The following is a 139,232-nucleotide window of genomic DNA, read 5'->3' on the forward strand; positions in this document are numbered from 1 at the left end:
GATAATTAAAACGGTACCAAACACAACATTTACACATAATTGGAATATGAAGATAAATTTAATACATAACTTTTAAACTCTCAAGAGTTTCACTGATACGCTAGGAGATCATTTCTAAACTACCATGGACTGGGAAACACACAGACATACAGGAATATATCATATACAATTGGTAATGGCTCGTTTCATGCGTGTAATGTAAAGGTTCATTATGTGTGTGTGTTGGTTCGTGTGTGTGTGTGTCAGAGTTCTGTTATCTCTCTTGTAGAGATGGGGGATGGCATGGAATGTTAAAAGCATTTTATGACTCTGGCCATTCCTGAGAGAGAGAGTGTGTGTGTGTGTGTGTTGCATTCAGTCTTTTTGGGTCTTTAGCAGGATGTATTTAGTTATTCAGATTCACCCTTTTAGCCCAGTCCTTACAATGCTTTCCTAAAGACAGTCTGTAATCCAAAGGTAGAGCTTTACTTAACTGAGTCAGTATGTTCTGAGCGAGCCGAATTGATCTCATTCCCAGTTTTTCCGCCAAAACTTCCGCAGATATCCATCCTTCCTCAGATAAGAATTGTCCAACTTTGAATAAATTTGCAGTCTTTAGAGTATTTCTTAGAGATATTGACTTTAAAATGTTCAATTCCAATGCAGGATTGAAAAGAATCGGTTCTTCTTTCCTCCACATTCTCTGCACACCATTTTGTTCTCGAGAAACTCTGCAAACTGTCCAAGATGTTAAAATTGACCTGTAGAACACTGTTAATCCAGACAGGTCTATCTGGTTAATGTCCATGAGGAATAAATGGCGGTCTAGTCCCATATTACCCGCTCTCCTCAGCAAGGTACAGGCGACTTCAGCCCAGCTCACATCTTCCCCATACAGGAGTTTTTTCACGGTCTGGAGTCTGAAGGCTTTGACTCGGGATCTTATGTCTACTAGTCCTTGTCCTCCTTCTTGAATAGGTAGGTACAGCACTGATGCCTTCAACCAGTGTTGACCTGACCAGAAGAAATCCACCAGGCACTTTTGTAGTCTTCGTACTAAATCCTCTGGAGGTTCCAGAATCCTCATTCTGTGCCACAAAGATGCTGCAGCCAAATTGTTACAGACAAGCACTCTTCCCCTGTAGGACAACTGGGGCAGCACCCATTTCCAGTGAGACAACCTCACACACACTTTTTCCACTAACCCCTCCCAATTTTTTTTCCTAAAATCTTCTGTCCCTAAAAAGACACCTAAATATTTAAAACCTGCCCTCCCCCATTTTAAATCACCCGGGAGTATTGGACTTTGAGGTTCTTGACCACACCACAGAGCATCGCTTTTGCCCCAATTGACCTTAGCTGAACATGCTTTTTTAAAACACTCCAACGCCTTTTCTAGCAATTTTACATCATTTTGATCTCTAATTAGAACAGTAACATCGTCTGCATAAGCAGAAAGTTTAATAGGTTGCTGAAAAAAATTAACATTGACATTCAACCCTTTTAATTCTCTTCTCAGTCTGCACAACAGAGGCTCTATTGCTATACTATAAAGAAGACCAGACAGAGGACAACCTTGCCTAATTCCCCTCTGCACTTTTATCGGAAAACTGAGGCCTCCAGCCATTTTCACCATACATGTGGCTTCAGTATATAACATTTTTACTGTAGAAATAAAATTGTCCCCAAAACCAAAAGCTTTTAACGTATTAAACAAAAACATGTGATCAACCCTATCAAAGGCCTTTTCCTGATCTAAGGATAAAAAACCAACATTAGTGCCATTTATGACCGCAAAATCTATAACGTCCCGCACTAAATGTAGATTGTCAGAAATACATCTGTCTTTAATACAATATGACTGATCTTTGTGAACAATTCCATTCAGTACACCATTTAATCTATTTGCTAAAACTTTAGAGAAAATTTTATAATCAGAGCACAGAATTGCTACCGGCCTCCAGTTTTTCAACAGTGTCAAATCTCCTTTTTTGGGGAGCAGCGTTAAAACTGCACGCTGACAGCTTGTAGGAAGGATTCCCTTACTTTGACAATTTTGCAATACTTCAAAAAAGTCTTTCCCAATAATATTCCAAAAAGTCTTATAGAAATCAGCAGGCAATCCATCCAGTCCTGGCGCACGGTCTGAGGAGAGTCCCATGACAGCGCTGGTAACTTCCTCAAATTTAAGTTCAGTTTCTAGAGAAAGTTTGTCTCCTTGAGTTATAATAGGAAGGTCTTGCAACAGTTCATTCCTGCATTGTTCATCTGTATTTTCAGCAGCATACAGTTCAGAATAAAAATCAACAGCAATTCCTCTCATATCCACCGGGTCTGAAGTGTCATGTCTATTGTCTTTTAAGCAGTACATTCGTTTTTCTTGCCCAGCTTTACGCTCTAAATTAAAAAAGAAAGTTGTCGGACCATCCACATCTCTTATTTCAGTGAACCTGCTCCTCACAAGCGCTCCTTTTGCCTTTTCATTAAGAATTGAGCTCAGTTGATTTTTCTTTTCCCCCCACAATTCTTTTAAAATTATAGGTTCACTTTCAATCATGTCTTTTTCAATCTCCATAATTTCTTTTTCTAGCCAATCTATTGTATTCTTTAAAACTAATGAGGAATGAGAAGTGTATTGCTGACAAAAATTTCTTATATGCACCTTTCCTACTTCCCACCACTGAGTAATATCTTCATAATAATTCTTCTCTCTTTTCCAGGTCTCCCAAAAAACATTAAAATATTCACAGAACTTTATATCTTCTAATAATTTTATATTAAAGTGCCAGTAGCAGCTTTTATAATTTGTTCTTTCTAATGTGCATTCAACTGTGATGAGTTTATGATCAGAAATCGATGTTGGTATTATAGCAGTTTTTAAAATTCTATTTCTCATATTTGGTGATACATATATCCTGTCTAATCGTGCAGCAAAAACTCTATTATTGGTGACTTTCACCCATGTGTACTGCCGAGTTGCAGCGTTGTATTCTCTCCACACGTCTGAGAAATGCAAGCTTTGAATTATACTATCTAAACAGAAAGATGATTGTGCATGATGTTCTTCCCCATTTCTGTCTAGAGTAAAATTCAAGGTACAATTCCAATCACCACCCATAATAATAAAGTCATCATCTTGCTGCTGTTTTAGAAAGTGTTCTAATTTTTTAAAAAGCTGTACTCTATCTGCTCCTATATTTGGTGCATAAATATTAATAAACAGAAAATGGAGATTACTAATTACAGCCCTTACAATTAAACATCTTCCTGGTTGTAACTCTTTTTTTGAAATTATTTTTGCTTTTATCGCCGGGGAAAATAACACTGCTACTCCAGCACTTACATTAGTACCATGACTAAAAGCTTTTTCTCCTTTCCACCACAAATCCCAGTCAACTTCACTACTTTGGTCACTGTGAGTTTCTTGTAAAAAAAACAACACTTAAATTTTTTATACGAATTAATTCTGACAATACACTATTTTTCTTCCCATCCCTCATTCCATTCACATTTAGGGATCCCACCTGCATACCCTTCATGAGAAAAATAGAGAGAAAAAGAAAATAGGAAAGATATGAGAGAGCTTTGTTAAACAACATGATTTCTTATGAGTTTCCCCTCTTTTGTCCTCCCTTCCCTTTGTTTTTGCCTTGTCTCACCGAGGTTATATATTTTTTAAGGCGAAACCTTTTTTGCTGTGAGAGCTCCTCATAACTACTCACTTTCCTAGCCTTCATCACAGAAACAACAAATTTGTCAATATCAGGGAAAAAATCACCTATTTCTACTCCTGATTTTCCTTTGGTTGCATCAAGAAAATTATTAATTTGTTCAACAGTATACAAGTCTTTTTCATCCGTTTTGTCTAACCACTCCTCACTCTCTTTCATTCCATCCTCAGTACACTGAGACAAGTTATCCACCTCCTCATCCATTTTTTCCTCTGAGCCTCCTGATTCACCATTAAAGGTTGTATCAGTGATTTCAGGCCTAAAAATAAATGTCTAATCTTTCCTAACGATCCGCTAGCTGCCCGCCCCATAAGCATGCCGTCCAAAAACCGCGTCTCTGTAGGCAGCCTAGGCTCTGAGATCTGCACACAAAAACAAATGTGTACAACCACCACTCAAAACCAAAATAAAGTGTTCCAACCAATCACTGACAGGGGCAGGTGTTGTGGGGTTTTGCGCTCGTGCACGGCTGGACGCGAAATCGGAGCAACACCCGCCCCTGTCAGTGATTGGTTGGAACACTGTTTATTTTGTTTTTGAGTGGGGGGGGGATGTTTTCTGATATATGTTCTTCATATAAAATGAGCCAAGGCCAATGATTCTGAGTTTGAAAAAAGAATCAATAGTATTATGTTTCTTCTGATAAACCTCGTTTCTCTCTAGAAGAGGGAACGTCCGATCAGTTTTAAATGTAGTTTTAGCACCACTATTCTTTTGCCAGGTTATCGTATTTTGATTTCCTGCTTTTGTTCCATTAAACCTATTTCTCTCGCCTTGTCTGGCTTGAAATCTGGTATTGTAGGTTTTTACATTTTGTGTTTGTACTTTCGATTGATTTCTTACCTCTCCTTTTTGTTGTTTTTGAATTTTTCTATTTTGTGGCTCCTTTCTTTTTACAAATTGAGTATTTAAATCATTCTCTGCTAGTCTCTCTTCTATATGTTTTTTAGTTATTGTATTCAGGATCGTAACTAACTTATACCCGCCTGGTATTTTACGTCCCACATCTCTCAGCAGTCTTACTTTGTCTGACATCGGTATTTCATCTTCAATAGATAACCAAACACTTAGCAGCGGTACTTGATCTCTATTGGCATTAATCAGCATGTCTCGCCATTGTGAGTATTTGTCTTCTACCCCAGTTAGGTCTCGAACTTTCTCCAGTGCCTCTGCAGAGATGGCATGGCCTGTGCATGTGTGCACTAGTCGAGTTATCGCTTCCGAACCTAAACCTGATTGTGTAGCTGACTTAACTATACGATCAGTATAATTATTGTAATTCTCTCCTGATTTTCTAACCCCCACTTGCTTCATTACAGCGTTAGTTAGTTTTAACTCCAACAATTGCATTTGTATATTCTGCTCCTGGTTTCTCTGTGGAGTACTGAACTGCAGCTGCCTTACAGGATCCTCTCTCTCATTGGGGGTTACCGGTCTTTCCACTTCATTTTGATTTATTTCTGCCATACTTTCGTACTCCCAGTCCTCTTCGAGCTCTTTGTTTAAATTATCAATGGCTCTCAGACCTCTCGTCGTTTCTAATTCTCTCTGGAGTATTTGGTTTTTATTTTTCAAGAGTTTAATTACATTATCCATTTCTATACATATCTTTCTGGTGTACTCGTAGCCTTACTGGAATAATGTTTGTTTTCCTGATTTTGACCATCCTTCTTGCTCTGCTATTTGCACAGCAGACGGGGACCTACTGGCTGTTTTTATTTGACCATAAGTCAAATCTCTCTCAGGTATTACTTTTTTATCCCATTTGCTTAATAATTCTCTCTTTTTTCTCCGCTCGGATTTCTATATTTACATCCTCGAAATTCCTCCTCTGGCCAGTCGTTCTGTATCTGCTTTGTTACTCTTTTCAATGGTAATTTACCACCCTTTTTGTGTTTTAACCTAGTCTCTTTTCTGAGTACTGGTTCTTCCTCGCTAACTTCATTTTCTGTACTTATTATTGTGGAATTCAGTTCCCCAGCTCCTACTTCTTCATCCAGGCTGTCCTCAGAACTTTCTGAGTCTGTCTTTATTTTATCTCGTTGTTCTGTTGTCTTTATCGGAATTTTGTTAGCACATTCTAACCCTTGCTGGTCAAATTCCATGATTTTCTAATATTCCTGTCGGAATTCTTCTCTTTCTCTATCTGTCATTAGCAAGTTTATTCTCTGAAATCTTCCCTCGGAATTACTGATTATTCCTGATATTATTCCTTTTATCATTGCAGTAACAGAATGTCCAAACTGCCCTGACCCTATCAGATTCATGTGTATTTCTTTTATTTTATTTTCATTTGCTATGTTTATCAGTGAGGACACTATTTCTTTTTCTGATTTTTTTAGCAGTACATAGCTTCTTTCTACAGTCTGTCATTATTGCATGAGCTATTAACTGCCAGTAAGGAGCTCCAGATGTTAATCTTACAGACCCTACTGATTTCAACATCAGCTTTTGTTCTACATTTTCGATTTCTTTTAGGGCCTGTGTGTCTAACATATTTTTAACTACCCGTTTTTCCTCACTGTTTTCGCCAGCATTTAGGACTATTCCTTCTCTGGTATTTTTTATTAGTCCATCACTAATTATTACTTCAATATTTCCAATTTTTATCCTTTGTTTATTCAGCTGTATTTCTAATATTTCCTCCATATTTGCACTTGCAGCTTCTTTTTCTAAAGGAGTTTCTTCTTCACTCTCAAAATGAATGAGTTGCTCTTTATCTGATTGTTTTGCTGACATTCTGTTTAAGTGTTTTATATTCTGTTTCTTATATTGTAACTGTCTTCTCTTTTCTCGACCTTTCAACAGTACTCTCTATTTCTTTATTCATTCACTGTATTTATACCGAGCTTTTCTAACTATTTCTTTATTCATTCACTGTATTTATACCGAGCTTTTCTAACTATTTCTTTATTCATTCACTGTATTTATACCGAGCTTTTCTAACTATTTCTTTATTCATTCACTGTATTTATACCGAGCTTTTCTAACTATTTCTTTATTCATTCACTGTATTTATACCGAGCTTTTCTAACTATTTCTTTATTTCCAGCCCACTCTATCCCTTCAGTAGCTGTTTCTATTTTGTTAGATTATTCTTTGCTAAATTGTTTTCTGGATGGAAGCCAAAATAGAACTAGATTAAAATCTATTTCTCTCACTGATTTATTTGCTTGTAACGCTTCCTCTTCCCATATAATTTCTCTAGGATTATTGCCTGCGTATATCCTATTATGGGTCTACTGCAATCTCCATCCAACGATGTGCACTTCGCTGGACAGTTCATGCAGTCTTCTAAATCTCTATGTTTCAGATCTAGCTGATCTATTTATCTTATAGAGATTTCAGTAGTGTCGTGCATGCACTCATAACCCTGACCAGGTTATCTTAATAATTCTACGGCGAATTATTCTGTCTATAAGATTTCTCCTCTTTAGACTTATCTCAGTTCTTGAGATTTCAACACTACTATTTGTATAACCTTTCCATTAGGTTTTTACAAATCCACTTTTTATCTTATTATTATGTCATCTACACAATAATTTGCGTTTTTCCTTTAGCACTTGGTTATTGATTTTGGCCAGAAATCAACAATCAATGTGCCCCACGTTGGGCGCCATGTTATTTGATGCAGGATCTATCCTATATATAGATCATTTACATCTTCTACCTTATTTTGTTTATAATCTCAGGTAAGGTAATGTATAGGTCAAGTTCTATCATAGATAATAAGCATACAAATTTATACTTACAGTCTAGAAGAAAGACCCCTCCGTGGTTTAGTTCTTTTTTATAAAGCAGAGACTTGTGGCAGGCAATCTTTTTTATAATAGTTATAAGTAATTTTATTATTGGTTATTCAAAGTTTTCCATAACAAGTTAAAGTTTCAAAATCAGTTCACAAGTTCCACCAGCAGGTGTCAGGCTTAGATCATCAAACAATGGAGAGGCTGGCCCATCATCATCCAGCGTCTGCCTCTTACATGGAATACTGTTCTTTTTATAATACATATCACTCATCACACCTCCTCATCACATATTCAAACTTATATGCACAATTTATCCAATCCTAGATCTTCTACAAAGGTTAACTCCTTCAATCCGTTTACAATTTCCTTATAAAAAGTTCTGTACTCCTTCATCCTTCTTTTTCGAGCTCGTCTCCTCATCATTCGTCGTCTTCTCGTCTATAACACAGCACTCAGGTAATACTTGCATTATTGTCCATTACATGCATGCTTTACTATAGTCTCTTATTACAATTTATATAAAACATTTCCACAAGACAAGCCTCACTGTATTTTCTTTCATAATTTTTTCAATAAACATTTTCAACAAATCATGTTTTTTGTGTGTTCTTTACAAACCCAATAAAAATTTTTTTAACAAATCATATTTCAGTGTCTTATTTGTCTGGGCTCCATCTTATGAATAACTTCTTAAAGATTGTCACACTATAAAAGACTTGCTTATAAAAGTCTTACATCATATAAAAGACTTATCTTATAAAAGTCTTACATCATATAAAAGACTTATCTTATAAAAGTCTTACATCATATAAAAGACTTATCTTATAAAAGTCTTACATCATATAAAAGACTTATCTTATAAAAGTCTTACATCATATAAAAGACTTATCTTATAAAAGTCTTACATCATATAAAACAGCGGTTCCCAAACTTTTTTCCTTGCGCACCCCCTTCTATGTCCCAACCGGGTTGGCGCACCCCCAATCCCCACTTAATTTTTATTTATTTTTTTAAACGCAACAAAGCTTTGTTTTATTGTCATATAAAGACTCATGTTTTATCATGCTCAAATAACCAGAACACACATGACAATAACAACATAAACAAAGTTTCAATATAATGCAACAAAGCTACGCACAAGCTTCCACTTTTAACCCTTTCACACCAATGCGACCGTTATTTAGAATTTGTCACTTTAATGTTTCCATGGTGACGCGTCATTGCTTGTCACGGGACACAGCGCAACCACAACACAGCGCTGAATGAATGAGGATCTGCTTTTATGTCATTTTTCCTTTTTATCAAAAATATTCACAAATGTATTAGCTATAGCATGAAACACTGATATTCCGATTGTCAAATATGTGTAAGTGGACGCGTTGTGTTGTTTAAAAGCCTTCATAACGATTGCGTTAGTTGAGCTGTATGCGCGATGGGCGACGTCATGTTAGTTTGTGCCACAGTTCAGAGAAGAATCGGATCTGTTGGATTTACAACACGTCAGTTTCTCCCCTTCTCACGAAATACATGAACGTAAGAGGCTGGTGAACTGGGAGAAGAATAGGGTAAAATGTGAAGCTACGTTCTACACAATGTGTATCTGATATGAATAAAACGTGTCATCTTATAATAAAAATGATTATTATTGCCTTATCCATAGATATCAGCAAAATCAAAATCATTGTTTTGCTAGTACTTATGTATATTTAAATGTCTGAAACTTAAAATAAACATTATGTGGTTGAAAACACTCAATAGTTGTGATATAGGCTATGACAGCACTGGCTAAGCGCCAGCCAACGCGCGAAAGCACATTTGAATTTAGAAGTTGATAACGTGTGCAGAGCAGTGTTTAGAAGAAGACAGCAGCTGCTGTCTTATACGTTTCTATTAAAAACTAACAAATAATAGTTTTTTTTATTTAAAATATAAGCGATTACAAAGGAAATGTTTACAGTTCATGTTTTTTTTTTTTTTTTTGTATGGAAAAAATCCCATTTAAAAAAACAGACCGCCATTGCATTTTTCCTCTCGCGCACCCCCTGGTGACAGCTCGCGTACCCCTGGGGGTGCGCGCACCACACTTTGGGAATCCCTGATATAAAAGACTTATCTTATAAAAGTCTTACATCATATAAAAGACTTATCTTATAAAAGTCTTACATCATACAAAAGACTTATCTTATAAAAGTCTTACATCATATAAAAGACTTATCTTATAAAAGTCTTACATCATATAAAATACTTATCTTATAAAAGTCTTACATCATATAAAAGACTTATCTTATAAAAGTCTTACATCACAGATTGACATCATATAAAAGACTTATCTTATATAAGTCTTACATCACAGATTGAGATTAAATGAAGAAATTGCATATTTTCCACAACAAAATACAGAAATAAATAAATGTAAAAATAAATATATGAATAAATATATAAATACATAAATGTAGAAATACATAAATAAATACATATAGAAATGCATAAATAAATAAATACATGTAAAAATACAGAAATAGCCATTTATATTACCAAAATGTATTTATTTTTTACTATATTTCTGCATTTATTTATTTATTTATTTCTACTTTTATTTATTTTTTTATTTTTTTATTTTTCCTTATGTCATTTTTAGTCCTTCATAGTTGAAAGAACATGTTTCAGTTAAGTAGACCAAAAATAACATTTTATGCTTGTTCAATTTACGTAAGTAAATGGAGTTTATCCAACACAACACTTTTCAACCATTTTCCTTAATCCATTTGAGTTGAGATTACATACATGAGTTTAGTTAAAATAGTGTTAAAATAGCAATATAGAAGAACAGGATTTTCCCTTACCAAATTTTATAAAAGCAAAGGTACCAATGAATGACATTTTGTCAGAACACTGCAAATATGATGAAACGCTTTTACATTTTTACTATAAATTTAAAGCAGGATTATCCGTTGAAAAAAAAAGTGTAATACAAATTCTATACAGTGTTTGATTTTGGGAACAGTGGAAACTAGTGTCTTTTAGCTTAATCTTTGGTTTAAAGGGAAATTAAATATTCCCAGGAGTCCCTGTCATGGTGAATCACGAGATGGGAGAGTAGCCTCTCGCTGCATCCTGCGGTGGACATCCAACCCAACCACATCCAAGTGTGACGTCAGAAGCCACCACGCCCATGCCCAAATTGGACGCATTCTCATTAACATTTAAAAACAGGAAGAAGCATCGAGAAGAGAAGACTAGAAGACGAAGGTAACTGCGAAACAAAATGCACAAAACACACTTGCGGTTTTAGTATTTTAGTAAACACTGTTCAACATAATACGGATGAGTTGTATGAGAATGAGATGTTACCTGTTGAAAGCAGCTCTTATCACTTTAATAATAGTTTGTATTGTAATGAGGTCAGTGCGGTGCGGCTAATCACTTGACTAGCATTGTCAAAATATCGATGTAATTCGAATCAATAAGGTTTGATGATGTTGTTTTAGAGCTATGAATTATCTTCAACTTACATATTTGGTCATTTAACTCCCCTGTAATGTCTCAACTGAGTTGTGTGTTACATTTGGCTGAGTGAATTTCGTATCAGAAACTACGTTAGATTCTCAACTGAGAATTTTGTTTTGTATACTATTAACTTACTATTATACTATACCAACTAACTGCATTATTATATCACCAATGTCATGTTGTTATTTGGATTAAGGGTAAATATGAAAAATATTATTTCAGTGCTTATGTGTGACGTTACATCCTGTAAATCTTATTCTGCTTGTAAAGAATATGAGATTTGATTGTCACTCTGTCAGTTGTAAATACTTCATATTGAAAAAGTTTGAAGTTGCTCTGTCATTGCTTATATGCAAAGAAGTTATACATGTTTAGATAATGTAATGTGATGATAAACTGTTGTAATATGAATAAGTTTTATTATTGATTCATAGTAAATACAGTGACAGCAAGGCAGCCATCACATCAGCAGACTTTCCTAACTGTATTATACTTCTTTTCAGGAGTACTACAATTTTGAAAGCAAGTGATTGTTTGCCATGTCGGTAAGTAAAAATAAACTTTGGTTTGTATCCTAATAAAGTTAGCGTACTGTTAACTGTCGGGCCAAAGGTTTGTCTGAATTGGAATTAACAACTTAACGATAGCTAGGTTAAAACGTTTTGGTCTGATCACTTATCACTTACAACCCTAACTTATCACTTCAAAGTAACTTGGTTGAGCAACCGAATCATTTCACTACATCTTACTTGATAACTCTGTGTATGTGCCAAATTATCTATCTATTCTAGATTAATGGAAAGATCACTTAATTATTGTCATTGTCATGTTTTACAGCATCCTACACATTTTCAGTTCAAGCCTGATGCAGATCAATTCTGCCTGGATGGGTGGTTCGAATGTCCCTGCTGCAGTTTTATGACTAAAGAGAAATTCTCATTTTCTATTCATCCATTGCAGGTCAGAGTAGATTATTAATTATTTTTGCACAATGCCCAGTGCACCCTTTTGTTACTGATATTTCTGTTAACACAACAGTGACTGTTCTCTGAAAACTATTTCAGTGAAGTGGAAGATTTTAACCGACAAATTGACAAACAATTGAGGAAAGAAGGGAGACCATTCAATTGATAGGTGTTGCTCTTACATTTACACATTTGGAGTTTGGAATTAGACGTCAGTAACATGAATATTCTATTTGACTTTCTCTCTCTACAACTCCAACATTTCATAAGTGTTAAGTGTTAAATCAGAAATAGACATTTGTTTAACATGTTCAACTGAAATATCTCTCTCTCTCTCTCTCTCTCTCTCTCTCTCTCTCTCTCTCTCTCTCTCTCTCTCTCTCTCTCTCTCTCTCTCTCTCTCTCTCTCTCTCTCTCTCTCTCTCTCTCTCTCTCTCTCTCAGAGAGTAGAAGCCATTCTTGCAGCAACTGGTGGAAAAGGGGATCTTTTTGGTGCTTTTGTTCTAGCACAAATAATTTTGTTCTTTCATATAATATAAATAAATACATGTGTATATATAAATAAATTCATGCTTGAATCATTCTCGAGTTTTGCCTTCTGATATCTGGCCATATCATTTAGTGACTGCATATGCTGATTCCATCGTTATTTTACCTGATAATGAGCAAATTAGTTAAACTTAAGGAGGTTTAACAATATACAGTATAATTCAAGAAACTAAGACTCCTTCAACTTTTTCAGTTGTTTAAGGATTGATATACATTTTTTATTTGTTTTGTGTAAATTAATTTTTTTTTCAAAATGCCTCTGATACATTTAAAAAAAAAAAAAAAAAAAAAAACATTTTATAAAAATACTCCTGAGATTAAATGTCTTTCGAACTATGAATGTACAAACTAAAAAACTAGGGTCCTGTAACCGGGGTCCTAAAGCTGCAGCCTCCGATTGTGCAGGAATATACTATTGATTTTAAGTAGTATAGTGGATGTGTTGCTCTGAACAACTGTGACATTGGTTATTTTAACAAAAAGTTATCACACTTGCATAGATGGGTCATTTTAGACCCATGTGATGTATTAACTTGATGTATTAACACAAAATATTAAATAAAAAATTAATTTGTGACCAAGATATTTTGATGATATTTTGATATGTTAAACTCATAAAACCTGTACAGAAGGTGAAGCGAGAGATTAACTGTTTTTTATGTATTAGAATATTGTGCAAAAGTTCATTTATTTCAGTAATTCAACATAGCTGTAAGCCATAATCATCAAATTTATAACACATTTATATGAGTCTATATTATATATTAGTATCACCTTTTAGTTGAATTACTGAAATAAATTAACTTTTGCACGATATTCAAATTTTTCAAGTTTCACCATATTGGTTCTTTAAGGTTTACATAAATTCCATTCTGCTGTTTTATTATTTGATTTCAAAGTCATTTGCTATAACAGGCATTAACTAATAAGTGAATTCTTAATTTGGTTGTAAAAATGCAATATTTCTATAACCACATAGAAAGAAATGTAAAAAAAGTTTACATTTATTTTTTTTATTTAGAAGGGGTAACTATAAGTGCAGTTTGGATCCCATATAATTAAGAAAGTGACAAAAACTCGTTTTAGTTTAAGTATAGATGCTCCCTTATACGTTTATAATAGCAAAACCATGATTATTTATTACCATTTGTGTAACAGAAATACAAGAGAAATACAAAAATATCGTTTTAAGGTACATTGTTTACTTGTACTACCATGTCATTAACTTACAAAACCAGTGAGCAATGCTCACTGTTAAGGGAGTGATTGTTATTTAGACCATTCCAAGCCTGCCAAAGCGTCACAATTTAACTGCACCAATAATAGCGTCACACTTCTATACAAATAACCTCATCTTTAAATCGAGTCACGTGCCGTATTTGGACATGGGCGAGGCTTCCGACGTCACACTTGGATGGGCGTGGCTTCTGACGTCACACTTGGATGTGGGCCGGGTTGGATATCCACCGCAGGATGCAGCGAGCTGTACTTGAGATGGGAGGCAAGAGCAGGTTCATCACGTTTTTTTAAAATAGAATATATCGTGAGAGTCAAAAATCACACAGACAAGCACACAGGGGCGGCCAAGTGACGCAGGGTGTGACACCAGGGGCGGCGCCAGATAATTTTTACCGCAGGTGCTGAGGGGGTGCTAGATCATTGACAGGGGGAGCTGCGCAATTAGCCTATATAGGTGCTGAGGGGGTGCTAGATCATTGACAGGGGGAGCTGCGCAATTAGCCTATATATATATATATATATATATATATATATATATATATATATATATATATATATACACACACACACACACACACTATTATTTAAATGAGCAAAATGTATGAGATGTGCTCCAGTTCACGTGCAATGCAATCGCGCCCGCGCCTCCTTATCTTTATCATATTGTCTGCTATATTTGCTTCTTATTTAGGCTATACCCAGTCAATTGGTTGATGAAAAATGTATTAAAATTAAGATACAATTTATACAAAACGAAATTCACTTTAAAAAAGGCTTTCTACAAAACAAAACTTAATTTATACTTAACATAAAAAAATAAAAATAAAAATCCTTTTCCTTTAAATCCTGCTTGTCTGGCTTATGCTACTCCGAGCAATGTCCGAACTTGGTATTTTGAGCACTTCTTGCGTTGTTTTTGCCTTTTCACGATGACTTGGTTTAGTCCTCAGTTGAGTCGCTTTGGATTAAAAGCGTCTGCTAAAATAAATGACTAAATGTAAATGTGTAAATGTAAATTTATTGGTCAAAATCATGTCTGACCCATCATATCTTCCGATATATCGCGCATCTTACTCGTGCTGTTCAATTTTCATAATCAGCATGTAAAAAAAAAACATTATAATATTTTGACAAAAATGAAATTAAATGCGCTTATTTAATGGCTACAACACACATATAGTGGGCCTGACTCTCTAAATATTGAAACAATTAACATTAACAATGCTGAAGTGCAGTTAATTAATAGTAGGCCTAAATGTTAATCTAATTAAGTGTTACCGATTTTTTATATACCGATTCAGAGGTCTCGTGAGTTCAGTGTTGGACATGTCAGTTGTTTTAACTATTCATTAAAGTGAATGGTTAAAATGAGTCATTCGTTTGCGTATCGGACGTGTCATTAGTGGACGTCTACGGCACGCTTGTGTGATTATCTCGGCAGTTTACTGGATAGGTTTTTTAGTTTATTGAAATGTTGTTTAGGTCAGCTGAATGGGGGGAACGTTTTTTAGAGACGATAAGCCTGCAACGTGTTTTTTTTAGCACAATTCACACACCGCGGTAATTCAGGAGAACAAATCTCTGACAAATGCTCCAAGTGAAATTGCGGTCTTCCGACCTTTTACTATCGTGTCAATTGATTTTGATTAATATGCGCGAGAAGTGTTTGAAGACGTGTGAGTGCGCACGGCCGGGGCTCTCTCTCTCTGCTCGTGATGCGCCCTGTCAAGCGCAGCAGTCATTCTAGTCTACATCACTCACCGATCAAAAAAGGCTTTGGCGGGACAAAAATTTGCCGTTATTATGTCGAAATACCGAGATATTATATTGAAATAACGACTTAATATCTCGAAATAACATATATTTGAATATAATTGATTCCAGACATTATTTTGGGGGGTGCTATCGGGGTGCTTTGGACTTTCTTGGGGGTGCTGAAGCACCTGCTAGCCCCTCCCTAGCGCCGCCCATGTGTGACACTGAGGCAGAGACGATTCATTTGCAGAGATTTATTAAAGGAGAAGACAAACTTAAATCTTGTAAAGGGACAATCCAAAATCGTAGTCAAACAGGCAGTGGTAAGAGGCAGGCAGCAGAGGTTTACAAACGAGTCCAAAATCCAAGTTCAAGTACACGAGAACAAATCAAAGTACAGAGCAACAAGAGATACAAACTGTGACAGAGGTTTGGTAAAACAAGACTTCACAAAATTACAACGAACAGAACAGTCCAGATAAAGGGGAGCTGATGGGGCACATGTGATACTAATGAAATGATGAGGGGATAATCAGGAGATGATGAGCAGGGAAGGATAATGGGAAATGCAGTCCTAGTAAGCAGGAGAGAGAGATCTGACGCAACCAGGAGGAGGCGTCGCTGAGCGCTCTGTGACACAGGGACCTTGATGGAATCCGGGTTGAATGGTGGTGGATGGGTGAAGTGATGATTCCAAATCCAGAGAGTGACGAAGAGAATACAGTGACGAAGACACGACGAATCCAAGACAGGTACACAGATTACGAATAACAGCTAGTAGTGATGTGACATTTGAGCCGAGGCGTCGGAGCTTGTGTCGAGAAAAAATGGGCGTGCCAGCTCAGCTAGAAATTTTTTGTTCTAAAAATGTTCTGAGAACATTACCATGCAGTGTTCTAATAATGTTTTCAGCGGGTAGTTTTATTTTGGTTCCCAGAATGTTCTCCTAAAAGTTCTAATAACATTCTCTAAAAACATTCTAAATATGTTTAATGCTAACATTGTTAGAACATTATTCCCTAATGTTCTTATAACATTTTCAGCGGGTAGTTTTCTTTTTGTTCCCAGAATGTTCTCTTAAAAGATGGCATAACATTCTCTAAGAACACTCTGAAAATGTTTTGTGATGACCTTCTATAAAGGTTTAATCATAACATTTTTAGAACATTATCCCCTAACATTCTTATCAAGTTTTTAGCAGTAAGTTTTATTTTTGTTCCCAAAATGTTCTATTAAACATACAAAAAAATGCTTACCTATAACATTGTTAAAACATACAATTTTATTAATCTCAAAACTAAAACATCAAAATCTAACAGGTTTATAAATGGTATCCACATAAATTATTAGAAGTTCTGCGTACAGTAAATGCCCAACACTATGAAGAACTCAGTAAAGTCACTCATGTGTCTTGACTGCTGTGTTTGCTCAGAGCGCTCATCATCAGTCTTTGCTTGTCTTGGTTTTTGCAGAAGAGTAATCCAGTCATCTGTATTAGTGTTCTACTGTTCTTCTCTTCTAGTTGTCCAGTTGCTCGCCCAGTTAGCAGCATTGAGCTCTGTTCTCTGTGTTTATGGTAGAGTTTTTCCTCAAAGCCTAAAAAAGAAGATCATGCATTAGTGTAAACAGAAAGAATACACATACATTAAGATCACAAGCAATATTGACATTGAAAACTTTCAAAATTAGCCAGCCTAATTAGTAATCAGAAATTATGTAAAGACTAATTTATTGAAAGTATAAATATGATACCTTATCTTTTTTTGTTTCTGTAATTTAAAACATATACTTAATCCATTATATTAATGTTAATAACACAACTAGAGGCTAAATTATGTGAACAAACTTTGCTGTTGTCTTGAGAAGCCTGAAGCTGAAGCAGGACTGGAGCTCAGGTCGCCGTGAGCACAGCTCCAGCACGTCACAGCGCTCGCTGCCCACGAGGCTAGTGCTCTCACATAACAGCAGTTATAGTGTCTATGGATCTTTACATTTCTTACAGATTTCTGCTTGTTTTAAATCAGATACAGATAAAGTAGCACTGCATTTGAATACATTGGCGATAGAACAATTTCTAGAGTGAATTAATTATACCTGTAAGTGCAGCGTCTCTTATTAGTGAAGCTGTAAGTTTTAGTTACTTCAAAAGCAGAAATAAATAAATGCTAAGCTAGTTATTTTAAAGCTAGTTATTTTAGTCAATAAAGTTTTAAATATGGATATTTTTCTTACACAAATGCATCGCTTCGCTTCAAAAGGCCTTTATAACCCCGCCAGAGTCGTGTGGAGCACTTTTATCCAAATAGAGGTCTCTGCAGACGGTGATAGGAGTTACCAGATCAGGGGGCGAGGCCATAAACATAGGGGCGTTTTCAACCGCGTTACCTGATTTGCCCACGTCACAGTGTGGGTAGGTCTTAGGGTTGGGGTCGGGAGAAGGGCATAATTTTCATTGCATGATTTATAACCACCCACCAGTGTGAAAACACCCACAAATTAAGAAACACCCACTTTTGTTCCGCAGAGACCTCCTACTCCTTTTATCATGGATGGATGCGCTTTTATAGACGGCCATTCACTGCCATTATAAAGCTCAGAAGAGCCAGGACATTTTTTTAATAGAACTCCGATTGTATTTGTCTGAAAAAAGAATGTCATATACACCAAGGATGACTTGAGGGTGCATAAATCATGGGCTAATTCTCATTTTTGGATGTCTTTTGGATGAGATCCTTTATGGTCTGTGTTAGGTGCTTTTAGCACTAAAGCTCTAGGAGTTAAGAGTTGAACATTTATGTCTCAGAAATCATAATAATAATAATAATAATAATTAGTTTAAATAGGTTAACAATATGTTGGCTTTCTTAAAGGGATACTCCACTTTTTTTGGAAATAGGCTCATTTTACAACTCCCCAACTTAAACTGTTGAGTTTTACCGTTTTTGAATCCATTCAGCCGATCTCCGGTTCTGGCGGTACCACTTTTAGCATAGCTTAGCATACATCATTGGAGTGGACAAGACCATTAGCATTTCTAAAAAAAAAATGACCAAAGAGTTTCAATATTTTTCCTATTTAAAACTTGTCTCTTCTGTAGTTACATCGTGCACTAAGACCGACGGAAAATGTAAAGTTGCGATTTTCTAGGCTGATATGGCTAGGAACTATACTCTCATTCCTGCGTAATAATCAAGAAACTTCACTGCCGTACCATGAGAGCAGCAGGCGTAATGATATGACGCAGCGCCTGAAAATAGGCTACCTTCCGTCAACACAACGGAACTATTTTCAGGCGCTGCGTCATATCATTACGCCTGCTGCTCTCATGGTACGGCAGAAGCCCCAATTCGAGGCTTGTGTTATTAACGTGAAAATCACATTACTGATGACAAACGAGGCCTCGGTTTGTGTTGATGCCATAGACTGTAAAAAATATGGACAAAGCGTCTGTGACGTCACCCATAGACTTTCTGAAGAACGGGTTTGAAGCCGTTTATGGGGGGTATGTAGTCATTTTCGATGTACTGAAGTTTTTCGCACTTCCGGGTAGGCTTCATTTTTCAGTTTAGGGCTGCGTTCCAGTCCACTTTTAGACACGCACTTGCGAACTTCCCTAAGCACTTCCCCTCGGGGAATCCCTGCCGCCATTTTGAAGTGCGTTCCACTTCGTGAAGTGGACGAGGGAAGTTTATATGGACAGACACTTGTTCCCTCGATTTTGACCGAGGGAGCGAGTCTACTTCATATGTACACTTCAAGCAGTTCCATATACCACAATGCAACACAATTGTGACGTCACCACAGATCTCGTCTAATTACCAACACCACAAACTACTCTGATATATTAATTATATAGTTTTAATTTAAAACAACCCAAACACACCTATATACATTTGGATGCTGCATTAAACAAATTCTTAAAAGGAAAAAAAAATGTAAATAATAAATCAACTCCATGGCTGATTCCAAGTGATCAAGGGCTTAGGACGTTCCAATTCAGCCAAATGCAGTCTCCGCCAGTAGTGGGCACTCGTGCAACATAAGCAATGACGTACATCCGAGTGAACAAGACGGAGGGAAGTTAGCGAGTGAAGGGCATGACAAGTTTGGACTGGAACGCAGCCTAGAATGTTGCCGCTTGGTCTGAGTGCATGTCTGAGTGTCGCTTCCGGATAAAGGGGATTCGAAACTCCCGCCACCTTGTGGGTGTTATTAGGAGTAGTAGAAGCAGATGTAGTACCTAGTGTCAGAGAGTTAGAGAACTCTCATTGTCGTTATTGTGTCATGTATGTGTTAGGGCTGTATATTATATCCCCAGTCCCATAAGCACAACACTACACTAAATCTAGTAAGAGTTCACTGCACAAAAACCCCCAGAAACAATTCTTAACTTTTCCCACCCCTATTCTGTTGCAGTTTACTTTATTACACTCCCTCCACCACAAACACTGCACTCAACACAGTGTCACCTTTGTTGTTTTATACTGTCACTATCCAAACAATTTATGAATAATTAATTAGCCTAAATGTGTGTGACAGTTGTCTCTGCACAAGTAAATTCAGACAGAGAAAGAAACATTTTATTTTATACCCAGGCAATGGACACATGTTTGCTGAGGTCTTTTTGTTATTGCAAATGAAAGGTTACAGACATTAACAAAGATAATAAAATAAATAAATAAAAACAGAATCGGTGGGTGTGTGGGAACGGACATCATTAGTCTGCTCAGGTCATTGGTTCAGAATTAATTAATTTGTCTGCTATTTCTTTGTACAGTAGCTAGGTGTCACTAATGAGCAATGCTGAATGAAGCTTCGAGTAATGAACCTTTAGATGAAGCAATGGGCTGCGCGGTCTCAGTGGTTCATGAAGCCTCATTTTGCCATCACTAACAGCCAGACAGGAACAGGAACAAACACCGGGAAAGCATAACAACGATCTGACAAAGACCAAACAAAAACATTGAGTATAAATAGGCACCGCTGATCAGATGCAGCTGGCGCCATTGATCAGCGGTAGTGATCGGAGACCGCGGCCACACACACACACACACGCACAACAACGACACGAGACAAGAAGTACACAGTGAATTCATAAACCGTGACAGTCCCATTGACCCCTGAAGTTGAAGACCTTAAGACGAGTAGCCTACAATTAAATATTGGACCACGGAGACACATCTCTTCTCTGAAAATGCGCTGCGAGAACCAAAATAGGAGATTTTCGCATATTTTGTTTTCTACTGTAAAATTATAAAACAATATGATATATTCAAGTGTAAGGTGTAATCTTTTCAGAAAAATAAACTGCTTTTAGTAAATTACAGTTATTGGCTATAGCGTGTGTTTGGTGAATTTGTAAATAGAATTGAAATAACCAAAAATAAAGGAAACGTGAATAAATTTACAAATTTTTATTTAGAAAAAATCACGAACAAATTAAACTGTTTTACTTGGCTACTGCTGTTGCGCTCCGTATCTCTCTGTTCAAAGCCTTCAGACCATAGACTGTAAAAAAAGATGGACGACGCCCCTTTGCTCTTTTCCATCGGAGAGAACTGAAGCCGCCAATGTGGTCCCGATAGGGCGCTGACATCTTGGGTCTTGAGTCTGCGCCCTTGCATTTTCGGGACCAGACATGCGCAGTCGTGAGCAGGAATTAAAGCCGTGAAATCAAGGCCCCGTCCTCACTCTCGCAGAATCAATGGCAAGCACACGCCCCTGCACTTTTCTTAAGTGGCCTCTGTCTGCTCCGTTCCTCTCCAATGATGTCGATTGCTGTACCTCGTTAAAATAAGGTAAATACAACTACTAACCACATAGACAACATTATGAAAAAAAGTCTGTTGGTGCTTCAGTGACTACTTCGCACAGAGAACCTGTCAATCACAGCTGTCAATCATGATGTCACAGCACCGTTTTTATAGCATCAAATAACTAATTAAAAACAAACTTATTTTAAAAACAAACACTTGAAATTACATCAACGTGATAGAAACTACAGTAAATAACAGACACTATCTTTGGAAAAAGGATATGTGAAGTGTAATTTAATTGTTGGTCTCACGTCCCGTTGAATAACATGGGGAGGCGGGGTTTATGACCTATACTAGGACCGGTCAACGGGGGGGGGGGGCGATCGAGACGTTTTGGCTTCACTTTTGAGGGCTTGTGCGGCACGCTTGCTTCAGACCCGCTCGCTCTGCCTGAAAGCCGATGCCATTTTTCTGACGGAAAGCCGTAAATTACAAGGGGGTAATCCACCAGCCGGAAACTGAAGTCAGCCAGGGAGCCGCCATTGGCTAACAAGCCTTCACCTGCTGTTAGCATCCCATTGACTCCCATTCATTTTTGCGTCACTTTGACAGCGAATAACTTTACATCTGAGGCGTTTAAAGACTCCATTTGTCTATTGTTTATTTCTAAAGAAACACGACAATGTATAAAAGGCTCCATTTCCTTGTATCTTACGTTATGGCCCCGTAGAAGCCGTTTTTGTAAAAATAGGCTAACGATTGCGTCATAACACGCGACACTCTGTCGCACAGCAGAGAAACTACCGTATAGACAGGAGGAGAAGCTCACGCGCAATCGGGGGGACGTGGAGGCATAAAGTCAAGGGAGAGTTGCCCATAGAGAGTTGTAAAGTTGCTCCTGCTGCGAGCTCATGGACAGCTAATACTCACGATCTCCGGCTCTGCAAGATTCAGAAGGGAATGATTCAGATTCCTCTTGGCACCGCTACTAGAAGACGTACAACTGTCAGTCAGGTTGCTCACGTCACATCTACGTCGTCCAGCTCAGTTTGAGCCTGCGCAGTGCGCTTGGCAATCAGGAAGTGAGTGCTTCTAATGGGCTTCACTTTTCTCCGTTGAAGTCTATGGGGTCGCTGTGTCCATTTCTTTTACTGTCTAGGGGAAATTACAGCAATAAGCCATAAATTGCCGAACAACGGCAATTTTAAATGTTTTATTGTGTAAACGGTTAAAGAGTTACGGTAACATGAATACATCTTGCTGGTGTGTGTCGGTGGACAAAACACTGCTTGAATATCTTTATGTAAATAAGATCTCAGACGACTAAGCACAGTTTTTACTTTAAAATTGTAAAGTTTCTTTGATAAGTAGCCTAAATAATACCATAGGTTAAAGCTCCTGTAGGTAACTTTTTTAAAAATGTATTTGCTAAAACTGTCATTATGTCCTGACAGTAGAATATGAGACAGATAATCTGTGTAAAAATCAAGCTCCTCTGGCTCCTCCCAGTGGTCCTATTGCCAATTGCAGAAATACACGCTCCCGGTCAGAAACAACCAATCAGAGCCAGGAGGAGTGTCTTAGCAGTGTCAGTCACGCTCGTGTACGCGCTGATCACACCCCTCTCTTGCACAGCGCGAGCCGTCGTTCAAACTCAAGATTGCCGGCGAGCTGCAGCTGTGCTTATGACGGAGAAACAACCTAAACTGCCAATTCTCGAGTGACACCTGCTCATAAAACAAAGAGGTAAAAGGAAAAAGACTGATGACGATAAACAAGCGAAAAAGAAAGAATTACACAGAGCCCGTTGACTCGGTGTCAAAACTCTAGCCGCATAACATGTGGATAAAATGTCACGCACTCTGCTGAGCAACAATTGAAACCTGCTAATTCACTGGCTTGTCATGTTGCTGAAATAATGTACTAGCACACCTTATCTAGCATTATATATCGCTAGAATAATTACTTACATACTGTAACGTTAGTTACCGTTATATTACCGTTATCTTACTAGCTATTTATAACTTATAGAAAGAGTGCAACGTTATAAAGTTACATGTATTGCAAAATACATAATGATTTGAGGACCAAGTTTGTAGTCAAAGTATAGGCAGGCCATAGTCAATGTAAAGCATATTATTGACGTTTAGTCCCTATTAGTGAATGTGCCATTTAACTTTTTATCCGCCGTCATCGGTGGGCCTGTTTACTAGCCTGCGCGTTCACGACAGGCTCTGCTGTGGAGGACGAATCGAACCGTAGCCAGTTTGAATGGAGTTTGAATGGTGTTTTGACAATTCAGAGCCAACGAATCACGAATACGAAAAAACGCAGTGTGCAAAGGCCTTTATTCTGTATTCTTTTTCTGTGCGTGCACACACACACACAAACACACACAACCCGACGCGTGCAGCCCTGCACATAGACAGAGCAGCGCGCAAGGACTGAACTGAGCTCTCTTTCGCGTCTGAATGGACAAATACACACAACATTATGTCTAAATTTCCGTTTTGGAGAGTATTCACTTAAACGCAGTCAGTTATGTCTTTACAGAACGTACAGTTGTGAGAATATCGGATGTGCATCAGTGCAATTGGATCTGCACACTCGGTCTTAAAGTGACAGTGCGTAATAAACCTAATGCCGTCTGTGCACTTAATATTAATCAAACAACAAAGTAAAAAGAGAAAAGCATTCACTGCTCTTTAATAGCTTTAATAAGGATTAATTATATTTAATTCATACAAATAAATATGTCTGCTTGAAAGAATAAAGAATGATGTATGTAAGACTTTAATTTTAAGATATTATTTTATGTCACAGTGCTAAATATTTGTCTGTATTACATGTTCAAACTTTAAAAATTATTAATATTATCAGGTTAATAGATGTTTTCTACGGGAATATATAATGGGTTTGGACATTTTAGAGAAATTCTAAATTAATGCATTACAATTTAACACTAAACCCATTAAATTTTAGTCGACTAAATCTACTGTAAAACCTTATTGTATTTCGTCGACTAAAACTAAAACAATTCAGATGACTAAAATATGACTAAAACTAAATGGCATTTTAGTCAAAAGACTAAGACTAAATCAAAATTTGCTGTCAAAATTAACACTGATCTAAATGAATAGTACCAGTATATTAGCTAGGTTACAATGGGGCTAAAGGCACACCCTAACATTTGCTTTTCACATATGATTGCAGAAAAATATATGTTTGAAAATTGATGGAGCAACAGATTTTGTGTGAAAATAAATCATAAAGGTGGTTTGTTAGTTTAAAAATCGTAATGTATGAGGTGGCAAGGAGGTAGCCTACACACAGGGTTAAACCAGCACAAAAGACACATAGTATTGATACAAATACTTTAGCTAAATTAATATACTTTTAATAATCCCTAAGTTGATAGTATCGGTCAAACTCAAAAGGGGGGGGGGGTCACCATCGTGTATGTTGTCAGTCAAACTCCTTATAGTGCCCCCATTTTTTGGTTTAAGCCACTGCCCTTCAAAATGTCTGTGCACGGCCCTGACCCTGACGAGAGGCGACAACACAGTCGGCTTTCATCGGCGCTAGTTCGTCGGCGTCGGCTTGGTGTGTTCCAGGCTTAAATGCCACCACAGCCAGGCTGAGGAAAAATGGGTTGGTGAATTCACTGAATTGTGTTGAGTTCTCAATCATTGTATGTGAATGGATGCTGTTCCCTCCTTTCACGTGGGAAAATGATTGCCTGAAATAAACGATGACTCATTCGGCCGTCTAGTGTTGAACATGGGAAGTATTCCTTTTCTTGTTGGTATAACATCTTTATACAGCCCTCTGTACCAATGCTTAAAGTTATTTTAAAAGGAACTGGCCAACTGAAGATCAAAGTGGAGGATGAAGTTGAAATTGGGCAGCCTTCCAAAGTTCTTACAAGTTCTTGCAAATCACATGACTAAAAGGAAAACATGAAATTGACAGGAAACATTTGCAAAATAAACAATAACAGAATTTAGTTTCAGACCCTCCCCTCTGTTGTTTGATACAGTCCAGAGAGATAAAAGAGAGAGGTCCTTCTCATAGTCTTCAGACATCAGAGAATCATTTCAAATTCAGGGTAATAGCCTATCTGTTTATTTTCAGATGTAGGCTGTCTGATTGTGATATTCAGTGTCCAGATATTCTGTAAACAATCAGTGGAGAAATGGCAGTGTGTGATTTTGGGAAAGAATTAAGGACAGATTTGAATGAGACATCATCTTTCTAGTTTCACAGATAAAATTTTAATTAGACCACCAGGTTACATAATAAATATATAGTATGGGTTTAAGATTAATTGCTTTTTATCTTTTTCTTTCTTCTTTTGTTTTGTTGTATTTCAGAAGTATAAACTTACATTATAAATAAGCTCCAGGAATAGGGTTGAGAAGTTTTTTTTTTACAGTCTATGGTTGAGATCCACTTAAACCTCCGTAACTCTAAAATGATGTTTTGGAATTAGCAACGGAGACAGGCCCGGGTGGGTAATTGGGAGAATTTAACATAATAGTAATTTTTGGTTTTCATGAATGTGAAAAGAAAAGTGATATTTATTTTATAAACCTTATTTCACTGTTAGCTAAATTTCACATTCACAAATGTAAATTTTCTAAATGCAATCCTCTTTTTTTAAGATTTAAATTTGAAAATGAAAACGTATTTTGAATCTATTGAGTTCTCTAAAAACTTAAAGCTATAAGAACAGTTGCTGTGTTTAAGGATTTAGCACTATATGGATTGAAAGACTGAAGGAACTTAATCTGGACTGAGGGACTCTGGAGTTTTGTTGTATTATGTTATTACAATAATTGTTGTTAATGTTTTTATGTTTTTTTTATTGTTGTTTTCTTCTACAAGCATTTAATAAAAACATGAAATATATTTTTTTAAATGTTAATGTATTAAACAACTCTCGAGTAATAATTAAAGCAGCAAAAAGGAGTACAGCGCACATCCATAGGTTTAACTTTGCCTGATCTGCAAACTTATTAGGAATTTCATAGTATTTGTGTAATATCAGTGTAGTAGTTTATTTAAAGTTTATTTTCACATTCTGTTGCACTGTACTGCGTAAATTACAAAATTACTGTAAATATTAATGTCACCTTATTTCTTATTTGAATCATTTCTCTGTAATAGTATATAATTGTTGAATTTTGTGCATTATATAGACGATTATAAAACATTTATTCAATTAAGTAGTTTGAAGTTAAACCACATACACTACATTGTCAATCTCTGTATCCCATATTATGCATGCCAACTCAAAAAAACAAACTCATAACAGTGATAACTTTCACTTCAAAACAAAGATGATTATTGTGTAAAAGCAATATGTACACATACAAACAGTGGTGGATACAGAACGTCATTAATGGGTGGGCCTGGTGAATATACGGAGAGGCCTCGTTTTTTTTAAGCTTATATACACGTCTGATAAATATGTAAACAATTTAAATAGGCCTATGCCTTGTACTCATGTCAGTCAGCCCTCCCGCCTGCTTTAAACCTGAAGGTCATATGTCTGTCATTACTCGCATTTAGTCTATCTCACAAGTCACAACGTTAAAGGAGAACTCCGGCGCAAAATGAACCTTTGGTCTAATAAAACATTGGTACCTAGTCAACCGTTCTCTGAGATTTGTTTTCATGATAATCGAATGTAAAGAGTTTTATCTCTAAAAACTGTTTAGCGTATAACGCTAGTAATGGGGGCATTTAATAAGTAAAAAGAAATCGCTAGTTAATACCACTAACACGACTCAAAATAGCCCCACACGAACACAGTAACATAATGAGGGTCTCTATATGCAAAACGAAGCATTGAGAACTTTGTAAGTGTACAGACCGTTTAATAAGAAGATAAAGATAAAGACAGTCCACTTCGTGTATACAGACAGGAGCCATCTTTGGAAAACAGTCTTGACTAATCAAACCACGAACGACGTGCTAAGTGAGCTGAACTGTATGAAGTTCAGTGAACTTCTGAACTGTATGAATGGCGTTCGTGGTTTGATTAGTCGAGACTGTTTTCCAAAGATGGCTCCTGTCTGTATACACGAAGTGGACTGTCTTCATAAAATATCTTCTTATTAAACGGTCTGTACACTTACAAAGTTCTCAATGCTTCGTTTTGCATGCAGGGACCCTCATTATGTTACTGTGTTCGTGTGGGGCTATTTTGAGCCTTGTTAGTGGTATAAACTAGCGATTTCTTTTTACTTATTATATGCCCCCATTACTAACGTTATACGCTAAACAGTTTTTAGAGATAAAACTCTTTACATTCGATTATTATGAAAACAAATCTCAGAGAACGGTTGACTAGGTACCAATGTTTTATTAGACCAAAAGTTCATTTTGCGCCGGAGTTCTCCTTTAAGTCAGTGCGCGCACGGAGAGTGTGTGGCCGACCCGTGCAGAAAAAAAATCACTGGAGAACGAGCTGATTCTGTTTTAAAATGAATCAAGACAGAAGAAAACAGGTCTGATATGGAAATATACTCAGCTGTATTTCGAGACACAGAGCCAGAAGTGCATTCACAAAACCTAAACAAATGCCAAAGCAGGAGACGGTGAAAATTACAACACAAACTGCCGCCTTTTTCTTTTTTCTTTTTTTTTTCTTTTCTTTTGTCTTCCGGTTCTGTTGTTTTTTATTTTATTTTTTATTTGTTTTTTTATTTGTTTTTTTTATTCAGTATTAACAATATAATACAACAACATCTGTTTATGCCAGGGTTAATACACAAAATACACTACTAAAACAGGCATACAAGACAAACAATAACCATAAAATTAAATTAAAAATAAAACAAGACCAAATTACATAAAAGGATGCAAATTAAACATATTTAGAGAGTACAAGATCGGTCTTAATAGCCTTTCTATTTTTAAGACCTCTTACAGTGGTGTGATATTGTTTTAGCTCTGCTAAAAGGTGTTCAAAATTTGGTTTGGACTCTGGCCATTTATATGGAATTTTCCTAAGACTAAAAACAATTGGACAAAAAAGAAAAATCCTTATCTGTTCCACCATCTTCAAAGTAAATAAACACATCTTTTCCCCTCAATGTTAAAGTTTTTCCAGTTCCCTTTCGTTGTCACTCCGAGTTCCGTCGGATGACGACGAATGGGGGTTTCGCTTAGAAAGCCAATCGACTTCGAGTACTACAAAACGAGCCAATGGCAAAGAAATGCCATGGGTCTGCGGAATTTGCATAGCGTAGCACCGCCCCACCTCGTGGGTATTTAAGGAGCTCGCTGGCAGCAAACCGGCATGTTTTCGCTTCGGAGCCAAGGTGATCCTTCGCTCCACAAGCCATTCCTGTACTGTCAGTTCTGCAGACGAGCGAGATTCTCTGGTGTTGGTGTGACGGCGATCTCCGGCGAGGACGCGCTTCCTGCTTTTCTGTCCGTGATTCGACAGCGAGTGTGTTTCTCCCCGGGCGCTTCAACACAGTCAGAGTTTCTTTTTCTCACAAAAGAGCTTGCACGCGGCACGTCTTTTTAAAGATGCCTCGCCCGTGCACTTCTGGTTGCAGTAGACTCGTTGATGACTCTGATGGGCACGAGTGGTGCATAGTGTGTTTGGGCGTTAATCACGCTAGAGCAGCACTCGTGGATGACTCATGTTCTCTCTGTGGGAACATGACCATCGCAGCATTACGATCAAGACTCGGTGATCTCGCAAGAGTGAGGGTCCCCTCATCCACACCCCGATCTACTGACTCTAGAAATAGAGCTAGTACTTCGGCTAGTGGCCAGGGTGATCTGAGGATGACGGTTTGGAACAAAGCGCCGACTATCAGTCCGTGCCCAGCCGCATCCTCTCCAGTGCTGCAACCCGTGAGTGTTCGGGGGATTCCGGCGGGATCATCTTCGGGTGTCCCGCGGGTTTCCTTTGACGCTCCAGAGGATGACGCGATGTCTATCGCAGCATCACAAGGTGGGTCTGAGTCTTCTGGAAGTGAAGACTCATCACAGCTGCCACCTTCGGGTGTGAATACAGTTGTGCTAGAGTCTGATCCAGAGATGACGGCCATGCTGTCTCGAGCCGCCGCGAGCATCGGGTTAGAGTGGAACCCTCCGCCCTGTCCCGAGCGCTCGCGGCTGGATGACTGGTATTTGGGTCAGGCTGCGGACCCCCGTCCGCGTCAGGCCCCGATACCTTTCTTCCCGGACGTGCATGATGAGATCTCGAAGTCCTGGAAGACTCCCATGTCTTCCCGTGACCGCTCGCTGATTTCATCCGCCTTTCCTCCCCTCGATGAGGCCGCTGCCCGTGGGTACACTGGGCTCCCCCCGGTTGAACGCTCTGTTGCGATGCAACTGTGTCCTCAGAGCGCTTCTTCTCGTGGTGAGCCTAAGCACCCATCCAAAGCCTGTATGTACTCGTCTGCGTTAGTGGCGAAGTCCTACAGAGCTGCGGGACAGGCAGCCGCCTCTTTGCATGCCATGGCCATTCTGCAGGTCTACCAGGCCCAGATGCTCAGGGACATGCACGAGGGCAGGACAGACCCGGGGCTCTTCAATGAGCTGCGCGCCGCCACCGACCTTGCTCTCCGAGCGACGAAGGTGACCGCACGCTCCCTGGGTTTGGTGATGTCCACAGCCGTGGTCCAGGAGAGACACCTCTGGCTTAATCTTGCTGATGTGGGGGATGCCGAGCGGTCCCGGCTGCTCGACACCCCCATATCGCAAGATGGCCTTTTCGGCGGTGCAGTCGAGGATTTTGCCCAACAGTTCTCGACTGCCCAGAAACAGACTGAGGCTATTAAGCACATTCTGCCCCGACGGCCCGCTGCTGCCTCCACTCAGCCGACCGGGCAGAATACTCAGTCTGTTTCCCGCCGAGGGCGCCCTCCTACGGCTCCCACCCCTCCCGCCCGGCCCAAGCAGCAGCCTTCACCCGGGCCCGGTCGCGGAGGAGGCCGTAGGAAGGCGCCCCAGCCCTCTCCAGTCCCGCCCCCCGCTAAATGCCGGGTCAAGCGGCGCTCCTGAGACGGGCTGCTCAGGGATGATGTACACTTCTCAGGAGGTGGTAGCAGGACCACTCCTTCCCCCGGTGGAGGGCCGGGGGAGAATCTTGAGAGAAGTGACACATTCATCCCTGAGCATACAGAGTTCTTGGACGACACGGTGCGCCGCCCCCGGGCCGTGCACCCCTCGTCCTCCTCTGTCCCAGAGCCGGATGACAGTGCGCGCCGTCCCCGGACCGTGCCGCTCTCATCCCCCTCTGTCGCCAGACCCCTGGCAGAGCAGACCCCCGTGGAACGTTCGTCCTTCCCTGGTCTCCTCTGTCAGGGCGCGGTTCATGACTGCACCCCCACATCGGGCCGCTATGCCGTCCACGTCTGGGTCAGTCATACCGCCTCGCTGCCCCACCGACGGGAAGTCTGTGGTTCGCATGACCCCGCTGGTTCAGTCCTTGGGAGCCTGGCTAGAGCTTCCCAACCTGTCCCGCTGGGTCGCACGAACGATCAGGCTCGGCTACGCGATTCAGTTCGCGCGGTCTCCTCCCCGCTTCAGGGGAGTCCGCTCCACTTTGGTCGGTGGCAATGCCCCTATCATGAGAGCGGAGGTTGCTACCCTGCTGGCGAAGGGTGCGATCGAGACTGTCCCTCCAGCCGAAATGAAGACCGGCTTCTACAGCCCGTATTTCATTGTCCCGAAGAAAACCGGTGGGTTACGGCCGATCCTGGACCTGCGCGTTCTGAACCGCTCCCTTCACAGGCTGCCGTTCAAGATGCTCACCGCCAAACGCGTTTTCGAATGTGTGCGGCACCAGGATTGGTTTGCAGCGATCGACCTGAAGGACGCCTACTTTCATGTCTCCATTCTCCCTCGACACAGACCGTTCCTTCGGTTTGCTTTCGAGGGTCAGGCATATCAGTACGCAGTTCTCCCATTCGGGCTAGCCCTGTCCCCTCGCGTCTTTACGAAGGTCGTCGAGGCAGCCCTTGTTCCCCTCCGGGAACACGGGGTTCGCATTCTGAACTATCTCGACGACTGGCTGATTCTAGCTCACTCTCGAGATCAGCTTTGCGAACACAGGGACTTGGTACTCCGCCATGTAGCCCGTTTGGGCCTTCGGGTCAACTGGGAGAAGAGCAAACTTTGCCCCGCGCAGAGGATCTCTTTTCTCGGTATGGAGATCGACTCGGTCGCCATGTCCGCGCAGCTTACGAGCGAGCGCGCGCAGTCACTGCTGACTTGCCTGAGACAGTTCGAGGGCAAGAGTGCGGTTCCACTGAAACTTTTTCAGAGGCTCCTGGGGCATATGGCATCTGCAGCCGCGGCAACGCCGCTCGGATTGCTTCATATGAGACCGCTTCAGCTTTGGCTTCGCGACCGAGTCCCGAGGTGGGCATGGCAACACGGCACGCTCCGAGTACCAGTTACTCCGACCTGCCGTCAGACCTTCACCCCGTGGGGGAACCTCAGCTTTCTACGGGCAGGAGTGCCTCTGGAACGAGCTTCTCGGCATGTTGTTGTAACGACAGATGCCTCCACCACGGGCTGGGGTGCCATGTGCAATGGACGTGCTGCCGCGGGCTCCTGGATAGGACCCCACCGCTTATGGCACATCAATTGCCTCGAGTTGCTGGCTGTACAGCTCGCCCTGCGCCGCTTCCGAGCCGTGCTCTCGGGCCAGCATGTACTAGTCCGATCAGACAATACCGCGACTGTAGCGTACATCAACCGTCAAGGTGGTCTGCGCTCTCGCCGTATGTCGCAACTCGCCCGCCACCTCCTATTTTGGAGTCAGAAGCATCTGAGGTCGCTTCGTGCCATCTATATTCCAGGAGCTCTGAACTGTGCAGCCGACGAGCTCTCACGGTTTCAGCCCCTCCCGGGAGATTGGCGACTCCATCCCCAGTCGGTTCAGCTGATTTGGGACCAGTTCGGGGACGCACAGATAGATCTGTTTGCCTCTCACGACTCGACCCATTGCGCCCTGTATTATTCCCTGACCGAGGGCACGCTCGGCACGGATGCACTGGCGCACAGCTGGCCGCGGGGCCGCAAGTATGCGTTTCCCCCAGTGGGCCTCCTTGCGCAGACCCTGCGCAAGGTCAGGGAGGACGAGGAGCAGGTCACCTTGGTAGCGCCGTACTGGCCCACCCGGACCTGGTTCTCCGAACTTGTACTCCTCGCGACAGCACCTCCTTGGCCAATTCCTCTGAGGAAGGACCTCCTTTCTCAGGGACGGGGCACCCTATGGCACCCTCGTCCCGATCTTTGGAACCTCCACGTGTGGCTCCTGGATGGGACGAGGCAGGTTTGAGTACCCTGCCACCAGCGGTGGCGGCTACCATCACTTCCGCCAGAGCGTCGTCCACGAGACACCTCTACGCGTTGAAGTGGAACCTCTTCGTCAGCTGGTGCTCTTCTCGCCGAGAAGAGCCCCGGAGTTGTTCGATCAGTGTTGTGCTTTCCTTTCTTCAAGAAGGGTTGGAGCGAAGGCTGTCTCCCTCCACCCTTAAGGTCTATGTCGCCGCTATTGCCGCACAGCATGACCTTATAGAAGGTAAGTCTTTGGGGAAGCATGACCTGATCGTCAGGTTCCTGAGAGGAGCGAGGAGACTGAATCCTCCTCGCCCTCCTCTCGTACCCTCTTGGGACCTCGCAGTGGTCCTAACTGCCCTGCGCAGTGCTCCCTTTGAGCCTTTGCAGTCAGTCGAGCTAAACTTCCTATCTATGAAGACGGCGCTTCTGACTGCATTGGCCTCCGTTAAGAGGGTAGGGGACCTGCACGCATTCTCCGTTGACGAAGCATGCCTGGAATTCGGGCCGGCGTACTCTCACGTGATCCTGAGACCCCGGCTTGGATATGTGCCCAAGGTTCCTACCACTCCCTTTCGGGACCAGGTGGTGAACCTGCAAGCGCTGCCCCAGGAGGAGGCAGACCCAGCCTTGGCACTGCTCTGTCCAGTACGTGCTCTTCGCATCTATGTAGACAGAACGCAGTGTTTCAGGACCTCAGACCAGCTCTTTGTCTGTTATGGTGGGAAGCTGAAGGGAAAGGCTCTCTCCAAGCAAAGGTTGTCTCACTGGATAGTGGACGCCATTGCTTTGGCATACCAGCAGCAAGGTCGACCGTGCCCCCTTGGTGTGACTGCCCACTCCACCCGGAGTGTGGCATCCTCTTGGGCTCTAGCGCATGGCGCCTCGCTAACAGACATCTGCAGAGCTGCAGGCTGGGCGACACCTAACACATTCGCCAGATTCTACAATCTCCGAGTGGAGCCTGTGTCCTCTCATGTACTCGCTTCAACCAGCTAGTACCGGACCCGCTCAGGTGTCTTCGCTTGCTCGCCATTCCACTCTACAGACTGGATACGTGCGATATTCTCCTCAGGTGAGCTTCTCCGAAAGCCCTGAGTTCCTCCAGCACTCCTGACGTCGGCGCCAGTGTCTCTTGCCTGCGCGTCGGCTAGGTGCCTCCCGTGTGCATGGTACCTCCCGGAGCTACCCCCACATGTGTATTCCCACTGTAAGCCTCTCTGAGCATGTGTCTTTCCCTTGGCAAGCCACCTTGCCACCCCTGGGGTTGAAATATTCCACCTGCGGCTGGACACCCCAGTGATTCCCCATATGCATCCCTCGGGTCATATGTGTATTCTTAAGTCCCCCCCTCTGGGTTGGCAGTAATTGCATACTTCCCTAAAGTTCTGGGATATGCTCCCCAGTGTACCTTGGTATTCCTGTGTTAAATAGGAGTCCTTCGTCCGTGCTAGTCTCACGACAGGGATCTCAGATTTACGCAGGGCACTGGAAGACAGCTGAGAAATGGCGTGATTAGACTGGTATCCCCATTCGTCGTCATCCGACGGAACTCGGAGTGACAACGAAAGGGAACGTCTCGGTTACGGATGTAACCCTCGTTCCCTGAGTAGGGAACGGAGACGTTCCGTCTGTCTGCCACTTCCGCTGTGCCGCGGGGATCGCCTGAGCTCAGTCTTGGCTCCTCAGCGAAGAAAACATGCCGGTTTGCTGCCAGCGAGCTCCTTAAATACCCACGAGGTGGGGCGGTGCTACGCTATGCAAATTCCGCAGACCCATGGCATTTCTTTGCCATTGGCTCGTTTTGTAGTACTCGAAGTCGATTGGCTTTCTAAGCGAAACCCCCATTCGTCGTCATCCGACGGAACGTCTCCGTTCCCTACTCAGGGAACGAGGGTTACATCCGTAACCGAGACGTTTTTCATCTTATATAGTTTTCAACATCCCTCCAAAATATCTTACTGTATGTACAATCATAAAACAGATGACAAATTGTTTTATCATAATTACCACAAAAGGTACAGGAATATTCAAATCAATTTTAAATCTCTAAAGTTTTCTTTGCTGGGTATATTCTATGTACAATTTTATAAGACACCTCCTTTATTTTATTATTTAAGAGGAACTTGTCCCCAATTAACCACATTCTTTCCCATTTGATTTCTTCAAACTGAGAAGCCCAAAAGGATCGTGCTGTAGGAAGTGTTTTAGTGTGCATTAGATTCCTAATGTATTTGTTTGGACATTTTTTGGTAGTGATGTCAATGTCGCCAAGGAAAATTTCTTGTGTAGTCAAATAACTGCCACTTACAACAGTTGAGTTATATTTTAAAACCTGAATGATATTTCTTGGCACAGCATCAAAAACAATAGCATATTCCCTAGGGGAGACAGGAAATTTTGCTTTTGAAAGAAACTCGTCGTATGTTAGTAACTGACCTTCTGTGTTCATGAGTTGTTCAACTAATAGAATGTTGTTATCAACCCATCTTTGGTAATATATAGATTTATTTTTATATTGAATATTCCTGTTGTTCCAAATATAACATTTCGTGGGAGAAAAATTGTGTTTGTAGACCATTTTCCAGGCTAACAGGGCATGCTTGTGAAAGTTGGCCAACTTCACAAGTAACTTCTCAATTTTAAAATCACATTTCAACAAGAAGTTTAAACCTCCCAGTGAATCAAAAATGTATTTGGGAAAGATGTTCCAAATGGTCTCTGCTTCCTTAATTAAATTACTTAACTATCTCACCAAAAAGGAATTACTTAAGGTTTCAAAGGTCAACACGTCAAGACCCCCATCTTTTCTTAAATTACATAAAATATCTTTACGTAAATAATGGGATCTATTCCTCCAAATGAAATTAAATAAGATCTTATCAAGTTTTTTATATAGCATACACTAGCTGGCATTCCCATGGATAAAGATAGATAGACAGCACGTGATATCCCTTCTGCCTTAGACAATAAAACTCTGCCGTTCAGTGACAAATCCCTCATCAACCATATATTAAATCTTTTCCTTATTTTCTCTACTATGGGGTCAAAATTGAGATTGCAACGCTTTGTTTAATTTTTATCAATGATAACCCCCAAGTATGTTATTGTATTTTTAACAGGAATCCCACTTATTTCTGATAAGTCACATTCCTTTATTGAACAGGCGGATTTATTTAGATTCATTCTTAAACCCGAGACTTCGGAGAATTTTGTGATAGAATCAATTGCTTTGATAACCTCGTGCTTATTACGGAGAAATAATGCCGTGTCATCCGCTAACTGCGAAATTTTTTATTCTGTACCTAATGTCAATATACCTTGGAACTGGGCATTTTTAATATGTCTGGCCATGATTTGTGTAACAAGGAGAAAAAGAAAAGGGCTAAGGGGACATCCTTGTGGTATTCCACGACCGACCTCAAATCTAGGAGTTGTGCCATGCCATGCACAAGTTTAACTGAGCTGTTACATCCTCTGTATAGAGTTTGAATAGCCTTTAAAAACTGTTCTCCAAAACCAAAGCATTTGATCGTTAAAATAAGGTAAATACAACTAAAAAAGGAGCTAACAATTGGTCAAAAACCTTGTAGAATTCACTTATTAGCCCATCATTCCCTGGCGATTTATTTTCTTTTAGAGAGGCAATACATTTTTGCACTTCTGATAAACACTACCGCCTTTTTCGGAGCTAACACAGTGTTGCGTGATAGCGTCATTGGACTGACACGTGAAATGCTGACATAATATTTTTCTTTTGTAGCTATTTTTCGTAGCTACTGTAGATATTTTAAATTTGAAATGTCATCAGGAAACGAAAAAAATTAAATAATTAATCAATAATTAATCAATTATTATTATTAAAATTAAACATTTAAATATTTTTATTAATCTGATTGGGTGGGCCACTTGTCAACCTGGGTGGGCACGTGCCCACCCATAAATCTGCCCCTGCATACAAATAATCACATACATATCTGTACACCAACAGGCAGACAGACACACACATCAATATAGCTTAAAATTCCCATCCATCATTGAAATAACAATCAACTGAGCAATAGCCCTCAACCTCCCATCAGAATAAAATCCCCGCAGGACTCCTTCTGCCATCACTACACACCCAGCTGGGCAGTCCTTGTGTATTGCAGTGCAGTGACAGAGTCAGCGACTGGCACCCGGAACTCTTGCTTACTGTCAGGAAATATCACTTCAGTTTACAACACCTAATTTAGATAAAATATAGACCTTATGTAGCCCCGCCCCTTTTCAGCGCTGCGCTCGTTGTCTTTTGACTTCCGGTCTGTATTTTCACAGCGATCTTGCATAGGTATGAATGAACGGCTTGTAAAAAAATTCCCGGTCGACATTTGTTAAGACATCTGCTTTACAATGCTTATGATTAACATTACAATGCTCATGATAACTTTCGTTAACTCTACAATAAGTAAATCCACTTCACCAGCTAATTACTCCTGGACAGCGATGCCATAGAAATATACAGAGTGGCAAAAACGGAAGTTCATTCTAAAGATGACGGCGCGCTTGTTTCTCTGGTGCATAAGGTCTATAGAACAAACAATATTGAATCATTTTGAAGAAAGGCATTAACATAGTAGAGTCATACTGTCACGAATGCAGCCTCTGTGGCTCCCTCCGCTCACCACCAGAGGTCACCATCTCCTGAGTACTAACTCTTTGGACTGCATGACTTTCCCATTGACTTTCTCTATTTAAACTGTTCTCTCAGCTTCCTCATTGCGAAGTCTTGTCTTGCCATGCAAACATTTCTAAGCGTTTATTCCGTGTGTGATTTCCCGTGTATGACCTGTACTGTTTACTGGACTCTGATTCTTTGCCGCCTGCCTATTCTGATTGCATCTGCCTTGTCATTTGGTTACCCTGTGTGTTTGTCACCTGCCCTGATCTTCAGCCTGAACTCTGACTTTGATTCTGCCTTATCTACATTGTGCTTGAAGCCTGTGATTGAACTCTGCCTGTTTGACTTGCATTCTGTTTTAATAAAGCTGCATATGGATCCTCACGCCACTGCCTCCTCGTTACAGAAGACTTCGCCAGATCTCGATCCAGCAGCATTCTACCACTTCACCACAGAGGTCACTGCTCAAGCATCGGTCCTGGCCATACACCATCAACAGCTCAACCGATTGACTTCGGTTACTGAAGATCTGGTAAAGGCATTACAATCACTTCAGCTCCAAGTACCCAACGAGCCTGTTCCACCCCCCACTCCGCCTCAGGCACAGGCTATTCCCAACACCTCCAGTCCTCATCTCGCCTTCCCAGAAAAATTTGATGGATCTCCAGACCGATGTAAGGGATTCTTACTTCAATGTTCTATGTTTGTCAGTCAACAACCCATGTTGTACCCGGCAGATGAGAACCGCATCGCATTTGTGTTTCACTTCTCACGGGGAGAGCGTTGGATTGGGCTACTGCAGTATGGAGAGAGGATAGACCAACCTTCCCTTCATTTAGGGATTTTATTCAACGCTTCAAAGAGGTGTTTGAGCACTCCGTTGGAGGAAAGGAGGCGGGTGAGCAATTGCTATCCCTCCGGCAAGGAAGGGGTTCGGCGGCGGATTATGCTTTATCATTTCGCACTCTCGCAGCTCAGACGGGGTGGCCAGACGATCCTCTCAAGCTCCACTACCGTAAAGGCTTGTCTATGGAGTTGCAGTCTGAACTTGCCTGTCGTGACGAGGGGAGATCACTGGAGCAATACATCGATCTTTCCATCAAGATCGACAATCTCCTTCGATCTCGTCGCACTAACCGTCTGTCCACTTCCTCCATGACACTTGCAACAGTTAACTCAGACGTAGAACCCATGCAAATTGGCTTAACACGCATCAGCGAGGAGGAGAGAGAGAGACGCATTCGACAGAGCCTATGTTTGTACTGTGGATTACCGGGACATTTAAGAGCAACCTGTCCTACTCGTCCATCCCGCAATCCCACTGTGGTGAGTTCAATTCCCAAATCCACTACTAGTTTAGAGATTGCAGTCACTCTGGAGATAAATGGGAGGGTCGTTGAGACCGTAGCATTGATTGACTCTGGGGCTGCAGGAAACTTCATCGATATGTCTTTTGCGAAAAATAACAATATTCCCCTTGTTCCCTATGACTCTCACTTGGCAGTCGCAGCGCTAGATGGCCGACCTCTGGGCTCCGGTCGTATCAAATTCACCACTGAAGATCTGCAGTTGAGCACTGGAGTCCTCCACACTGAAACCATCCGTCTGTTTGTTTTTCAATCACCACAAAATCCCATCATCTTCGGACTTCCATGGCTGGAGCTGCACAACCCCTCTATCTCCTGGACTAAGAAGCAAATCACTCAATGGTCAGACTTCTGTCTTCACAACTGTCTTCACAACTTGCCCGTCAAGAAGGGGAGCGAGACTTCCTTAACAGAGCCACTTCTCAGTGTCTATCAGGATCTAGCTGAGGCATTCAGCAAAGTGAAAGCATCACACTTACCTCCTCACCGAGCCAGTGACTGTGCCATAGATCTTCTCCCAGGAGCACAACCTCCCAAGGGCAGAGTCTTTCCGCTGTCACAACCCGAAGCAGAGGCTATGAGATCCTACATTCAGGAGGAACTCGTCAAAGGTTTCATTCGTCCCTCCACGTCACCCGCATCAGCAGGCTTCTTCTTCGTCAAGAAGAAAGATGGAGGTCTTCGTCCCTGTATCGACTATCGATCTCTCAACGACATCACAACCAAGTTCCGTTATTCTCTACCCCTCGTCCCTGCAGCTCTCGAACAACTCAGACAAGCAAGATATTTCACCAAACTGGATCTTCGCTGTGCCTATAATCTCATCCGCATTCGTGAAGGGGACGAGTGGAAGACCGCATTCTCCACCACGACGGGGCACTACGAATATCTTGTTATGCCGTTCGGTCTGTCCAATAGTCCTTCCGTGTTTCAGGCTTTCATTAACGACGTTTTCAGAGACATGCTGAACCAAAGTGTAATTGTTTATATTGATGACATCCTCATTTACTCTGAGACTTATGAGGAGCACGTTAAACACGTCAGAGCGGTTCTGAAACGTCTCATTCAACACCAATTGTATGCCAAGGCAGAGAAGTGCGAGTTCCACCAAGAGACCATCTCCTTCCTCGGGTATGTGATTAGCTCGGGAGGGGTCGCCATGGATGAGAAGAAGGTACAGGCGGTAGTTCACTGGCCCCAACCTACTACTCTCAAGGAACTACAACGCTTCTTAGGTTTTGCCAATTTTTATCGGCGGTTTATCCGTAACTTCAGCAGTATCGCTGCTCCTATGACATCCATGATCAAAAAGGGAACCCAACGACTTAGCTGGTCCTCAGCAGCTATAGCAGTGTTCCGTTCTCTAAGAGAGAAATTCACGTCCGCTCCCATCCTGCACCATCCCGATCCCGAACGTGAATTCATAGTGGAAGTAGATGCTTCAAGCACAGGCATTGGGGCAGTGCTTTCACAACGCCAGGGGGAACCTCCCAAGCTTTTACCCTGTGCGTTCTTCTCCCGTAAATTGAACTCTACCGAGCAGAATTATGACGTTGGCAACCGCGAACTTCTCGCAATGAAGGCAGCATTCGAGGAGTGGCGTCACTGGCTGGAAGGGGCTAAACATCCGTTCACTGTTCTCACTGATCATCGCAACCTAGAATATCTGAAATCAGCCAAACAACTCAACCATCGACAAGCCAGATGGTCACTCTTTTTCACCAGATTCGATTTCAGAGTTACTTATCGTCCAGGCTCTCAAAAAACCAAGGCGGATGCTCTCTCTCGACTTCATGAGTCAGACCTCCTATCGCCAGATCAAGAACCCATCATTCCATCCACTATCATTCTCGCACCTGTGCAGTGGGACATACTAACCGAAATCGCAGAAGCCCAGGTCATCGAGCCACCACCGGCTGAAACCCCACCCAACCTAATGTACGTTCCACTGGCCCTAAGACAGAGAGTAATACAGATGGTACACAATAACCCTAGTTCCGGGCATCCAGGTATAACGGCTACAGTACAACTCCTCAACAACAAATTCTGGTGGTCTTCTATAAGAACGGACACCATCACGTTCATTCAAAATTGCACCATCTGCAATACCTCCAAATCTCCGCGTCAATTACCTGCCGGCCTTCTTCATCCATTACCCATCCCACAAAGACCATGGTCACACATCGCCATCGACTTCGTGACGGACCTACCACTCTCTCAGGGCCACACTACCATTCTAACGGTAATTGATCGTTTCTCTAAAGCCTGCAGACTGATACCTCTTCCCAAACTCCCCACTGCCCTGGAAACTGCTGAAGTCCTCTGCAATAATGTATTTAGATTCTATGGTCTACCGGAGGATATAGTCTCTGATCGGGGTCCGCAGTTCACCTCCCGAGTCTGGTCCGCTTTCTGTCAGCTACTGAACATTAATGTCAGCCTAACATCTGGATATCATCCTGAAGCCAACGGTCAAGTGGAGAGATTAAACCAGGAACTCACCCGCTTCCTTCGCTCATATTGCCAGAAGAACCAGTTCGACTGGAGTCGCTATCTGTTATGGGCAGAGTACGCTCAAAATTCACTCCGCAAGCCATCTACAGGGCTCACCCCCTTCCAGTGCATCCTAGGCTTTCAACCCCCATTGTTTCCATGGTCTGGAGAACCCTCGGACTTACCTGCAATTAATTCATGGTTACAACGCAGTGAGGAGACGTGGAATAATGCTCATGTCCATCTACAAAGAGCAGTGCATCGCACCAGAGGACAGGCCAATCGTCATCGGCGAACCAATCCCAACTACCAACCAGGGCAATGGGTTTGGTTGTCCACCCGTGACATACGGCTCCGGTTACCCTGCAAGAAGCTCAGTCCCAGGTACGTGGGTCCTTTCAAAATCATTAGACAAATCACTCCAGTTTCATTTAGATTAGCCTTACCTGACCATTACCGTATCTCACCCACCTTTCATGTCTCCTTGCTTAAACCCGCCGGTGGTCCGAGTGGAGAGGAGGTCCTAGATGAGGCTGGTGACCAGAGAGCTCCCCCCATCATCATCGACGGTCAGGAGGCTTACCGGGTCCATGAAATCCTGGACTCTCATCGTCGGGGCAGGTTCCTCCAGTACCTCGTGGACTGGGAGGGATACGGTCCAGAGGAGAGATCCTGGATCAATGCTAATGATGTTCTAGACCCCTCACTCACTACTGATTTCCACAGAGATCACCCGGACAAACCTGCCCCAAGATCTCGAGGAAGACCCCGGCGTCGTTTGCCTCCTCGCGTCAGGAGCCGCTCACAGGGAAGGGGCTCTGTCACGAATGCAGCCTCTGTGGCTCCCTCCGCTCACCACCAGAGGTCACCATCTCCTGAGTACTAACTCTTTGGACTGCATTTCCCATATACCCCGTACCTGTGGCTGATTTGACTCACAGGTGTTTCCCATTGACTTTCTCTATTTAAACTGTTCTCTCAGCTTCCTCATTGCGAAGTCTTGTCTTGCCATGCAAACATTTCTAAGCGTTTATTCCGTGTGTGATTTCCCGTGTATGACCTGGACTGTTTACTGGACTCTGATTATTTGCCGCCTGCCTATTCTGATTGCATCTGCCTTGTCATTTGGTTACCCTGTGTGTTTGTCACCTGCCCTGATCTTCAGCCTGAACTCTGACTTTGATTCTGCCTTATCTACATTGTGCTTGAAGCCTGTGATTGAACTCTACCTGTTTGACTTGCATTCTGTTTTATTAAAGCTGCATATGGATCCTCACACCACTGCCTCCTCGTTACACATACAAGGAATTAATATATATTTTTACATATTATAGGAAGATGTTAGACAAAGATATGTTTGCGTGTTATTGGCTTTGTCTGTAAAGTACCTAAGAGACTTGCTTTGTTTATGAACAACATAAACTAACTAGTTTAAAAAAAGTTTATTAAGACAAACTTTAGGTTGGCTTGAGAAAGCCTATTAACCTGAAAGTTTTGCCTGAAATTAATTAGAAGTTTGAAGCTTTTAAGTTTGAAGTTCAAAGTAGTTTTCAAGCTGAAAGAAGGCAATACAGTCTATCAGACAGACAGACAGACATGGCAAATAGGTAGATGGATAGATGAATAAACAGACAGACAGACAGATGGATAGGAAGAACAGACAGACATGACAAATAGGTGAGATAGATAGATAGATGGATAGATGAATAGTTAGGGCAATGCAAACATTTTGTGCTGTTGTTAAAGCCCGACTCCGACGAGTCGAACATTAATGTGCATTTCCAACAAAATAATAATGTATAAACGACACCCTCACAATCGTTTCACGAGAAAAATATAGCTAGGCCTATCTCAGAAAGTATCCTACACTATCGCGCTGCGCTAAAGGACTTCTCGTATCAGCTCCGCTTATGAAGCCGCGATCTAAGCCTGAAATGTCCTTGCCCACATCTATCCTCTGCCCGCTCTATTACAGGCCAGGTCAGCCTCATATCAAGCAGGTTGTAAGTCTCGTGCCCGCTCGCAAGTGCTCATGCTTACTGACATGCACTTCGCCCACGGCGCCGCTCGCACATCACAATGTGCAGCAGCCTCATTTCTGTCAGGTTATGGACAAAAGTCTCGTGCCCGCTCACAGGCGCTCACGCTTACTGACCTGCACTTCGCCCACGGCGCCGCTCGCACATCACACTGTCCAGCCTCATATCAACCGGTTTATAAACGTAAGTCTCGTGCCCGCTCACGCTTACTGACATGCACTTCGCCCACGGCGCCTATCACGCGTCACGAAGTCCAGCCCCATATCGGTCAGGTTATGAATGTAAGTCCCGTGCCCGCTCACGAGCGCCCACGCTTACTAACATACACGCCGCCCACGCAGAGCTGCGCTCCTCAGTCATCTGGAAAGCCTGGGTCTCATGGTCAACTGGACCAAGAGCTTATTACTGCCCAGCCAGTCAATTTCCTTTTTAGGAATAGAACTGGACTCTGTGGCCATGACGGCTCGCTTATCAACACAGCGCGCGCGCCGTGTTCAGCGACTGGCCGCGTCTTTCCAGAAGGGCAGCACCGCTCCTCTGAAAACATTTCAGAGGATGCTGGGCTACATGGCTTCAGCTGCTGCGGTACTTCAGCTGGGTTTGCTGCGCATGCGTCCTCTGCAACGCTGGCTGGCCGCACGTGTGTCTCACCGAGCTCTGGAGTCCGGCTGCGAGCGGATCAGAGTGACTCAGAGCTGCATTACAGCTCTGCAGCCCTGGTTAGCGGTGACTGGTACCAGCGGGGAGTGATTACGAGAACTGTCTCATACCGAAAGGTCTTCTCGACAGATGTGTGCAACTCGGGTTGGGGCGCTCCCTTCGAGGGCAGACCGGCCTTTGGCCTGTGGTCAGACCAGGAGAAACTCCTCCATATAAACTGTCTGGAAATGATAGCGGTCGAGAATGCGCTGAAGCGTTTCCTCCCGTTCATACAGGACTACCACGTTCTAGTCCGTTTGAAAAAATGCTTCCGATTGGTAGCACTTATAAGACACAAGTTGCCAGCTCAGGGTGCTGACCCACCAAAGACTGTCCGATTAGAGACTAAATCGAAGATGAAATTACTTTCTGGGAATAACCCATTTATTGTCACCACTCAACAGACTGGCTTGTATGGTTGTGGTTTTCTATAAGATAAACAGTAACATAAACATGAATATACATAATAATAATTACAACAATTAAACATATGAGCAATAATGAACCGTCAGGGCGGTGTCAGATCCAGAAACCTCTGCAATCTGACAGAACGCCTCCTCGCTTGGTCTCAGCACCATCTGCGCTCTCTGAGAGCTGCGCATGTGCCAGGCCACCTGAACGACGGCCCAGACAAACTGTCCAGGGACAATGTTCCCCCGGGGGAATGGTCCCTGCACCCCCAAACAGTCCAGTTGCTATGGCGCTTTTGGGTGAACAAGACTTGGTTCACAGACAGCCCCGTGGCCAATTCCGGTGAGGGCAGATCTCCTCTCTCAGGCTCGCGGCTCGATCTGGCATCCCCATCCAGAGCGCTGGTCTCTGCATTTATGGTTGATCAACGGATGCCTGTTGCCCTGCCAGGTATTATCGTGCACAGGCTACTCTCATATGTCTCAGCTCTTCTGGTTGAGCTGCACTGTATCAGGTTATGTGCTATATGCTTATACATTGACCGGCATCGCCGCTCTGTATTCCCTGTGAGTGCTTATGTGCATGCGCTTATTCCCGCTCATCTGGGTTCCCCGAGCTTCTCTGGGACTCATGTAGTGGATGCTGGTGCGCACGGCGTTGACAAAGGGTTCCCGTAGCGTAAGCTAAACTTACGCAATACGAGATAACTTCTCGTAAGACAATCTCGTAAGACCACAACATTGTAAATAAACTGGAATATATTGCATTCTGTGAGTGTGACATAAGCTGCGACATTAACAAATATGTTTCTATTACCATGTTTTGACAATCTTCTAATTTGCTTCTTTTCCTTTTTTAAATTGTGTCATTTAATTTTCATTTAGCCAGAGAGATCTCTTGAATTCATACCTAACAGCTTTATACAGCCCTCTGTCCCAATGCTTAAAGTTATCTTAATAGTTTGGCAGAACTGATCAACTGAAGATCAAAGTGGATGGTGATGGGAAATTGGTCAGCTTTCCAAATCTACATTGTCATTCACTAGTGCTCTGCAAGTTCCTGAAAATCACATGACTGAAAGAAAAAATTAAACTGAAAGGAAAAAATGAAACTGAAAGTGGAAAGTCTTCAAAATACTGTTATGGTTAATTTTATGGAAATAGCCATTAATTATTGCACATAAATCCTTCACTATAATAAGGGACTTTGTTATGTTCTTCTAATGTAATCTCTTTTTTTTAAACTAAGATCGCACCACCCTCCCCTCTGTTGTTGGTACAGTCCAAAGAGATAAAAGAGAGAGGGGCTCCGGCTGGTCCTCCTCATACCCTTCAGACAACAGAGAAACATTTCAAATTCAGGGTAAGTCTCTGTTTCTTTTCAGATGTAGTACTGTATTAATTATATTAATGTCTGTTTGTGATATTCAGTGTTTGGACATTCTGTAAACAATCAGTGGAGAAATGGCAGTGTGTGATTTGGGGAAAGAATTAAGGACAGATTTGAATGAGACATCATTTTCCAAGTTTCACTGATGAAATATAAATTAGACCAGGTTAAATAATAAACATGAAGAATGGATTTAAGAACTGTTTTTATCAGCTTTTTTGTTGTTGTTGTTGTTGTTGTTTTGTATGTTGTATTTAAACAGTATAACCTTACATTTACAAATTGGCTCCAGGAAGAGGGTTGAGAACCACTGAGATAAATCAATTTATCAAGAGTGCATCAATACTTCAATATATCAATACTTTTTCCCTAAGAATGTCAATATATATTTTTACAGAGAAAGATACTATGTTGTAGCAACTCATAATGTAATAACTGCACATACTTTAAAAACTGAACATAATGTAATATTACATTTATTACATAAAGTATTACATTACATATTACATACATTACTGTAACAAAATGTTCATAATGTAATAATTTTATAAAAACGTAATAAAATCTTGAGCTCATAATGTAATAACAATTTTTACATTATGAGAAATATTACATTATAAACTCACCAAAAACATATTTTTTCATAATTTTATTAGCTTTTAAAACATAAAAAATATTAGTATTCCATTACATACATTTCTGTCAGTACCATTATCGTCAAATACGGTTGTCTATTAGCATTCAGTTAGGATTGGCGGTATGGTTCTGTTCTGGGCAAGAACTCCCTGTGCATCCATCCAGAGAGTAGCAATAACCCCCTAAAACAAAACCATATGCCAGAATATCCCATAACAAAAACTGACAGCGAAATTCTGGATGCCTTTTTTTTTTTTTTACACACTTCCCCCAACACGACTGATGCTGATAGAATGGTTAATACATCCTGATATTAGTGGCATATGTTGAGCACTACAGAACCAATATAATGTGAGAAGCATCACTGTCTCCACACATGTGTGCTGTTGGCTTTCATCAAAATTTCAATGCTGATCCAACCGACTTAAAACATTGAAATGCCAATCTCAACCAAATTGATGGTTTGGATCAAAACTCAATATTGTATCAATGTCACCATGCTATCTGGGATTAAACTGTCCATTAATTGTATAGAGGGACAAGTTATCCCCTACTCCTTAGTCAAGTCAAGTCGCCTTTATTTATATAGCGCTTTTTACCATACAGATTGTTTCTAAGCAACAATCATTGTTTCTCAGCGTGAGAAATAAGAGGTGTGGCGTGTGAGCGTGTGAACTGGTTGAAATGCGTCAACACAGACTTGAGAGCCATGCATCCAGCCGCAGCCGATGTTGAACACACCTAATAACACTGTATGACAGATGTATCGCTTTTATTTTGTTTTTCCTTTTTTATTCAAAATATTCAAAAACTTGCTTACCATGTCATCAACTAGCCTGTCTGATATTCCGATTCTCAAAAATGTGTAAATGAGTGTGTTTGGTCGTTTAAAAACCTTTTTAAATAATCTTGATCTATAACGTGAGATGGGGAACGGTGCATTGTGGGTAACGGCGACCATTTTAGAGGCAATGCAAAGGCCGGTTTGGAATAAGGTAGTGTAGCCGGACACCGGCACCGGCACTGAGAAAGAGTTATGGACCGGGGAAAAAAAAAGTTGGCTATACTGTATACTGACAAACTTAATAATGAAGCCAAACAACGCTACTTAAAAAAATTGAGGATATAGGCGGAATCGATCCCTATGAACATAAGAGTATGGTGTAATAAATATGAAAGTTTACCAAGCCTCAGTTTCCCTGATATTTTCTCCTACCTGGTCTGTGGAGTGAGCGCTTACACCTTACACCTCCGATCAATTTAAAAACTTCAAGTCACTGGAGGCTCACCTGCAGTTCACAAATGGATGGGTGCAAGACCTGCAGATCTACAAAGTAAACACGGAGAAAACAATCGTTCGCTCTAATACACACACACTTGTCAAATTCTGTGAGCTATGAAGCTTGTCTATGCGGGTTTGTTACACTTCAGGAGTAATTACTCACCTATAATACATGCAATAATCCATTTTCGTCTGGTAATTCTGTAATCCAGTATAATATTGGTGAACATTCACCTCAGGCACAACCTACCGTTCACCAAAACAAGTCGCCTCACTTCACTAATCGCGATTAGCCACAATGCTAACGGAGTTGACTACAAAGCAAAGCAAAAAGACCACAGTTTTGATAATAATACCTTACCTTTGTGAAAGTGCCGTGAGCAAACAAGCATGTATTTGGAAATATTATCGAAGGTGATGGTTTTCCTCACCCATGCCATCCGACGCCTCTTTATAATTTCAGACACCAGGTCTCCTTGTGGTTTTTTCCAAGTAGGAAAATGGTGAAAACTAACATGATTTCTAAAGGCGTTTGCCCTGTCGATCATGAGACCGATTAAAGCAGTTCACAATACAGCAATACTGAACCATTTTCCTTAAAATAACCTAAATTAAACCTAATATTATCAAATGACCAACGTTACAATTTGAATTACTGCCTACTATACAGTACATTTACTTCGGTACCATGATTCCCACAATGCATTGCGACATGACGAAACGATCCCGAACTCTATAACACACGTCAGCAAATTATATTTGAATAGATTGTTATTCTTTCGGTTCACATGACGTCACTGTAGCTTTACGCCGCCATCTTGACAACCGACGGTCTCAGTAATGCCTGCAACATGTTGTGCAGTTGGCTGCAACAACAGCCGAAAGAGGAACGCCGAACTGGTATTTTATTCTATACCAAAAGAAAAGGATAGAAGAAATGTCTCTCATTGCATTTCTCATATTGTATCATGTCTCATCTTTCTGTGCGCACACACCCGACCCGAAGCGTCCAGCCATAGAGCCCTATATACAGCGCGCGAGTAATGAATTGAGCTGTTTTGTGTCTGAATGGACAAATACACACAACATCATGTTTAAATGTCCGTTTTGGAGAGTATTCACGTAAAATATGTCAGTCATGTCTTAGAGTTGTCATCCAGTCTCTTTGGTAGAGAGAGAGACGAGGAGAACAAAGCATGCAAATGGAAATTATCGCGGCTGGAAAAATTATCGAGCATATTTTTTTATCGTGCGATTAATTGATTTATTGACTATCGCGACAGGCCTAATCCAGATTAATGACAGCTAGCCGCGAGCCGTGGCTAACAACTGGCAAGCTACCAGCTGAGACTTAACTACCTAACAACTAGCTACCTAGTCAGAGCAAACTACCACCAAAATCATACATTTGAATTTTTTTTATAATACCAACATTTCCATTAATTAAATATAAATCCTTGGTGGCCAGGTGCCGCACTTTTACGTCTTTTACCCATCCAGCAACAGCTGATACGCGTCTGTAAGTTACTCTGAAAGCCTTCGCGATCCATGGGGAGGGGTTATGCACAAGATAAATAGATATATATCATGGAAGGCAAATTGGGGCAAGTCTGGGGCAGATAATAAAGGACAAAAGAAAACTGGGGGTAACAAATAAGGATCGGAGCCTAAAATTAAAATTGTATCCATGTATCTCTCTTTCTCTCTCATTCAAATGGGCAGTTTGGGCGGCCACCGGGCGAGATTGGTCGTCAATATGGCGGCGTTCTATTTCTAGTGACGTAGGTGGCATCTATGAATTGCTGCTTCCACAGACATCAGTGTGTATTTTACAAACTCCAAATGTATTGTTTTACTAGTGCTTAATGTGTATTTGAATGTCTGAAACCTAAAAAAAACATTATGAGGTTGAAAACACTGCATAGTTGTGATATATGACAGCGCTGAGCAAGAGAACCAACGAGACAAAACACAGTTTGAATCTGGCAGTTATGTCATGTCACTGAACATTCTGAATCCCTGCAGTAGCAGAAATAAAAATCCCATAGGACCATACCGCTCAAAAGGTTAATCATTTGTAACCATGGATGCAAACATGAAACTGAGGGGGCACAAATCAGATCTGAGGGGGCGATGCCCCCTTTTGCCCCCTCGCCGGATAATCAGTGACATGGATACATGTTCTCTTGTGGCGCACGCACAGTCTTCACTCGGACGCGCTACAATCAATCACTGTTGCGAAGACTCTCTATTCGTTCTGGTAAAATCACAAAACAGAATGCACACAAACGTGTCCCTGCTTGATATACAACCACTGATAAACATATTCGGTTTTGATGAGAAAAAAAAATCTAAACGAGTGCGGATTAGAACCCAGAACCTCTCAAATTCTACCACTAGCCCATGACAGCACTATATTGAGTGGATCTACAAATTTATTCACCTGAACATTCTTAGCACTAACAATATATATTATAGTAGATCTCATTAAATGGCAAATTAAACCCAATGTACTATTGAAATTGATTTCTAGACATCGTAATGTTATTTTTTCCGAAACATTTTATTGTACACATATATTGTACATATATCTTAGCATTCTATAGCAACCTCCTAACCCCCACGCATGGGTCCCACACACCTTTTAAAACAAAATTACGCTACTGTGGAGATTTGTGTTAGGTTGCTCGCGTTTTATTACGTTTTTTAGTCCCAACTGTACATAGCCTGGGTTTCCCCATACTACCTTTCCGCAGCGCGATTTTATTCACGCTGCTAAGTTTCTCTCAATGAGACTTGGGTCTAACATTAGCCAGGCTAAACTGTACATTGATTAGGAATGAAATGGCTAGACTTTATTCATACCTCTACTATTGAATCCAACATATCATCAGCGCTCGGATTCGCATCCCTGGTGCTGTCAAGTAGGACTTGCAGTCTGTGAGGTAATCTAAACTATTGGCTATTTGAAAAGGGGAAGGAGCCATTCAATATGTCCCGCCTTAGCTTCTTGTTTCAGTGGAAATTATGTCAACGCATCATACAAAGGTGCGCCTTTAAATTAATTTTGGCATTGGTTTTTCACTAGGGTCTTTATAAACGTTCACAATGCTGTTGCAGATGAAATACAACACAGATAACATTAAATAAATATTTTTCATCAGGTTCAATTTTGATTATTATTCACTCAACCCCCTTTCAGGGCATCTATTTAACTGTCACAGTCTCATACATATCTGCCATGTTTGTTCACAAGTTTAATTCATGTTTGAAGTTCTGAACCAGTTCAGATCCACACTTTGGAAATCTGCTGGAAATAGTTGACCATCCAGGAAACCCAATGGTTTGTTCAGCTACTATGTTTTGGATGTCATATGTTGTAATGTCTCTTTAAATTAGGTTAAATGGCTCCTGAGATGTGAACCTGACAGGTTTGATTATGAGAAGAACTGGGTCATCATATCCTGGTTTAAAATCAAGCAACATGGGTAATTATAACCAGGAAATTATTACTAAAATAACACCAATATTCTACATATACTAGCAAGCATATTTTAAGATTTGTGATGACATTTAGTGATAAAGGTTCTTATTCCTTTAATTTTTTTCAACAGAAAAAGAAAAGGCAAGTCTACAATCACTGCTGCAATCAAAAACATGGAAACAGACAACAGTAACAACAGCACTGACATTAGCTGCAGTTGCTTCAGTAATACATATGGCAGGAACAACAGCAATAGTAGATACAATAGCAGGAGCAGTTGCAGCAGCAATTGCAGGAGCGGCGGCAGGAGCAGGAGTAGGAATTTTACGATCCCAATGGGAAGCAGAAACAAGAGCAGTAACAGCAATAGGTGTAGTAGTAGCAGCAATAGCGGGTGCAGTAGCAGGAGGCCTAGCAGGAACAGCAGCTTCAATAGTGGGATCATTAGCAGGAGCACAATCGCAAACCGGATCAGCAGTAGCTGGAGTAATTGCAGGAGCCGCTACAGTAGCAGTAGCAAGAACACAATTACACTGGGCAACAGATAACGTGCAGCGGGCAATAGATCAACTACTAAGGCTGCTGAGATTTATAAAAGTGGCAAAAATAGCAATATCCATAGCAGCAGGAATAGTAGCAGCAGCAGGAGCAGCAGGGGCAGTAGTTGCAGGAATATTAGCAGCAGCAGGAGCAGCGGGGGCAGTAGTTGCAGGAATAATAGGAGCAGCAGCAGGAATAGCAGGAGCAGCAGGAGCAGGAATACTAGCAGCAGCACGAGGATTACTCAGTAGATTATTTGGAGGAGGTGGAGGAGGTGGTGGAGGAGGAGGAGGTGGAGGAGGAGGAGGAGGGGGTGGAGGAGGAGGAGGGGGTGGAGGAGGAGATGGAGGAGAAGATGAAGGAGGAGGAGGAGATGGAGGAGGAGGAGATGAAGGAGGAGGAGGAGATGAAGGAGGAGGAGGAGATGGAGGAGGAGGAGGAGGAGAAAGAAGATCACAACAGGAAAAACAGACACAAGCAGCAGTGTTGGTAAGAGGGTAGATTTTTATCATTAATTGATTATGACATTTAATTAATCTTCAAAATGATTTATTACAAAAAGAAATCCTATCTTAATACTTCAACTAGAAAATATGACGAACACACTCCTAAACAAGATGATTTACCATGGTTTTAAATTTTTATCTGGAGAGCATGGTGGTTGGTGATTCTAATGCTATTTGTGATTTCACACAATCACGGACAAAATGATTTGTAAACAAAAAGTCCCTGCAAAAATGTAAAATACACGATATGGGCAGGCCCGCATTAATGCACGGGCTTACTGGGGCTCAGAGCCATATAAAGTTAATCATTAAAGGTGCAGTGTGGGATTTTTAGCGGCATCTAGTGGTGAAACTTGCAAATTGCAAACAGCAAGTCACTCGCGGCCTATCCCTCGGTTTTCAAACTCGAATGAGAAGCTACGGTGGCCGACGTAAGACAAAATATGTCGTCGTCTGAGTCAGCAGCAGAGACTAGTAAGTCAAGCAATGAGGTTTCTTTAGCGCTGTTTGTTCGCTTTCGGCTACGGTAGAAACATACCTTCAGACCTTCATAGAAGGGGATTCCCGCGCCTATGTAGATATAAATGTCTCATTCTAAGGTAATAAAAACATAACGGTTCATTAAGTAAGGTCTTTATACACCACTGAAAACATAGTTATGGATTTTATATTGCATCTCTGTCAATAGATCCTCAGAAATATTACACAATGCACCTTACCTAATATAATAATAGTAATCAGCTGATTGTCTCACAAACGTAACCAGCACATTCTCCCCACAAAGCAAACCCATAATACAGCGAGGGAGAAGAACCACATGAAACTATGCAACTATATATTTTTTCTAACAGGGTAGTAAAAGTTTAGCTGGCTAATATGAGCTGTTACTGTGGCTGAGCTGGTTAAAGCGTTAAGCCTTGTTTAAACTCGACGCGTCCGCATGAGCGCAGAGGCGCGTGCGGCAAAAATAACGTGATTGTGACAGCGCGCGCGCCTCCGCATCCCCTAGACACCACTTACTACACACAATAGGCTTTTTTTCTCTGATTTTGGAAACTCTAAGCGATCGACTTAAAATGCTTCCAAGATCGACGGGTTGGTGATTCCTGTAACTGTTTTACGGTCAATGACAAGAGTAGCCTACTAATCAGCTGTCTCACGAACTTAACCAGCACATTTATCCCCACATAGCAAAGCCATAACACAGCGAGGGAGAAGAACTAAGTTACATGAAACAATCCAACTACATATTTACACCACTGACAAGGGAAAAGTCACTACTCACGGTGTTTATGACTAGCTTCTTCTAGCTTCCTGCGGCTTCTCTTTCAATGTAGTGACGAAACGCGCTCTGTAACGCTGTTTGTTCGCTGTCGGCTACGGTAGAAACATGACGTCACAACATGGCGACCTTCATAGAAGGGGATTCCCGCGCCTATGTAGATATAAATGCCTCATTCTAAGGTAATAAAAACATTACGGTTTATTAAGTAAGTTCTTTATACACCACTGAACACATAGTTATGGATGTCATATTGCATTTCTGTTAATAGATACTCAAAAATGTTACACATTGCACCTTTAATTGAAGAAAAAAAGACTGTTCTACTTTTGGAGAAGAAGTGTTTTTATTTAATTTTAAGATATTATGTTATGTCACCGCTCTAAATCTGCGTCTGTACAGTATTGCATGTTCAAACGTTAAAAATTATTCATATTAACAGGTTAATAGATGTTTTCTACGGGAATATATAATGGGTTTGGAAATTTTAGAGAAATTCTAAATGAATGCATAGAATTTCACTAAACCCATTCGATTTTAGTCGACTAAATCTACTTTAAATTTAGTCGACTAAAATCTTATTGTATTTCGTCGACTAAAACTAGACTATTTACTGCTTTCCAGTAGCCTGTGCTGTGGAGGTTTTACATTGCTGTTGTTGTGGATTTTTTTATGGAATACTGTTTTCGTTAGGAAATAAGTTTCTCTCGGGGAGAGAAACTTATTTCTGCTTTTGTTGTATAGACAAACGTGATCATTAGACTTTTTTTTTTATTGTGGGCCTACAAAACCTCTCAGCACCAGGGCCTAACGGCAGGTTAATGCGGGCCTGGATATGGGTGTATTTTAGTTTTATCCCAATATGATTATTAAAAATATGTATTGCACAGATGTGTGTGTTGAACAGATGTGTAACATTAATAAAAATGCATCATCTATTGAACAGAAAGAGTGGGAGAGTGAAACATAATTTTTTTTATTTTAAACACCACAGGCTTGTGCAAACCCATTGAGCAATGGCTTTAAAGACAAAAATGAAAATAAGTACATGATGTACCCTCAAGCCATCCTAGGTGTAAATGACATTCTTCTCACAGACGAATACAATCGGAGTTATATCAAAAAATGTCCTGGCTCTTCCAAGCTTTATTATGGCAGTGAATGGCCGTTTCTGTTTTGTAGTCCATAAAAGTGCATCTGTCCATCATAAAAGTGCTCCACACAGCTTCAAGGTGTTAATAAAGGCCTTTTGAAGAGAAGCCATGGGTTCTTGTAAGAAGAATACCCATATTTTATTACTTTATAATCTAAAATAACTAGCTTTCGCCAGACCACCGTACGCTTATACCCAAGTAGTCTTGCACCACAAGAGTAACCCGGGTGTCATGATTCTGCCATCATGTCCTTGATTTTTTCCTAGTCTTGTGGCAGGATCATGACAGACCCATGTTTTGTGTACAAGCGCATGGTCTGTTGTTTGGGCCATGTGCTTGTGTTGTCTCGTTACTTAAAGGTTGTATCAGTGATTTCAGGCCCAAAAATAAATGTCTAATCTTTCCTAACGATCCGCTAGCTGCCCGCCCCATAAGCATGCCGTCCAAAAACCGCGTCTCTGTAGGCAGCCTAGGCTCTGAGATCTGCACACAAAAACAAATGGGTAGAACCACCACTCAAAACCAAAATAAAGTGTTCCAACCAATCACTGACAGGGGCGGGTGTTGTGAGGTTTTGCGCTCGTGCACGGCTGGACGCGAAATCGGAGCAACACCCGCCCCTGTCAGTGATTGGTTGGAACACTATTTATTTTGGTTTTGAGTGGTGGTTCTACCCATTTGTTTTTGTGTGCAGATCTCAGAGCCTACGCTGCCTACAGAGACGCGGTTTTTGGACGGCATGCTTATGGGGCGGGCAGCTAGCGGATCGTTAGGAAAGATTAGACATTTATTTTTGGGCCAGAAATCACTGATACAACCTTTAACCCCGCCCCCTTGTTACCCTCGTCTTGTCATTATTGTCTAGTCAGTTTCACCTGTCCTCGTCATTAGTGTTCCCCATTTAATCCCCTTATGTTTGCTGTCTTGTGCCTGTTCATTGTTTGTTGTTTCATAGCTTGCAATCACCCTTGTGAGTATCCTGTAAGAGTTTTGTCAAAGAGCTGTTTAGTCTTGTATCTGCTGTGAGTTTATTGTCTAGTTTACTGCTCAGTCTTAGTCTAGTGTTGTTAGTCTTTATTTTCCCTACCAGTGTTGTTTTGCCCCCTCGTGGGTTTTGTTTTCTCTGTTTTCTGTTAATAATAAACTTTGTGTCACTGCATCCTGTCTGCGCCTGGGTTCACCTTCCACCCTCATAACACGTGACACGTGTAGGATGTAGGAGTATCGTAAGCTTAGATGCCTCTTTAGCCCTATTCGCACAGGATTAGTATTATCTGGGGACCTCGTGTGATTTAAAAATTACCCCGCCACATCTGAATTTCGTGTGGCGCATTCGCACGGGATAACCGAAGCCTGTGATTTTACTCGAATTTACTGACTTATCTCCCGGATATGACGTCAATAGGCTTGGAAATTTCTTTTCGTTATAGGTCTAGCTGTATGAAATATAATGACATAAACAGAATAAAGTTCCTTACCGCATGCTGCTATACATGTCTTTCATCTCCATCTAATCATTCGTTTTGTTTTTGCTCTTCTGATGATTTTCAGCTTTCACTTTCTGCAAATTGTGTAGTTGCGATATGACCCAGCACCCAAAATACTATCAAAACACCCAAACCAGCCTCCATTCTTCGCGAAAGATGGATAAAAAGGCGCACATGAAACAAAAACCTTGAAAAAATGATATACGATCCGGCCAAATCACAGAGATGCCGATTCGCGCGGGACTAATATTATCACAGGACCTCTGTGAACGGCGAAATATAGTAGGTAATTTGCGGGGGAATTTTTACTTTACAAATTACAGACATGGCCGATTCGCACGGGATTAAGATCACAGACAAACTCCGCAATTATTACAAATTACTATATGTCACCAGATAATACTAATCCCGTGCGAATAGGGCTTTTGTAATTGTATTCGTTAAAACAATTAGGGCTGTGGAACAAACTGAAGCTCCTCTTCTATTATATAGAAATCCTCCATTCCTCTTTAAAATTTCTAATTCGCGACCAGTCTTTTGTTTTGCTCTTTCCTCTGAGCTTCCGTGATCTTCATTACATTGTGCATGGGGTCAATGGTTAGTCTTCAACCATAAACTGATGTGTACGGCCGTCTGATGGAAGCCAGTATTTATAGTTTATAAAGTTTTAAATAGGGTTTTTTCCCTTACACAAATGCATGGCTTCACTTCAGAAGGCCTTTATTAAACCCCCAAGCAGTTTGGAGCATTTTTATGATGAATAGATGCAATTTTATGGACTTCAAAACAGAAACAACCATTCACTGCCATTTTTTTAAATATAACTCCAATTGTAATCGTCTGAAAGAAGAATGTCATATACACATAGCATGCCTTGAGGGTGAGTAAATCATGGTCTAATTTTTATTTTCTTTGACCAAACACTTTAACAACTGCTGAAATGTTTGCATGGGACTTTGTTACACATCGGACTCACAGTATGGAAGCAATTCTATTCGATATCACCACTAAATGGGAAATTTGGACTCTGACTTTATATGCCATTCAGACAGGCCCTTCATGTGTAGTAGGCTTTTGGTGTACTGTAAGCAACATTTTGAGACTGCACATACATTGTTTTAAATGTATTTTTTTATCCTAAACAAGAGAAAAGAGGTACTATACTTTATTACACTTTAACTCTCAAAGTGTGTTTTTGTCAAATGTAGTATTTACCTGGTTTTTCCTTCAATAACAGCCTCTGCATCACGTGGCAGATTTAAAAAAAAACAATCTGTGCTGAAATGTGCTGCTCAAATTTTTCAGATTAGACTGCAATGATCAGTGAAGTTGTTCAATATATTTATGAGCTACTTTTTTAACAATTATATAATTAACTCACACCATCATCCATGAATCTCTACAGACAGATACATCTCCACACATAAATGGATCTCCCCAGATGGAAAAATGTTCACAGACAGTTAGATCTCCCCAGGAAGACACAGGTAAAAGCTAAATTTATTTAATTCATACTTTGTACAATATTTGTACTTTATATTTCATATTTATCTTTTTATAGCAACAATGTATATGCCATATTTGTTGAAAAGCCTCCGACAAACACTATGTATTCAGCAATCATTGGCATCCAGGCCTCGAGGTCTGCCCCAACACCTCCCCTATTGCTATCACAAAAGCTGGTCAAAATGGAAAATAGGAAAAATGCTCAAAATTACCAAGTAGGTAGAGCCTCCTCTGCAGAGGATTACAGACGAGTGCCCACAAGAGGGTGGTCAGGGAACGTGAACTGGCGAAGCAATGTGAATGCTGCCAAAATGCTTCTGCCAGAGTTGCACACTCATGTAACCTTTAAGCACGGTCAGGTGCAGTTACAGAATGCAATTTGTGAGATGTCTGCCTGTATTTCGAGGCAGTCTAGGAGCGTTAGGGGACTCGCCCCAGATTCTCAGATGAGATTTCCTATTTTCTGATAAAGAGGGCAATCAGAGTTATTCATCTGGTGGAGTCTCCTAGAAAAATTTTGACCTGGGTGGTCTGGACAGTTATGTAAGAAAATATACCCTCAAGATATTGACACATCAAAAGTGGGTCTAATCAGTGGGTCGATGAGCATTCAGCCCATTAACTATAAAAAGTTCACCACGACCTCTGCGATCTCTCTCAGCTGATTTTGGTGAATAAAGTGAATGTAAGTGTCTGTGCTGAATACCGTTTCAGCTGCAAAAGGTAGACTTTTGAAGGTGCGCTCTGATATAGTCTTCATTGTTTGTGGGTACATCGCACATGTAGAATGAGGAGTTTCCATCTTGAATGAGAGCACATTGGCTTAGAGAAGGAAGTTGTGCATTCTCAGCAATTTTGATCATGTGATTTATTCCTTTTGCTTTGTTGATTTTTGCGAAAAAGCCATAACTGTTGAGATGGAGTATGGCGTCAGAGTCAAGGGATAGGTTTTTAGGTCAGAGTTGCTTTTTTGTGACTTTAAGTTCTTGTGATTTGATGAAGATCTGAAAGATAAATCCACTTGTGGCCTTGTACTGGATCACTTTCTGGTTTGATGCCACAAGCTTCCTTTTAGGTGTGGTAGACGACATTGTCTTGAATCTGTTCCTCTTGATGGGTTCAAAGAAAAGGACCTTTTTTTGTTTAAAGTCGAAAGGTACTCTTTTTTTTGGAGTTTGACATTTTTCAGGGCATTCAGCACATCATAGCGCACCTCTTCTGGCATAGCTGCACCTGAACTCAAACTTGTCAAGGCCTGAGAAGTCTCGAGCTGAAATGGGTTGATAAAACTCTGAAAAGCTTGTACTGTTTGCTGCACTTGCTCCTCAGACTGAGTGATTTCATGTGGTCGGAGATCTCTTCGTTGCTTCTCTGTATGTTCGCCTCTGCCACTTGTCATTTCCCACATGGCTTCTACAAACTCTCATTTGGCTTGCTTCATAATTACTGGTTATTCCACAGATCCCATCAGAATATGTCCCAGACCCTGAGTTTGACTTGAGCCAATTCATAGCTGTCTCCTCTATCGTTGTGTCTGTGTGGCAGCGATTGCCTGGGATACAGTATGTGATCTGGAAACACTGATTGCTCCAGCGCGCAAAAGTTTCTCTGATCCTGGATGTGTTTCTTCAATCTGTTCAAGAAAATATCCCAAGGTATGTGAGGAATCTTTCATAGTTCTGTTGGTCAGAGCAGAAGAAGAGGACTGGCATGTTGTTTAGAGCAGCTTTGTATCCTTCGTAGTCATTCCCTTATTTTGATTCCCTTATTCATTGACAGGACGAGCCAGATGCAGTCAATGTATTCCATCCAAAACTGTCCAGTTTCTCCCAGCTCCCCATTTCTCACTGCTTCTCTGAATGCATGATATTCTGCCATGTGGTGAGATAGGCCTACATTATTTGTCGATAGAACATCAGTGAGAGTAGATTCATTCAGAGTGAGCTTTTCCAGTAAAGCAGTTCCTTCTGGAGAGAGTGGTTCATGAGTTTCCAGATACTTGTCATAGAGGAGTCTCTCCAGAGCTTCCAGCGTGGATTTGTGTGTATTTATTGCACTGTCCCAATTCTTCCCATTGGTGACCCCAGCCACAGAGCCAGTGGTGATCAGATTTGCTACCATAGCCACTTCTATCCATCCACTCCCTTGACAGTATCTTCTGCCTATGCCTTTCAAGAATGCTCCCCAGCAATGGAACGTCGCAATAAGGATGATATGGTTTTGGGATTTTTTCAGGTTCATTCCGTACTAGAGGATATGCTTTCATGCAAACACCTTGATCTTGGGAGTCGAGAAATGCACCAATCTGATGGGGCATGATTATATCTCAACATATAGAAGGTTAACAACACCCTCTGTATATTTCATTGTACGTTACACTATTATTCAAATCTGGTTACATTCTGTTGCACTTTACCTCTCTTTCATTATGTGCAATGCAGTGCTATGCAGTGCTTACTGCTTACTGTGCAATATGTTTTTGTGCACTATTTGACTGTCGCCTTGCTTGCACTGGTTTTGTGAGTATTGTTTTATATTGTCTAGCGTTGTCATGTTTATGGTATATTGTCTATTGATGTATTGTACTGTATATTATTCTGTGTTATACTATACTATGTTATACTATGTGATGGTACCATAAGGATAGCATTAATTTCGCTATACCTTTGTATAGTGACAATAAAGAATAAAGAATCTTGAATCTTAAGATCAGATGTACAGATGGTGTACTCTTGTCCAGCTTCAGAAGACGCAGCTTGGCTGCATCTAGGGTTGGGTATCGTTTGGGTTTTATCCGATTCCAGTACTTACTCGGTATTTTTTAAACGGTTCTGGTGCTTAAACGGTTCTTAAATCAGTAATTAAGAAAATGAAACCGCACACACTTTATCAAAAAATAATACCCTTTAATTTACAGGGACAAACTGGACACAATATTAACTTAAATCTTTAAACAATATAAATACAAGTAACATATGGTAATAATAAAACCAATATAAAATAAAAATTCATATTTACATAATATCAAATGAAACAATATTGCATCAAACAATGTAATAATACTGGAGATTAATAGAGATTACTAGCAGGCAGAGCTGCCAACTCTCACGCATTGACCGTGAGACTCACGCAAATTACCCTTTTCACACAGAGAAATCGCGGACAAAGAGGACACTGACACCGACAGACAAGACAGAGAAGGTTACTTATTTTGATATGGAACAAATCCACAGCTGTCAGATTCTGTCAATATTTTTACAAGATTCACACAATAAATAACGTTTTGGCTCTTTGAAATGTGACAGATCGCTGTAGCGCGTCAGTTCAAACGGCACGTGATACAGCAGCCTACAAATACAAATCCACTGCTTCTTAGCTACGCAGCGTTAAGTGAACCTATGAAAGAGAACATCTCTGGTTACTGGTGTAACCTATGTTCTCTCAATAGGGAACGAGACGCTGCCAAGCTCCTTGCGCTGCCGACCAGCTTCCTTTTTCGGCAGAGAAATCAGAGGAGCAGATGGCGCGCGCGCGCCAACATATGACGACGTAAGTGCGTCGATGCGGCGCCCCCGCCATCAGCCAATGAATTGGCTTGATTCTATATGGGATTCAGACTATCGGCACACCCAGAGGGCGTTCTGACACGTAATTTTACACGTGAAATGCAGCCAAACCTTGCGAGAAAGAGCGCGCATGCTAGACAGAAGAAACTGTGCTCCAAACTGTGTAGCACACGCACGGCGGAGAGGGAGAGAGCGAGAGACCTTGTGTGTGTGTTTGTGTGCGTGTGTGCATAATGAAGTTAGGCACCGAAATCAGGCACCGAAATTTTCGTTCTTGTTCGGTCTGGTTACTACCGTTTACGTCGGAACCGGTTCCCTATTGGCACCGAGTTTCGGTACCCAACCCTAGCTGCATCTGAAGCATTCTTGAATAGTTTCCAAGTCAGTTATGGGAGCATTGATCATGGGATAGTACCCAATTGTGGTGAGGCATTTTGGAGACTGGCCAGTAAGAGACAACCAGCCTGACAAACCAGGGATCTGCTGATCCTTAGAGTTGATTTTATGAGCAAAGACCCAAATTAGACCAGTATCTGATGATTTTGATTGGCTATATGTGGTTGAGTTATTGGAACTAGATGACACCAAATTAGTGGGTTCAGATCGTTTCCGTTTGTAGTAAGTTGGCAACTCTGTGGCAGGACTTCTAAATCATCGCTGTTTTTTGTAGGCTGAGTGTTAGGATTAGACTCTTGAGTGGGCTGTTCTGGGGTAGGGGAGTCGATATCTGCACAGGATTCTTGTGTAGGCTGTGCTGAGGAAAGTGCTTCTGCATCCACACAAGAACCAAGATCTTGCATGTAGATCCCTGCGGCGGTATGAATGGACCCTGCCCCATATACATCTGATACCAGCTGATCAAAATTGTCCCAGTCACTGTGGAAGACTGCTCCATCAGGCTACCTCTTGATCTGAGTTGCTGACTAATGAGCACTTTCGACAACTGAATTTGCCAGAGCCGTTTAAAGTTTGAAACGTGTATGAAATTGAGTATGGGTATGACTCACAGTGACCAAGCCTTTTTATCAAAGTGGTGATGCTCTTGAATCTGAATAGATGGCGTAGTGTCATACTTAGCAAGATGTGTTTTTCATTTTCAATTGCCCTGACGTAACTGATCTGCAGATGTCTTGAGAAATGGATGATGCCAGACTTTCATTCCGATATGAGGGCTTCTTATCTCCACAAATGAGGTTTAAAATGAATTGTAAAACATCATAAGGAATCTTCTCATTTGGGACATGGAGGTCATGAGGCCTCGGAGGTCAAGGTAGTGGCTCAGATGTTTTAAAGGCGGTTACAATTTTCTTGTGAAGACCATGGCTGACCTCTTTGCTCCAATCAGTAATTCCCAACTCATAAGCTGAAATACATCCATGATCGACTTCAAACTAAAAAGGTCATTTTCTTTGAACCCATCAAGAGGAACAGATTCAAGACACTGTCGTCTACCACACCTAAAAGGAAGTTTGTGGCATCAAACCAGAAAGTGATCCAGTACAAGGCCACAAGTGGGTTTATCTTTCAGATCTTCATCAAATCATAAGAACTTAAGTTCAGAAATAAGAAACTCTGACCTAAAGACCTATCCCTTGACTCTGACGCCATACTCCATCTCAACAGTCGATGGCTTTTTCGCAAATAACAACAAAGCAAAAGGAATTAATCACATGATAAAAAATGCTGAGAATGCACAACTTCATTCTCTAAGCCAATGTGCTCTCATTCAAGATGGAAACTCCTCATTCTACATGTGCGATGTACCCATGGATAATGAAGACTATATCAGAGCGCACCTTCAAATGTCTACCTGTTGCAGCTGAAACGGTATTCAGCACTCACATTCACATTCACTTACATTGACCGTCTTTATTCACCAAAATCAGCTGAGAGAGATCGCAGAGGTTGTGGTGAACGTTTTACAGTTAATGCGCTGAATGCTCATCGACCCACTGATTGGAATGGTTTTCTCACAAATGATGAAAACAAGAAGGCACTCATTTATTTACTTCTGGATCATTGGAGCTCTCATGATATGATGGAAGACATCACCCGAAGGCCTGTCATTTTCATAGAGGCTGGTCAAGCTTTCAAGATAGAATGCAATGATGAAGTTATGCCAAATAACTTCTACCAGAGATCTGTTCAAAACATGAAGAAACAGATGTGAGGGTGATCATTTACATGCAGTATATCTTAAGGCCTCACATCAGAACAGTTAGAGTCAGAGCAAAAGACTCTGACATTTTCTTGATCCTCCTGTATTATGCCAAGTCATCAAAATCATCTTTGACATGGGAGATAGACTAATCAACATCAACATCAGCTGGCTGAAGATTATTCACAGGAACACATTTCAACTCTTCTGGCCTTGCATGAGTTCACTGGTGCTGGCTGCACTTCAGCATTAAAAGGCAAAGGGAAGGTCCGTCCGATGAAGATTCTTAATCAGAATTCAAAGTTTATTCAGATCTTTGCTGAAGTGGGGAACTCTTGGGAGCTCGATGACCAGATTCTCAGCAGTGTTCAAGACTTCACCTGTCGCCTCTATGGTTTCAATCGTCGAATCAAGAAAGTTGAAGAGGCAAGAGAGATTAAAGTCAAGAAGATGTGTGGCTCAAGCCTTGAGCTTCGACAGGGTCTCTCTGTTGATCTCTCAACCTTCCCACCTTCCAAGAGAGTCCTCTTACAGCACATGAAAAGAGTCAACTTTCAAGTATGCATCTGGAAGAGGGCTCATGAGCACTACCTGGAAATCCCAAGCCCTCTCAACCATGGATTTCACAAAAACACAGAGACAGGCAAGCTAGAACCACTATGGTTTGAGGGCGACGTCATCCCCAAAGCCCTTGTTGATGGCTTAGCAGAAAATGAAAAAAATGAAAATTACTTGACTGATGAAATCCATAGGAATATAGGTGAAGAGGAGGAAAATGATGATTGAGAGTTTACACTAATACAATACACTAACATGACCTGTCGTCTAAGTACAGCATGGATAAGCAGCAAACATCTAAGAACCAAATAAATGTTTTCTATTTTATGCTTTAATAAATCTCACATTTGGTTAATTGATTTTGTATGAATGTACCCTATGTTGCACCCTGACCCCAGTTCACCTAAGGGCATAACATTACTCACTTTTCATGCAATTCACTTTACATAGTATAGCAGTACATAAGTCAAGTCTCAACTCTTTTTAGAAATATTGTTCATATGCAAAAAATATGCTTAGTCCTATATGGAATGGTAATGCTTGAAAGTTCCGTTTGCTCCGATTTGAGGTACAGTGGAGAACTTTGGTTATACCAGCTGTAATCCTCTAGATAGAAAGGTCATCTTGGACTTAAATTGAAGCTTATAAACTTGAGAAGTTTTTCATGTACATTTGAGGCAGTGATATGTATTATAAAATTCTTGAAAATGATCACTTTTGATGACAATTTGTCAGGCGAACAGACATTTATTTTGTCTTTTGGGGTATGTTGAGGGTGATATTTGACAGCAAAAAGGCAGCAATCCCCAGAATGTTTTTCTGCTAGTTTGCCCTACGTGTCAGGATACACCATGCCAAATTGTAGGGATGTAAGACCAGTTATGTAGCTGCAGTGCCTTCATATTCACAATTACACCATTCCGCCAAAATCTTTTCCCAAAAAGGGTGTTTTTTTGGCCCCTGAGACCAAACGGGGCCGAGTTGGGGGTGGTCATTATCAACTTGAGATGGCCCAAGGTATAAGTTAATAGGAAATAATAGTGAAAAAAAAGGTAGCAATTAGGTAGCAACCTAATAAGGTTACAATACGAATGCCGTAGCAACGTAACTTGCGTGAGGTTCCCAAACCTTTGACGTCAAGTGAAAAGTGCAACTAAAGTGCAACTCATGTGAAAAATATACAAACAGTAGCGCCACAAAACGGGCACTTCCAGCATGTCAAGACATATTTTTGGGGGGTCTAAGAAATGGTTTAGCCTATTAGATGAATACAAACGCTGCTTAGTAAATGTTGAAAATGTTTATTAGTATCTTATTAATATGACCTGATTTATGGTTCATATTCATAATCGTATGTTGTTGCCAGTTTACAGGGCGATGTTTTCAAGCACTTTCAGGCTGAAACAAAGGCTGTTTTCATTTACATTACAATGCCTAGTACTATGTCTATTTAACAGTCGCGGGTGCGGAGCGGGTTGGAAAAATAGATACAGTGGTGTGGTGGATGCTGGGGCGGGCCAAATAATTTCATAAAAGCGGGACCCGCGGGTTGGAAAAAAAAGCCAACCCACGCATCACTAGATGCCAGGGCTGGAGCCTGCGAAGGCCACCTGCAAACAGCCCAAGCTGAAGTCCAAGCTCTGATTCAGCAAAGAGACTGCTTAAAAGATGAATTTGAGATAGTTCACTGGGAACTGAAATATTCCTATGAGCTGCAAAGTGACCAGAAAGGGGAAACACACACCACAGAATTTCCCCCGACCGGTGGGCCCAGGCCTCCCTTCCAAGAGCTTCTAGTCCAAAAGGGGGGCGAAAGCCCATTGCTCGAGATGTCACCAGCCAGCAGTAAGGGGGTCGGAGCCCCTCCAGAGGACTCCTGCAACTAGTCACGCCGTGTCTCCCAGAGACCTTGACAAGCTGGCCAGAAACATCCCTACTTTCACCAGAACCCTGCAGGAGGCCATGATGTGCACGCCTACCTGTAGAACATTGACTTTTACTTACAGGCTATGGCCAATGTGACCACACGAGACATACTGTACTTGAACATTCTCCTCAAAACATTAGTTTCATCCGCGCTGTGCCGTGCCGAGGCACAACCCACGTAAAGTTGATAATTCTGTGTATAACTGCAATTGCAGATTTCGAACAGAGATGGCGACAAAGAGGAAAAACTTCGGACTGCAGCTTTAAGCAAAAATCTGTATTTAGTGTGACCTCCTAGCCTGGGAAACCCCAAACTACTTCCCGCAAATTTAGATTTGCTCTGCAAGTAAGTTTGGCCCAGCCCATTTTCAATCCGTCGAAATCGAGGCACCAATCAGAAACATTGAGGCGGGCTTTACACAATGACAACAGCGCAGCGACGGTGAAGCAGATTTTGTAGCCTAAATTACAAAGATGGATGCCGCCGTGGAACATCACTCGTTCGAATCATAGACAGTAAAAGAAATGGACACAGCGACCCCATAGATTTCAATGGAGAAAACTGAAGCCCTTTAGAAGCACTCACTTCCTGATGGCTGAGCGTACTGCGAAAGCTCAAACTGAGCTTGACGACGGAGATGTGACGTGAGCAACCTAGTAGCTGTGCCAAGAGAATTCTGAATCATTCCCTTCCGAATCTTGCAGAGACGGGGAATGTGAGTAGGAGCTGTCTAGCAGGATCAACTTTATGACTCTCTATGGGCTTCTCCCTTGACTTTATGCCTCCACGTCTCCCCGATTGCTAACAGCAGGTGATGGTCTGCTACAATGGCGTCGCTCAGAGAGGCTTCAGTTTCCGGTTGATGGATTACCCCCTTGGTTCGAATCAGTTATCGCGTCTGTTTTAAGCGAAACGTTTCCTTCTGTTAAAACCCGAGCAAAGAACAACACTCGGAGATGTTTCTTCGTCGCTCTGCATACACACGTCATCTCCTTCATCGCTCTGATTGGTTTTAGGTCTATCCAATTGCGCCCAGTGGCATTTGAGCGACGTCCGTTGGTGACGCCCCTTTGGAAATTATTTGTCTCTGAAGCTTTGCCAGACCATAACTCAGTTACTACTGAGAATGGTCTGGTTTTAACCCTCTGGGGACCAAGGTGTTTTTGGGGCCCTTGGGATGTTTTGACATGCACTGACATTTGTACGTTTTTCAGTTATTTATGGCAATGGTGTAAGTTTATCACAATAATTTATCACAATATGCTATTTTTTTTAGAAGGACCTGTATATATATATATATATACAATCTAAATCTAAATGAAAGTCAAAAGCACATTTTAGTCATACCTGGAAACAAATCCTGTTCAAATACAGAATTGGTTCAAAGTTAGAGTTGGAAACATCTTGAAAAGAAAATTGTCTTTTTCCATAAATGTCTTAGTAGGCCAATACATTTGATCATACATATTTCAAAGTTAAGGATTCATTATTTTGATATAGCTTGCATTGGAACAAACACTATACATCTTAGTTGATTAGTTTATTGACAAAACATACTATATATTTAACATATGAGCAGAAACTGCTAACAAAAGCTTATTTGATGTCAATTTTAGAGTAAAAACTTTATAATCTATTCAAAACTAGTCAACGGAATGTTGTCTTTTATTTCGTCTGTAACAGTGCGCATCTGTGCGTTCATTCATTCATTCATTCATTCATTCATTCATTCACACACACACACACACAGACACAGAAACATGATTCAAATTTAAACAGTATGCTATTTTTGCGTTTACAGACACTAACGTTATTCTATATCGCGATTAGAACAAAGCACAAGAATAAAACACTTACACACTTCTCAGCTGGATCTGTTGCTCCTCCTCGAAGTGAAAATAAACCAGCACTTGTTCTGAGGTAGGTAAATGTCCCAGGATTATTTCTCACAACACCGCAAGACGACAGTAAGGTCAAGGTCAAGGTAAACTTTATTATCCACAAGTAGGAAATTCATGTGGTCACCATTACACGCTCCACTGTTAAAAAACCTGCTGCATACAAATAAAAACATAGATACAAAAGCATTAAATACAAAAGCATTAAAACATTAAAACATTAAAACATAAGAAGAAAAACACAGACAAGACGGACAAAACAACAAACATTATAGAAACATGACAAGCATGTGTGAATAAATAAACTAGCTAAATGCTATACTGATTGTTGTACAGTCTAATTGCTGTAGGCACAAAATAATTGCTGTACCTTGTAGTCCTAATTTTCCTTTGCAGTAGTCTACCACTTGACCTGTTATTTCTTAAGAAATTCTTATGAAGAGGGTGGGTTGAATCATTTTGAATTTGTTCTGTCTTTTTAAGACTAAGGTCATTGTACAATTGGGCTACAGATACTTGATCAACTCCAATGATCTTGCTGGCTGTTTTGACGATTCGTTGCAATTTATTCTGATCTTTAATGTGCATGTTACCAAAGGCACAAATAAGACCGAAAGATAAGACACTCTGCAAGAGAGCTTTGTAAAACATCTGAAGAATACAGTTGTCTATTTTAAAATGGTTAAAGGATAATTCCGGTATTTAACACTTTGAGTCTATTTTCTAGTTTGTTTTGGATGAACTAGAGTGGTGGACTCAGAAATGTTGACGATGGGTCCTGTCTCGACTTTTTGACTAGTTCATCCAAAACAAACTAAAAAATAGACTCAAAGTGTTAAATACAGGAATTATCCTTTAAGTTTCCTTAAAAAAACATCCTCTTCTGCAACCTTTTGAACTTATTTTGTGCACATTCATTAAAATTCAGTTTATTATCTATTTCAACACCCAAATATGTGTATGTTGTGACCCGCTCTACCACTACCCCGTTTATATTTGAGGGTGGAACTACAATTCCCTTTTTATTAAAATCTATGATCAACTCCTTTGTTTTTTTTGCATTAACCACAAGGAAATTATCTGTACACCAATTGATAAAACCCTGCACCTCCCTCTCAAAGCCCTCTAGGGATGCAGTATTGGACTGTACAAAACCCACTAATGCTGTGTCATCAGCATAATTAAAAAAGGTGTGGTTTGAAATGGTTGCTTGGCAGTTGTTAGTGTATAAGGTGTATAGGATAGGGGACAGAACACACCCTTGTGGTGCCCCTGTGTTTATGGCTTTTAATGATAAATTAGAAACTAAAAACAAACTAAAAAACTTTACAAACTAAAAAAAGACACATGAGTTAAATTTGACTTGTTGGCTACGGTTCGTCAAAAAGTCAAAAATCCACAAAACTAGTCTTGGGTTAACCCCAAGCTAAATCAATTTTTTTACCATCAGGTGGGGTTGGATTGTGTTGAAGGCACTGCTGAAATCTATGAACACAATCTTAACAAGACTCTTTGCCTGTTCAAGGTGCTCATATATGTTATTTGTCAGAGTCAGTAGTGCATCTTCAACCCCCCTATCTGCACGATAAGCAAATTGGTTTGGGTCTAAGGATGGTGTGACTTCACACAAAAGCTTTTTTTGAATTATTTTTTCAAAACATTTCATTGCCGTAGATGTTAGGGCAACAGGGCGCAGGTCATTAAGTTCCCTAGGTTTGTTATTTTTGGGTAGGGGCACGATCAAAGATTTTTTTCCATAGACAAGGAACTACACCAGTGTCTATTAACAGCTGGAATAGCCTTTGAAAGGGCTGTGCCAGCTGATCTGCACACACCCTTAATGTCCTGCTGCTAATACCATCAGGCCCACTAGCTTTACGGGGATTCACTTGTCTAAAGTAAGACTTAACATCGTCTATAGAAATGTCTATAATGTCTATAGTACATTAATTTGACTAAATATAGTGTGTTTACAAAGTTTATATGGGCGTTTACACATCTCAATGTGTTGCTTCACATATTTGCATTTGAATAGCGCGCGCTCTCCATGGGCGTCTCACATTACCAGAATAATGAGATGCGAGGGCGATAATAAGAACGGCTGACACCTCTCTCTTTTTATATAGATGACATAAACCAAGAATATTTATTTTAGTTTTGAATCAGATCATTTAAAAGTACAAATTTAAATGATTTTAAAGATAGATTGCTCATGGCTGGGTGAATAGTATTCGCTGAGTTTTGTTTAAGTTTAGAGACGTGCTCCAGAAAAAAAGTTCACGGACACGGAGAGGCAGAACGCACACCCTGTTTATTTTCTTTATTTTACAAAAGCACAATATTTTATTTCGATTGTATGTGGGCACATAAAAAAGTAGACATTTAACAGTTTATTTTCTCATATTTCTTAACTCTGTATGACCAGAAATGATGGGAGTACTTTAAGTCTATTTTTCTGCTATGTGAAAAAAATCTGCCAAAATGCGGCGGCGCGTTTTTGGTCCCCAGAGGGTTAACTAGTCTAGCAACATCCTGGACTTCTTCCAGTTTCTCAAAAACGAAACTCACATTTTGAAGGTTTTTTTGGCTTTCCAGTAGCCTGGTTAAAACCAGACCATTCTCAGTTGTAACTGAGTTATGGTCTGGCAAAGCGTCATAGACAAATCATTTCCAGAGGGGCGTCACCAACGGACGTCGCGGATAGACCTAAACCCAATCAGAGCGATGAAGGAGATGACGTATGCAGAGTGGCAGAAGCATCTCCGAGTGTTGTTCTTTGCTCGGTTTTTAACAAAAAGGTAACGTTCAAATCGCTTAAAACAGACGCGATAGCTGATTGGAACGAGTGATGTTCGACCCGACGGTGGCATCCATCTTTGTAATGTAGGCTACAAAATCTGCTTCAAAATCCCAGCGCTGTCGTCATCATGTAAAGCCCGCCCCAACATTTCTGATTGGTGCCTCGATTTCGGCGGATTGGAAATGAGCTTGAATGAGCTCTTTGCCAGACTAACTTTCAGAGCAGATCTAAATTTGCCGGAAGTTGTCTGGATTTTCCCAGGCTAGCTTTCCAGTCCTTTTCTATTCCATTTAGGTTTAAGAGAGCCTTGTTCCTGCTATTGCTCGAGTGTAAGTGGAGGTCACTAAATACTTTCCACTTAAGCCTAGAAGCTGGGGTTTTTTTCAGATTCTTTCAGTTTTTTAATACTGCATACAAATTTCCTGTATTTTTTGGTTATATTCTAATAAAGAGAGTACTGTATGTACAGTGCACATAGGGCTGGATGATTAATCGAAAAATAATCGAAACCGAAATTCAGAGCCTATAACCGACGTAATTTTACCATGTCGTTTTTTTCGTTTTTTTAATCCTATTGATATTTCCGCCCACTGTGTGTTAATGTACTTTCCCCTTAAAACATATTACCGCGTGTGTAGTTACGTGACTCCGCCCCGTACAGTCTGCGACATTGAAGCAACATAAGCCCCTTTCACACAGCGCGTTGATCCCGGGAAATATTCCTTCTGTGTGAACGCAAACACGACCCGGTTTTGATGTCAGGTTGGGGACCTAGTAACATTGCCGTGTTCAGTCCCGGAACGCGCGCTGTATGAACAAAAGCTGTAATCAATGCCGTGTCGTAATGATGGCGCTGAAGCCTGGATTGTTCGCCAGCGTTAATGATCGAATCAGAGAAAAAAATGCTCAAGCGTGGAAATCGCAGCTCATAAGCAGACGCTGCTGAGACATTACATGTCACATCGATGTGTTACGTGTCTTTACGGGATTTTTACGGGTTGTGTGTGTGAACGCACTCTCTGATTCCGGAAAATCACTGGCAGTGTGAATGAACCAAAGTCAAACGAACCCGGGTCAAATCATCCGTGTATTTTCCGGAATCTCTGTGTGAAAGGGGCTATGGAGGGGAACTCAAGAGTCAACTCAGCAATAGGAGCCGCTTACCATTAAGAAACACGCAGTGTAAAAGGATTAGTTTTTTTAGTTTTATACAAGTTATATTTTACTTTTAAGATAGCAATATTAACAATAATTTATTTTGTTTACAAAAATAACTATTTAAAAGTTCTTTATTTTACATTTTTAGGAAACGTCTCAGGTTACAAATGTAACCTTTGTTCCCTGAGAACAGGGAACGAGACAATACGTCATTCGACGCTATGGGGAACGCCTCAGGCGTGACAGGTGTCTGAAATCACTATCAAATCACGTCAATCACATTGACCGGCGACAGCCCGTGAATCATTAGCGTGAATGATTAACGTGCGACCTGGAAGTATATAAGGGCGCCTTGCAAACATGACAAATCACCTTATCGTCTGAAGGGACTGTACGGCAGGCAAGCCCCGAGGCATGGCAGGGAGACGTATTGTCTCGTTCCCTGTTCTCAGGGAACAAAGGTTACATTTGTAACCTGAGACGTTCCCTTTCGAAAGGAACTCAACAATACGTCATTCGACGCTATGGGGAACGAAATACCCACTCCGCCATGCTGAGGGAGTGCATGCCCAAAGGCAGTGACAACTGTCAGAACCAGCAATTTCAAATGAAACGCTAGAACCACTCACCGTCAGGTCACACTGGGCTGTCGGTGACAGCATCCCCTACGGTCATAGCCCAAGCTATAAGCCTAGCAGGAAAACCTCCATAAACATGGTTAAATGAAAGGCCTACCTGGGCCTGCTCAAAGGCCTAGGACCACAACTTTAATTAGAAGGGGTCCCTTCTAGGGAATGTGGCTAGGGAACCCGAAGGAACCCCAGCCAGTCACTATTCAGGGGAACGTACTCACCCCGAAGTGCCACCAGGACGGCCTGACCTGGTGTCAGAGCATAGACACTTAGTCTGGCCACTTCCTGTCTGTCCGAAGACAGAGCCTCTGGACACTTGCCTTAAGTAAGGCATCCAACCCGAGGGACTGCGAAGCTGGCAGTGAACCACTCGGCCCGGATCTCAGAGACGGGATATCCCGGAGAGTATGACTCAGCAAGTGCTTTCCAACCCTTACCAGCGAGGGGAGTTTCTCTACTCGATCCATGGATCTACCCAGTGCTTGTTACAAACACTGAGGAGGCCTGTGAAGGCCTAAGGGCTGATCTAACTGGGAGGCCTCACGAGAGGCCTACGACCGTCTGACCAGACTCAGGAGTCCGCGTGCTCACAGTGACCCTCAATGAGGGGAGCATATGGTCCCCCTGGTAGGCAAAACCAGGCTGTAGGCAGGAAAGAGGTTCCGAGAGGGAACCAGTAGCAGAGAATGAACACTTTAGTCGAGCCAGGGTGCAAGCTCGCCTTCAGCAGCTGCCTGATAAGGCCAGCTGAAATGATAGCAAGAGGCCACTAGCTTCCTGAACTCAGCACCGCTAGTGAACCACTCACAAGGAGGCCTGGTGAGGCCTACTACCTGATAGCAACAGTATGTGGTCCCCTACAGGGAGGCCTAGAGAGGCCTACTACCCGATAACGATAGTACGTGGGGAACTCACCCTAAGGGAGGCCTGGTGAGGCCTACTACCTGATAATCACAGCATGTGGGAACTCGTCTTCAGGGAGGCCTGGTGAGGCCTACTACCTGACAGCCATAATATCTGGGAGCTTTTTCTGCTACCCGATAGAAAGTCAGGCTAGCTGTCCAGTTGTCTGTCCTTGGGCTTGTCTCCAGGGAGGCCTGGTGAGGCCTACTACCTGATAGCCAATGTAGGTGGGGATTCGCCTTCAGGGAGGCCGGGTGAGGCCTACTACCTGATAACCATCTTAAGTGGGAATTCACCTTCAGGGAGGCCTGAGGGGCCTACTACCTGATAGCAACTGGTAGCTGAGTCCGGGTGACAGTTCCAAGGCGGCCTGCTAAGGCCAGCCAGCTGGGGACTTGCCTATCAGGGAGGCCCGGTTGGGCCTACTAGCTGATAGCAAGTCAAATCTGCAACAAAGGAACACTGTTGGGAACCATACTACACCAATGTAACTATTGGGCCCACCCACAGGAGGCCTAGTACGGCTAGCTACCTGTAGCGGCATTAAAGCATGTCCCACAATGTTGGGACTCACCTCCGAGGAGGCCTGTTTAAGGCCTACTACCCACCGGTGAGTCAACTGCCCGAACCACCAAGGCCAACCAATCCTCTCGAGAAGTAGCCTATAGCGCCCTCTTGGGGGCTGCTCATACAAGGAGGCCTGCTGAGGCCTACTACCTGATGGCGCAGCCTTCGCTGGCAGATAAGCTGTTTACACAGCGCCTACAGCATCCTGGTGCCTAATCACATTGCCCATGGCACTGTACTCAGCATAGAGAGCTAATACCCTTAGAACAAGGGGAGTACAACATACGCCACTCTGCCTCAGTGGAGGCCCCAGTTAGTCAGGGGCCTACCATCTATGCATGGGCGTCAGCACAGGGCAATGCTCTGGCTTCAGGGGAGCGAACTTCGACCAAAGAAGAAGTGAAGGCTTACTTCATACTCGACCCGAGCCATAGTAGTGCGAGGTAGGATAAAAACAGAACTGGGAGTGAAGTGCTCAGACCTACCCTGAATCACAGGGGAATACTCACACCTCACCCTGAGTTTACCAGGGTGCGGGCCTGCCAGGGGCTCTAGGGGTAACAGCAAAACATCTGTGCCCAACCTAGGGGAGTGGGGCTTGAATGAAAGCCAACCACCTACAACCCACAGCCTGAGCAGTAGCTCAGCAAGGTATTAGTGAAGCCTACACTGGCGGCCTAAATCCGTAGGCCAGTTCTGCACGGCAGGGTCGGGCAGGAGACTCAGTCTTCTTCGTGAAGCGAAAGACGGCCTAACCCTGCTCAAAAGGACTTATATACCACGGAGGCCTAACTGAGGCCTACCATGTCCTTACCATCCTCTGCACCACGCTGCATTACTCTAGTAACCCCAGAATGCAGAGAAGGGGGCGGGCCTTGGCCTAACGACTCCCATGGGAGGAGGCTGATTATACAGGGATGCCAAAAACCTACATTCACAAAGTGAAGGGTCAGAGGAAGAAATGCTAATTTTAGCAGAACGCCTCTAATATCCCTGACACAGCCTAGGCCAGCTACAGAGGCGGCCCTAGTGAGGGCCAACCTGTAAGCATAGATCTATCTGAGGGCTCAGAGGAGCCACAGCCTACTAAAGAATATAGTCTGTATTATTCCATACAAAGGGCTGCAGAACGCTCAACCTAATGAAAACTCAACAGAGCTCAAGGGGCGAAATACTCAGAAAAGTCAAAACGGTCCCATGGGCCGGACATAAGATCTATCTGAAGCTCTAGCGTCAGTCAACACTCTAAGTAAAACATACTATCAGAGAGAGACCAACTACTCTACCCTGAGGTGGCTAACAGCCCAAAGGCTAACATAGTTTTCGTTCAGGCCACCTAACGGGGAACTTCAGGGCCCTAATAATCCAATAAAGTTACCTTACCTTTATTACCTTGACATGACCCCATAACTCTTTATACAGGGAACGAGGTCTGTAAAGAGAAATATGTTATTTTTTATCACAAAAAATATACTCCTTGAAAAGACCAGCAGCTCACCTGCGGCGTGCAAAGTGAAGACTCGCCAGAAGTTCTATACGAACCTGGGAACCGCCACTTTACATGCCTGAAAGGGGCGTTTCCACCAACCAGGCCCGGGTGGGCCATCAGAACATAGTTCTCATCATAGGCCCATCCCCAGGCCTGATGTAATGAACGCCTGGGGGTCAGAAGAGAGAGGGCAGAAGTCGTGACCCTCCAGGGAGGTTATCCATTACCGACGCCGTGAGCGTTTGTTCTGGATAACCTCCCTCAAATCTCTTCTGTGGCGGGAGTCACGCCTCCTCTGCGACCTGCTCCTTGAGGGAGGGGGCGCACGAGAGGCGACACTGGCTCGCTGGCCCTGCCTACGGTCCTCAGACTGTGAAGGGCCAGGCTCTCCCGCCTGCCTGGGTGCGGACGCGGATCTCAGCGGTATACATGTTTTAAATGCTGCTGAACGCGCCTTCGCCTCCCTGAACTTCCCCACCACCGCTTCTACAGAGGTGCCAAGGAGTTCGGAAGGCGAAACTGGTGAATCGAGGAGAAAGGTTTTTTCTTTCTCCCCGATGCCAGCTAGATTTAGCCACAGATGCCTCTCCGTGGCCACCATCGCCGCCATCGACCGACCGATCGCGGCAGCGGTTTGCTTGGTAGCCCGGAGAGCCAGATCTGTGGTGCGGCGCAGCTCAGCCACCGCCTCAGGGGACAACCCTGCCCCCTGGTCGAGATCCCTCAGCAGGTCGGCCTGGTACGCCTGTAGCACCGCCATGGTATGAAGTGCAGCACCGGCCTGAACTGCTGCCGTGTATGCTCTGCCATTCAAACGAGCCGTTGTTTTCAGCGGTTCAATAATCGTAATCGAGGTAACTTGTTTGATTAATCGTGATTATGATTTTAGCCAAAATCGTCCAGCCCTAAGTGCACACATTTTGTAAAAAAAAATATCATAATTCCTCTAAAAGTTTTCTTTTCTGTTCCAAAGTTCTCTTCTCCTCCTTTGGTTAGGGCCGTCACAGACATGAGGCGGGGCCCCATGCAAGGTAGCCGACGTGATGATACAATCATCATCAAGTGGCCTTATTAACTGATCTCATCCAGCGTCTGATCTATGAGTATATTCCTGTTAGTTTTGCATTATTTGTAGCAGCCTTGTTATATTATGAAGTAATGGCAGTCAGATATTATGATTTTTTCTTTTTAATTCTTATTTTGAGTCTTTTAGACTCACACAAACATCAATAATCAGCGTATGAATCTCAACAATGGTGAGAATCAATAAAAAGCTTTTTTGTGACTTTAGCTTGTTTTGAGGTGCTCAGAGTTGATTGTTTATCTGAATATTTTTTCACCATTGTTGAGGTTCATACACTGATTCTTGATGTATGTGTGTGTCTACATGATCCTGTCTGAATAATGATTTAAAAACTTTCAAAATATCAAAGCAGGACAGGGTTTTATGCAATAGTATTACAAAGCTAAATAATGTGAAATTAATTAATCTAAATACTATATTCAGAGATCAAACTTTGGATGAGATGAGGCCACTAGATGATGATTGTATCATTATGTCATCATTATTTACATACACATTTACACATTATTTGCACATTACACACAGTGAAAATCTTTTTTTATAAAACATCAACACCTGAACATGTTCATTCACATTAAGAAGTTCTGTATGAGGGAAATAAAGTCAAACTGGTTTGTAATAAGTAAAGATGCTGAGATCTAGAGAGACCTGTTTGTGTTTAATGTTCAATGTCATGTGGCATGTTTTCAGCTTATTTAAATAAGAAGATTTTACTTTAAATGTAACATTTTTGTTTGGCAGCCATTGCTGCCAGTCATTTGACCGTTTTATCATCTAACTGTTTTGTTATTTTATTTATTACAGATTATTTTTGTAATTTTACATACACTTGTATGTAATTTAAGAAAACAGAAAAAAGCACTGTAAAAAATACAGTATTTTTTCTGCATAAAAAAGTGAATTACTGTAATTTGCCATTAATGTACTTAAAACCAGCTAACTTATTAATTTAGAGATCATTTTAGAGTTTAGAGACTACAATTTAAAATAAAATAAAGCAACCTCAAAAAAATGTTATTTTCCATAAAATTAGGAATTTCTTTTTTTTTTTTTACAGTGTTTGTCCTGAAGATAAAATGGTTTTAAACCTTTTTCCCCAAGGCCCCCCTATAAGGACATATTCCAGGGCCCCCAAACGAGATTCTTATGGTTCTGCATCATTTGACAGAGGTGCTGTATAGCTGCGAAGTCTCTGTGTGTCTCTCAGAAATCGCTTGTGAAGAGCCTATCAACTATGAGCTACTGAATCATACACGTTCTCACTACTTAATGTGTCTATTTAAATGTTTTAAACATAGTACTATATATGATGCATGATAGTCTATGTTTCATGTCGCAGTCTCTCCCGGAGCTGGCAAACATTTCATAGGCCTATTCGTTATAATTTGTAGTTTTATTTAACATGTGGTTGCCTATTATTTATGTATATTAGTGCATGTGTGAGATATTGCACTGCAAAACATAATATAATTATATTGGTTCAATAGAATGCAGGAAAAAATTATAAAAGCACTAATGTTCATTTCACTAATGTTCACTAATATTCAGTGTCCAGGAACTGTAAATAAATTACTAAACAAATTACTGCCAAAAATGTATTAATATAGACATATCAAATTTTAATGACAAATGGTTTTTATTATGAGGGTTGTGACTGTGAGGTGTATATATATATATATATATATATATAAATATATATAGACCTTTATTATAGGCTGTTATGCTTGTGTTGAAGTGAAGTACAACAAATTAAACATGTTTTTAAAATTAAAAGCATCCTGGATGCTATAGCCATATAAGCCCATGCATAACATTTTCGTTCCTCCTTGTTTTCTCGGGATCTCGCCTTACTTTTCTTCGTCATTCAACATTTTCTTCAACATTAAATGAAGTGGAGAACAAGTTATTCTAAGCTACCATGCTTAGTTTCATGTAGTTTATCCATTTAGGCAAATAAGAGGTTATTTAATTTGTTACAACAAAGGAATATTAACATCATGGTAACCTCAGACCAAAAAGACGGGCTATTATAATAGATGTATGAATGTATGATGCTCAGGAGGAGAACAGCAGATACAGTAAACCAGGGGTTGTCAGCTGTCAGAATTTGATGTTCTCCTCCTGAGCATCAGAAATTCATAAATATATTATAACTGTATTTTTGGTATTATAACCCCTGCTCTAAACCTAGGATCAAAGAAACTAAAGAAACTAGAATTTTATATTTAAATAAAATATATAATATATATATAAAATATATATATAAAATATATATTTTTTATTGACAAAACATGTTCAACTCTAAAATTTCAAGAAAATCAAAGCTAAATATCTAAACAGTTTTGTGCCAAATTTTAGGTTGATATCTAAAAAAACTGTTTTTGTGCGCAGTACCACACTTTTCCACTAGATGACATCCAAACTCCACTGGTGACCATATAAGGGCTCTTCGATTTCCATATATGGTTTGAGTGATCTGATCTATATATTTCCATACTTTTCATAATATTTATTGAGTAGGCGTCCTATTCAGTAGTAGTTTGAGCATGTAATGTTAATATTTTATTTGAATTGAATCTCTAAAACACATAAAAAACATCCAGAAAGAAATTATTGTTATAAATAATGGCAAGAGTCCCACAGGTGTCAGGGAAGGGCAGTAAAAATAGTGGTTAAAAACTTTTTTATAAAAAATAAATTCAGATATTTATTCTTTGTAACGTGTGAAAAGTATTGATATTAAAAGTGAATTATTGGTACCTGATTGTAAGTTTTTTTTTTTTTTTTTTCATAGAGTGATTTTTAGGGAGTTGTATTGAATCCAATTAGGGTAAATTTGACCTGTACCATACAGGCTGTAACCAGAAATCGAACAGTGCATGAGGGTTAAACAACTCAAATTTAGACAGCCAACATGTGAGACAGCGTGTGAAATACGAACAATACTGGACAAATGAAGAGTGCACAAGGAAAGCTTACACAGTGAAGAAGACAAAATATTTGTTAAAAAAAAAACAGTTGTGATGAATATATCAGTGTCCATAGAAACTAATGAGTGGCGGGAAACAAAGACAAAGTAACACAAGTGACTATTTGTGATATTATGAAGTCAGGAGACAAAAACATTTTTTTTTTTAGGGAAATGCCATTGCTCTTAAATTCATGCAATTCTGACTGGGCAAGAGTTATTCATTTTGTTTTTAATTTACAGGGAACATCATGAAGAAACTCCTGGTAGATTTGGGTTTGGCAGAGTGTTATGGCAAGAAACTCACTCTCCACAGAGTGCTGCAGATCAACAAGAAGAGTGTGACAGATGTGGATGTCCAGTCCCTTTCAGATCTGCCATGGCTGTTCTTGAAGAGACTGATGTTGCTCCAAAGGACAGCGAGGAGTGTAAAGTGTTCCTCAATAGATGAGGCAGAAGTTTCAGAGTGGGACGATGATCAGGATAGTGCTGAGTCAGACTGTCCTCAGTCAGTAAACCCTTTAGACGTTTTGACTGCTGTGTTTCTTTGTTCTGACAGTTTTCTTCAGCAGGAAATGATCATGAAAATGTCCATGTGTCAGTTTGCGATTCCTCTGCTGCTTCCAAACAGTGATAACAATCAGATCACGCTTATGCTTTGGGCAATGAGAGATATTGTGAAAAAATACAGACCACACTCCCTGTCAGATCCAACTGGATTTGTGGAAGAAAGGATTGTTCTCTCAGACCTACCATTAGTGTCTTTTGTGAGACTTGGCAGGTGCAACATTTCCAAATCAGAAATTCTGAATAAAGTGCTCAGCAATTCACAACAGTACACTGATACCTTTGTGCACTTCAACATGGGTTGTGGAAACATCAAGAAAGAAATATCAAATGGCTTGGTTGAGTTTGCCTGGTATCTTCCTTGTGGAAACAAGAACATTGACATCTTTCCTGAGCCAATAGCCATTGCAAACTTGAGAGGTGACATTCAGGACTTTGAAACACAGTTCTCTTTTCTTTGTGAGGCTTCAACTGCTGTGTTTGTGTTCTTTGAATCCCAGTCTTTAGATACACAGTTAATTTCAGTGCCCAGTCAGAAACCTACGCCTCAGCTATTTTTTGTGGGAGACTCCAACAACAACAGCATAAAAGCTACTGTCAACAAGCTCAAGCTGAAGAAAAGCAATTTCATCTTTAAAGCCAGCCATAATGATGCAGACTTTGTTGACAAAATTCAGAGCAAGTTGCAAGACGCAATTAAAAACAATCACAAAATGTCAGTTGTTCGTTTAGCTGTGATTGCACGAAATCTGGGAATCTCGGTGGACGAGGATGGTGAAGGATGTCAGTGTGCAAAAAAAAGTGCAGATGAAATCACATCAAAAATAAAGGATATAGTGCAGTTCAAGAAGGAGAAGCTGCCCTTGCAAGGAGAGATCTTGATGAAACTGGCCAAGTTAGAGAAGGAGGAATGCAGACTGAAGAACATTGATGATAAGAAGATTGATGACTACAAAAATGAACTTCAGATGCAGAAAGATAAACTCAGAGAAGAGCAATGCAGCAAAGACATGTCTCCCACTATGAGCTGCTTCATCAGTGCAATATCAACACCAGAAAGGGCCTACTTCTTAAAATGGTTGAGAATCGCTCTAGAGAATCGATCCCATGAAATACTGCCTAAACTCAGAGAACAGTACAAACTGAAATGTCAAGATGTTTGTGGAAACAAGGCAGAAATTGCTGAGCTTGATAAAAAGATTTCAAACAGTTCTTTAGGAGTGGAGCACTTCATTCGAGAGATGAGCCAGCTTTACGAGGCTGCAGTCTCGCTTCCAGAAGGTGCACCTTCCCGAAAACAGCTGGAAACCTTACCTAGACTCTGTGCTGAACTACTATTGGATGGATTTTCACTTGAACTAGTGGATGGAGATTCTTCAAATATCCCTGAAAAATGGCTTTCTGGTGTGTTTTCCGAGTTAAACACACTGGTTAAGCCCAAAAACAGGATTAAGGTTTTGACAGTTTTGGGCGTCCAGAGTTCAGGAAAGTCAACGCTGCTGAACACCATGTTTGGAGTTCAGTTCGCTGTAAGCAGTGGAAGGTGCACCAGGGGAGCCTTTATGCAGCTTATTAAAGTAGCAGATGATCGCCAAGCAGAACTCAAATGTGATTATATAGTGATAATTGACACCGAAGGACTGAAATCCCCTGAGCTCGCACAACTGGACAACAGCCATGAACATGACAATGAGTTGGCAACTCTTGTTGTTGGACTGAGTGATGTAACAATTGTCAACATTGCCATGGAGAATTCAACAGAGATGAAAGACATTTTACAGATCATTGTTCATGCCTTCCTCAGGATGAAGGAGATAGGAAAGAAACACACGTGTTTGTTTGTACACCAGAATGTTGCTGATGTCTCGGCTCATGTTTCAAACATGAGAGACCGTAAATTTCTGTTGGAACAGCTGGATGAAATGACACAAGCTGCAGCCAAAATGGAGAACAAACTGGAATTCAGCAAATTTACAGATGTGATGAACTATGACACTGTGACGGGTGACCACTACATCCCTGGATTGTGGAATGGAAACCCCCCAATGGCACCAGTGAGTACTGGCTATAGTGAGTCTGTGTATAATCTTAAAAAGAGTATAATGGAAATCTTCAGATGTTACGAGTCTTACAACATCAATGAATTTCTTAAATGGACCAAAGACTTGTGGACTGCTGTGAAATATGAGAAATTCATATTCAGTTTCAGAAATAGTCTTGTAGCTGATGCATACATGAAACTGTGCACAGAGTTCAACAGATGGGACTGGACACTGAGACAGCAAATGCACACATGGACGTTAGAAGCTGAAACCAAGATCTTAAACCATGGAAAATTTGAAAACTCTGAGAAGTGCACCGTTGAAGACGTTCGTTATCGTTTACTACAGGAAACAGAAGATAAGCTTTCAAAAGGACAAAAAGAAATTAATGACAAGATCAAATCATACTATGAACAAAGAGAAGGTCATGTTGAACTAGTGGAAAATTATCGACAAGACTTTATAAACTCTACAACGTCTTTGAAGAAGGAACTTTCCAATTCTGTCACAGTCAAACTGGAGGCAGCCGTTTCACGTCGAAATGGAATGATCAAAGTGGAAGGAATCAAAAAGACATACATGGACACAATGGAGGAAAAAGTGTTAAACTTGCTAAAAAACTGTCGTGAGAACAAGTCAGACATGTCAGACTCCATGCTGGATGAAGCATTTGAAAACATGTGGCAGGAGACTGTCAGGACACTGGCAGGCACAGGGCTTGAACAACAAGATATCAAGACAAGAGTTTTTCATCGTTTGAGGATAAATCTTCAATCTAGAGGAAGTTCAATGGCTCAACGCTTAGATGAAGTGAAAGATTTAAACAGCCATGGCCATGGAAAGTTTATTGCCTACAAAGGCAAAACAAGTGTATTGACAAAATTATCCAAGTGGTTGTATAAAGATCATATCAAGATAGTTCAAGAGATGTCAGACAACCTTATCAGAGATTGTCAGGAATTTGTTAAATTAAAGAGGGAAAGTAAGGATGATTATGATGACACATACATCAGGGAAATTCTTAACATGATTGGTGAGAAACTTAAGGCTCATGAAGATCTTAAGCTAGAGGAAGATTTTGAGCTGTCTCTTAAACTGCACATATGTGGCTTTGCAAGCAGAGAATTCCAAGAGATTCACAATCAATTCATCAAGGAAAATAACCCACGAACAGCCTTGGAGAACTTCAAACAAACATACCGCTCTGACTTCATTGATCTTTACCGTGAACGAGACCAGTGTCAGAGGAAAGCTGATGAATTCATGAGAAACTGCCTAAAACCTGCCTTGGAAAGATGTATTTCAGAGAACTTGGGCATGAAAATGGCAGTCAAGATGGTGACTGGTGAAAACATAGCAATTTTCGGATCAAGAACAACATTTCAGATTTCAATCTTGAAAAATCTTCTTGATGAATTTAAGTTTGAAACATATTTGCATTTCATCTTGTCATATGAAACATTTGTTAAAGCCTTTATTTTGGACAAAATCAAAAAGCACTTTTCCGCAGAGAACAGAATGTTCACATTGGAGGAGGACCTCGTCAATGACGTCATCAGTGAAATTAAACAGGCCATTGAAGAGGCAGAGCGAGACACAAAGATAAAGGACATCAAGGGATTTATTGAGAACATTTGTAATAAACTTGAAAAAAGGTTTGTTTTTCCCAAGGACGCAGTGGACAAAATCAGCACATTGAACAATGCAAATACAAAAAATTTTGCTAAATCCCTTCAATGTTGTGTAATGGACATGGATAAATCACTGAAAGCAAGTTTCCAAGCAAGAGATTTTCAAAGCAAAATAGATCGTCTTCAAACCAAACCACAGGATCTGCTGTTCAAACGAGTGCATGGCTGTGGGAAACAGTGTCCATTCTGTGAAGCACCATGTGAGGCTGGAGGAGACGCTCACACTAAACACTTTGTCTCAATCCACAGACCAGAAGGTCTCGGCCGCTGCAGAGATAATGAGTCTAAAAAACTAGTGACCAACATCTGCTCTTCTTTAGTGCAGAGCAACTCAAGGTTTAAGTGCGAAGACACCAACGATCAGTGGCATCCATATAAAGAATACAGCAAAATCTATCCAGACTGGCGAATCGATCCAGACCCCAGCATAGAGGCCTCAGCATACTGGAAATACGTGATGGCAGAATTCAATGAGCAGTTTGCAAAGGTGTACAGTGCAAAGCCTGCAAAAATACCCTGGGGAGAAATCACAAAGGAGGATGCAGAGAAAAGCCTAAACATCAATTTAACTACCTCTCTGCCCTCTGTTTAAATCAGTTTGGTATTGTGGTAAGAACTTAAAACTCACACCTTAAAATCCAAGTATCCATGAATATTGAAAAAAAAAACTGCCTTGTAAAACATGAAAAATAAGTAAACTGAGGAAAGTGTTTTATTCCAATAAAATAAAGATGTGTTTTATATATGTAAACCTGTAGTACTAATTCGAATGTTGTGGTGTACTCTTAGTGACAAATCATTATATAACCTATACATGCATGAATTCTGTTGTTTTGTTGACATTCATGACATCTTATTTTAGAACAGATTTTCTTTCAAATGTTTTAAAGAAAAATCTTAAGCTTCAAATCTTACTCTTTGATTTTTAATCATGTACTATAACTGAGGTGTTTTTCTGAGCTATGTTTGGGATTGTGAATTTGATTTTGGTTTGTGATTGTGAACGTATCTCTGTTAAGAGTGGTTTTTCTGTGACTCTATTAAGACATACACAGACAGGCATGTCTGTATCAGTGAGGTCACAACACTGCTGACATCTGGATCAGTTTAATTAACATTTGAGGCATTTGCTAATCACATGAAATCAGTGTAACCTGAATAAATGTTACCGGCATCAGAGTTGTTTTGTAACTTTTATTGTTAATAATATACTGTCTGTCTTGCATCTACAATTGAAAGTCCACACCATTAAACAATCATCTAAAAATATTGATAAAATATATTAAAAAGCATGGACATATCAAACTTCTAGACACATTTGGGTCTTTTATATACCATCTAATGGACTCCAACACCTCCGTCCTGAAAGTGGTTGTTATTCCTTGTACACTTATGGGATAGCATTGCCTAAAATCTAAATGATTTAGATGTTTAAAGATATCTAAAATGTTCTGTAATATTACAACCAAAGGTGAATGAACATTAGCAATGAAAACTTTTGTTTCTGTTTTTGTTTTTTTTGCATTTTTTAGCGTGAGTCTTTTAAACTGTCCGATCAACACTTTATTTTAAATAGACATTTTGTGACAAACAACATGTTACGTAATGTGGTAGTGGAAATAGCTAGTGATGGCAAAATGAGGCTTCCTGAACCACTGAGACCTCACAGCCCATTGCTTCACCCAAAGGTTCATTACTCGAAGCTTTATTCAGCATTGCTCACTATAGTGACAGCTAGCTACTGTACAAAGAAGTAACAGACAAATTAATTATTTCTGAACCAATGACCTGAGCAGACTAATGATGTCCCTGTTTTATTTATTTATATCTTCTCATTGTTAATGGCTGTAACCTTTCATTTGCAATAATAAAAAGACCTGAGCAGACATTTGTCCATTGCCTGGGAGTAAAATAAAATATGTATCTTTCTCTGTCTGAATTTACTTGTGCAGAGACAACTGTCACACACACAGTTCATTAATTATTCATAAATTGTTTGGATAGTGACAGTATGACACTGAGTGCAGTGCTTGGAGGGAGTTTAATAAAGTAAACTGCACAGAATAGTCTGGGGTGGGAAAAGTTAAGAATCGTTTCTGGTGTATTTTGTGCAGTGAACTGTTACCAGGGACGTGCACAGACATTTTGAGGGGCAGGGGCTCAAGTGAAAAAAAGGGGCACTTCTCATAAAAGTTTTTTTTAAACAAAAAAGTATAAGTATAAAAGTAAAAGTATATATATTAACACAACTCTGACTTTTACAAAAATGTATTAAAAAAGTTAATTAATTTTATCTTCCTCAAACTCACGCAATTGTTTCAATTTCAAAAGATGTCTACAAAATAATCAGTTCACACAGAAACCATGGTCTCCTTAGTATTCATAGGTTTATAGAGCAGCAAAGGAAACCATGCCACAATGTGCATGTTTTCTATGCTACTAGTTTCAATCAAGTATATATTTGATACACCTGATGGTGACATGGACTCAGTTTCACATTTGAGGGAGGCCTGTATCATCATCATCAAATAAAACCTTTAAAATCCACATTTAGATGGAGTTTGTTTTAAACCTACTATCCTCCATCTGTTTGCATTTGTAGATTTCTTCTCAATTCACCAATTTAGATTTCTAAATTTCAAGGGGAAAGACTCTTGATGTAGGGGAGCGCGGGGCACAACCTAACGCGGGGTTAAATGTAACACGGACCTTTTACATAGTTAGTCAGGATCAAGCAGGTTGTGTTTCCGCTCTTTTTCTCTCGCTGCCAGAAGACGGTCTCCCGCGAATTTGTGGAAAGTTTTGATAATATTTCGTGAAGATACTGGACAAAGAGTGTTTTGACACCATGCAAGTAATTTTTTTCATCATAGGTTTTTTTCGGTTTCTGAGTTGGGTGTGTACGTTTCCAAATCTAACGTTATATTGCCTTAATCACTGTCTTGTTGGCTAAAACATAACACCGTTTTGAAACATGTCAGCAACTCCTAGCAAGTGTTAGCTAGGCTTAAAATATGTTTTACACAGCGGGGTTAGTTGTAGCGCAGTGTTACTAAGCCGCCAAGTGAACAATGATAATCAAATGAAAACAGGGAGCCACGCAACTTTTCAGGTTTGAGTATTTATATATTTGGACTTTCACAAACAATGTTGGAATTTTTTATTTATTTTTTATTTAGTTTACTATGCATTGATCACTTGTTTATTTATTAAAAATATAGCCTTTTTTAATGCAATAAGCCCTTTAAATTTTTATTTTAAGCTAATTGTTATTATTATTACTGTTATTATTATTAATAATAATAATTTTGCATGCAGCTGCCACACACAAATGTAATTCAACTGCAATTGCAATATTTGATGATTTTATTTACTTATTTATTTATTGCAAAATTGTGCAGCCCTTTCCTATATCTCTATCCATGATATTGATTCATAATAGAAGGATGATTGGATGAGGAATGGATGTATGGATATCTATCTATACAGATGCACAAACAATATCAAACTATACAGATAAAATAGTACTGAATTATGTGTTACACACAAGTGTTACAACTAACCCCTCTGTCTGTTACAATTAACCCCGCATATGGGGTAAGTTGTAACATTTGCACTTCTGTCACTTTCAGTGCAACTGTACGAAAATGGAAGGCCCTAGAAAAAAACTTTAAGTGTTCATTTGTAGCAGATATGTGTATGTTGCTTGTGTAAAAAAAAAGTTAAATCTAACTTAATTCTTTTTTAAATGGAAGGCCCTAGAAAAAAACTTTAAGTGTTCATTTGTAGCAGATATGTGTATGTTGCTTGTGTAAAAAAAAAGTTAAATCTAACTTAATTCTTTTTTAAATAATTGAGCCAAAACCAAAATGTGTTAGGTTGTGCCCCGCTCTCCCCTATATATATATGTATATATATATAATGTCTGTCAGAAACCAATCAGAGTCCACATCTCACACCACACAACGATCACTCTCTCCTGAGTTCTAATCACCTGCACCTGTTCCCAATCAGTTCACATTCAACCAGTTCGCATTCAATCTTTGTCAAGTCTCCAACAGGAACAGATGCTTTACCACTGTTTCACGAAGTCTCTGATACAACCTGTCCTCGTCACGTAACGTATACTCACCTGAATTATACTAACCTCTGTGTCCTTGTTCTGATGTTCCTAGAAGCTTCAACTGTATCCGGGTCTCCTGAGTCCTTGTATTCCTCCTGAGTTCCACTCGCTCACAGCTGTATCTGAAAGAGAAAAGACAAATCATCACTGAACTGTGTTAGTTTATCATTAGATAAACTGAAGAGGATCTGCTCACCTGGAATCCTTCCCGCACAGTAATCTTCACCGAATTCACCTCTGAACTTTGAATATTCTCGCCTTTGAACTTGAAGCACTGAAATAAAGCTTTATGTTGATTCACTTACCTCAGACTCCGAGCCTGTATCCTGACAGAAGACTTGACCAAAACCAAAAGAGGTGAAGAAAATGGATTCCATGCGAACCTCAGACACAGATACAAACTCTATTCAACCTACCGCCGCTGCAACAAATTCCATACAAGTCCCAGCTGCCCCGGCGAACCCAGTGCTACCCCCAGCCAGCGCTTCCGTAAACTCCGCTCCCTCTATTGCCTGCTTCGCTAGTCCACAGTCGCGCCCAGCGCCATCTCCGGTCGGGCGGAGGATTGCAACGGATTCTTATTGCAATGTTCACTTGCGTTGGAACAACAAGCCCAACTATCCCACCGAGCGATCGAAAGTCGCTTTCATTATCTAACAATTATCCGGAGCAGCTTTGAGATGGGCTGAGGCATTGTGGATGCAGGAATCCACTGTGATGACATCTGTTTAGGAATTTGTAAAACACTTCAAAGAAGTTTTCGGACGTCCAACTGAAGATTCCTCTGTCGGTGATCAATTGTTGCAGTTGCGTCAAGGAAAGAAGACAGTTTCTGAGTATTCTTTAGAATTTCGCACTCTAGCCTCCAACAGTGGGTGGAATGAAAGGGCGCTCATCTCAGTTTATCGCCGTGGGTTGAATCCTGCCCTGCGTCTTCAATTGGCGATTTATGATGACACCCTGGGAATAGATAAATTCATCCAGCAGGCTATTCGTGTGCAGCAAAGATCTCAGAACTGTTACCAAGATACTATGCTATGTCACTCTTCTTCTCCTCAAGTTGTCATGGGTTCTGCGTCAGAAGATCAATCTGAGAAGATGCAAGTCGACACTTTCCGACTTTCCCAGGCAGAACGCACTCGCAGAAAAGAGTTGAAATTATGCATGTACTGTGGGGCTAAGGGTCATTTTAGACTCACCTGTCCCATTCGACCAGGTCGGCTGACGGTAAGCTCCGTTCAAGACAGCTCCATTATATCAACACCCCTTACGATTCCTGTAATCCTGAAATCTCGAAATATCCATGTATCTGTAACAGCTATCATCGACTCTGGGTCAGCAGGGAACTTCATTTCAGGACAGCTCTGTAAAGAACTCAACCTCCGGAAGATTGACACTCCCAAGCCCTACTCCATCTACGCCGTAACAGGTGAGCAGATTAACAAAGGACATGTCACATCCCAGATAACACCCATCCAGTTATGGATTGAAAACGTACACCATGAAATGTTTGAACCTTTTGTTCTACAGAATAGTCAAACAGACATAATCCTAGGTCGCCCATGGTTAATTCGTCACCAACCCACCATAAATTGGCAGTCTGGTGAGATCACTAGATGGGGTTGTCAGTGCCCACTTAATGAAATTCCACATCCTAGCTCACCCTGTGCTCAACCACCCGAGGTTCTAAAAGTGAATTCCACATCCATCGAAAGTCCCACGGAAAACCTATCCACTAGTATTCCCTCCTGTTACTCCTCATTCTCTGACATTTTCAATCCAGTTACTGCCTCCAACTTACCTCCCCATCGGCCATGGGACTGTGCCATTGATCTGAAACCCGGAGCCTCCATTCCCAAGGGTCGAATTTATTCCCTGTCAATTCCCGAACAAGATTCCATGCGAAAGTACATCGAGGAAGCCTTGGAACAAGGTTACATCCGTCCTTCTACATCACCTGCTGCGGCTAGTTTCTTTTTTGTTCCCAAGAAAGGCGGGGGTTTAAGACCATGCATTGACTACAGAGCCCTAAACCAGATCACCGTGAAATTCAGTTATCCACTGCCCCTCATCCCATCAGCTCTGGAACAGCTCAGTGAAGCTAAAATTTTCACCAAGTTGGATTTAAGGAGTGCATACAATCTGGTCCGAATTAGGAAAGGGGATGAGTGGAAGACGGCTTTCATAACTCCTGCAGGGCATTATGAATATCTGGTGTTGCCGTATGGATTGGTAAACGCCCCTTCCGTCTTCCAGAGCTTCATGGATGAGGTACTCCGGGATTTCTTGGGAAAGTTCGTGGTGGTATATATCGACGATATTCTTATTTTTTCCAAAGACCTAGTTGAACATCGACATCATGTATCTCAGGTACTCCAAAGACTCCGAGAATTCACTCTGTTCCTAAAGGCTGAGAAGTGCTCTTTCCATCAAACCAGTGTCGAGTTCCTGGGATATCACCTCAGTGAGAACGGAGTGGAAATGAATAATCGGAAGACGGAGACCATCCTGTCCTGGCCTACTCCTCAGTCAGTTAAGGAACTTCAGAGATTCCTCGGTTTCGCAAATTTCTACCGACGATTTATACATCAATACAGCCTTTTGACAGCTCCCCTGACCTCCCTGCTAAAAGGAAAACCCAAGACACTTCTTTGGACCCCAGAAGCAGACAGAGCTTTTGAATCACTCAAGGCCGCATTCACCGTTGCACCATTACTCCATCATCCAGATACGGAAAAGGTATTTGTAGTAGAAGTGGACGCCTCCACTACAGGAGTAGGAGCGATTCTGTCCCAGTACTCTGATGATTCCTCCAAAACCATACCCTGTGCGTTCTTTTCTAGAAAGCTATCAACTGCAGAAAGCAATTACGACATTGGAAACCGGGAACTCTTGGCTGTGAAACTTGCCTTGGAGGAATGGAGGCATTGGCTAGAGGGGGCCAAACATCCGTTTCTAGTACTCACCGATCACAAGAACCTTCAGTATTTAAGAGATGCTAAGAGACTGAATCCACGTCAGGCTAGATGGGCACTGTTCTTCACTCGTTTTCATTTCACAATCTCATATCGACCAGGATCAAAGAACACTAGAGCAGATGCTTTTTCCCATATCCATGCCCCAGAAAGTCCAGTTGAAGAACCCGAAACCATCTTACCTGAAAGGTTATTTGTCAATCCAATCCATTGGGAAATCAATGAACAACTGCTAGAAAGGTCACAACAACAACCCAGAGTCCCAGGATCTCCCCCCGGCAAGATTTGTGTGCAAGATTAAAAAAGCGCTTTGGTGGCCATTGGGTCTGTGAAAGCACTATATAAATGCAGTCCATTTACCATTTACCATGAACACAGAAAATGCATTATCTGTACCCTATAACAATTAAAATATATATGAAATAGTATTTTATCAGTTTCATGTCATAAGTTTGAGATAGCCTACATCAACTCACAGAAGAGCAAGAACCGTGAGAAGAGTAGGAGAAACAGAGGGAAATGGAGAGCCGAGAAGAACGATCTCGCACATCCAGACCACAGCTGGTAAAACAGGAGAGCATTGACAAACGACCAAATTGTAAGTATATAATAAAGTTTTAATAGAATACAACAATTTACTTTATGCTATTTGCTTCTAGTTTGATATGATACATGTATTTTTTCTTCTCAAATAATTTTTTTTATTTTTATTTGTATATTATATTTTGTGTTGCAAAATATGACAGAGAGAGCAAATTATTCCCTTCTTATTTTCATGATCATCATGTAAGCAGATTGTACTGATTAGCCACGCTAATTTCCCATCATGCATCTCCCTGGACTGATTACACCATACACCTGCACTGCGCTGATTACACACACATACCTGCACCTCATGTTCAAACACTATTTAAGCCACACTCACACAACACTCTGGGCTAAGTCTTCCAAGCATTTTTCCATGTGTTTACCTGCCTGTTCCTGTATCCTGTTTGTTTGCTGCCTGCCCTGATATCCTGCCTGTTTATTGACCATGATTTTGCCTGATCTTCTCTGTTGAGTTTGCTGGTGTATGACCCTTGCCTGGTGACTACTCTGTTTAATAAAGACAAGCTGCACTTGGATCTGAATGACTCCTATGCTTCGTAAGTCACATTTTTCACTATATCTGATGATAAAAATGTGACTTAGCATAAAGTTATCAAAAATATCTGTCATAACATATAAACTATTCTACTGTTCCAGTTTCTCATGATTCTGGTGGTCCAGAGCAGTGTCAAACTGATATATCTGAAGAGGTCCATGATAAGGTGAGATATTTAGTGTTCAGAAAAAACTGACACGAAGAATGAACAGATAAAGTAGATTTTGTCTTTCTTTAATGATACAGACCACTGTGATGGAATCACATGTTCCCATGAATGTTTATGTTAAACTGTTTTTTTCCTTAGAAAACTACAACACAGTAAAGAACAAGAGAACGTGACAGTAGTGACGTCATCTACTCACAGAACTTGGAACTTCCTGGAAAGTTTATAATCTTACTCGCTGATAAACTCGTGTTGCAGCGATTCTAAAATACTTGCAATGCCTTCAAAGTGACATAGCCACAGAAAATGTTGAGATTCGTGGATTCCAGTCTTCCCTACTCCGTACATGGTAATTCACTGGACAGTTTTTACAGACATTCAGATCCTGCTTTTACAAACTACAGGATTTAGAAGTATGTTTAATGTGAAGCCCGTAAATCAGCTGTCTGAACCTGGAAGGATGATGTTACCGACTGTGCTGAAACTGTGAAGTCAACATCTCCAAACACACACCACTGAAACAGAAGACTGTGCTCTGAAGATCCTCTGCTGAACTCTTTTGGACTTTGTCCTGTGAGAGTACATGTGATGATTTGTAGTTTTATCTTCTGTTCATATTATTTTTCATCATTATATGATTATTACATAGTTTTGGTTCATTTAATTTTCTGAAATAGTTTTGAAGTCTGCTTAAAAATATATATAAATGTACTTTTACGTTTGTGATAACATTTGGGACTGATTTTGTGATGTTGATTCACAAATATAACTGGTCTGATCTGTTACCACACATAGGTGGAAGACTCTCCACAAACACTCCTATTAGAAATGCAAACATATTTGAGTCTGTCATATGCTATAGGCATATAACGGTCGGTAACACTTTACAATAATCTAATGCCTGAATTAATCATTACTTTAACATGAACATGATTAGTGGAGATATGAACTAATCATGAGGCAATGAAGAGCTATCCTTAACTACGACAGGAGTCATAATGATTCATGGATTAATAACAGCAGCCTTAACTACATGTTAGTACATGTTTAGTTAATGCATTAATTAACATTTAGGGGTAAACTATCAATCAGGCTCAGTAAGAAGGAATAAGTAATATTTTGACTTTAAAATAAATATAAACAATTTATTGTCAATTTAAACTATTTACATCTGCAGCTTCATCATAAACATTACTGAATGGCACAGTAACGTGGTGCGGTTGAAGCAGAGAAGAGGCTGGAAGAGGCTGGAAGAGGCTGGAAGAGTCCCCCCCCCCCCCCCCCTTAAGGTCGGCTCCTGACGCCCATTAAAACAACAAAAAATGCAGGAGGGCGGAGGAGCATGGGCAGTCTTGGGGGAGGGACAGAGGGCCAGGCCCGTGCAGGGGAACGGGACCAGGAGGTAGCCAAGGCGGGCCTGGTCCGCAGAGCGTGGGCGGACCAGACTGGGCCGGTGACCAGAGAGGACCAGACTGGGCCGGTGACCAGGGCGGAGCAGGATGAGGCGAAGGCCAGGGCGGAGCAGGACGAGGTGAAGGCCAGGGCGGAGCAGGACGAGGCGAAGGCCAGGGCGCAGCAGGACGAGGCGAAGGCCAGGGCGCAGCAGGACAAGGCGAGGTCCATGTCAGCGTCACCTCCATGGCCCTTACAGGGTACCTACTGCCACGGGAGGAACCTCCGTGGCTGTAAACGGGTTCAAGAGAAGCCTCCCGGAGCTTGAAGGGCACAGGTAAGGCGAGGCGCAGAGGCGGGGCCGGCAGGGTGAGGCGCAGAGGCGGGGCCGGCAGGGCGAGGCGCAGAGGCGGGGCCGGGAACGCCCTCCGGAGCCCGGCGAGGCAAACGAGCCCTCCTTCTCTTCCTTCTGCGACGGTGCGTCACTGGGCTTGATGCACTCACTTGGCTAGATTCGGACCTGGACGCACTTGACTCACTTGTTTCGGCACTTGACACACTTGACTCGGCGCTTGACTCACTTGACTCGGTACTTGACTCACTTGACTCGGCAGGCACGCGCTCAGCCTCAGTAGAAAACTCTTGAGGCAGGAATACAACGGAGCTCACGTGAAGTGTCAGAATGACGGGATTCACATGTTGCGTGGCCTCGGCTGGGCAGACGAGAAGCGCGGGCTCGGCTGGGCTGACGTGTAGCGCGGGCTCGGCTGGGCTGACGAGAAGCACGGGCTCGGCTGGGCAGACGAGAAGTGCAGGCTCGGCTGGGCTGACGTGTAGCGCGGGCTCGGCTGGGCTGACGTGTAGCGCGGGCTCGGCTGGGCTGACGAGAAGCACGGGCTCGGCTGGGCTGACGAGAAGCGCGGGCTCGGCTGGGCTGACGTGTAGCGCGGGCTCGGCTGGGCTGACGTGTAGCGCGGGCTCGGCTGGGCTGACGAGAAGCACGGGCTCGGCTGGGCAGACGAGAAGTGCGGGCTCGGCTGGGCTGACGTGTAGCGCGGGCTCGGCTGGGCTGACGTGTAGCGCGGGCTCGGCTGGGCTGACGAGAAGCACGGGCTCGGCTGGGCTGACGAGAAGTGCAGGCTCGGCTGGGCAGACGTGATGTGCAGGTTCACAAAGCTTCTTCTCCTTCACGCCCACAGTCAACAAAGAGCCGCTCCACAACAGGGCCAGGTCGATATACCACTCTAAAGACCCGTGCGGATCGGGTTCGGGCATCAGAGACCGGAGTGGTTCCGATAATCCCCCGCGGAAGAAGATCATCAAGCACTGGGTTCTCATTTGCGCGAGATGTGCCAGTTCAATGAAATCCGCGACGTACCGTTCTATGGAGCAATTAGGGACTTTAAGCAACGGCTGCGAATGGAACGGCAACGGCATTCTGGCGTTGTATTGCGCATGCGCAAATTTAACTGCTACTTCCTGACGTTCTACTGTAACCGTCAACTACGGGAGAACAGCTGATTTGCCGTAGTCGCTACAACGTGAGAGATTAGGTAAATAAAGGTTGTGTTTTATGGCATATGACATTGTAATTGCATCAGTTTATTAATGTACCACTAGTCTTTTGTATAATATATGTTAAAATGTTTTAAACGTAAGCTAATTGTAACGATTTTTTTCCGTTTGTATAAAGATATGTCTGCTGTTAGCAGTTTTGACCATGAACTAAGGTCACACTTTAGCTGAGTGTGGTGTAGGTATGTTGTATGGTGTATGGTTAGTTAATAATGAATTAAGTATGATATGCCCCCTCAAGTAAAATCATAACACGGTAATGCATTAACAAGCCATTAGATGTTTGTGTCTGGTTTGTTAATAATGAATTTAAGTAGGATGTGCCCCCAATATCTAGCTATAAAAAGGTGTACAGCAAGAGTTTGAGAAGTGTGTTGCACCTGCTGCCAATTATGTAACACCTGGCACTGTTGGCTTGATTGTCCTGTCTTGGATCTTGAAAAAATTATCTGCCTTCATAATAAATAAACCAAAAAAAAAAGTATACCTTCATGTGCTATCAGAAATGTTCTACTTCCCACTTCTGAAGTCATGATTATGAGCTTTGTTGTCAGAAAGAACTGGAATCATGGAGGACACCAGGTTTATCTGGGGGTTTTTATTGAGAAAATTTTGTTAAAGTAAAAACAATATTTAGCATCCCCTTCATTGACAACCATGTAAAATCCTCCAGCTGGACTGCCCATGATCTCCACCAGAGGGCACTCCTCCTGACTCCTTTTCTCTCCCATGATGAACTATATTGCCCATAATCCATTCCCCGTACTCACTAGGGTTTAATTTCTCCCACCTGTCGATCATTTGCTTGTCTCAATTTACCTTTTTAAGCTGTGTTTTCCATAGCTTTCTTTGCATAGTTCTTTGTGAATGTGACTGCTGCATTTCTGAGCGCCTATAGTTCTGTTTCAGTGTTCATGTTCTTGGTCTGTCTTCTTGGATTTTGCCCTATTTTGGATTATATTTGACCATTTACCTGTTTTTGACTAGGCTACTCTTATGGATTGTCCTAAATAAAGGCTGCACTTGGATAGCCCATAAAGTATTGGAGCAGTGACTCGTAACAGACTACACCAAGTATAGATCCAGCAGCCGATCTAGATCTATCATGGACCGAGTTGACCAAATACTGCATCGTTGGCAATGAAAAAGTCGAATGAGGAATACGTCCAGTCGTTTTGTGAGTTTTCATATCAGGTACCTTTTGATGAAATCAAACTGACAGACAGGCTACTCTTCATCAGCTCCAACAGTCATGGACCTTGGTTCACTCCTGTCCCGTCTACAAAGAATGCCCCTGGACATAGGAGGCTGATTTCCAGTGTGGGGGACCCACAACTGATGCCAGTGCGAGCGGCCAGCATCCCGAGTCCGGTGATCACTGCGATTCCAAGTTCAGTGGTCCCAAGTCCGGTGGTCTCAGAGCAACTTCTATCATCGATTGCGCTTTCTTAAAAAAAAAAAAAAACATTAAAATTTTTTTTTTTTTTTTTGCAAGGTTTGAAAGACTATGGGAGGCGATAAAATTCCAAATTGAATTAGGATAACAATCTGACTAAGCCAATTAACTTGTATTAAATGTATTATTTAATGTTCAAAATCCAAAACAACACAATTTTCATATAAAGACGCAACGCCATTGTTGCATGAGTCAGTCTAGATCTAGAAATAGCCTCTGCGTTTGTAATTAAAACTCTGCCCCATAAAGAAAGATCTATCACCAAGTCTCTAGTTAGATCCCACATGCAATATAACAATATACAAATATTTTTCAGATCACTAAAGCGATTATTTTTTATTTAATTATCTGAATTATTTTTTAAGTTTCAAAACATTCTTTTAACATTTTATAAAACAGATGTAAGCTGTTTTAACCCCTAATTTTACGAAGCAAATGTTAAAGTGGTGCAGCCCCGCAGCAATCCAGAACATTTTTAACATCTCTATTTAGTGATTGTGCTCACGGCTAGATACAGTATATAAGAGTTGGATGTGAATTTAGACTGCAGGTTCAACACTAGGGGGCGTTACACTCATACATACTGCACATACAGTACATTGGTGAAGCTCAACAGGCAAGGCAGTGTGTGTGGTGCAGTTGATCCTCATGATGTGGCCACAGAGCCATTATTCTAAAAAAAAAAAAATGTAGTGTTTTTTTTTCTTATATGTCAAAAGCAAACCATTTTCCAATGCATGTTTTAATAACTACAGTGTAAACTAAGAGATCATTAAGGCCCTATTTTGTATAAACATAGTCCAAATGTTTGTCTATTTAACTGTTGTACTTAATGGAGTTACAATTAATTTGTTGTCTAATACTCCTTTTTGTGTCCATTAGGTGAAAAAACTAAAAGTAAATCCAAGTCATACAACTAAGAGACCAAGTCAAATTACAAGTAAATGGTTTATTTTCAAACATTTCTCAAGTTATTCAAATGTGACCATGTCAAGTCACATGAACTCCGATCCTTCTCACTGGAAATTATTTTTATTGTGGGACTTTGCTTAATCTGTGCCTGGGAAACCAGCCCTCCTGGTTCATTTAAGGTCAAGGCATTTCAGGACATTCGTTGAGAGACAAGCACACATCAAACACAGACTTGTTTCTGGTTCTGCACAAGGCCTTTGAAAGCTCTTGATGGTTCTTTGGGCCACTCTCCTGTTCCTGCTGAACTGAGCCAGTATTTTACTACAACTGATATCAGCTCAGAAGGCACCGGAGCTCAGGTCCTGATGAGACACACAACTCTACAGATTATCATTTGACATTTTTAAAACCATACAGGTGCGTGAAAAGACATTACCAAGTTAGAAAGCTAACTCTTACCTTTTCAGGGTTGTGATTTCTTGATCACAGTGATTTATTATAGTTTTATTATTACACTTTAAATCATGTTCATTTCCATCCTTAGCTGAAGTACGATGTTAAAGAACACTTATCCAATTCTTAACATTCAGCAAGAACTTCAAGTCAACAATTTGTAGGTTGATTCCCTCAAAAACTGTAAATACAAAACATTGCTTTGTTTGTTTGAGGCTCCTGCCCCGCCCAACAACAGCAACAGCTCAACCAATGGGGTTAGTGGGGCGGGGCTATACGTTTTATTGAACATTAGCAGACAGGAGTGTTCGGGAAACCTGTTTGAAAGCAGTATTATTTTTGCAGTTCTGTTTGGTGACACTATAGTGGCACAGAAATTACACACTTCACCTTTAAGATAATGACCATCTGCTTTGAATGAGACATTTGCATCCACAATGAAAGCTTCAGCCAACAGTCTCAAGGGAGCAGTGTTCTGCTTCAATATTGGCACATTTCTCTGTTTTTAAGCAAGATTTATCATTACCCATGTGTGCTTGATTATGACACTGAACATCTATCATCTTCAATTTAGATATGTTTGTTATTCATTGTTTGTCTGATGCTAATACCTTCCTCGTTAACATTTAGAAATATGGCCTGAGAAAATTCTGTCAGCAGTTTACCCAACATTGTGTTGTTTGAAATATGTTGTTTGAGCGAGTAAGTGATGACAGCATTTTCATTTTTGGGTAAAATATTCCTTAAATAAAACCATAATTAGAACACTAACCTTGAGAAAAAGAGGTGTACTTAGTTGTATTGAATGTGCACTTGTAGTGCACTTCAAATCTTGAAGTAGGCCTATATTTTCCTGTTTCTGTAAGTGCACTTTGTAATAATGTCAAATTAACAATTTTACTTTGAAGTATACATTTTTAAATCATGTTATCATACTTCAAGTTATCATACTTCAAATTATTTAAATATTATATATTCTTTTGTTATGTTTTGGAGTACACTCATTTTTATGTGTTGACTGACACATTAAGGCAAAGTTCTTGATTATAATTTTAACTGTAGTTTGTTATTTGATATTATATTAAAAGTGAATTTATTTTTAATGTACTGAATTGCAACTTCATCATTAAAAATGTGTAATTACAAATATATTCAATTAAAATCATGACATACAAGTTTCAATGTACTTAATGTACTTCAACCCCTGGTTTCACAGACAAGGCTTTAGTAAATCTAAATTGCATGTTTGAGCTGTTTTACCTGAAAGCAACTTGATATCTTAAAATATGTCAGTCCCATTGTTTTGTCTCAAGATGCACGCCAGCTAAGGCATTTTTATAAAAGCTACTTAAATGTCCTACTGGCTTAATCTAAGCCCTGACTGTGAAGCCAGGCCCAAATGTACTTAATTCGTACTTGAGAAAGTAAGAAAGAAACTTAAGTCTTACTGGGTTATGTCTTAAGGTTAAAAAAGCACTCAAAAGTCAAACCACAATATAAATTTAAACCAGAACACATTTAATTGCAATGCGCCTAAGTGTCCAAAAACAGCATTCAATTCAGACTTAAGTCTATTATTTTAAAGTATATTTTCGACATAATAAGTACTCTTTTTAAAAATATGCTACTTCATTTTCACAAGGTTTATATATTACCAGTATGTTAGCGCATTTACATAGCATAGTCTTTCCAAAAGAAAAGAAAAAACCCCTGCACTTTCTTAGTTTCTTTTCAGGTGAAGAACTTAGCCACTGTGAACAACAAAGCCAAGCGTGCACGTTCACCAATCAGCTAAGCTCTGCACCCGCTCAGAATGACGTCACAAATGCAGGTATTTTGCTTTTTGAGTATAAACCCCCTAAGGAAGTTTCCCTTTCTCGTTCTGCCATGGCGGGAGCCCTTTTTTCAAATACCCTCCATTTTTGTCCATTTCCTCATGAACTGCTGGTAAGGCCATGGCAGTGTGGTAATCCCTGGCAATGTGATTTTTCACTACTGTCACAAATCCGCATGCCAGGAACCCACACAGCCACAACAAACCGGTAACCCCCACCATCCCACCCGACCCCTGCTTCTCCCACGCTTGGCTTAACTCTAGGTATTTCCCCAATTATCCACTACACCCAGATAAGAAACTTGATGCAATTTTCAGACTAAAAAGGAACAAAAGATAAGGCTTTTGAAATTAACAGTCAACATCACTTATTGCATATTGCTTTAAGATTAATTCATAGTGAGGTGAGAAAGAGATGTAAATCTGACTCTCATTACATTGCGGCAAAGATTCTTATCTCCAGTGGCTCTTGCAAAAATGTACTTTAGAAGGATGGTGGTAACACCATCCTGACATGGTATAAATAATAGTATTTACGTGGTATTTTGAGGTACTCCAAAGAATACCACAGTATTACCATGGGACATGTCCGCAAAAACATAGCTAATTTGTGGTGTAGCATTTTGAATCACAGCCATGAGGGCTGATCAACTGTCACAGTTTAGTATTTAACCCCTAATTTATGTATTGCCACCCAAGTAGAGCGAACATGATTACATAATTTTAAGAAATCATTACTCTCATGTGAAAGTTTTAAATGCCACTGAAAGAACCATTTTCTATAACGTCCTTCATTTGGCATTTTCCTCTGATATTTTGCATATCTCTAAATTAAGTACTTTGCTTTACACTATGTGGGGAAGGAAGTGTGAAGGGTTGGTGCCACATAACACAAGAGTGAATCAAACAGACTGCATCTAATTCTTTCAAAATAAAGTGCAGTCCAAAAGCCTCACAAACTCCAAAGAAGGACTGTAATTCTCCTGAATGTTCCTTGCCCGTCTGAAATATCCAGCGATCCCTGCCAGGAGGATAGTCGTGGAGTCTAGCACAGTTGTTAGGCTGCAAAACAAAGGAATATAAGCTAGAACTGAATGTTCAAATAATATAACACATACAGTTTTAGATAGTCAATATATTAGTATTCAGAAAAAATACTAATGAATCAAAATATTAATTCCTAAAATGTTTAGCTAAAATAGTTTCCCCTTGTGTTGATTCCCTTAAGAAATGGAACATATAAGAAAAGTGCACTGTAAAAGAGAAAGAAACAAGCAGCTTTTCCACAAGCTGAGGTAAATACTAATATATAGAAGGTGCACATAATGCATAAAAACATAAGACGGAACAACATTAAACCCTATACAGTATGTAACTGATTAAAAAAAAAAACGAAAGAGTTATTTTAATAAAAAAACACCAAATGTCAAGTGTCACGCAGAGAATTCTAGGAATGTCAATTTACAGATTTTCACTGTAAATGATAAGATTTCTTGTTCTTTTTCACTTCCAAAAAAACCCTGTAGATTACACATTGTCAAGTACAGTAAAATTACAGTACTGTCAAATTACATGAAATGCCTTATTAGATTTATTACAGTTTTTCACTTTATATAGGCCTACCGTTAACCAATTAACAGGTTTTTACTGTAGTATTTTTGTAGTGTTTTACCATAAACAAAACTAACTCAAGGGATAGTTTAATGTCTAAATCGGCAACATTTTTATCTTCAACCCCATTGCATATTCTGACAATTTTCATATAGCTGTATTAGAGCTGGGGAAAATGTTTATTGCTAAAAAGTGATATATCTCCAAATTTTTGAGTAGTATTTATTATATAATAGATCATACAATATTTTAGTTTGACCTCTTGAGGTGGACAACCAACATTTTCTGAAAGTTCAACTTTCTGAAACATCTTTTCTCATTTTCTAGTTTCCTTATTCTCGTTGCATGTAAGCTCTTTTATTCTTCAGCTCTTGACAGAAATGGGGTTAGTGTACTTCCTCTGTGTTGCTGTGAGTACAGTCCAGATTGTCTTTTTGAGGACATGACCTGTGGGCTTTGCTTGATAAGAATCTGTAATACTGTAATAATGTCATTATTGTGTCTGGACAGACCCTGATTACAGAGGCTAATCAAACGCTGCTTCCGTTCCACTTCGTGCAGCGTAATGTGGGTGTGGAGGGGCATGAGCGGAGAACGGCCTTCTGTCTTCAGCCAAATTGGGGGGATATTACATTACATGATGCATTGTGCATGCAGTTGTATCCTGCTCTCGCTATCATTATATTATTACTGATTATAGCTTTCATAGTAGCTTCATGACTTGATATACATGTAGATATACATAGAGGTGACTTCAGGCAGATTATGGGTATAAGAGTGAATCATTTTCTGAGTCATGCTCGCAAGTGATGTCACAATGCTACGGTGTTGTGGGTGGTTGCCAGGGCGTTGCTATGCAGTTACTAAGGTGTTGACGCAAGTCAAAAAAGAGTAATAAATCCCTCCCTCAATGGTCATCGAAGAGTTTTCCTCACCTGTACATTTGCCCACCAAGTAAAAACGTTTAGTCGTTTAGAAAAGTAATAGCAAGCAACATTTTGAGCACCAGTCCCAGCTGTGTTGAAACCGTTTTAACATTGGTTACTTTCTACCTCATATTTTCTTTAGCTGTGCAATGTGATGCAAGGAGATTGCTTGAGTGTGAGATGAATTATGAGCAATTGCAATACAGACAATTTTTACGGTTGTCAGTCATGAAATTCATGCCTGCCAATGTTAATTTTTTTTACATTTATCACAAGTTTCAACAGAAAGGTTTAGGGTCCTGGGGGAAAATGTTATTGCTCAAATGTTACTCAAGAGACATACAAGAGTTCACAGCAATGGCATCTCAACAATATCTAAACTTCTTTTGTTCAAATAAAAAACAGCAACAAATGAAACATTTGTTGACATACTACAAGATTATATTTGAGTTCATATCGAACTCTCGAAATCTTGCAGACTTTAGTATTTTATAATGTTTGAGCACAGTTTGAGACATTGATGAGATCATTGTTTTGTGATGGGGTGAACAAAATTACATATCACAATAGTTCAACCATTGCTTCAGAAGAATTGCAATATTGTGTCATATGAACTATACTTTTCTGATGTTTTTTAATTTTATGTGGTCAATGTGAACCATTATGTCAAAGTGCAGCATTAACATTCTTCAAAAATTCTCCTTTTGTGCATACGTAAAAATATAAACAATTACAGAAGGCTAATTTAAGGGTAAACAATTTATTTCTATTTCTGACCTATCTTTTGTTACTTATTTGACTTTGAACAGAAATCACTTGACACAGTGAGGCTCCATCCATGGTCTGATGTGTAGTCGTTCATACATGCTTTTGGATAAGAGAGAGACAAGCTGGGCCCCAAAACATGCCCCTCGTGACCTCCACATGTGATCCTTTGTCTCACTGCTGTTTTTCTGCCTTCAGCGGCCCTCACTACCCTCACTGGAGGTTTTTCTGATCATCTGTCCTGGGAATTAATGACTGCTAATGAACAAGGGGGGCTGAGGCCAAAGCAAAGTGGTAGAAAATGATCTGACAAATTACAGTTCCCGTCTCTCGGTACCTCCATTAACAGCGTGAACGTGCAGCCCATGCACTCTCTGAACAGAGAAACAACACTGATCCACCCCCATCAACACCACTAACAGCCCAGACCCCTCACTCAACCCCAGCCTAACCTTATCATGTGAGAGAGCTGAGATTACAGCACTTGGCCCCTCGTTCAAAGCAGAAAAACAGCATTGCCTCTCAGGCCACGAGTCAAGGGTGCGAGTTCAAATTAGAGAGCACTCTCGACATTTATGGTGGCACAGTATACCTTATTTTCACTAACACACTTTTTAATACTCTATTGTACTCTACAGACCAAATTACTCATTAGACGTTTTAAATCAGTTTGACTTAAGTAATGGTTTTATGTCCTTTAAGAGGCAGGTAAAGAATCTTTACCGCCACTGCTGTACGTTTTAAGTGTTGGTGGGATGCCGTCTTAATGGGTGCGATTGGCCTGGGCCTCGTCACCATCTGAACTCATATTACTAAAGTGAGAAAAGAAATGTTGTTCTCGAGCTGAAATTCATTAAAAATTTGTTAACACTTTGTTTTAAGATGACGTAGTTACACGTTACATGTACTTACTATAGTAAAAAAACAAAAACAAGGTAACACTTTATTTCACAGTGTCCTTGTTACATGTTACATCTACTTACCATATTAATAACAGTAAATTATGCATAATTACATGCAACTAACCCTCAACCACACCCTAACCCTAAGTACATGTATTTGCCTAATATTACTCAGTACTTATATATATAATTACACAGTAACAATGACACATAAAGTCTAACCAGAAACAGTCAATTATGCATAAGTAACTAACCCTAAACCAAACCCTAACCCTAACCGCAACTCTATAATAACCACATGTACTTAATTAATATTACTCAGTCAGTGCTTGTTTGAGTAAGTACAATGTTACTACGTCACCTTAAAATAAAGTGTAAGCAAACTTAAATTGTGATTTTGAGGTGTTGGTTGAGTGTAAAAAAAATAGGTGTGCTTAATTGTATTGAATGTGCACTTGTAGTGTACTTCACATTTTAAAAGGATGTTTAAAAAAAAATTACCAACAGATAATATAACACTATATTTAAGAGCAATGAAGTTTTCTTAAAGACATTTCTTTACACACACTTCTAAAAAGTGCACTTTGTAATAATGTCAAATTAAAAGGTTTACACAAAATTACATGAAACGATATGATAACCATTTGTACAGTAGATTCAACACTGGAATGTTAGATAATTACATATATATATATATATATATATATATATATATATATATATATATATATATATATATATATATATATATATATATATGTATATATATATATATATATATTATATTGATTATATAAAAAATATATCAAAATTTCAGACAACATTACAGGAAACATGAAGAATATGCAATAAAATCCCATTTTAAAATTAGAATTTCATTCAGGTTGTTCTTTCGTAGCTTAAAAGACGTTTCCAATCAACTTTGTCTCAGATGTTTCTCCTTAAAATTCCTTATGTGAACAGGGATTTGAGTTCACATTAGACTGCAGACTTTTGGTATTTTGAGCACATTTTGAAAGACAGTAAAGATCCCATTGGAATTCTTCAGGAGATTATACCAGATTTTTTTCCTCAGGAGAAAAATCTGAGAAAAAGTCTCAGTTTGCTCTCTAATTAATCTCATTGCTATCTATACATTGATTACAGATTGTAATTGTTCTTTCCATGGGATATAACTGAGTACTAGATTCTAGTACTAGAGTACTAGAACATCTGCATACATCGTAACAACAGGAATCCTTACCTTTTTACTGCTTCTTGAAGCTTCACTGGGATCAAAACAGAATGAACTGCATAACATGAGTCGAGTGGATTGTACGATCCAAAGGAGACTCCCCACTGTTTCCCCTGACTGGCTTCAACATCATCCCTTCATACCCCTCATTAAAGCTTCCCCCACTCCGGTTTCACCCAGACGGTCCAGCATCCAGCACTCTGTGTGTGTGTGTGTGTGTGTGTGTGTGGAGGAAACTGGCAGTAATCCTGTAAAAGTTCCTCAACTCTGAGCCTTACTGTAATCAAATGCGGCCGTTAGATGAGGGGCTCATAAAGGAGAACATGAGCTTTACTCATCGCTGCCTTTCCTGCCAGTCCCACCCTTTTGTCTGCTGGATGCCAAGCATTTCTTCTCTCTGCTACTCTGTGTTTCCCTCTCCGAAGGTTAGAGTTAGAGATTTAAACAAACCCTTAACCATAAGTATTAAATGTTGCTGTGCAACTTATACTGCACCATTTGTGAAATGGATATGAATGATACACCATGAGACTTGTAGTGGAGAGGTGTACGATTAAGAAATCCGATGGACTTACCTTGAAGAAAGGACCGAAACCATACCTGGAGACATGAATATCGTAGAGATTTAAGGTGAGCCCTTTTGACTTAGACCAGTAAGTAACCATTAATCAACACACTAGAAACCACTCAGAACCTCTTAGCAACAGCCTGGGAACCATCCAAAACACCTTAGCACCTTGGTGGTAAGTTTTGCACTGACAAACCACAGAATTTTCTTTATTGAAGTACACTTCCATAACATCAGTGCTCCGGAGTGTGACGAAAAACTAGCTTAACGCAGGAGCATGAAGCCTAATCATGTGTGTAATGCGTAACCTGAGCACTTTTGCCTTCACCGTCTCTTCTTATCCCTGCTTTTATGTAGTCATCCTGTGGATCTTAATCCTGTGCACAAAGTGTAATAAGACCTTTAGACACACAGTAATATCATATCCTGTTCACAGTCTCTTGTATTAGGAGAATACCCCAACAGAGGATTCATTACCACGTTGTGCCTCAGAGCACAGTTCATCACCTGAATACAGTTCAGTGGATCACAATAGAGTCAGTGTATGTTTTTTTCACCAAGAAATATTACAAAACTTGCTTTCACCGCGCCTCCATGATCATAGGGTGTTGATGATGGTTGCCAGGGTGTTGCTATGCTGTTGCTAGGGTGTTTAGGGTCGCTGTTGATTTTTACTAGCCAAGTCAAAAGACCCCACAGCCAAGTATCTATGATATTCTGGTCTCTAGATATGGCTAGATATGGAATTTTTTCACCCATTTTATCATCATAAAAGTCAAACAGGTTAGAAAAGTAATAACACACCTCCCCTCAACAGGGTGTAAAATCATTCACATTTGTATCATTATCATATATGTATACGGTATGCATCAAAGTATCATTCATATACAGTATGTGACAGGATGAGTTATGCAACAAAAATGTGCCTTAAATATCACGCAAATCCAAGTGGGTCAATAAAAAAATAAGAGTCCACAAGAAAAAGAAAAGAACAAATCTTTGACAAATGTTGTTTGACTCTTAAACGCATCCCTCGAGTCTTTATCGACCCGGAAGTCACCTCCCCCTCTTTCATTTTTTAAAGTTAGACATCAGCCTTCTTGGTATTCCTAAATCTATTTGTTATAATCAATATAACAAGAAAAAAATTATGAAAGAATGTCTGTTTTCTAATTGTTTTATTTTTGTAAATCGTGGATAGGGTCACTAGCGACCCGAGGTATGTAAAAGTGCAAGTATATTTTTTTGTGGAACAATAATTGATTCTCTAATGACTTAAATGTTAAATGTACAGTATGTCTGATGATGAAGTGATGTTTCACTCAGAATCACTGCAGGCATAAAACAAAAGATTACACAAGTATCATCAGCAAAACTTGAATTGGCTCAGCAATTTACTGCAGAGCAAGTACTGTGCGCAAATATTAGTGTCACTGTCACTCGATGATGGATCTGGGGAAGAAGCTGTCAGCGATCAAAATATTGATTTTGAAGATGTTGAAAATGATAGTTTTGAGAATATGTTTGAGATCATAAATATGAGTCAGATGCTGAATGTACTTGGGGAAATGAGCTCTGACGAGGACAGCGATGATGGTATAAAACATCTGCTCAAACTGAACCCTTCCCAGTTCCAAAAGGTAAAGGAATATACTTTATTTTATTATTTTGTCATTGTTATTAAAATATCAGGAGAGTTTTATACTATCGCAACAGAGATCCATCCGTATTAGATATAGATCCTGGCCTACATGCCCGAATATGTAATAATGATTGGTGAAACATTCATGCATTTAAGGGTTAAAATGCATGTGCCAAGTTATATTTAAATTCAAGGTTTTGAGAGGGAAAAAAACGATTTCTCTTACACCTTGAATAATGTCTCTGTACACATCTTAACCATTACAATAAGATAACAAGGTAAATAGTAGCCTTTACAAATTTATAAATGTCATCAGGTTTTTTGGGGGGAGTGTTGAAATTTTACAACCTGGCCTTATAAAAAAGTCAAATTATCTGGCATTATATTTGAGTTATTGACCATAACACAGTCGGAACAGCGGTCTTAAGAGTTCCTCCTTATAGTATCTTTTAAATGTTTTTTTTATTTTTTATTTATTTATCCTTTTTCTGCATGTTGGTTGGACTGCATTATTTGGTTGGTCACACCACATGACCAAATCACATTAAGGTATTTGGGAGTATTTATAACATTTTAACAAAAATGATTTAGCTACATTTTCCCCAGTAAATATTAATAAAATATTATGCCAAACTATCCAAGGTTTATCCAATGATCCTTTTTTCTTCATTAACTGTCCCAGAACAGTTGTATCACCCTGACGTTGCTGATGTTATGCCTCCCAAAAATATTAAAAGTAGATTTTCATTCATAAATGTAAAACATGTTGATAATAGAAAAGGTGTATTCAAGTGATTGTATAAATACATTTCATTTTGTATTTTTTTTAAATGTATACAGTAGCTCAAATATGTTCATCAAAATCACAGACACTTCTGGCTACGCAAGTTTAGTTTTAAGAATTGTTGCATAGTGAAATAATTGAAAGCAAAATTCATAAAGCACAATTCATAAACAGACATTTGAGGGTAACTCTATCGCCCCCTTAAGTACTGGGGTTTATTACCGCCACAGTGGTTAAAGGTGACCTATAATTCAAAATTGAATTTACCTTGGTATAGTCAAATAACAAGAGTTCAGTGCATGGACATGACATAGAGTGAATCTCAAACTGGACTGTTTTCGCGTTCTCATTTAATTCACGTTTATGAAAAACACCCCTGAAAAACGGTCGGTTCTCCACACAATACCGACTGTGACACAATAGTCGGGATCATTAATATGTACGCCTCCAAATATTTGCATAATGCCAGCCCTCAATGCCAGGCGGAACTGCGCAGCCGAAGCATGGCAGTTGCTCAGTGTGGATGTACACATGAACACAAAAGTAGTTTTTAGTTCCTTCATCTGAGCCTCTGAAGAAACAATGGGTTAATTTTATTTTCTCTGGAAATTTCCAAACATTTCACCGACTGTTTCCTCAACTTGGGGCGATACAGAGCTGGCCTCGGATCGAGCTACCAAGCAACACTTTCTGATGTGTAATTGTTCAAGTTCAGACAGGTAATCTTTCTCTCAAAATCGTTCAATACTGTTTATGCATAAGTAAGTCAAGCCAGTGACTAAAATATCAGCTTCACATCGTTTCTTTTAGTAGGATGAAAATAATCGTATTTAAATTGTGAACAAATTATATACAGAAAGCGATCAAAGAACAATCTTTCCACACAGCGCGAGTTTATCTGGACACTTGCCAAACTCGTTATGAAATCAATGACGCACGTTACTGCACAACGAAGCTCTTACTGTATTTACATCATCGTGTTTGCATTGGTGAAAGCATTAGAGAGAGAGCAGAAACTGCTTTGCAATGATAAGATCTTCATTCTCGCGATCAACACACTGTCATCTGCTCAATGCTCATCACGGCAACATTTTATGTGATGGGAATAGATCTAAATACTTTAAAAACATCTCACGATTCGTTAATCTCGATAGCTGTTATAGTAAAAACGTATAATAGCAGTAGTAAAAGTATTCGAGAGAGTTTCACATGTAATGCGTAGCTATTTCATATGCAAGCATGTCAGCCAATCACAGCAGTGGCCGCAGTTACACTGAATCCCACAGCAGACACGCCCCTTCAAACAGAGTGTTCAAATCAGAGGCTAAAAGCAGGCTAGGAAAAATGCCATTTATTTCTAAATTATGATTATTTTTTATCTAAAAAACAGACTAACATTATAAGGGTAACCCAGGAAACATTATAAAATAATTAAAAAAAAACATTCTAGGGCACCTTTAAAGGTTAAAGGTAGGGTAGGAAATTTTGGAATGGCTAGCATTAGCTAGCTAGCTTTGAAAGCATGATCCGACCCTCCCTTCAGCATCTCCAAAGCCACGCTTCCTTCAAAACACATGAACGAACACAGCAGTGTCTGCAAAGCGTCACGAGACGAGAGACAGAGTTAAATTATGTCTGAAAGCACATTACAATAATAATGAACGTAAACAACTTACAGAGCTCTAGTTGTACCATCTGACTTCTATTATTGATTGCTATCAGGATATAAAGAGAATCAGCCAGAATAACAAAAAGTGTTTATGAAAAAAATTTACCTACTTTTACCTTTAATTCAAGTGATTTTGTAATGGAACATAAGACCTATATGACTAATTTTATATTAGAAGGTAACTAAACACTGGTACTTACCATTCCTAAACAATTTGCATTAAATTTTTTTTAAAAATTAAGATTTAGAAATCCACAATGAATAAGGAAAACCTTGACCTAGTGACTTAATCAGACCAGTGAATGGAGAATGGGGCGCCTGACGCCTCCGTGTCGTCCTCTAAATTGGGCTTTATGAGTTTGCATTGTGCTGTTGTGCATTAATCTTACCCCACAACAATTCAATGAGCGATTTGTTGCTGTGTCCTATGTGACACAATGCGTCTTATTCACCACCCGCTCTCTGTGTGGGAAGTTCTGGCCAGCTCTCTCTCCCTCTCTAACGGTCTTGAGCGAGTACCAGGCAAATAGTTCCTTTCATTCTTTATAACAGTTGCATCAAACATTCATTGTTATTGCAGTTACATTTGGTGTACAAGATGTTTATCACACACAGATTTAATCTCCATTGTTTAGAGAGTCAAAGTTTGATGAGTAAACTCCAATGTCAGTGATTACAAACAAAGTCAGATTACAGTTGTTTATTTGCCACTGGAATAAATCTTGTTCTAATAAACCGATATACGCAATTCGGATCTCCAAAGCACAATGAAACTGAAAATGACTTCAAACGTCTGGTATTCCTGTCCTGCCACTGCCACAGACGGAGGGCAGACCAGTGGGCGTCTTCCAGAAAGAGCTGCACCCAATGCCAGACCATGTAAGGCTAGCCAACGTGCCCAAAAATAAATATCAAAGATCACTGGGAGAGGGTGGGAGAAATGGATGTAGAAGGAGAGAAAGAAACAGAGCCTCACAGATGTTTCAGGAACGTCCATATGCTGGCTTCGTGTGAAGGATCACAGAGCATTTCTGTCTGTCTGCATGTAGCAAAACCCCAGTCTAGTTAATGGGATTGTCCCACACCACCAGCACTTTGCTCTTCTCCTTTGATAGGCCATGTGGGACGCCTTTAATGTAGTCAGTCTGACCTTCCTGCAATTTCAACACTTGGCATATTCAAATAACAAAGTCCAGATGTCTGATGCAGGAGCCACCAACCCTTCAACCCTTGCACCCATCGAAGACATGCTACTACAGTAAATACATCGCTGGGAATGGTGACATAGAAGGGACTATTTTCAAAGCTGTTTCATTTCACTTGGCAGCCATCTTGATAATGCCCCTGGGTGGCTGTTTTCGAGGCATGCAAGTCCTTACAACTTTAAAACTGTTGGCTAATATTTCAGTCCAATACAATTTTTAATATAATGTATAGGGAAAACGTTGCTTTAGAAACATTTATCTGCGAAGTTAGCATGTCTGGTCCCTTGTGCCCCTAACTGCATTGAATGTGTACTTGTAGTGTGTTTCAAATACATAGGCCTATATATGTGTATTTTCTTTGTAATGAAATAAAAGGCCCCCTATGTGTACTTAAGTAGAATACACTTTCATGACTGTCTCTTAACACAATTCAGTAAACTTTTTTAAAAAAAAGTGCACTTTGTAATAATCTCAATGAAAAGTTTTACTTTTAAGTACATTTTAAATCTTTATGTTTTAATAATGTTGTCATGCTTTAAAGAAGTACACTTATTTTGATATGTTGACTAACATAGCCTATTAAAGCAAATGTAAAGTAGACTTAAAGTAGACTTTTTAAGTATAACTGTAGAGTTTTTCGATAGGCTATATGTTTTTAGGTTTGACAAAAAGTGGAGAACCTAAAACTGCGATAAATCAGTGTAACACTTTAGCTTATTGCTTTGATCATTTGGTTTAGCAGCTGATTAGCATGAGCGGTTAGCATGACCTGCTGGTAGATGCTGTAACTACACCATCAGCAAAGAGCATATTTCTCCTTCAACGGTCATTCAATAGTAGCCATGATGTAAATATTGTGCAAGCAACATACATAAAATATGATTTATATTTCTGTATCAGATATAAATGATGCTGTTCATTCTTCACATGTGGAGGCATTGTGTGTCTTTTGTGTGAGGAAGAAATGCTTAATGTCTGCTGGTTTAGCTAGGCTATATTAAGGGGGTGAGGCAGTGCTTATTACACTAGCTATTCTAAATGCCACCACAGCCAGGCTGAGGACAAATGTGTTGGTGAATTCACTGAATTGTGTTGAGTTCTCTCAATCACTGTATGTGAATGGATGCCGTTCCGTCCTTTCACGTGGGAAAATGATTGCCTGTAATAAACGATGACTCATTCGGCCATCTAGTGTTAAATGTGGGAACTATTCCTTTTCTTGTAGTTGGTAGGACAATTCCTTTATGCACAAAAAAGCTGTATTCAACGATACTTTGAGATGATGGTTAATTAATTGACACAACAGTTTTGTAATTTTATATTAATGATACTACAGTCTGTGTACATTCACAATAGTCTGTGAATATATAGCCAACTGTACATATAAGGAAAAAACATATTTTGTTGAATGCAGTTTGCCTTTTTTTAACACTATTTAAAACTTTCATGGGTTTACCCTTGTGCATCCTTATGGAAATTTTTTGTTGTTTTCAGTTTTTTTTTTTTTTTTTTTTTTTTTTTTTTTATCACTTTGCCTGTTAATGCTAACTGCATAACATTTTGGCACAGGTGTGTATTTTTATCGGAATTTTACTATTTCACCGCCATTTCCTTTAAAAAATATATTTTGCACTAGGTAGGCTACACAAAATACTCCCACTCAGCGCCTTTTGGACAAAAATGTCCCCATTAAAACTGCAATTTTTAATCCCAGGGCCATTTAAAATGATACAATCTTGGTTAAGAGGCTTTCATTCTGTCGGCAAGGCTTCAAATTTTTACCATTTTTTACAAGATGGTGCCATTTTTCCAGGTTTGGCCTATAAAGCTAATACTCGCTTTATTCCTGTTTTCTGCTACGGCATATTATAGAGGCAATTGGATAAATTGTGCAACGATAATTGTGTGGGTGTGTTGGTATGAGTGTGGTTTGTGTGTAATCCAAAAAAAGTGTGTGTTTGTGTGCTTGTAAAATCAAATGTGAGAGAGAAAAACTCAATTGCAAATCTAAAATCCAATCACTGTGTGCACCAGTGGAGTTTTGCTGGCACCCAATGGGGAAAATCTGTTCCTGCGCCCAAACAAAATCTTACCGAAAGCTCATTTTTTGAGATATCAAGCTCACATTTGGAACACAACTTATTTAGATTTATGTCTTTGATTTTCTAGCTATTTTAGAGTTCAACTTGTTTCATAAAATATATATTTTATATAAAATAATGTTCATAAATAATTTTCATAAACTTAAACCTATAACTTTTTGGGGGATTTATTTTATTTATTTTTTACTTCAGCAATAATCTGCCAAGGGTCTTCTTTAAAATGATACCAAACTTAAGTCTGTCCTCCCAAGCTTTTAATAACAGTTTTTTGACACAGACATTTTTGTCCTCTATGATGTGTAACTTTTTTTAATTGATGCACAAGGTTTACATTCAGTATTTGCTTGCATTCATTAATATTCACTTGTGTGTGCTTATAAGTATCATTAACATATTGTTATGAGTATGTAAGTAAATCTAGTGTTTGATCATATCTTAATATTTATTTAAAAGCAAAACCTAAAATAAGTAGGGCCTAAGCAGTTATGACCTGATACTCTATTGAGCAACTAGACTAGTAGATGCATGTATATTTATTAAAGAGCCACACAGGCACCTAGTGGCTAAACAATGGCATTACAAATGAAAATTATTGTTTTTCTATCGACAAATGACTCAATTTGCCTCTTTGCATTGGAATTTAAACCACTTTTCTCCATTTTAAACTTAAATACTACACTATTTGTAATATAAATAGTGGTCATGGTCAGTAATGGACCATTATTATTGCACAAATAGTTTTTAGTACCAAAAGATGATCTCTTCAAAATATTAGTATTGAACTAAAATATAAAACATTTATTTAATTAAAAAATAGTTAAGGTGTATGGTCACATTTGACCACCAAGGAGTATGCGTGTGTGACCAATACGTTAGGAATACCTGAGCCTGAGGGTTAAATTAAATACAAGAAGAAAAACATTAACATGGGCCCTGTCCCAAATGGAACCCTAAGCACTCGCGGTCTTCCTCTGAGTCCGCACTTTCGCGACGTAACGCCGCTTTGAATGTCGGGAAGAAGTCTGCTGTGGAGTCCGCATCAGCGCGGGCTCGGCAAAAGTGCGCAATATTATGAAGCTGCAGACTCGGAGCCTGCATCTACAGTCCCCCACCGAGAGTCCCGCATTCTCAGACCCCTCGTTTTTCGAACACAGCGCCTCCTGCTGTTCGAAAGATCGTATAACACCCGCACACAGAGTACAGCACACGCTTATCCAAATGCAATTAAAAACAATAGGATGCAATATTACGGTCTCCAAATAAATGATCCAATAAATATTTGCGTTCCCTGCTTAATGCATGTGCCAAAAAAACTCATTGCGATGGAAGGGATACAATTACAGATTGAAATATCTTCTGAAAAATAGTATGTGATATATTGCTACAATGTTTTTTTTATATTTTTTTATTCAAATTCCAATTTTTCTTTCAGTTCAACCTATAATGGTCTAATTAACATTACCATGCTAACATTAAAAAATCTGTTTTTTGATATTTTGAATGCGAAGCAAAACAAATCACAATAGACAAAACACCAATAATAAACAATTCTGTACTTTATTTAATGATCACCTAAACATCATCTTGCTGTAAAGAAAAAAGGAAGAAAAAACTGTGTTCGTGACTTTACTTTTCGTCTTCAATTGCATTAAAAAAACTAATTTATAAGTCGCTTTGCATAATCATAAAATGATATGTTGCTGGGTTCGGCAGGGGCGACTCCATCGATGTATGGTGTACCCTGGAATAGCCTATAACAGTATAGGCCCGATAGCACATGTCTTATGATGTTTCAAAAAGAAAGGAAAAAAAAGAAAAAAGATGTTTGCAAATGTTACCTTCATGTTGCACTGCTCTGTTGAAGTGTCCCTTGAGATGTTTTTGAACTTTGGACAACTTTTTGGGTTTGAAATATATGGGGGCCGGGGCACAAAATGGGCAGTGAAAATCACTGCAGCATTTATGACATATCTACAAAAAGTCCAAGGTTAAAGGCTAACGTTAGCTATCAAAATATTTTCGGGCGGAAGAGGGCGAAAAAACATACATTAACGGCTCAAATCTTGTTACAAACTATCTTTACAAATATTAAATGGACCAGGCACGTGCACAGGTAGGGCTCAACCTGTGCAGAGCACATGCCCTTTTTGCCGAAGTGCCCTTTTTTTTTTGGTGGTGTTTTTTTATATATTTTTTTTATAAATGAATGCTATTGGTCACCCTTTAAGTCTATCTGTCTGTTTTAAAAATATTTAGCCAATGAAAGATCTTAAAAAGAGCTTGTGTAAATCTTGTTCGATCTTAAACTGTCAGTAAAGCTGATAACTCCGCCCCCTCTGTCTTGACTGAATGAGCAGCTGAAGCTCCGCAGCGGCCGCACAGCAGACAGCAGCTGAACGGAGATACGAAGTTTTGCATGCATGCATGGGTAAACAAAGATCTTGTTGTTTGAATAAGTACTAAACACGTTGTCTATAAAAGCGCATATTTTATTTATTTGATGTCTGACTAAGACATGTGGGACCTGAGAGAGAGGGCTATGCTAGCATTTGCCATAGTCATAGCCAATACATAGCCTACACTTAAATAGCCTGTGCATACAGTAGCATTTCATTTTTTTATAAAATGCGATTTTGACCAAATGTATTTTACAACAGGAAAAACTGAGCGCCTATATAGCTATAACAATCTAGTTGGTAAGCTGTTGATGAAAATGAAATGATGCCGCCGGCGCCGTTTCCATCAGAAAATCATAAGCACAGGTGCGCCCCCGCGCTGTTCGTACTGGAACTACACAAAGCGACGAGTGATCCTCGTCACCTAGGTAACATATATTTCAAAGAAATGTGTTCTTTGATTTATGATTGCTGATACACTTAATTTATTAACATTTAATAATTTAACATTTAATGTTATGGTAATAATATTAAATTATGGTTAATTCAAGTCTGTTAATATGCACGTATTCGCTATCTAATTTTTGAATCTACAGTATTCTATACCTATACTCTCCGGTCGTCCTCACATGTATAAATGTAGTTAAACATGGTTTTACTACAGTAATGTTGTAGTAGTAACAAAAAAAAAAAAACATTACAGAAGATCACTGTGAAATCTTTATATTTTATCATGCAGAATGTAATTCATGATTTAATTCATTCCAAGGCTTAATTTATTTGATCCAAAATAAGCAAAACCAGTAATATTGTGAAATATTTTTACAATTTAAAATAACTGTTTTCTATTTGAATATATTTTAAAATGTAATTTATTTCTGTGGTCAAAGCTGAATTTTCAGCATCTTTAGTTCAGTACTCTGCAGTGTCACATGATCCTTCAGAAATGCTTTTCACTGCAACTGTACTTTTCGCACTATTTTATCATTGTTTTCATTGCTGGCTTATTTTATGGGAAGTGTAGTGAATAAGAGACCTTCAAGAGACCAGCATTGGTCCTCCACAGTATCAGGTTTTTGCCATCAACTGCAACTGTGGAGAGATCCTTTTCAAAAATGAGGTTAATTAAGAACCAACTCCGAAGCCTCTGCTCAGAGGAGAGACTCTCAGACCTTCTCCTCATAGCCATAGAGAGGGACATCCCAGTGGATCACAGGGAAGTCATAAACATCTTCAAGCATGGCTCACAGAAGGTTGCTGTTGTAATTAGGTTTAAAGAAGCCCTGAAACCCTGTATATCTATATTATCTATATTATTATTATTATTATTATTATTATTACGGTTATTAATAGTGAATAAATCTAAAGCTTTTGAGACTCTTTTTTTTTTAATTTGTCATGAAGATGAGACCATTTCCTCCTTTAATGTAGGCTTACTAAATAATCTTGATATAAAAAAAAGGGAGGGGGGTGCCCTTTTTCAGTTTCAGCACATGCCCCTCAAAAGGTCTGTGCACGGCCCTGAAATGGACTATTCATATGTTGTATCGATGAGCTAAATTAGTTTTATTAAAAAATAAATCAAACAAGTAGGCTACTACAATTCGCTAAATAAAATTGAAGATAGCCTACTCACGTTTTGGCTTAAGTTCTTCACATGTTTATCCGATACAATTTGATAGGAGGCGCTGTCTCGAAAAACGAGGGGTCTGAGAATGCGGGACTCTGGGTGCAGGGGGACTGTAGATGCAGGTCTCCGAGTCTGCAGCTTCATACTACTCAAAGTGCGCATCAAGGGCGCAAATCGACCGCAGAGGGGGCGCTCGCGAGCACCCTTCTGAGATCTAAAAATGACAAATGGGACACACTGCGGTCTCACGGACTTAACGGACACGCGCACGCGGCAGCCATTGTAAGTCCACAAGACCGAAAGTGCACATTATAGGTGTTTCTCAATGTCAAGGAAGGATCCACGAAAGCCGGAATTTCAAGGATGCTACGTCATCGACATCCGTCGAAGAACTGTTCCAATGTCGAGGATCCTCAGAATTTCAACCAAGGGCGGAGTCCTTCGTTCGAAAAATATCCCATACACAGGAAAGGATGCATATGTGTAGACTTCGCGCTCTTAATCACCCACAATCCTATGCGCGCAGTTTTGCTATCTTGTTAAAAAAAAAAAAAAAAAGGCGGACGTTAGCGGAGTCGGAGCGAAAACGGGGCAATATGCTTTCAAGTGTAAGTATATTTACTTTACCATACATTTGTTATAACCGTAGTACATATAAGTAAAATGTAACGTTTAAATGCCAGTTCAAATTACTACCGTATTGATATTACAAATTATGTTACTGATGGTTAACTGAAACGGACCTGTCATTTAACAATTGTTAACTTGGTTGCCGTCACCGCATTTCTTTTATAAATAACTAGTTAAGTTGTACAAAGTAACTTACTTCAATATTATACCGTTCACAGCGTTATTCGTAGCTTTCTCGTCTTTTTTAACAGGGACCAAGGAACAAACGGAGGCGTTCATACGTCTCCGTGTAGACAACATTCAGCTGTTTACCGGGGGGAGAGACACCGCGGCGAACGGATATCGGTGAGAAGCAAATTATTTAATGTTCAGAAGTGATAGCTGTGTAATCTTCTTTTTATTTCTCCCCCCGTCATTCACATAGGCTTATATTGGAGAAGATGGGGCTCGAAGGGAGGGTTTCCCACGCCCAGGCCAAAAAAAAGTGGGACAATTTAAAAACCAAGTACAAGGTGGGAGACAAGTATGGAAATAATTGTCTATGCACATTTTAATGTAACTTGTGATTTTTTTTAAAGTAAGCCTTGAATATAAACCTGACAGACTTGGGCCTGCTTCCAGTAAGTATAGATGCAGTGCAGTGGTGTACAATAGTACTAATAAAACACTACCGTTCAAAAGTTTGGGATCAGTGAGAATAATATTTTTATTTTTTGGAGGAAAGAAATGGAAGCTTTAGCGTTAAGTTCTGCCGGGAAGACTCAATTGCAACGTCACTTATTACCTTCTCATCTATCCAATCGTGTCTAATACTTGCGGTATAAAAGACCAGTACTTACACATGTCTGAGTTCGCAGATGCTGACGCTTTCATTCATGCTCTCGTTTAGTCGCCAGCCAACATGTTTCAGGACACGCATATTGTTCTATTATTGAGTTCCGACGATGGATATGTCCCGCCGTATCTCCTGCTACACGTCGAGGTTCCCGCGGTCAGTGCCGCATCTCCCCGTATGCACAGTGGTCTTCGGAGAGTTTTTGATCAGCCAAGGCCTCTCATGAGAAGTTCTGCTCTCTAGGCCTAAAACACCCTGGGTAACCAATCAGTTTCCATTTTCACGTCATCAAACGCCTCAACAGCGTCAGCTCAGTCAGGATAATCCGGCAGGAAGAGAACTATGTCATTCTCATCAACTTGTCCAGCAAAAGAACCTTGCTGTCTGCACGGGTGCATTATCCCGCAGATCACGATCCAGCGACATGAATCAACAACTCTGCAAATCACGAGAGGCGATCTTCTCTCGCTGGTTCAAGTTCAAGCTCCACTTCCAAGGCTTTCAAGTCGGTTTTTCAAGTTTGGTAGGCGCTTCCACCAGCCACTGTTAATATGTCCCCTCTATCATGATTAAACTTCATCCAGGTAAGTATTTCTCTGTTGCTTCCTACACCAGCGGCAGAGTTCAAATTGGTGTCCACGGTGACGTGGCGTACGTGTTCATAATTACTAACGTTACTGATCTGCAGACTGCAATGGGGCCGGTTAGCTCGCCTTAAAGGGGAAATGTTCATAGCAAGTGTAAGCAAGTTTCGCGTCACCGCCACAGTACAGTGATCTAATAATATCAGCGCTGTCAAAACACCCGCAATGTTGGAACTGCACTATGTATTATTTTTACAATGGAGATGAACGTTCCTGTAAACTGTGCAATTGTAGAACAAATATATATATATATATATATATATATATATCAGCGTTGTCGATACCACGCTCTCATGGGCAGTTTGCAAATACCCACTAACAACTGAGTAACTGATTAAAAAAAAAAAAAAAAAAAAAAAAAAAAAAAAAAAACCTGAGCTAAAGAGTGCAAGTTGTTCATTTGGCTGTTATGCATTCGGTAATGGATATATCTACAATGGCAGTTAATTACATACTTACATAAGTGTTGTAATTTCACAAACAACTATTTTCAACATATTTAGGCCTACTTTAAATCATATTATAAGTCCCTTAATGAAAATTAGATCTACAATATTGGAAATGTGTACAATTGCTGTAATATTTAACCTTTCCTGGTGACTACTTAATCCACTGATATGTGTGATAGAAATATTTTATGTGATGGGTATTTCCACATTAATGTACAGACAAATGCAGACTAAGGATGCTCCTGTCAAAGGCCACATATCCTTAGCAAAAACTGCTAACTCAGTAGAACTAACAGTCATATTAGTTTTACCAAGTCAAACCAATCAACAGAACTAATCAGTGAAGGAGGCTCGAGTGGCATTGTGTTTGCTCAACTGTTTGATTTACTTGCTCATGTATCTTCTATTCAAGAGTCTCAACTGTGTTGTGGCCAGCAATCTCCCAGCCATGAATGGGGCTATGTCTGCAAGAGCAACTTGGGAGCCATGTCAGGCATATGCTGCGCATCTGAGAAAAGGATTCTACGCTTTAAAAAAAAAAAAAAAAAAAAAAAAAAAAAAAAAAAAAAAAAAAAAAAAAAAACAGATCAAGTATCATTTAGGTAATGATAGTAGCTTCTTGACAGGACGCCGTCACCTTACTTCAGGTAAGTACCGTATTAAGAAGTCAGATTTAGCCGGTTTAAAAAAAAAAAAAAAAAAAAAAAAAAAAAACACACTAGACAAAGGGTGCATGTCCAATCTCAGATTCGGATATCTAGGTCAGTAAAGGCTAGATGAATCTTCTAAGCTCACTCAAGGTTCGTCCGCTCTTCACAAAATCATCCTATAGCGATCGTTAGCGTCCTTAGGGATTAAGTCGCAAAATATATTATATCGTTGTGCTACAAAGCATAGTTGTCATCAAGGCAGATCTTATTGTTAGGCGATCATGCCATTTCTGAGACGTTAATTTGGCTATCAATCGTCTTCAATTTCATAATTAAGGTTGCGCTTATTCCTTCCAATGCAAAGCCATAGCTACGCGCTTTCACTCTTCGTTACAGGCTTTCAGACGGCTTTTGGCCTTCAGCAACCCGGATCCATCACCCTGCCCTCCTCTAACAGAGTTTGTTAAATTAGTAATGTTTGCTTTTCTTTCAGATTCCTGTTTTCACATCCTGATCACGGCCGATTGTTCCTTCCTCGTCTACAATTACGAATCGTAATTTAATATTTCTTCCATCCATAGTTTGCTCGCAGGCATTCAAATTCACGCAAGTATTAATACTAATTATCCAAGTCTGTTCACCGTTCCTTCTCTTTGTTTGCTACTTAAGGCATAGCCAAGACCTGTAGTAAACCTCCGATAAACGCCTGCCAATCACATTGTATAAAAAAAAAAAAAAAAAAAAAAAGTTTATAATTGTGCCCTTTTTCGCAGGATATGTGGTGGGTCTCCGGTGTGTATGCGGGTTTGGCTCGGAATGCCCCACAGATAATTTTGAATAGCATGTTGGAATGGTCATTTCGAGGTGATTAAGCATATCATTTTGTCTATCCCTTTGGATGTGGCAGGGCTGCTACTCCCGGCACAGGGGTCGGAGTTTCAACAGCTCGTTTGCAGCTTCAATTACCTCTCACCAACAATTTAACTTTTCACTTTGTTCCACCAGAATCATTCAAGATGGAGCGACTCAAGAAGTGTCAACATATAGACAACATTCCGAATGGTCGTTGATAAATTATGTAGCTCATCGTAGCTATCTCTAGTCACTAATTAGTTTATTCTGTCTCGATATTCTTTAAATCATGTTCTGTGGGCAGGATTCATGTAAATTTAGGTTGTGATGCACTAACCAGGAGGAATTTCATTAGCTCCTCTCAGCGCTGTTGTAGTCTTTAAAAAGCTATTCTTAAATTAATTTCTCCCATTGTTTGAACTTGACTGTTGTAACCTTGAAGATGTTGGTTATGCTTATACGGCAACATTTCACACTAAGTAAGTTAGAAAAGCAAAATCCATCCAACCCCCTTTTTATTACTTCCTGTCCGCATGGTCTCTTTTCTATTGGTATTCAGATTGGAGCTGTCTGTTACAGCGTCATGGCTCATGCATCCAGGGGATTCACTCCAGGAGCTAAATACTCCGATTTCCCCATGGTCTTTTTCTGATTTGCGTTTCTCACCTAATTTCTTTACTCTCTTTCTTAAGAACTCTAAGAATGACTCTCAAGGCTCTGTTTCACATTATCAATTTATTAATTAGTAATAAATTCTGTCCCTTCTCATCTATGATTAATTTCTTAAATTCCCCTCCAATTATCCTAACTAACGGAGCACTTCTTTCTAAGCTAGTTCAGGACTCATCAGTTCTGTCCTCAAAAGCTGCAGTCTATCTCCCTCCCAGTATACTGGTTATTCCTTCAGGATCGGGGCAGCCACTACAGCAGCTGATCATGGCATTTCTACTTCAGCTATTAAGATCCTGGGCAGATGGTCTTCCTCTGCATTAGTCTATATAAGACCCGATTCAAAATCATCCTCGAAGCTCAGCAAGCTCTTCACTAAAACTGTTCAGGTAAATAACCTTTGCAACTACTGGTGGTGGTGCCATGATATTCCATTCTCACAATTGGTCTTCAATTCTGCTTGCATTTACAAATGGTCAATGAGTCATGTCTATATGTGGCCAAGTGGCCTTGTCTTAATGTGGCCTTGTCTCTATGTGGCAGTAGTAGCCGTTGTGGTCTTGTTCCATGTGGTCTTTATGGTCTTAAAAAAAAAAAAAAAAAAAAAAAAAATCATGCAAGTGTATGATATACATGTTCAGTGTGGTCTACTGTGACCGTGTAGCCTAATGTGGCCTTGTCCCGTGGTCTTGTGGCCAGTTATGGCATGGTTCTGTGTGGCCTAGTGGCTGTGTCTCGTTGGCCTTGTATCCGTGTGGCATTAGCAGCCTTGTGGCCCAGCGGGCCTTGTCTCTGTGCGGGTCTCAAGGCCTTGTGGCATAATGTTGCCTTGTCCTATGTGTGGCCTACATGGTCTTGTGGCCCTTATGGCCTCGGTTCTGTGTGGCCTAGTGGCCGTTGTCCCTGTGTGACCTCGTCTCAGTGTGGGCTTACGATATTGCGGCCCTTGCGGCCTCATTCTATGTTCAGTGTGGTCTACTGTGACCGTGTAGCCTAATGTGGCCTTGTCCCGTGGTCTTGTGGCCAGTTATGGCATTGGTTCTATGTGGCCTAAGGCCTTGTCTATGAGTGGTTCTGTCTCTGTATGGCTTTAGCAGCCTTGTGGCCCAGCGGGCCTTGTCTCTGTGTGGGTCCAGAGGCCTTGTGGCACAAAGTTGCCTTGTCCTGTATGTAAAAAATGGCCAGTGGTCTGTGGCCCTTAGTGGCGCGGTTCAATGTGGCCTAGTGGCCGTTGTCTGTGTGGCTTGCTCTGTGTGGTCCATAGTGGCCTTGTGGCACAAGTTGCCTTGTCCTGTATGTAAAAAATGGCCAGTGGTCTGTGGCCTTTAGTGGCGCGGTTCAATGTGGCCAAGCGGCCGTTGTCTGTGTGGCCAAGCGGCCTTGAGGCATTGTTGCCTCGCTAAAAAATGGCCATGTGGTCTTGTGGTCCTTGCGGCCTGGTTTTGTGTGGCCTTGCGGCCTTGTCCAGTCTACCTCGTTCTATGTGCGGCATTAGAGGCCGTTGTGGCTCATTGCGGCCTTGTCTCTGTGGTCTAGCAAGGCCATGTGGCCGGGCGGCCTTGTGTCTGTGGTCTATCATGGCCGTGTGGTCCAATGTGGCCAGTTTGCGGTCTAAGGAGGCCTGCTCTGTGTACGGCCCTAGGCGGCCTGCTCTGTGCGGTCCAATGAGGCCTGGCCCAATGTGGCATTGTCTGTGTGGTCCATCGCGGCCTTGTCTCTGTGTGGTCCAATGAGGCCTGGCCAATGTGGCTCTGTTTTGTGTGGTCCATCGAGGCCTTGTCTCTGTGTGGTCCAATGAGGCCTGCTCTGTGTACGGCCCTAGGCGGCCTGCTCTGTGTGGTCCAATGAGGCCTGGCCCAATGTGGCATTGTCTGTGTGGTCCATCGCGGCCTTGTCTCTGTGTGGTCCAATGAGGCCTGGCCAATGTGGCTCTGTTTTGTGTGGTCCATCGAGGCCTTGTCTCTGTGTGGTCCAATGAGGCCTGGCCAATGTGGCTCTGTTTTGTGTGGTCCATCGAGGCCTTGACTCTGTGCGGTCTGTTACGGCTTGTCCCATATGGCCGGTTCTGTATGCCCAAGGTGGCCTTTTCTCTGTGGTCCTATAACAGCTTTGTTCCATGACCTGTCCCTATGTCCTAAGTTAGCTCGTTCTCAGCTAAGTCACTATTCCACAACACTTGCTTCCCTCCAACTCATTCTCAGGGAAACTGGTTCGATCAGACGTAAGTGCGTCTCAAAACATAAGTCGCCTGGATGAAAGCGTCAGCATGGATAAATGCTAATGTACATTTCAGCAGCAGAACATTAATGCATAAATGCTTTATTCACGTCTTCGCATAGTACCTTCAGGCTCACTATGAAGTCGTCTCTCACTAATTAGTTATTGGCTACGAGGCTTTCCACATTTCATGTTCATGCCATTATTAACTCCCTTTTCTTTCTATTTTAGGCTCTACAGGATACACGACTGGTGGGTATACTTTTCTTTACCGTTCTTTGGGGGTGGGCTCCGTCCTGGTGGAATTATCTTCCACCTATTTTTGGGGGTCGGCTGCGCCCCTGCCTTCGTCTTCAGGCAGGAAATGCAGAGTCCGGACCCTCGGATTGCGAGCTATGGACGGGGCCTACGCCAAAGAACTTTATTGCTTGCTGGGCTATCAATAAATGTATTTATTGTTACAGTATTTATTCTCCCGAGTCTTTCTGGTAGAAATGGAAGCTTTAGCGTTAAGTTCTGCCGGGAAGACTCAATTGCAACGTCACTTATTACCTTCTCATCTATCCAATCGTGTCTAATACTTGCGGTATAAAAGACCAGTACTTACACATGTCTGAGTTCGCAGATGCTGACGCTTTCATTCACCTCCATCCTCCCCACCACCACCAGGATGGTCCCTTCCCCTCCATCCTCCCCACCACCACCAGGATGGTCCCTTCCTATACCTCACAGGGGGTCGGCTGCGCCCCTGCCTTCGTCTTCAGGCAGGAAATGCAGAGTCCGGACCCTCGGATTGCGAGCTATGGACGGGGCCTACGCCAAAGAACTTTATTGCTTGCTGGGCTATCAATAAATGTATTTATTGTTACAGTATTTATTCTCCCGAGTCTTTCTGGTAGAAATCAATATTTATCAAGGAATAATTAATTTGATTGAAAGTGACAGTAAAGACATTTAAAATGTTACAAAAGATTCTATTTCAAACAAATGCTGTTCTTTTGAACTTCCTATTCATCAAAGAATCCTGAAAAAACTGTACAACTGACAGACCAACAATTCTTTTCAACATTGATACTAATAATAAATAAATAATAATAAATGTTTCTTGGCCTCTTATATGGTGTGATAAGGGCCAGGAGGAGCTAGGAGAAAATACCCAGGCGGAGGGTAAGTCCCCCTAGTGTAGATGGGGCTGTTCTTGATGATGCGTGCATCATGCACACTTCCTGGGTAACCCACAAAGATGTCAATAAAGCGACCCTGATGGTCACAGACTGCCTGGAGCACCACTGAAGGGAAGAGCTTTCTGTTGTTATAATCGTGACCATCAGGGCCGCCGGGACATTTTATTCTTATATGGCAGCCGTCTACTGCCCCTGCTGCCTTGCCAAATGCTTGGTGATTAGCCAAGCGAGCAAAACCACCACCAACCACTTGGAGCTCCTCCTGTGTGCGGGGGAAGTGGACGAATTGGGGGAGCACAGCCACCACCTCATCCACCATCCTGTGGACAACCCTGTGCACTGTTGGAAGTGGCATGCTAAAGACCCTGGAGACAACTCTGTAGGCTGAACCGGTGGCCAGCCAGAACAGGAACACGAGTGTCTCCAGGGTCGGGCCCCATCCATGCTGCCTGTCTGTCTTCAGGGCCACCATCAGCTGCTGCATGGCCTCTCTGCCCAGCCTGAAGTCTGGCCGAGTGTCCTCCCCTCCGTAATACCGCTGCAGTACAGGCACTGTGGCATTGATGGAACAGTAGTGCCAAGCCTGTACAACATGAAAAAGAGAGGAAGGTTTAAGTATAATTTCAGTTTTGCCATTTATTTAATGTTTGTTAAACTATTAAACATATCGGCTCAACTGATTTGCAGAGGGGGATTTAAAGCTGTTCCCTTTTACTGGTAATTCTGACTTCATATAGCTTTATAGCTTCTTTTTTTTGTTGATCACATATTTTACCATTTCATGCGTTTTAAGAGCTAGAATGTTGCTATAGACGCAGTTCTGTTCACTCAGGCAATAGAATCGTTTTTAAATCAATAAACTCCTTTATAAATCAATATTTGACAAAATAAGGATTTAAAAAGGATTTTATTGATTTAAATCAATAAATTTGATTTATTGCCTCGCTATACATTATCCCTTACTTTATTTAATTTTTTCTATGAGGGCTGACAAGACAAAATAAGGACTGTCAAGTGTGTTTAAACAGTGCAGGTCAATTTGACCCACATTTTACCATTGCATGTGTTTTAACAGCTAGAATGTTGCTATGGACGCAGTTCTGTTCACTCAGGCAATAGAATCGTTTTTAAATCAACAAACTCCTTTATAAATCAATATTTGTTTCAAATGGTTGATTTATTTGGTAGGTAGCCATGTAATAAGCGGGATAATGTATAGCGAGGCGGTTGTTATCGAATACAAACCCTTCAGGCTGATTCAAGACCCCTCCGCGTCCCGGAGTTCGCGGGGTTGTATTCGCGGGGTTTATTCTATAACAACCGCCTAGCTATACATTATCCCTTATTACTTTATTTATTTATTTATATGAGGGCTGATCAGACAAAATAAGGACTGTCAAGTGTGTTTAAACAGTGCGGGTCTATTTGACCCATAACATAATGGATGTAATTATTTTTAAATTAATGATAGGATCATTAACGTTACTTACCATCCCACGTCTTTGACGGCAGAGGTGGCGACAAATAAACGTTCTCCTCCTGCGAGCCTGACGCCGATACCACTCCATCTCCATCTCCATATCAGCAAAAATGCTGTACAGCATCCAAATCAAAAATATCTTCTCCATTTTTAAAGCAAGCGCCGAAAGCGGACCTTTTCAGTGACGTAATGACGCAACGACGTGCACTTGCTAGCCTGTTCCATTACCTGTTCTCCGAATGCTAAAGAGGAGCCTCGCCTAGCCTCTGAAGGAAGTGACTTGGAAGGACCAATCCTACCAAGGAAGTATCCTTGACATTGAGAAACACCTGAAGTGTGCCATTTGGGATTGGGCCATGTTGCCTATCCATAACTCTCCGTTTGTCCATCAACCACGTGACCGCGTAGCGTCGACGCCCGCAAGACCAAAGCACGTCGCAACTCTGTTTTTCAACGGCTCTGGCTACAGCGATCTGTTAGGCCACATTAAAGTGCGGTAAAACGTTATTAAATTCGTATTGAAACCTGACTGAAACGTACAAAATTTGAAAGATGAGACTTTGTTTCATATCAAAAGCAGAGATGTCATTTTGGCGAGAGATTTGGGCACAGTGAGAGCGTGAGACAGAGAGTGAAAGCTTGTGTCTCACGCCACATGTGAGAGTTGGCAACCCGTTTATTTATAGCCTCGCTAAACCACCACTTAACAACTGTAACAACAACAACAACTAGATTCGAATATTAAGCTCAACAAGATTGGCCACGGCAGTGCCTACACATCAAACCAAACAAATATTCAGTTCAGTTCAGATCTTTCTGTTTCGAAAAATTAATTTGACTGTGAAAAGTGTCAAAACACTTGCTTTAGTGCAATTCACGTGAGAGGGTAACATATTAAAAAACCTTATATAAAGTTGTAATTACAGAGTTTAGTAAATACCTTCAATGTTACATACATGCATATTCAGAAAACTAATGAGGTCAAGAGGAAGATCCTGTATTGTCATCCCACTGTCTGGATGCTGTAACCTGAGGTAAAATAAAACTTGGGTGAGTGCCAGTCAGATTAAAACCTCAAAAAGGTAAAGGTGAGTAACATTTATCAAGCATCTCTATTATTGTACAACCTGTTTGAAATGATAGCCTACTGTATATCTTTTGTCATTCATTATAATACATCTGCCTGGATCCTGCAAGAGGAAACAGCCAATCCACTGAGGTAAAATAAAAATGTGGTAAATTCCAGATTAAAAATAAAAACGTGAGTAATATTTTAAAGCATCTCTTTTCACTTTTTGTAAAACCTGCTGTTTGATTTGTGTGTATATTTTTTCATTTAGTAGAAATTTAGGGAAGTTCACTGCCTGAATGTTGCAAGAGTGAGACGTACAGTAGATTGAGGTAGTTAATAAAGTGTGGTAAATTTCAGATTAATACCTCAAAAAGAAACAGGAAAAACACAGGTAAGTAATATCTTTCAAACATTTCTGCTCTTTATCAACTTGTAGTTTGAATCGATACATCTTTTGTCATGCCTTACAATAGGGATGGAAACTGTATGGATGTTACAATAGAAAACACAGCCTGTCAACTGAGGTAAAACTCTGGTGAATGCCAGATTAAAAATAAAAAGAACAAATGAGTAATATTTTAAAGCATCCATGCTCTTTAAGTTTATTGTACAGCCCGTAGTTTGATTTGATACTGTGTATTTTTTTTCTCATTCTGTAGAATAGTAATGTTCACTACAGGAATGCTGCATGAGGAAACATCCTGGGGGAAACACTGGTACAGTATGTGCCAGATTGAGACCCCAAAAATAAAAATTATAACTGCAGGTGAGTAATATTTTTCAGGCATTTCTTTGCACAACTTAAAGTTTAATATGCACTGTATTGTGTCATTCATTACAATAGTGATGTTCACTGCCTGAATGTTGCAAATAGAAACACTGTATCTTGTCCGCTGAGGTAAAATATAATGCCACTAAATGCCAGATTAAAAACCGAAAAGGGGAAAACAATCACAGGTGAGTAATATTTCTCAAGCATATTTTCTCTGTGTTGTCCAGCCTGAGTTTTATTTGTGTGTGTGTGTGTGTGTGTGTATTTATTCAATAGAAAAGGGAAGTTCACTGCCTGGATGTTGCAAGAAGAGACGAGTGTCCATTGCGGTAAAAAAAATCAAGTCTGGTAAATGCCAGATTAAAGGCCTGTTCACACCAAGAACGGTATAAAATAACTATATTAGCATCGAAAATGTTTCTCTGTGCTGTCATCGTTATAGTTGATCCTATATCTATTGTACAACCTGTAGTTTGAATTGAATGTATTGTATATCTTTTTTCATTCATTAGGGAGGGCAACTGCCTGTGTGTGTTGCAAGAGGAGAATCTGAAATCGGAGGGTCTTAAAGGACGAGGAACATCCGCCTTTCCTAATATATAAAATCTTGTGTAAAATACTTGGGAGTATATTTGGATAGTGCTCTTAAATTTGACATACAGGTCAGTTCAGTGGTCAAATCTAGTTTCCTTCATCGAAGAGCACTGGCAAAGGTGAGGACTTTTTTGTCCTTTACGAATTTTGAGATATCCATTCATGCCCTGATTACGTCAAGGCTTTACTATTGCAAATCACTCTATATAGGAATTAGTCAGGCTTCTCTTTCAAGGCTACAATCAATCAATTAACATTTATTTCTAAGCACATTTAAAAACAACACAAGTTGACCGAAGTGCTCTTCAAACTCAAAATTACCAATACACATTGACAATACACCCATTACACATTACTATTCAGTCTCCAGACACATACGGGCAATTGTAAGCAACAGAGAACCGATGTTTTTTTTTTTTTTTTTTTTTTTTTTTTTTTACAACAATAGAAAGCGAAAGAAAAAAAGACTACAAAAAAAACAAGAGAGAAAAAAAGTGAGGAGAAAAAAAATTCTCCCAATCACTCAATGCAATCTACATTTTACACATTAAAAAATACAGAAATGAATTCCTAAAATATAAAGTCATCATGCCTTAAATTAATTATTGTATATTGCAGGTATCCACAATTTATGTCAAAATTGGGTTTTCACAGACATCAAGGAAATACTCACTCCTCTAATCCAAAAAAGCGTATAAAAGGAGCCCACGCTTCTAAATAGACTCTATCGTGCTTTTTCTTGCTATGGCGGCCATTTTTTCCATTGCCATGTGTTCTAATAGTACACTTAACCAATGATTAATATTTAATAATTGTTTTGTTTTCCAATGTTGAAGAATAGTTTTCTTAGCAAATAGTAGAGCAATATAAACTCATTTTACATAGTGAGGTGTGGTGTCAATCTCTGAAAGATATCCTAAAAACAGAAGATAGTGGTAATTTAATCTTAAGAATAATGCACAATTTCTCCAAAACCTCTCAAACCTTCAAAAACAAAAATTTTTGAACAGGGTTACAATGCCATAAAGAATGAAGGTATGTATCTTGACTATTAAGATTACATTGAACAGAAATGGGTGAATTAGAGAAACCAATTTTGTATTTTTTTATATTGTCTAATATGTATTCTATAAATCTTATATTGAATAAATTGTAGATTAGGATTATTAACCAAAGCAAACAAAAGAAAATGGTTGAAGTGTATTATAAATAATATTTTTTGTACTTTTAATGATAAGGGTGCTCCGATTGATCGGTCGCCGATTGATCGGTCGCCGATCATAATCGGCCGATAATTGCTTTGGGATGTGTGATCGGCGGACTCTATAAAGGCCGATCCAGAAAAGCCGATCAGATGACGCAAAACTCGGGAGACAATTTCACCGGTCTGGCAATTCTACAAGGTGTGTGAAAAAGACAATTCATTAGCAATCTGCAATGCGTGTACCATGCCGCGGCCGCTTGTCAAACTGTGCAGCCTCTCTGCTCAACCCGTAAATAAATCCATCGATCCGCAAACAATGTTTGAGTTCTTCAATGGTCTAGTGGGAGATCTTTTGCCAAGCGTGTCAGAGGTTACGGGTTCTAATCTGCACTCGTATATATTTTTTTTCTCTCATCAAAACTGAATATGTTTATCAGTGGTTACAGTCTATATCAAGCAGGGACACGTTTGCGTTTTATTTTGTGATTTCACCGGAATGAATAGAGTCCGCAACGGCGATAGATTGAAGCGCGCGTCCAAGTGAAGACTGCGCGAGGCACAGAGAACAGCACAGTGATGTTGCAACAGGCTTGAAATATACTCTGGAGCAAGACCATGCAAACCTCTAAAACCCATTAACAAGACCTTGTATTGCACTCTAACATCAGCAGGAAGCCTGCAGTGCAGAGAAGCCAGCACCGGAGAGATACTGCTGGAGCATTTCCTCGTGCCAGTCAGCAGTCTGGCCTCCGCATTTAGCATCAACAAGCACCAAGGTTCCTCGCTCGAGTGTGTGAACATTGGTGGGTAAAGGGCCACGGTGAAATGCAAGCTTTTCGGCTAACTCCGAGGGACCAAAGATCACTACTTCAGATTCAAATGGCACAAAAGCAGCTGCTAGGCTCCTGACTTGTGTTAGGAGGCATTAACATAATATCACCCTAATTTCATGACACTGGTTGCTGGTCCACTACAGAATGGATTTTAAAGGTCTATTAATGTTTTATACAGAAAATCTCTCAATGGCTTAGCAGCATCCTACCTCGCTGATCCCCTGTCAGAACAATGCTTGGGCAGGTCTCTGAGATCCTCAAACTGAGGATAGAGGATATCCTCTTCCTCTACCTTAGAGGATCCAAGGACCAGATTAAAACTGAGATGTGACCACCAAAAATTAGCAGTAGAAGCACCAATACTGGGGAACAGTAAGTGTTAGAGCTGTCACAACTGTAGATCATTTTAAATCAAAACTCAAAGCTTATTTGTTTTTCATAGCTATGTCTATTTTGTTGTTTATTGGATGTGTTTCTTTGTATTGGGTTTTAATCTACACTCACCTAAAGGATTATTAGGAACACCATACTAATACTGTGTTTGACCCCCTTTCGCCTTCAGAACTGCCTTAATTTTATGTGGCATTGATTCAACAAGGTGCTGAAAGCATTCTTTAGAAATGTTGGCCCATATTGATAGGATAGCATCTTGCAGTTGATGGAGATTTGTGGGATGCACATCCAGGGCACGAAGCTCCCGTTCCACCACATCCCAAAGATGCTCTATTGGGTTGAGATCTGGTGACTGTGGGGGCCATTTTAGTACAGTGAACTCATTGTCATGTTCAAGAAACGCATACTGGATGTTTTTCCCTTTTCACACCATTCTTTGTAAACCCTAGAAATGGTTGTGCGTGAAAATCCCAGTAACTGAGCAGATTGTGAAATACTCAGACCGGCCCGTCTGGCACCAACAATGCCACGCTCAAAATTGCTTAAATCACCTTTCTTTCCCATTCTGACATTCAGTTTGGAGTTCAGGAGATTGCCTTGACCAGGACCACACCCCTAAATGCATTGAAGCAACTGCCATATGATTGGTTGATTAGATAATTGCATTAATGAGAAATTGAACAGGTGTTCCTAATAATCCTTTAGGTGAGTGTATACTAGCAAGCAAGCAACTTTATTTATATAGCACATTTTTAAACAACAGACGTTGCCCCAAAGTGCTTTACAGAATAATAACATGAAAGTCATACAACAAAACAGACATACATTATTCAAAAGCTAAAGAGTACAAGTAGTTACAAGTAGTATGTAAGGCACATTGGTCAACAGCTGTTGATTTAATTGTGCTTTATAAATAAAGTGGTATTGACATTGACATGGTCCATCTGGGACATCCTCTTTGAAATTCAGAAAGAACAGCCCTGATTCTTGTCTCCTGAAGGACCGTCTGTTATAGGAACAACTGGGAGAAGTCCAGGTCATGCAGGATGCAGAGCCTTTCTTGCTGCTCTGCTCCACTAGACCTTTTCGTTCTGCCCTGTCTCTGTCAGTCTGAGAGAAGACAGGCTAAAAGGTTGCATTCTGCCAACCAAAGGAAAACCTCACACCAGAATGTAGTTCATTTGGATGATGTGAACGCTGTTTTCTGAAGTCAGGTATGCACACGTAAACATACTCAAATCCTGGTCAGGGGTACGGTTAATGAGAACTCTGGTATGGTTTGCTGCTGAGACGAATGAAAAAATTAAGATACATTTTTCACGAGCTGAACTCGAAGATCTAAAACTTTTTCTATGTACACAAAAGGCCTATTTCTCTCAAATATTGTTCACAAATCGTTCACTAAATCTGTGTTAGTGAGCACTTCTCCTTTGCCGAGATAATCCATCCACCTCACAGGTGTGGCATATCAAGATGCTGAATAGACAGCATGATTATTGCACAGGTGTGCACAGAGATACCGTGACGAGATCCTGAGGCCCATTGTTGTGCCATTAATCCACGACCATCACCTCATGTTGCAGCATGATAATGCATGGCCCCATGTTGCAAGGATCTGTACACAATTACTGGAAGCTGAAAACATCCCAGTTCTTGCATGGCCAGCATACTCACCGGACATGTCACCCATTGAGCATGTTTGGGATGCTCTGGATCGGCGTATACGACAGCGTGTTCCAGGTCCTGCCAATATCCAGCAACTTCGCACAGTCATTGAAGAGGAGTGGACCAACAGACCACAATCAACAACCTGATCAACTCTATGTGAAGGAGATGTGTTGCACTGCGTGAGGCAAATGGTGGTCACACCAGATACTGACTAGTTCCCCCCCCTCATGCTGTCTAATCAGCATCTTGATATGCCACACCTGTGAGGTGGATGGATTATCTCGGCAAAGGAGAAGTGCTCACTAACACAGATTTAGGCTATGTTTACACGGAAACGATCTGAAGAGAAAACGCAAAAGTGGCGTTGCGTTATCACTTTTTATTCTGCGTTTAGACGAGCGTTATGGTTGGGAAATCCGCGTGCACATGGTGACGCAAAAGTGTGTGAAATTCGATGTAGTATGCACTCCAGGCGGCTAGGTGGCAATGTGAAGCACTGCCACACAACAACACCAATATCTTAGAATATTTTGTACAACTGCTAAAAAGACTCTTGTATGTTTTTCAGAGCTGCTAGGGCAACTTGAAGGTCCGACGAATGGAAATAATCTGACATGTTGGTTGTTATTTTCCTGTACTAGCGCATGCCTGTGACGTAAACGCGTACGCGACGAGAGCCACCGTGAGCAGATTTGCGTTTTTACCGTTTAGACGGGAACGCGACGGTGGAGCGTTTTTAAGATTTCCACTTTGGAGGGTGGTTTCACTTTTTTGCGTTTTTAAGCCCCCAAAACGCCGTTGCCGTGTAAACGAAAGGCACATCCGATAAAATAGTTTTACGTTTTCACCCGGAATCGTTCTCGTGTAAACGGGGCCTTAGACAGATTTGTGAACAATATTCGAGAGAAATAGACCTTTTGTGTACGATTTCAGCTCATGAAAAATGGGGGGAAAAACAAGTGTTGCATTTATTGTTTTGTTCAGTGTATAAGCTAGTGTGCTCCAAAACAATGACAATATTCACATTTAGAAGATATAAGCTTTCAAAACTTAGTCTCTCACTTCCGCCAATATGGATCAATGATTTTGATGACATCACTGCCCTTCAGCTTCAGATTTTCTGTCCAATCAAATGCTCTCTAGAATTGGAAGCTTCATTATAAATAGACGCTGAACCTGCAGCTGAAATCGGTCACTCATTCACACATTACAACGCACAAACGTTACTTTTTTCTACATGGTGAATGGCACAGAGCACTTTATAGGGGATAGGGAACAATTCAGACATTGTAAATATGCTTTCCATTGGGGCGAATTAAGTATTTGCTACCTCCTATTAAAACAGTATAGCACAATTTGAGATTTTTGAAAAAAGTCTACCTATCAGATTTTACTACCAGCATCATTTTCATGTGGTTTGAGGCTTTATTAATGTCCATACCTACCCTAAGCCTACCTTTAAAACAATGCAAATATAGTGTTGGTAGAACAGTCTGATAGGTATTATTCGGCAAGCTGTGATATAAACTAAACGCTATTGGCTATTTTTAAAAGGGGAAGAGCTGTTTAATATGTCCCGCCCTGTCTTCCTGTTTCAGTGGAAATGATGTCAACACAATTAATAATGCTGCGCCTTTCAAGGCACTTCAGTGGGCCTTTTAATCAGATTGAGAAAGTAGTCGGAATAAACATTGGATTTAACACATTATTTAAGATCTACACCACACCTTTCAGTCGAATGGAGTTCAGTGGGATTGCTTGAAATGTTTACATGTTTTTTAATCAGACTGAACTGGCAATCCAATTAAAAACAGATTATTAGGTTGTATTTAAAAGTTGCCAGTGACAGGCCAAATGTGAGAAGCTGAAATTCTGGGTGAAGACAGTATCAAGTCCCACTGTTGCAAACCTCTTCTAAAGAGATTTTCATATTTATACTTGCCAGCATTAAGAAAAAAATAAAGATGTATCCTTTAAAACTGCTAACCAAGGCTGCATTTATTTGATAAAAAATCAATAAAAAACAGTAATATTGTGAAATATTATGACAATTTAAAATGATTATTTTCTATTTGAATATATTTTAAAATGTAATTTATTCCTCTGATGAAAGCATCATTACAACAGTCTTCAGTGTCACATGATCCTGAAATCCTTCTAATATGCTATTTTCAATGTTGAAAACAATCGTTTACAATTTTCTTTCAGAATCCTTTGATGAATAGAAAGTTCAAAAGAACAGCTTTTATTTAAAATATAATCTTTTCTAACATTATAAATGTCTTTACTGTAACATTTGATCAATAATCCTTGATGAATAAAAGTATGTATTTGTTTTATTTCCCCCAAAAATAAAATAAAAAATGTTACTGACCCCAAACTTTTGAAGGGTAGTGTTTAATGTTACAAAAGCTTTATATCTCAGATAAATGCTGTTCTAGTAAACTTTCTATTTATCAAATAATCCTGAAATAAAAGTGTAAAAAACTGTTTTCAACATTGATAATAATCATAAATGTTTCTTGATCTTACCGATCTAAAACTTTTTGACCGGTAGTGTGTGTGTGTGTGTGTGTATGTATGACAGTGTTTCTCCCGTTAAAATGAAAAAAAAAATTTCAATGTGTATGAGCCTACATTGTGCGCGCGTATCACGAACCTGAGCGCGTGCGCGTGGGCGGAGAGAGTTTGACAGTCAAAACCTGAAGCTCGACAGAAACAAGCCATGGCTTAATGATATACATTTATTACTTGTAGGCTACGCTTATTTTCTCAGAAAAACACTGACGGTAAGTTTTTTGTTCTTATATCCTATTCCAATATTACTTAATGCTTTCTTTAATCTAGTAGCCTAACGATCTGACATTCACATTTCATGGGTGAGCTCTCACACTCACAGCAGTTTGATCATCATTGTAAAGAGAAACACTGTTCATAACGTTTAACAATGACTGAGCACATTGAAGCCAAATTGTTTACGGGATTTCTTTGCTGCGTAAGAGTGTATTTTCGTATTCTACATTTATTAACACCATTCGTTAAAAATGTAATGAGTAAACTGGGCTGCACTTTGTTCTGTGGGAAAGTGGTTTGGTTTTGCAGTAGGGAGGGAGCGCTACTTCCTCAAACGCTCTTCAACATTTGCGCACGAAGCCTCGGTGGCTTTGCATGTTATGCATGTATCTAAAATTTTAAAGAAATGAATGCTACATCACAGGCTGACGTTAGTAGTTGTATGGTAGACTGGACATTACAAGGTTGTGGCTTCAAACTAGTGCTAGACCACTACTACCTGTTTTTAATGGTCGATGCCAATATCTAGGGGAACTGATGGTTAATATAATGCCAGTGTGATACAATTTAATATGCAATCAAGAATCAGATAAAATATCTAAGTTTAAACAATTATTTTACACAATATTTAGCCTTCTCTCTCTCTCTCTCTCTCTCTCTCTCTCTCTCTCTCTCTCTCTCTCTCTCTCTCTCTCTCTCTCTCTCTCTCTCTCTCTCTCTCTCTCTCTCTCACACACACACACACACACACACACAAAATGTATTATATTAACCATTGACAGCGATTTTTGAAATTACATTATGCAGAATGAGCACTAAAATAGCCAAATATGTAAAGGATCATGTTCACTTATACAGTTATCACAAAATAAACCCTGAATCCTCCTGAAGGGGTTTATTTTTTATTGACTTGATACGGCTGCTTATCAAATTATTCTGAACCCTATAAAAATATTGATTTGCAGTAAAATTATTTTACTATGTAAGAATAAGAGTGACATGCAGCTGCATTTGAGGAACAATGGACATTTATACATTTTTGCACTATTATACAAAAATATCTGATCGCAGAAAGCTGTTGACCAATCAGAATCAGCAGTTCCAGAGAACCCTGTAATAGCAACTTAAAGCTGGCATGAAACTGAAGTTGCAGTAATCTTTTCTTCCTATGAAGTGGTCCAGGTATAACGTCACTTTGTAGGTCAAGTCAGTTCGCATCACACTGGTTCCCCTGACAAATACCCAATTGGATTTTCCCATAGGCTTTTGGATTAGCACAAAAAAAACAAGCTCTGTAAAAAAAAAAAAAAAAAAAGTATGATAGGCTAATTGCACGTTTTGTCCATCAAGATCATTTTCACAGATGAACACAACTTTTATGAATTTTGAAGCCTGAATGCAGTCGAAAGAAGTAAAAAGCTAAAGCTAGCCTATAAACGAACTACACCACGGCCCCACGAATTCAACGTCAGCATCACTGAGCTTCCGACAACTCTCTTTAGTTTTTATCTGAAAACATTTTCCCAGAACGTGTGAGTTAGAATAGTTTAAGAGCACAATTATAAGCATAATGAGTAAAAGCGGACTGAGTTTATCGGCATGATGATGTTTAATCTCCTCGACAGCCTCTGTCTCATTTAGCCACTTGTTAGCAAACGCCTTTTTCAAGACACGTAACAGCTTCAAAAAATCACGAGTGGGGTAATATTGATGTCGTAGAATAAAACGTGAAAGTGTCTTGAGCTTGTTAACCACAGACCTTATTTCAGCCATTTAAACAAAATCCCATTCAAAAAACCCATTGACTTCGGGAGGACGGAAATGCTAAAATGCAAACTCGCTTCTGTTCTTTGGCCTACAAAGTGATGTCATATTGCACCACTCTATTCTGACGCATATTTGTGTGAAATGGCTTCTTGAACGAGAACAAATGTCGGGCGGGACTTGATTTTGTCCATCAGGAATTGATTGGATAGTTGGATGGTTGTGGTTTGCTATTGGTGGATCTCATGTGAGTGACGGGTTATTGCCCCGCCCTTATGTCAGTACACACGTCATCAGAGAAGAGAACAGAGAACAGTTATTTTGATTAATAATTACGAGGACATGGGAATAAAAAAAAAAAAAATAGAGATGTGCACGGATAAATCTTGGCATATAATAAACTGTAATATTCCATAAAAAAATTAAGAATGGTCATGTTTGATTTCATGGTGACTTTAATAATTGGCTTGTCTTTCACTAGTCGTGATAATAGCCAATGAGACGGATACAAAATTCCTGTAATTACCATTTATTTTGCACAATATTCACTCAAATTTGAGTTTTCAAAATATTCGAAAACAACATACACTACTGTGAAAAATGTTTTTGATCTCATAACATTTCAGTTCAGATGCTGTATTCAGGTAAATAAATTTAAAAAACGAATGTAAAAATTGCATGTTTTCACTTTTTACAGTGGAACGAGAAGGACAGGCATGATTGTCAACGGATGATAATCTCAATAAGCCTAAGCATTCATAGATGTATTATACATAGATGCAAGATAGTGCTGTATTAATTTACATATATGGAAAAAGAAATATAGTCGCTTCATCCCGTTAAACAAATTTACTAAGGTTTGATTAATGTGCTTTGACATACAATACAAACATCACAGAGACTAAACAGAAGCCACAGAAAACGTCTAGAAGTCTTCAGTTGATCTGCTTACGCTATTGTTTACACCGCTATCATCTTTGCTAGTTACTGTTCTCCGTTTAATTGTAAGCCAAGTGCTCTGTTTTATAGGTGTCCTGTGTTTACAGAGGCGATCTGAGCGGGTCATGTGACCGGTTTATGTCATGACTCATGTGTCATTTGCGTTCCCCTCTCTCCACGCCAAATGCAAACAGGCTTTCCGCTTCTGTGCTCGAATCCACGCCTCTCCCCACTGATAAAGACCTATTGTTTCACCCCAGGCCGAGTGTGAGGCTGTAATGATGATGTGAGAGTTTTAGAATATTAGGTTATTGAGGACGTTGCAGGATTTGAGGAAATTTCAGCCCTGCTGATCCTGCCGTCCTGTGATTTGGCTTGCAAATATCCTTATTTCTGGCAAACCCTTTGTTCCGTGTGTGAAGAACACGATTAGACCCTCGAGACTAAAGAGGACGTCCAGTTTTTGAATTGGCCGTCCTGGAAAGTTTCCATTTATGTGTCAGTCTAACCAGCTGTGTGGTGAGAGATTTATAGATTGGCTTTTTTAAGTCTACCCATACACATAATGCACCGGTTTCTCCACCAGTCATTCCATATCAGTTATGCAATCAGTGGGTCATGGGAGTTGGAA

The 139,232-nt window shown here is 40.5% G+C and overlaps 2 protein-coding genes and 2 long non-coding RNA genes across 4 annotated transcripts in view; 3 read left to right on the forward strand and 1 right to left on the reverse strand.

The window, feature by feature from the left end:
- Positions 1-45,574: 45,574 nt before the first annotated feature.
- LOC130076576 (up-regulator of cell proliferation-like) lies at positions 45,575-84,146 on the forward strand. The gene is made up of 2 exons (XM_056241707.1): positions 45,575-45,583; positions 79,439-84,146. Exon 2 carries the CDS (start codon positions 79,447-79,449, stop codon positions 84,085-84,087), a length of 4,641 nt encoding a protein of 1,546 aa, XP_056097682.1. The 5' UTR covers positions 45,575-45,583; positions 79,439-79,446; the 3' UTR covers positions 84,088-84,146.
- Positions 84,147-90,992: 6,846 nt separating this feature from the next.
- Positions 90,993-92,114, forward strand: LOC130076589 (uncharacterized). Its single transcript, XR_008805668.1, has 3 exons — positions 90,993-91,191; positions 91,839-91,903; positions 92,045-92,114. It is a non-coding gene; the product is annotated as an uncharacterized LOC130076589 (long non-coding RNA).
- Positions 92,115-100,398: 8,284 nt separating this feature from the next.
- Positions 100,399-105,343, reverse strand: LOC130076587 (uncharacterized). The gene is made up of 3 exons (XR_008805667.1): positions 104,973-105,343; positions 103,551-103,639; positions 100,399-100,587 (listed from the first exon to the last, which is right to left on the reverse strand). It is a non-coding gene; the product is annotated as an uncharacterized LOC130076587 (long non-coding RNA).
- A 30,476-nt stretch (positions 105,344-135,819) lies between these two features.
- The window catches only part of pip5k1ba (phosphatidylinositol-4-phosphate 5-kinase, type I, beta a), a 23,038-nt gene continuing 19,625 nt past the window's right edge, over positions 135,820-139,232 (forward strand). Inside the window, exon 1 of the mRNA XM_056241727.1 lies at positions 135,820-135,894. The gene's annotated coding sequence lies outside the window, so the exon portion shown is untranslated. The remainder of the gene's footprint in view (positions 135,895-139,232) is intronic.

The sequence above is a fragment of the Rhinichthys klamathensis genome, unplaced genomic scaffold (assembly GCF_029890125.1).
Source record: "Rhinichthys klamathensis goyatoka isolate OS25496 unplaced genomic scaffold, OSU_Roscu_1.1 h1tg000665l_1, whole genome shotgun sequence".
Lineage (NCBI taxonomy): Eukaryota > Metazoa > Chordata > Actinopteri > Cypriniformes > Leuciscidae > Rhinichthys > Rhinichthys klamathensis.

Excerpts from the sequence above, each read along its gene's own strand:
- LOC130076576 (XM_056241707.1), top strand. The coding sequence starts at position 79,447 with ATGAAGAAACTCCTGGTAGATTTGGGTTTGGCAGAGTGTTATGGCAAG.